The sequence below is a fragment of the Chanodichthys erythropterus genome, chromosome 13 (genome assembly GCF_024489055.1).
Source record: "Chanodichthys erythropterus isolate Z2021 chromosome 13, ASM2448905v1, whole genome shotgun sequence".
Classification (NCBI taxonomy): Eukaryota; Metazoa; Chordata; class Actinopteri; order Cypriniformes; family Xenocyprididae; genus Chanodichthys; species Chanodichthys erythropterus.
The window spans coordinates 49,109,683-49,253,861 of record NC_090233.1 but is presented as its reverse complement, the minus strand read 5'-3'; the positions used below and the strand labels follow the sequence as shown (position 1 = coordinate 49,253,861).

The 144,179-nt window shown below is 35.9% G+C and overlaps 3 protein-coding genes and 1 long non-coding RNA gene across 7 annotated transcripts; 3 read left to right on the top strand and 1 right to left on the bottom strand.

Moving 5' to 3' along the window:
• Window positions 1-22,391: 22,391 nt before the first annotated feature.
• Window positions 22,392-25,767, top strand: ajm1 (apical junction component 1 homolog). The gene has a single exon (XM_067407965.1). The coding sequence runs from the start codon at window positions 22,429-22,431 to the stop codon at window positions 25,708-25,710; it is 3,282 nt and encodes a 1,093-aa protein (XP_067264066.1). The 5' UTR covers window positions 22,392-22,428; the 3' UTR covers window positions 25,711-25,767.
• An 8,301-nt stretch (window positions 25,768-34,068) lies between these two features.
• On the top strand, window positions 34,069-36,338 carry LOC137034501 (uncharacterized). Its single transcript, XR_010896952.1, has 5 exons — window positions 34,069-34,510; window positions 35,188-35,243; window positions 35,489-35,576; window positions 36,095-36,159; window positions 36,277-36,338. It is a non-coding gene; the product is annotated as an uncharacterized lncRNA (long non-coding RNA).
• Window positions 36,339-40,102: 3,764 nt separating this feature from the next.
• Window positions 40,103-86,021, bottom strand: mapkap1 (MAPK associated protein 1). The gene is made up of 12 exons (XM_067407778.1): window positions 85,841-86,021; window positions 83,258-83,698; window positions 76,319-76,408; window positions 76,068-76,216; window positions 73,601-73,773; window positions 66,464-66,640; window positions 60,431-60,540; window positions 49,340-49,447; window positions 47,849-47,989; window positions 46,320-46,457; window positions 44,292-44,389; window positions 40,103-41,957 (listed from the first exon to the last, which is right to left on the bottom strand). The coding sequence occupies exons 2-12, from the start codon at window positions 83,529-83,531 to the stop codon at window positions 41,835-41,837; spliced, it is 1,581 nt and encodes a 526-aa protein (XP_067263879.1). The 5' UTR covers window positions 83,532-83,698; window positions 85,841-86,021; the 3' UTR covers window positions 40,103-41,834.
• A 3,212-nt stretch (window positions 86,022-89,233) lies between these two features.
• On the top strand, window positions 89,234-142,051 carry pbx3a (pre-B-cell leukemia homeobox 3a). Of its 4 annotated transcripts, XM_067406940.1 has the most exons (11): window positions 89,234-89,461; window positions 91,496-91,569; window positions 127,492-127,733; window positions 129,298-129,488; window positions 132,551-132,686; window positions 133,452-133,481; window positions 134,805-134,970; window positions 135,434-135,511; window positions 135,900-136,009; window positions 137,001-137,090; window positions 141,930-142,051. In XM_067406940.1, exons 1-11 carry the CDS (start codon window positions 89,286-89,288, stop codon window positions 142,020-142,022), a joined length of 1,386 nt encoding a protein of 461 aa, XP_067263041.1. In that variant the 5' UTR covers window positions 89,234-89,285; the 3' UTR covers window positions 142,023-142,051. The 4 variants fall into 4 exon arrangements, with proteins under 4 accessions (XP_067263041.1, XP_067263044.1, XP_067263043.1 ...); XM_067406943.1 differs by lacking the exons at window positions 133,452-133,481; window positions 135,434-135,511 and adding an exon at window positions 139,717-139,725 and having other exon boundaries at window positions 141,930-142,022; XM_067406942.1 differs by lacking the exons at window positions 133,452-133,481; window positions 135,434-135,511 and having other exon boundaries at window positions 135,900-135,985.
• The last annotated feature ends 2,128 nt before the right edge of the window (window positions 142,052-144,179 follow it).

Below are 144,179 nucleotides of genomic sequence, written 5' to 3'. Positions count from 1 at the left end.
AAGTTGAGAAGACAAAGCTAAAGTCGCTCAGAACATGTCAGTGTGAGTGTCTGATTGGTTTTTTCATTTGTGTGTTTGTGCTGACTTCATATGTAGAGGGATCAGGCTCTTATTGAAGCTCCTCTGTCAGTGTCCTGTGATAGGCCATGCTGTTCAGCACATTTTCCCCTCCTGGAGTCAAATCAATACGGAGAGCTGGAGCCTCCTGCAGCCCTGGAAATTCAGCACGCTCCAGCCCGCCCGGGAATTGAATATCCTTATGTGAGCTGTATGTTGTTAGAGGGGTCTTTAGCATCAAGGTCAAGGGTGTCATGACATGCAGCATTTTTTTTACAGGATCAAGTTTAGACTGTTCCAAAACACATAGGGCTGCACAATATCGTTTTAGCATTGATATCGTGATGTGCGCATCTGTGATAGTCACATTGCAGGATGTGCAATGTCAAGTGTAGGGATTGTTAATCTGTACGGACCAGGCACCACAGTTCAAAATGCACATGATTCTCGGATTAATTGCAAAGTTTAAAAATCATACAGTGAAAGTTTATCATTTGTACGTGTTTTAGTTTCTATCAGTTTTAACATTCAATCGATTTTACAACGTTCGAGCGCAAGATGGCGCAAAAGAGAACTCAATTTGCTAAATTGTGAGCACAATTTACTAATATGTCCCCTCGATTAGCTAAATTTAGAGCACGATTTACCATTTCGTTCCCTCGATTTGCTAAATTGTGAGCATGATTTACTATTTCGTTCCCTTGATTTGTCAAATTGTGAGCAAGATTTACTATTTCATTCCCTTGATTTGCAAAATTGTGAGCACGATTTACTATTTCGTTCCCTCGATTTGCTAAATTGTGAGCACAATTTACTAATATGTCCCCTCGATTAGCTAAATTTAGAGCACGATTTACCATTTCGTTCCCTCGATTTGCTAAATTGTGAGCATGATTTACTATTTCGTTCCCTTGATTTGTCAAATTGTGAGCAAGATTTACTATTTCATTCCCTTGATTTGCAAAATTGTGTGCACGATTTACTATTTCGTTCCCTCGATTTGCTAAATTGTGAGCACAATTTACTATTTCGTTCCCTCGATTTGCTAAATTGTGAGCACGATTTACAAATTTTTAGCCTAGATTTGCTAAATTGTGAGCATTATTTACTATTTTGTTCCCTCGATTTGCTAAATTGTGAGCACAATTTACTATTTCGTTCCCTCGATTTGCTAAATTGTGAGCACGATTTACTAATTTTTAGCCTAGATTTGCTAAATTGTGTGCACGATTTACTATTTCGTTCCCTCGATTTGCTAAATTGTGAGCACGATTTACTATTTTGTTCCCTCGATTTGCTAAATTGTGAGCACAATTTACTATTTCGTTCCCTCGATTTGCTAAATTGTGAGCACGATTTACAAATTTTTAGCCTAGATTTGCTAAATTGTGAGCACGATTTACTATTTAGTTCCCTCGATTTGCTAAATTGTGAGCACGATTTACTAATTCATTGCCTCGATTAGCTAAATTGTGAGCACAATTTACTAATATGTTCCCTCAATTTGCTAAATTGTGAGCACAATTTACTATTTTGTTCCCTCGATTTGCTAAATTGTGAGCACGATTTACTATTTCGTTCCATCGATTTGTTAAATTGTGAGCACGATTTACACATTTTTAGCCTAGATTTGCTAAATTGTGAGCATTATTTACTATTTTGTTCCCTCGATTTGCTAAATTGTGAGCACAATTTACTAATTAATTCCCTCAATTTGCTAAATTGCGAGCACGATTTACTATTTCGTTTCCTCAATTTGCTAAATTGTGAGCACGATTTACTAATTCGTTGCCTTGGTTTGCTAAATTGTGAGCATGATTTACTAATTCGTTGCCTCAGTTTGCTAAATTGTGAGCATGATTTACCATTTCATTTCCTTGATTTTCTAAATTGTGAGTACGATTTACTATTTCGTTCCCTCGATTTGCTAAATTGCGTGCACGATTTACCATTTCATTCCCTTGATTTTCTAAATTGTGAGCACGATTTACTAATTTTTAGCCTAGATTTGCTAAATTGTGAGCACGATTTACTATTTCATTCCCTCGATTTGCTAAATTGCGTGCACGATTTACTATTTCATTCCCTCAATTTGTTAAATTGTGAGCATGATTTACTAATTCGTTGCCTCGGTTTTCTAAATTGTGAGCATGATTTACTTATTTCATTCCCTTGATTTTCTAAATTGTGAGCACGATTTACTAATTTTTAGCCTAGATTTGCTAAATTATGAGCACGATTTACTATTTTGTTCCCTCAATTTGCTAAATTATGAGCACGATTTACTAATTCGTTGCCTTGGTTTGCTAAATTGTGAGCACGATTTACTAATTCGTTGCCTCGGTTTGCTAAATTGTGAGCATGATTTACTTATTTCGTTTCCTCGATTTGCTAAATTGTGAGCACAATTTACTAATTTTTAGCCTAGATTTGCTAAATTGTGAGCACGATTTACTTATTTCATTCCCTTGATTTGCTAAATTGTGAGCATGATTTACTAATTCGTTGCCTCGGTTTGCTAAATTGTGAGCACGATTTACTTATTTCATTCCTTTGATTTGCTAAATTGTGAGCACAATTTACTATTTCGTTCCCTCGATTTGCTAAATTGCTAGCACGATTTACTATTTCGTTCCCTCGATTTGCTAAATTGCGAGCACGATTGACTATTTTGTTCCCTTGATTTGCTAAATTGTGAGCACGATTTACTATTTTTCATTCCCTCGATCTGTCAAATTGTGAGCACGATTTACTTATTTCATTCCCTTGATTTGCTAAATTGCGAACACGATTTACTATTTCGTTCCCTCGATTTGCTAAATTGCGAGCATGATTTACTATTTTGTTCCCTCGATTTGCTAAATTGTGAGCACGATTTACTAATTCGTTGCCTTGGTTTGCTAAATTGTGAGCACAATTTACTATTTCGTTTCCTCAATTTGCTAAATTGTGAGCACGATTTACTAATTCGTTGCCTTGGTTTGCTAAATTGTGAGCATGATTTACTAATTCGTTGCCTCAGTTTGCTAAATTGTGAGCACGATTTACCATTTCATTTCCTTGATTTTCTAAATTGTGAGTACGATTTACTATTTCGTTCCCTCGATTTGCTAAATTGCGTGCACGATTTACCATTTCATTCCCTTGATTTTCTAAATTGTGAGCACGATTTACTAATTTTTAGCCAGATTTGCTAAATTGTGAGCACGATTTACTATTTCATTCCCTCGATTTGCTAAATTGCGTGCACGATTTACTATTTCATTCCCTCAATTTGTTAAATTGTGAGCATGATTTACTAATTCGTTGCCTCGGTTTTCTAAATTGTGAGCATGATTTACTTATTTCATTCCCTTGATTTTCTAAATTGTGAGCACGATTTACTAATTTTTAGCCTAGATTTGCTAAATTATGAGCACGATTTACTATTTTGTTCCCTCAATTTGCTAAATTATGAGCACGATTTACTAATTCGTTGCCTTGGTTTGCTAAATTGTGAGCACGATTTACTAATTCGTTGCCTCGGTTTGCTAAATTGTGAGCATGATTTACTTATTTCGTTTCCTCGATTTGCTAAATTGTGAGCACGATTTACTAATTTTTAGCCTAGATTTGCTAAATTGTGAGCACGATTTACTTATTTCATTCCCTTGATTTGCTAAATTGTGAGCATGATTTACTAATTCGTTGCCTCGGTTTGCTAAATTGTGAGCACGATTTACTTATTTCATTCCTTTGATTTGCTAAATTGTGAGCACAATTTACTGTTTTGTTCCCTCGATTTGCTAAATTGCTAGCACGATTTACTATTTCGTTCCCTCGATTTGCTAAATTGCGAGCACGATTGACTATTTTGTTCCCTTGATTTGCTAAATTGTGAGCACGATTTACTATTTTTCATTCCCTCGATCTGTCAAATTGTGAGCACGATTTACTTATTTCATTCCCTTGATTTGCTAAATTGCGAACACGATTTACTATTTCGTTCCCTCGATTTGCTAAATTGCGAGCATGATTTACTATTTTGTTCCCTCGATTTGCTAAATTGTGAGCACAATTTACTATTTTGTTCCCTCGATTTGCTAAATTGCTAGCACGATTTACTATTTCGTTCCCTCGATTTGCTAAATTAAGAGCACGATTTACTATTTTGTTCCCTTGATTTGCTAAATTGTGAGCACGATTTACTATTTTTCATTCCCTCGATTTGTCAAATTGTGAGCACGATTTACTAATTCTTTCCCTCGATTTATAAATCGTGCACATGATTTATAAATTGATGGAACGATTTAGTAAATTGTGTGCACGATTTAGCCTACTATTTTTTTTTTCCTCCATGTCAAGTGCGAGGCATTTGTATCTTCTTTGTTTTATTATATTTATCTGTGCTTGTAATTTTTTTCAATATTTTCTGTGCATATACACTCACCTACAAAATTACCCCAATAATTCTGGAATGATTAATTCTTTCCAAATAGAGCTATTCAAGTCATATGGAGATTTTTTTTTTTTTTTTCATAGTGCAATATATATTGCAGAAAAACAAAATATCGCAATGTCAGTTTTTCCAATATCCTGCAACCCTAATAGGCAGCATTTTAAGACGGCACAATTTTTATGTCAGTGTACTGTTGCAAATTATGAAAGTGAAAAAAATTGGTGTAGGATTTACTTTAAAAACATTTTCACACAGGAACTGCTAGTAAATTTCACAAAGAATTACAAAGAAACAGCAAGTAACACGTTAAATTAAACACAAACTGCTGAAGGAGAAACCTGAAATAGTATTTTCTTGTAAAGCATTCTTCAATAATTTTTGTGTTATTTACAACTTCGAAGTGCAGCAAGGCAGCTCACTGGGTTTTTGGAAACAAGCCATAATGAGGATTTACAATGAATAAAATGAGTCTTGAAGCCATCAGTCATGGAGGCCTGAATGAATACATCATAATTACAGCGATTCCTCTAATGCATGCGAGTTGTTGTGTTTTTAATCGCTTTTTACGGCAGGCGGCGTGTTATCAGCACATAATGCTGGCTCATTTGCATTCTTGTTCTCTTCACAACAGTTTAAGGTCGCTTGTTCTGAAATAACAAGCTGTCCTGAATAATTACTGTAGGACAAGGAGGATAGCATGTTTAAAAGCTTGTTTCACAGCTGTGTTTTTAATTACATGTGTTCTTCAGGTGCTTTATTAATCTTATTAACCCACATTGGTCAGCGTTCAACAGAGTGATTGTCCCCATGGAGGTCCTTTAAAAGAATTTGAGTATCGATCTGCTCCCCATCAAGCAGCTGGGATGAAGCTCAAATCCCTGTAATTGGATGCAGTATTCAAAGCAAACATTCTGAATAACAATAATAGATGACACAATGCATTTGTGAAGCAGAATGAGTAATTTAACTGTTAAAAAAATCAGGTAACAACACTAAAAGCACCATTTTCAATATTCATTCAAACATTGTTATTACATAAATATTCCAATAGTGTATAGTGTGGAGTACATGTTTTTGCATGTTTCAAACATTTGAAATTTTGCTGTCTTTATTAATTGTTGTGTTTCATAATTGTGTATGCTTAAATTTGGCTGGAAACCCTTTAATAAGCGGTTGCAATGGCAATTTATGATTACAATAAGGTTTAATTTGTTAACATTAACTAGTTAACATGCACTTCTACAGCATTTATTATTAATCTTAATGTTAAAGTCAACATTTACTAATACATTATTAAAAACAGTTGTATTTTTATTAACTAATATTAACAAAGATGAATAAATACTGTAACAAATGTATTGCGTTTAATAATGCATTAAATAATGCTAACAAATGAGACCTTAATGTAAAGTGTTACCTATGTAGATGATGCTCCAAAGTATTTCAAAGAATAGAACAGCTTATTATTGTAGTATCAATCTATAAAATCATGGTAACACCGTAGTATTGCCATTTGATATCATCGCTATACCATGACACTCCCACAGTACTGTTTTGTAAGGGCAGACATGGAATATATCGAGTTTCAGAGGTTTAACACTACATTCGTTATACATTATAGCCAATGCGTCGCCCCGCCCATTTAAACGCGTACTAGCCGCGTCCGCCCCGCCCCTTTTGAACGCATATTAGACGCCGGTGCTGAGGAGACGCGCGCGGATAGTAACGCCACAGAAGCGCTCAGCTGAGGCGTGGGAACGACACGATTCACCGATACTACAGCCGCTTTCACGCTAAAATGCGACTCTCAGCACATTATAAAGCATAAGCGCTTTATATGATGGATATTTATGCTATCGGCGGATGGATTAAGACGGTAAGAGCATCGCGTGATCTCTGTGTGCAGTGCGCGTGACAGATGAGCGCAGCTTTTCTGACATTGACATTGAAGACACGCGCATCGATATTTGACAGATGACTTTATCGAACTGCGTACGATCGGTGCGGATGTATGAAACGATCTGTTGGTGTGGAGATGGTGTGATGTTGTAGTAGGGACCAGAGTTGCGCATGATGCTGTAGGTAATGAATGCATTGCTCGTATACGTGAGGAATAACCTGAAACCTCCAGCTTTATGCGTTGCATTCGAATGATTATTTAGTGATGGTCTGCAATTTGAGTTCAAACAGCCGCTTATTCACATTGATTGATCTTGTGCATGAAACTTATTTATTGTATGCAACAGACATTTCCCAGTATTGTTCATTTGCCATATATGCAATGATGATGATGTCATTATTATTAATAATTTTATTATTATTAACGTTATGTAATGCAGTCGTGGATTTTTCGACGTCAGGAGAGGCATGGCCAGGGCTGGGGATTCTACTAGTGAAAGTGAACTAACCTCTAATGATGCCTGATGAAATGGTCTACTTGTGTCACGTGATGTGGGATGCTCTGGGGCTATACGTCATCGTGCGATGGTGCCTAGAGACTCTAATGTGCATGCTGGAGCTGCAGTGTGCATGAGAGCAGGTTTGCATGACAGAAACCCTTTTTAAATACATATTTGAAGGAATAATTTGGCAAACTGTCCATTCTGTCATGATTTACTCGGCCTCGTCTCACTCCAAACTTGTATGATGATATCTTTTTTTAGTGGAAAAGCAAAAAGAAGAATTTTTAAGAACCTTCAAACACCTCTTTTCCATACAAGGACAGTTCATATAGTGACCATGGCTGTTGAGGTGCTTTATCTTTATTTATCCTGCCCTTGTGGAAAAGTGCACTATAGCGTCATTTTAAAAAAAAAAGAATATTATGGGTATAATAAAACTTAATTGCATGTTTGGAATTTAATGAAAACGTGTTATAAAAAATTATATATAAAATGCAGTTAGTCAAATTTCATAATGTACTGCTGAAAGTGTTGACAAGCATGAAAACTAAACTAAAATATTCTTAAAAAGCCATTTTACTGAAACTTGTATGACATGGTTTTAAACATATTTGTAATTTCATATTTTATAATGAGGATGTTGAAATTTAGTACACTTTAGTTTAGGGTCCATTTCTCACTATTAAGGTGGTTGCTTATTAGCATGCATATTACTAGCATATTGGCTGTTTATTAGTACTTATAAAGCACATATGAATGCCTTATTCTGCATGACCATATTCTACATCCCTAAATCCTAAACTTAATTAAGAGTTTATTGAGGCAAAGGTTAATAGTGAGTACGTGTTCCCCATACTAAAGTGTGACCTATATTAACTTTAAATGTATCACCAAATAACACACTACAGTTAAAATGACACTCAAGTACTTTACATGTGCTTTAGCATGTCAGTCATCTCATCAATATAAGTGTACTTCTTTTAAGCACAACAAATGAATATTAAAACATGATTTACAATGTACTTTAAAGTAAAACATTTAATGTGACATTATTATTATAAGTGAACTTAAGTGCTTTAAGAAACAGTCTTGAAAGTGTGCTCTCTTTAAGTACACTTAAGTGGCCTTTATTTCATTAATATTATTTCATCCACAAGTAGAGTTTTTAAAATACACTTATAAAATATGAAGACCACTGCAAGTGCACATTCAATACAATTAAGCTCACTTCTTTTTCACAAGGGTCTGCCCTAAAATATGTTTTGTTCATCTTTCTAATTTTATTTCTTTTGGTAAATCTAATGGTCTAAAAAGATTTTAATCAAACTAAACTGTGTCTGTAAAAACTTTGTATTTGCTGCATCTTCTATCCAGGGTCAAATCATTCTATAGATCATATTTATCTATAATATAATTGGCCTGTAATTCTGTCAAGTGTTATACGACAGCTTTGTGTGGGAACAGACAACAGATGGAACAGACGGAAAAATAAAAAAAGTTTAATTTGATAATCCAAAGAAATTTCATTCATAGTCACATTCATATTCAAATCAAAATGTCATTGTCAGTGATACCAAACAGCATTGTTTCTCTGATACATGCTAACAAAAGTGCAAGATTGAGATTTGAGAGCTGCAGTTTAGGAGAAGATTTTTAGATTTTTAGTGAATAATGACTAAAATGTTATTTTGTTTCTCACACAAATCTCTCATAGAAGACTTAGAATATAGTGCATAACTCATATGAACTATATGAGTTTGCTTTGTGTTTTGACAGACATGATCACTATAAATTGAAAAAAAAAAATACAGCACACAGAATTAAATAGATTTTTCATCTGGTGAAAAAAATACTAAAATGTATTTGAAATACATTTATTTTGTGCTGTGCAAATACATTTACATATTTATGTGCTAAATAAAAAATACCTTGCACTTGTACCTTTGGTATATTAAACTGTTAAAATCTGCTAAATTGGAACAACTAATTTTGTACTTAATGCACTTTAATTGTGCAAAAGTAATGCTGAGGTCCAACTAAACATATACTGAAGTATATTTGATTGTGCGGTAACACTTTAGTATAGGGAACACGTATAAACTATTAACTATGAATTGTCCCTGAATAAACTCCTATTTTACTGCTTATTAATAGTTAGGAAGGATAGTGGTTAAGTTTAGGTATTGGGTAGGATTAATTGTGTAGAATATGGTCATGCAGAATAAGCTATTAATATGTGCTTAATAAGCACTAATAAATAGCCAGTATTCTAGAAATAAGCATGCTAATAAGCAACAAGTTAAAAGACCTTAAAATTAAGTGTTAATGATTGTGCTAAAGTGTAACCATTGCAAGTGTACTCCAGGTACACTTGAAATATCTTGCATTTAAAGACTGATATTATTCAAAGATCATACAATCCTTATAGTGATATTGAAACACTTTTAGCTATAATATTAAGAAATGTGCATTGTGCAATAAAGAAATACTCCAAATAAAGTTGAATTATTAATAATTTTACATCAATAAGTCTTAAGTGATATGTCAATAAATATGTTATTGGATTCTAAGTATACTTAGTATGAAATAAGTGTATTTTATATAGATTTTGGTATAGTTTTTTTTTTTTTTTTTAGGGCAGTCCTGTGGCATTTTACAGTATTGCGTTGATAACTGTCCACAGGAAATGCTGTTGCGTTCAATCTCACTGGAACCTCATTAAGCTCAGTCAAAATTGCATTACATACAGTTTTATCTCTCACTCATGTGTGTTGCACGGGCCGTCTCTTATACATTACATACACGCTCAACTGACTCATATGTTTCTATTTTTACTCCATATCCAAAAGCATCCGCTGGATTATTTGTGCAGCCTGTAAGAAAACAGAGAAAGGACAGTGTTTCAAGAGGTCACATCATCAGAAGTCACAAAGAAGAGTTCAATTTAAGAAAACCTACTGTAACTTTCAGAAATCAAAATATTCGCACAGCCTCAGAAGATAATATTGACGAAGTAGAACAGATACTATTATTGCTATGTTTCAGTGATGTTTTATTATTGTAGTATTCATTAATATTTTGAATTAGCTTTTATTTTTATTTTTTCCATTTCATATATATATATATATATTTATATATATATATATATATATATATATATATATATATATATATATATATATATATATATATATATATTAGGGATGCACCAATATGAAAATTTTGGTCATTACCGATAATTCTTTATATTTGATAGCCGATAATTTATATAATATTTGAGAGCCTGATTGCAAAAACAAGTCTCACCAAAAGTCTCACATTCTCATTATAATATTATGTAGCCTATATGACAGACTTTTGCTGTACGTTGCACTTAACTGTATTTTCCTTTTTAAAGTGATTTCAATCATATTTCAAGCAATTCTAAACCATAATGGCGGAAAGTGCGCATCTGAAGTGTCTCAGCTGAAGGAAATAATACATTATTTATTGACTTTAATTTATTGGCCCTGTTTTCTTATCAGGCCAATAATGATAACATTAAAAATTAACATATATCGGTCGATGCCGATATATCGTGCATCCCTAATATATATTGTTTTTGTGCCGGATAAATGATGCTCTTTCTGTAGGATTACAGTTGAAATACTTTAAATTATAATTTTCTTGTAGCTTGGCAGGTAAAATATTACTGTTTTTGATGTAACTATATAAGTGGACCTCAGTGGGAAAAAAATAAAGTGATTAAAAACTGTATGATGCGACCCTTTAATTAGTGCATGAGCTCAAAGTGTTCAGGTCACATGAAGGTCCCTGGTTTTCTCTTGTACAGAAGTCCTGATGTTTTGTTATTTTTAGCTTGTTTTGTACATGTCCTCGCATCCTCACATGTGAAAAGCTTTGCTATCTCCGCTCTGGCTATTGCATCTTTCTGTTCGCTCATATGGGTCAAGGAGCTTCAACAAAGCATGATTCACTCAAAAGCCTTTCATTGAAGGGTCTTTCCCACACACCAGGAACACAGTGGCTGTTTTCTGCTAACAGCCCTGTGGTCATTATGAGCGGTTTGTGGTTAGATGTTAGATGATGCCTATAAACTTTGCATTTCCTGCTTTTAGTGTATATAATGATTTTGCTTCCACATATCATCGCTGTCAGGCGGAAACCTTGTACCTCCATATTTCTTCATTCTTATTTGTTTGATAACTCACTACTATTGGTCACCCTTTACGTCTGTCTCTGGGTTTTGCAAACTATTTAACCAATGAAAAGCATTAAAAAGAGCTTTGACTAAACTTCCTAACTCCATTGGCTCCTCAATCTGTCAGTCAAACCCCCCTCTATTGTGAATGAAGTGCCGCAAGCAGTTTGGACGTCTCTGCTTGTTTACAGTGCACGGGTTATGTATGGTACTGTTTTTAACCTATATGTTAATGAAACTTAATGCGATGCATTTACTACCTCAGATGCGGCCATTCTAATGACTGATAAAACACATATGTCCAGAATTCTCTGAAATTCGGTGGTCAGCAACCTAATTACTCCATTTGAGTTCGATTTTGGTCAAATGCTAATAATATAATGACAAGCAATTGTCTGACCATATATAAAGCCACAATAACAAGTTTGACTATGCTGTGTTTAATTATTTAAAATATACAGTGTTTTTTTTCCATTATCTGAAAAGTAGCATTTTCCAACCGACAACGATGATATTTTTATATACAGTGCCCTCCACAAATATTGGCACCCTTAGTAAATATGAGCAAAGGCGGCTGTGAAAATAAATCTGCATTGTTTATCCTTTTGATCTTTCATTAAAAAATGCACAAAATTCTATAATTTCATGGAAGTAAAACAATTGAAAGTGGGGAATCTCACATTATGAAATAACTGTTTTTCTCCAATACATGTTGGCCACAATTATTGGCACCCCTAGAAATTCTTATGAGTAAAATATCTCTGAAGTATATTCCCATTCATATTTACATTTTTTTTAGCACACCAGGGTGACTAGGAGCATGAAATTGTCCAGCCATGACTTCCTGTTCCACAGGAGTATAAACATGAGGAAACAAAAAAGGCCAAATTCCCTTAATCATTCACCACAATGAGTAAAACCAAAGAATAAAGTTCTGATGTGCAGCAAAAGATTGTTGAGCTTCACAATATAGAAAATAGCTATAAGAAAAAGCTAAAGCATTGAAAATCCCCATTTTCACCATCAGGGAGTCAATCGTCCTAATGTGAAGTGAGGAGGAAAGTTTGAGTGGCCAAAGGCTCTCCAAAGAACCTCAGTTGGATAATTGCAGAGATTAGTTGAGTCTTGAATCTCAGAAAGCCTAAAGAAATGATCAAACAGCAGAAGTTTTTTGGGAGGTTTTCAAGAAAAATCCTCCTCCAGCATATTCAGTTGTCAGACACAACTGGAACTTCAGATGGGACGAGCTTCTATGGTCAGATGAAACTAAAAAAAGAGCTTTTTGGCAGCAAACCCACCAGATGGGTTTGGTGCACACATGGATAAAAAGCACCCCATGCCCACGGTTAAATATACTGCTGGATCTTTAATGTTGTGGGAATATTTTTCTGCTGGAAGTCCTGGACATCTTGTTCAGATACATGGTATCATGGATTCTATCAAATACCAACAGATAAAAAATCAAAACCTGACCGCTTCTGCTAGAAATCCAATAATGGGTCGTAATTGGATCTTCCATCAGGACAATGATCCAAAACAAACATCAAATCCAACACAAAAATGTGTCAATGAGCACAAAATGAAGCTTCTGCCATGGTCGTCCCAGTTCCCAGTACCCTAAAGAAAATGAGTGGAGTGAACTGAAGAGAAGCAGCACCAGCATGGAGCTGGGAATCTGAAGAGATTCTGCATGAAGGAATGATCTCTGATCTCTTGTCAGGTGTTCTCCAAACTCATCAGGCATTATAGAAGAAGACTCAGAGCTTAGAGTTATTTAGGGAAAGGGAGTTTGCAATAATTGGGTGCCAATAATTGTGGCCAACGTGAAGTAGAGAAAAACATTTATTTCATAATGTGAGATTCCCCCCCATTTTCAATTGTTTTACTTAAATGAAAAGTTAGAATTTTGTGAATTTTTTGAATGAAAGATCAAAAGGATAAACAATGCAGATTTATTTTCACAGCCACCCTTGCTCATATTTACTAAGGGTGTCAATATTTGTGGAGGGCACTGTATTGTCCTACAGAAAGATAACTTTGTCTTGCGGTTCGAGTTTGGGTGAATCAAATGAAGAGTGTCTGGGTCATATTTCACCCCAGAAAGTTAATTTAAATCCATTATCATGACAATTTTTATTTTTTTATTTTGATTTTGGGGTGAAATATGCCATTTTATGAGATGCACAAAATTACATTTGAAAGCAGAATGTTTTGCAAACTCAGTATTTTCACATGGGGTTTTGTGTTGCAACACAATAAAAACAACAAAGGTGCATTTTAAAACCATTATCATGAGATTTTCATGTTTTTTTTATTTTGTTTTAGGCAGGCAAATATATCATTTTTAGTGAGATGCACAGGACTACATTTGAAATCCAACCTATTGTGGATCAGAAATCAGGTTCAGACATTTTCACATTAATTATTCTGTGGAATAATTTTTGGGCCGTGTTACATTAGGGCGCTTCGACCCCGCAGCCTGTCCTCAGGGCATTTTGTGGCCTGTGTTTGACTTGGCCTGATTCCGATTTTATGAGACAAACTCCTATCCTGTTCACAAGTGAAAGTGGATTACAGAGATTAGAGATTGACTGACAGCACAGACGCTACACAAAGACAAGGTCATAAACTGGGAAGCTCGTTGGCTGGGAATATGATGGAATTGTCGGGAACGGCCGGGAGGAACCATCCAGTGTGGTCTCCTAATGTCAGTGTCTTTCTGAATATCACTTTTTCATGAATGTTAAAAGACCAGATAGTGAATAGTATAAGAATACACAGTATTATACTATAATCACCCAAAAATTTATCATTTATATACCGTGAATTGTGTTAGAGATTTACAGATGTATCCACATATTCACATTAAAAGAATAAAATTATAAATCTGTAAGTTATGATTGATCATAAACTTAAATAAATACCAAGTTCTGTCATAAAACTGTAAATGGCGCAGGGTGATGTTTCCTTAACACAATTACAACGTTAACTGCACGGCACAAGCTGATTGGTTCCTGTTGCCTCCGCAGCCAATGAGCTTGATGCTCAACATTTAACATTGCTGTAGCAGATTGCAGCGCCCTCCACCTTCCCCAGCTCCACCTGAATAGATCTGCAAAGGGTCATTTTTATATATGGAATTTGTGCAGCAGCAGCATGTCATGTATGTATTGGCAGCAGCAATAATCAACAGCAGAATCAGCGTAGCAGATCTGTTCCACCAAGACCAAATACATTAACAGTGTCATATCCAATACCTGCTAAACTCTTACGGGAGTTGTCATGATATAACTGTAATTATCTATGTCAGTCCCATTCTGTAAATTATTCAATAATTAGCCAGAATTTTCCCCTTTTTCCCATTCAGAGGTTTGGGGTCAGTAGTTTTTTAACACTACTGTAAAGACTACGTAAAGACTTTTACGGTATTGATTTGACAGTAATGCAACAACATCTAAGTAACTGTTTGTACTGTTAGTTAAGATGAAAGCATTTGTTAGTGTGCAGAAATTGAGTTGCAATGACAAGATCACTGCTTTCATGAGCTCAACAACATGTCTGTGATCGGCTACAATGTTCATCACTGCAACCTTTCATGCCACGATCTACATATAATGCCATAGATTTAAATCTATGCTATAATCAACACTTTTCATGATTTTTTTATGACACTTTAGTAAACCTTGAGAGCTGTAATAGTAAAAACATGCTAAAAGTTTTGAGGGGGTAATACTTAGCTATTTCATATGCAAAGATGTCAGCCAATCACAGCAGTGGGCGTTTACTCAAAGCAGAAATAAGTAACTTTTTTACCTTCATAAATAGTTTTCTAAGTCCTTACGATGGTTAATTGACTTGTAGTGGTGTTTGAGGCGTGCACTAACCTCCTCTGGCACGTCTACGTCAGAAAACGGCACTTGCAAGTTGAGTTTCGCCGACCCGACAGAATCTCTCCTCAAGTTCACATTCACGCGAGAGCGACAAAATGCTTTACGGTAATTCAAAAACAATGTATATATTATGACTTTATAAGACAATTTCGAAAATAACCCACCTCTATCGAGATTTCTTGTACTGTATTTGCAAAACTACTGTGCTGGTGAGCGTTGTAGTCGTTGTAGTCCAGAGCTGCACTTGGAGTATTTACGACAGTTTGATTCACTGAAGGAACCTGTAGGGGGAGCTTCGCAAATCTTACTGAATTCCGCTTTAAAACAGAGCGTTCAGATCCGAGGGCTAAAATCAGGGTAGGAAAAATGTCTTTTATTTCTAAATTATCACAATTGTTGATGTAAAAATCATACTAACATTATAAGTGCACCACAGGAAACATTATAAAACAATGCAGTTCATGACCTCTTTAAGGTGCTGTAGTTACATTGTAATTACTCATAAGTAGTGAGTACTGTGAACTACATGTACTTATTATAGAGTTAAGGTTAGGGTTTGGTTTAGGGTTAGTTACCCTAATTTAATTTATGCATAATTTACAGTTATTACTATAGTAAATACATGTAGTAATTACATCACCTTAAAATATAGTGTTACCCTTTGTTAAGAAATTAATACTTTTATTCAGCATGGACACATTAAATGGATCAAAGTGACAGAAAATAGATTTATAAAGTTACAAAAGATTTTAAATAAATACTGTTCTTTTTGAACTTTCCTATTCGTCAAAGAATCATGAAAATGTATCACGTTTTCTACAAACATATGAAGCAGCACAACTGTTTTCAACATTAATAATTAATAAGAGACTTCTTTCAAAAACCAAAAAAAATCTTACCGACCCCAAACTTTTGACTGAATAAATCTATTCAATATTCTATTCAATACTATTCTATTCAAATCTATTCAATACTGCTTATATTGCAGGGGAAGCTCTGGTATGTTAATGAAAGTACCACTTTTGCCCCAATGTCCATTTATCTGTGTAGAGATGTCGGTCTTACCGAAATTTAGATTAGAATAACATCAGTTCATCAGGTCGAGACATTGGGTGTTTCCAGATCAGCCTGAACAGATGGTCATTCGTGAGGCCTCACAGGAGGGAGACGTTTGTTCTGATGGTGTCTGACATCAATGATTTTTCAGATTGTGACTCAGATCACCCCATTTGTTACAGTACGTCCCATAATCACTTTATTTTCCCACACCGGCAGTGATGGTTTTCTGTTGTCCTCGTGTCAACTGTTTTTTGTACATATTCTGTTTCTGCGGTGGTCGTTTAGCAGCTTGGGCTGCTGGATTGGGAGTTTTTTGTTTCAAAGCCTTTCACAAGACTCCCATTGTCCCCCGTATCAAATGGGCTCATTATGCAAAATTAGCGCTGAGCCTTCGGTGTGGAATGGGCCGCATTGGCATGGAAAGGTTCTATTCAAGACTGCATTGCATTATGAGACCAGACTGCTATTGATAAGTCTGAAGGGGTCTGATAAGAAGGTCTGATGAATTCACATCAAGAAATAATCACTCAGTGTGTTAAAAAGCTTGAAAAGTCTGAGCACGACTTTCATTTGTGGCCTTACATTTTAGAAAGAGTATGTGCACATGAAATATTGTTTCTCATTAAATCAATTTCTTGTTTTTAATTAATTGTCATTTTGAATAACCGATATCAATTCTTAAATCCCCAGAATCAATCTTTGTCTATGCTGTTTTCAGTTGATGAATGAATCCAATAAATCACAATAAGCTTTGTGCTTTGTTTTTTCTGATATGAAACAGTCTCAGCTTTCAAATGTTAATTTTATTACGAAATTTAAACAAAGACAGGCACAACTGATTGCATATGAACTGGTGATCTTACTAGTTACGTCACAAAATAAACATGAATGAACATCAGAAGGTATATTGAAAGATACAGTACAACTTACCGAAGTCCGTATCATGTCACATGTAATTTCTTAAAGCACAGGTGTTAAACCGTATGTCTGAGGGCCGTATATGGGCCACAAAGGTGTCCAATCTGGGTTTTTCAAGCCTTCTTTGGTATTTTCATGATAATAAAGTATATTTTTACTTCAGTGCTGCTAATCGACATAGCCTTTATCACTGTATAGAATACTATGAAATAATATGTTGTGTGACTTATTCTGTGTAAGAAGCCACATTATCTCACAGAATGATGTTTTGAAACACTTGACTGATGTTATGAAGTGAATTTAGAGAAAACAGTGTCTAGAGTGTCTTTTGTTGGACAAGAGGTTCATAAATGCTTATCGTGTTTGGAAAGATATTTGACACGTGTTGCTTTTTCAAATGCACCTTATAAGCAACTCAAACAGCATTTACTACTGATCACAGAGCCGTGCTTCACTGACAAGCTGTGCACAAAAAAATAATTGCAACCTTTGCGATTTCATAATCGCACGACTAAGCCAAATAAAGCCAAAATTTATCATGCAGCTCTAACCGAAATCGAATCGAATTGTGAAATTTGTGTCAATACCCAGTTTTAATGTCTACAAGTGTTATTTTAGTATTATATTTATTATGGTTTTGTTTATATTTTGAATTTTATATTTTCAGTTTTCTTTTAATTGTACTTAATTATTTTTGTAATTTTGTGATTTTTTTAGCATTAGCATTAGCACATTAGCTTAAACTTTTTCTTTTTTTTCCCCCACGGTTTGATTCCCCCTCACCTCAACCACTCATTGATTGACCATTGGGCTAGTTTTGTTGCGCAGACCTGGCTGTTGTTGTGTATGCGAGTGCACTACATACAGAATGTTTCATATACGAAGTTGTCTTTAGTCATGGAAATTAACATTTTAGTTTGCGGGAGCGACGTTTGCTGTCAGAATATATGTTCTGGTTGTCACACTGTTTTTAAGCTGGAATTCCATGCATTTCATGGATGTTTCATGGATAGATCTATCTAATGTTGTGCATTGTGGATACAGTTAAGAGAAAAGCACCAATAGAGGAAACATGTGGTAAAGAGGCTCATATGTTCAATAATTCACATCCATCTGTAGCTCTGCGCTGGGTTAAAAGGGTCAGCAGTAGTAGTGAGATGAGAGGGGAGATATCACAGTACAGGCACGTTCACACTTTACAGATGACAAGGTCAAAGGTCACGGATAAGCGCTACGAAATCTTGTCTCCTTTGAGTAGCCTCTTTACAATTTTCACTCAACAAGTCACCCTGTTAACCTTTATAGCAAAACTACAATGGAAAAAAATGGTGAAGGGTTTACTTTGAAATCTCATCAATTGAAATTTGAATTTACTTTATTATTACAAAGAATTGGCAAGTAACACATTGAATTAAACATAATAGTTTATTGTAAAATATACTCCAATAATCTTTATTTACAACTTCTAAAAGTTTTTTTTTTTTTTTTACAGTATTTACAAAAATCAAGATGCATTATGCATTACTCAAAGTTATGTTAAACAGTCAACAAGATGCTTGAGCTAACTTTAAACTTTTTACCAAGACTCTACAGCAAGATTGCATTTCTTGGTTTGTGAAGTTGATTTTGTTTCATCATCTCAGATATCCATCTGAGATGGATTTTTTAGACTGATTTCAAGTACAAATGTGTGTGTGTTATGTATATATTTTATTAACTGATGCATTTCAAAATCAGTCATTTTACAAGGACAAGATATTATATTGCATGCAAACAACTTTGGTGAATAGTTTTCTAGGGGGATGTTAGAGACACAGTTTGCACACCAATGTTCGCCAAGCTTTCATTTCATTATGGATGGTATCTAAATAAATAAATGATAGATAGATAGATAGATAGATAGATAGATAGATAGATAGATAGATAGATAGATAGATAGATAGATAGATAGATAGATAGATAGATAGATAGATAGATAGATAGATAGATAGATAGATAGATAGATAGATAGATATCTAGCTAGCTATGGAAAAAATTAAGACACCACTCCAAGTTCAGAAATCAATGTTAAGTGGTCTCTTATTTTTTTCCATAGATGTGTGTATATATATATATATATATGTAAATTAATAAATAAGAGTCAAATCATGGAAACTGCGAAGACTGCCCATTTTTTATGCCAGGTATTTAGATTTCTCTAAAGTTTACTTAAATAGGGTTTTTATAATAAATTGATATCAAAAATGATATCAAATAATATATTAAAAGACATATACGTCATACATTATGCACACAAGCACACCAAATATCCTTCTGTAATGGCCACATCTAGAAAACACACTCCCACCTCTGTAATAAACACAGAGATGTTAGTACATGAAATCACACTCAAGTGATAAGAATTGTAACTCAAATGTCATTTAGAAAACTAGTCCCGTCCAAATAGGGCTTATTCTTATGTTGGTAGACAGCGGGTGTTCCAAACACATGCAGTTACTCGATTGTGTGAGACAACGTGAAGAGCTGCCAGACAAACACTCTGTGAGTAAACAGCGTCTGGGGATAGTAATGTTTGTAGAGGTGTCAGTTCCTTCTTTACATAATGTCTGTCGTAGAAACACGATGTGATTAGCTGAATCTGATCAACTTAGCAGTAGGGTGTGTGTAGGAGGTGTTGAATGCCATTTAATCTCCCTTTTGCAAAAAAATAGACATATTATAATGTGGAACTAAATGTGAATTGAAGTGTTTGTGTAACAGAAAATAATTAACGGAGGAACGACACAGATGCAGTGCTTCCTCAGTGGTGGTTTACCTTGGATAAAGCACATCTCTTGGACATTTTCTCTATTAGTGTGCGTGATGACACAGGCTGCGTAGACATGACTAGTCACACATGCATAACAGGTAATTATTATTTAGAACAGACACAAATTGATTATTAATAACTTTTTTTTTTTGCATTAATTATGGGCAAACTTTTGATTATGAAACTCTTTGCTTGTCAGTTAAACAACTTTTCTTTTATAAACAAATAACAAGAACCACATTCCATTTGCACATTTTCCCACTGCACCACATTTGTATAAATTTATGATGTGATCTCTGACCTTGATTGCATCTTTAATGACTACACTCATCTTTTAATTTGTGTCCGCTACAAAACTGCAGGAACTTTGTACAATACTGTTCTTCATGACAAATGATTGCACCTGTTTAGACAAGTTGTCTAAAAGCCTTCAAAGAGCCTAATTTAGACTCAAGACACTATTTCTGTCCTGCCTTTAACCAGCAAATTTGAATTGATGAAAGCTGAATTTGAAACCAAGCATAAAAGATAAAAAGGATTAGATTTGCATAAGTGTTCTTCAGTGATTTACAACTCCAAGACATTTCAAAGGTGAAAAGAAGGGTTTTTGTATTAGGGATTCAGTGCAATTCTGTTGAGCCCTCACACTGTATGTACTATGATGGTTATGAGATGATGTTGTTGACAGGGGAAACATCATCCTCTGGCAACCACCACCAATTTACTCGCATACATCCTGCCAACTTATTTTGCTGAACAACGCAATGCAGTTGAAGCCATTCAGAATCTGAAATGAGTTTATTTTTCACATACATCTGCACTGAATCTTTGCTTGATGAGTTACTCCCCAAGGTTACCTATGCGATACTAATTAGAGGTTGCACCAACTAATTGACTAGTCGACTTTAAGACAATCGACTGACGCTTTAAGCTTGGCATCGACTAGTCGCTGATCATGGCCTATAGAGGGCAAAACAGAATAAGAAATATTTGAAGTTCACATTCACGCTCCGTATCCAACAGAAAATGACAAATAAATGCATACTCAGAGAGCGCTCCACAAGATTAGTTTGATTATACCATCTGGATTGCTCAATATTGATTGGGTCAATGTACATTTTAAACAGCTTATTGTATGCATAAATGATTCCATTCTAAACTAATGTGTGCTGCTGCATTGTAACGACAGTAGCGTGCACATCGCGTACACAGAAACATTCAGGGCCCTATTTTAACGATCTGAAACGCAAGTGTCAAAGCGCAAAGCGCAAGTAACTTTGTGGGCGGGTCTCGGCGCTGTTGCTATTTTCCCGGCGGGATAAATTGCTCTTGCGCCCGGCGCAAATCTAAAAAGGGTTGGTCTGAAGTAGCTTCATTATTCATAGGTGTGGTTTGGGCGTAACGTGAAATAAACCAATCAGAGCGTCATCCAACATTCCCTTTAAAAGCAGGTGCGCAAGTTCCATTATGGATTGCTATTATTATGGCGTATTTACCAGGCGCACGCCAGGAGCGGTTCACAGCCGAGGAGACTGATGTTCTTGTAAGAGCAGTGAAAGACAGAGAAGTTGTGTTGTATGGGGATGGGAGAAACCCACCCAAAATAGCGTCGGTTAAACAGGTTTTTTCACATCTTCGTGGCACACCACAATGATTTCCGTCATCTCATGTGTTAATATTTTTTTAGTGTAACATATGATTTGCAAAAATAACTGTTGCATCTGTGTAGATTACATGAGCAAAGTGTATGCGCGTTGTGCACGCTATACATTATGTTCAAGCATGCGCCCATAAAATAGCATAATGAACAACGCGCAACGCGCCACTGACTTTAGACTAGGTTTTTTCTGGTCAGTGGCGCAAGTGTTTAATGGAACAGCAAAATAGCACCAGGGATTGTTTGCGCCGGAACACGCCTCCTTTTTTGCGCTGAACCGCCCAGGGAGCGCAAGTTCATTCACTAGTTTAGCGACGTGCTTCTGTGGAGGGAAAAGCGCACTTTGCGCGGCTGCAAAATAGGAATGACACATGCGTCGGTGTACAAAGTCAATTGCGCTGGGTGCAAGATAGGGCCCTCAGTAGTGCAGAAATGTATTGTTAACACTGTTCTGTGATTTATCAATAAAATAGCTTAGAAACTGAAAAGTTCCAGCATATATTTCTTAGTAACTAAAACCCACAGCTTCACTATTATTAGAGAGACGCTGCCAAGTAGAATTCACATGCAATCGCTCTCTCACTAATGCATTCATATAAAGATTCAGGCTTATTTGTTCATTAATGATGTCATCAGTGACTAGTCGACATCGACTCAACGTTCGTCACATGAAATGTCGACTTTAAAAAATCGGAAGTCGTTTAACCCCTACTAATCAAACAAAAAATAACAGTGTGGGGCTATAGAATACTGAATATTGAACATTGTGCAGTTATTGTTGACAATATTAAATTTTAGGCTATTTAAAATAAGTATTGTGTTTTTGTGGTTATCATCTTGTTCCTAAAACCACTCTTTGCATTCATGCTTAGTATTACAGAGTGTAATTCAACAGTTTTGAGTGCAACTAATTGTTTTGTTTTCTCCCTCTTTTGCAGGGAACCTTAACCTAAACCTAAACAAATTTAATGGGGAAAATTAGAAGAGTCTCATTAAGATGACACGCACAGATCCACCTGACATATTAGTATCAACTGTGTATCAAGATGTCAAAGTGAATTCCCTCTCAACCCACTCCAAAGCCTGTCATCCCTCAAAACAATGTGATTCCCCATCCATCAGCAAACTGGAGAACACTCGAAAAAGCAAAAAGAGGCACTGCCGTAGCTTTGACACTGAGTCTATGGACAAACTCCGATATCATACAATAGCAATGGAGTACCCATACCGAAGGGCTGAAAGGTATGCGGCCAATCCAGAGGTTACCTGGAATGCCTTAGGTCGCCAACAAGGGCATGGACTCCATCGGTTTTCTTCCCCAGACATATTTAGCTACCGTCTCAACTCCCAGCCAATGACTGCTGAGATGCCTGGTGAAATTGCTGTGACAGAACAAAAGAGGAGGACTAGATCTAGAAGTGCCTCACGGGTCCAGACCAGCCTAACTCCTGTATCATTTGATGCTTCCCCTCCAGTGGCAAGGAGGGGCCGGGAAGCTCAAAGGGCACATAAAAACACTCAGCCAAGGCCAGAAGTTTCCCCAAGAAGAGAGTCTTCCTATGCTGCCACCCGGGCACATGTGAACGAAGTACACCCCATCAAACTGCAGCCGCAGAGGAGTGATACAAGCAGGTATTCCCCTGTTTATGTGTCTGAAGGCATTGAAGAAGGAAGGCCAGAGAAACCTGCTACTAGTCCTCACGTTCGGTGCCGAGTGGATATCAAACCCGATGAGTCGGCCATGCATCAAAGTGGCCGAAAGGCAGCTACACCCCATATGGACATACCTTGGCAAAAGTATCCTAGCAGTGGCAGTCGGAGTCTGACAGTGCCTCGCCATTTCTCCGCTTCGAGAACACCAACTCCCACTGAATCCTTCACGGGAGAGTACAGACAGGCGTACCAGTATTCACAAAGTATGCCAAACAGCTACATGCAGCCTATGGAGATCCCTTTACAAAAGGTGGTCTCACCACGGGAACCAAGGGAACACTATGGACGGGAAAGAAGGGCTCATTCAAGCCCCAGCGTGCCAACTAAATTCTTCTATGCAGAGGATTTGGGGAAGTATGGATCTTCAGCTCCATCAAGGGCTTATTATCAAGATGACAGATACAGCATTCCAAGCCAACCTTACTCACCTAAAGTACAATATGTACAAGATCCAAGGACTCACATGGTTCATACTGTACCTGCACGGACATATTTCTCAGAAATCGACCACTACCATTACCCTGGACAGCCTGCGTACCCTAAAGCCTATGCTGCAAGTGAGCCAGGGGCGTATATAATACAGACACCTCCAGCAAGGACTTTCTATGGTGATGACCCAAGGACATATCAAATTCAAACAGCCCCTCCTCGGATCTTCTACATGGCTGACCCTTACACGCCACCAATGGAGCATCATATTCCTGCAAGGGCATATTACACAGAGGGAAGACGACATGCCCGTGTGGTGCAGCCGCAATCAGAGGAGTGGTATGGTTCAGAGGCATCTGGCTACTCTAGCCATTACCCTTCCTCATATGTCTCACAGGTTACTCCCACAAAAGTTAGACAAGAGCCAAAGCTCACAACTTGGTATGCCAACCCATGCATGGAGCCAGTAAGAACCGTAACAGACCCAAGACCATACTCTAGATCTTGGGATAACATCCTCGATACGCACGTAGAGCGGGAACAGCCCGTACCTCGAGGGAAAAGTGATGAGAATCTTCTTTGTCAGGGGATACAAACTTCAAGTGAAAGACCAAAACCTGTGGTTGTCAACCTTTCCAGCTCACCAAGGCGTTATGCTGCACTGTCCTTATCTGAAAACTCTTTGATTGACAAAAGTCCAACTGAGGCCAGGAGCTCTTCAAGTAAGCTGTGGTTTGTCACACCTGAAATAACCATCACAGACAATGATATCAGACCAAGCAATCTTAGTAAATCAGAACCACGCTCTGCAAGTTGGGATGTGCTGGATTCAAAAAGTGTCCCAAATCAAGAAGCCCCTCAACGTGAAGCAAAATCCAGAGAATCTACCAAAGAGAAAGCACACGGCAGCACATCCCTACAGCAAAGTTTAGAGCAGCTTGATGAGCTTCTAGCTGACCTTGTCGTCGATTACAAGCCTCCAACCAGGACCAGTGAGGACCTGCTTGATCAACTGAAAAAGCTCATTGATGAAGAAGAAGCAGTATCTTCAGCAAGAAAAGATTCAACGGCAGGATCTGAAAGTGGCATGCCCCTTGACAAACAACCCACTTCGATAAAAATAGATCCTGACACACTAAGAGACACTGATGGGAGTTGTGATGGGCTGAGAAGTGCAGAAGAGTGCTCCCCTGACCAGAGTCCAGATGAGGACGACACGATGATGTGTTCAAACAATAAATGCCGTCGGACTGAGACCTTGTTTAATGCCTGCCTCTACTTTAAATCCTGCCACAGCTGCTATACTTACTACTGCTCTCGCAACTGTCGCCGCGAAGACTGGGATGTCCACAAGGAGAGCTGCCTCTATGGGAGAATCGGTAGTGTGTGTCGCCACGTTATTAAGCACTGTCGAGAAACCGCAGAGGTCCACAAAGCTTTCTCCCGTATAGCCAAAGTGGGATACCTGTCTCGGGGCAGGGGTGTCCTGTTTTTGGGATTTCCAAATCCAGCTTCATCCACAAATTTCCTTCAGTTTGGACTAGAGAGTCTGCTCATGTCACCAACATACTTATCTCTCCGTGAGCTGGAGAGCTTCAAAGATAACCTTGGGGAATATAGCAAGGAGCTCCAAGAGGCGGGAAAGGAATATGACCCTAATGAATGTTTCCTTTTGAATGTATCCATCGCTGTTGGTGATCAAGTGCCTGACGGACCATCGCCAAGGGTCCAAGCCCCAACCGTCAGGAAATTTGCCAAGATTGCTCTTGCCTCCTACAGCCCAGAAAAGAAGGTCCATCGGAAGGAAAGTGACATGGAGACGTTGATCCTGACCCCACCACCAGGTATGGCTGACATTGATAAGGAAGGTGAGGAGGGAAGGAAAGCCAGGGAGATCTGCTTCATCAACATTCAGCGAGAGTTGAGGATACGTGGGGTATTTCTTCGCCATGAGTATCCCAATGTCTACCAAAAACTCTGTGAGTTTGTTGAGAGCAACAGGAGGTTCACACCCACTACTATTTACCCTATTGATAAAAGGACCGGCAAGCAGTTTATGTGCATGATAATGGCAGCCTCTGAGCCACGAACTTTGGACTGGGTAGCCAACCCACATCTCCTAGATGACATTATTTAAAACAAGTGCACCTTTTATATATTAAAGCATAGATCTCACTATAGTATATATCTAAATATATCAAGCTTATTTGTTATACATGTTTGTAGATATGTATTTTGTTAATTGAAAAAAAATGTATTCATGTCTGCAAGGTCAGTATTATTCAATGTTGGAATATTGCCCATCAGATGTTGAATATGAGTAATTCACATTGTTTTTTTTCATTGACTTGGTATCTAGTCCCAGGTTTTGTTCATTTATGCTTCACTGGCAATTATTGCCCTCCTGTTTATTTGTAGCAATTCTCTTTTGATATTCTTTTATTGTTCATGAAAAGAGAGAGAGAAAAAAAAACAATCTTCTATTTATTTTAGCAAACTACAGAATTATGTACTTATTTACTTCAGAGCTGAATATTTTTTCCTATGCAAAAAATGCCAACATTGTCCCGCAAAAATGTTGAAAATGTTTTGGCTAAAGAAATATGGTACTATATTTCTTTTTATCTCAAAAAAAAAAATTAAAATAATAATAATAATAATGTGTATTTTTATTGATACGTTTAATACAGGCATATATTATATTATATTATATTATATTATATTATATTATATTATATTATATTATATTATTAACATACTGTTAGTGATTTTGTGATTCACAAACTTAAAGAGGAACTTAATAATGCAGAGTAGAATCACAGTACACACGAAGGGCTGTGGATTATCCATGGTCTACTAAATGTACTTTGAGGAACGGCTTTAATTAAACAGAGAGCTGCTTAGAATTAAGCAACACCTAGAATTTTGTGCTCCAACCTGGTAAACTCATTTTGGTAAATGGTTTGTTATTTAGCTTTCAATTTAATGAAGTAATTGGTGCTTTTTATGTATGGTTAGTAGAATTACTTGAGCAATAATGAACTTGAAGACAAAACCTGGAAAATATTGGTATCAGTGATGTGCTGCACATTAGGTGTTAGCCGGTACTGTTCCATCAGAAACACTGTGAATTGAGTTATCTCTTGTATGCGTGTCCCTGATAGAGTTTCCTTGTGATCACCTATTAGACTTGGAAATATTTTAGTAGTTGTTAAGATTGAGAGATCTGAAGAGATGCAACTGTAGGTTCGTCTCTAGAAAAATGAAATCAGAGTTGCTGTATGGTATATTGGTTTTTAAGCTTGGAAAAATATATATATATTTTTTTTTTTGTGGTTTTGTTTTCACTTTACTGGTTTTGCATTTAGATTTTACATTAAACAATGCAAATGCAACATGTTGTAGCAAAACACCACTGATTCTTGAGCTACTGCACAAAATGGCCCATATTTTTTATTTGCCATTAGTTTATTTTTACGTAGGCTTGTTAATAGCTAGCAACACCAGAAAAACATTTAATAGGTACATGCAAAAACAAAAACAACACTCGGATGTCATGCATTTCTGTCAACAGATGGAACAAACCATCCTGTATTATCAATTAATTTTTTACAGTGTAATGCTAGATTTGTCATATAAAAAGTATTTGACCTAACAGTACACATTTTAACCTGTCGGTGTTGACATAAGAAAAAACACATTTTGAGCAGCAGATCATAAAGGAATACCTCTGAAAATAATCAAATCCAAAGTAATTATTTTTTTGTTTCAGTTGTGTGTAGCCTGTTTTGTCCCAGTACTCAAGAATTAGTGAGCTGATAGCTGTAAAATTTTGTCATGTACTTGCAGTTTGCTCCTATTTCACCACTAAGTCAGAAGCGGGTTTTTCCTCCTTGAATTTCCTAGTTATAATTTGCTCAACAAATCTGTTCACTGCTTTACTTGATGAATTCATAGCACAACCCTGTCTGAACTCATATAGCACATGTTCCAGGTGATTTTGCCCAGCAGAGTGTAAATATACAGTGGTAAACAGAAAGAAAGGATTGCATGTGATTCTATTTTTTCAATCTCATTACATTAATATAGCCTAATTAACCTGCCTGAATATTTGATATTTGAAAATATGCTGTATATGAGGGATAAAGTATATAGTAAAATATATAAATATATATAGTAGGAGTGATATTTTTCAAGATCAATGTGTCAATCATTGCTGTTATGCTGAAAACAGACAAAGACACGGTCTCACAGAAAACAAAAAAACTCAAGCTTGAATAAAAGAAAAGATGTGTCTTTGAAAAATCGTTTCTGTTGTCCTATAATTACTGCCATTGTCATGGCGCCACCATGTGGTGTGTTAGAGGATTTGTACCTTTCCTGATCTTTTCGACCTTATCACACTACCATCCGTTTCATTTTACAGAGCTTTCATCTGTTTTTTTTTTGTTTGTTTATTTGTTTGTTTATATATATATATATATTATATATATATATATATATATGTAATATTTTTTTTACATTGGACCAATTTTTTACATTTTGCAACAATTCCTTTTGACTTCACTCATGTCTCAATGTTTAACCTCCAGAGGGCAGCAAGGCGCAAGATAAAATTTTTGGTTGTTTGCGGAAACATTTAAGGGTTGCATAGATACTTAATTATAAGGGCTATGTGCGGAATACGAATACGATACTAATTGAACTAGTGCTGCAGAAAGTATGAAATTTATGTATGCATAGAATACCCAGATGACAGCTACATTTGTCAAAAAAAATGTGCAATACACAACAGAGCATGCGTGGAATACTGTATCTCAGTGCAATGCGCCTCGACTTGTGCTTGCTTTTCTTGAAACCATAATGGTGTATGGCAAGCCGTTTTAACATTTAATCCTTAAAATGTACTTTTTTTTTTTTTTTTTTTTTTTTTTTAGATATTCATTAGTTACTAGTACTATTTTTTAGATATTCATTAGCTACTAGTGCTATTTTTTAGATATTCGTTAGCTACTAGTAGGGCTGGACGATTAATCAAAAAGTAATCGAAACCGAAATTCTGAACCTCTGACCAACGTAATTTTCCCATGTCGGTTATTTCGTATTTTTAATCCTGTTAATACTTCCCACTTAAAAACATACTACTGCATGTGTAGTCACGTGACTCCGCCCCATCCAGTCAACAACACAGGTGAACGCAGAGTCAACACCGAGACGTCACATGAGCGGTGAGCTTTGCGTCTTCACTCAACTGTGTCAGTTGTAACGTTATGTGTTTTAAGGTTTGCCAGTTTGGACATTCAAGCGATTTAGACGATCGGATGTGTATTATTACGTCGAGCTACCATGCTCACGCAACTGCATTGTGGCACGAACACGCATACAAATAGTACAAAACGCGAAATTCACTTGGAGCAGAAGCTAAAGTTAGTTGTCAGCGCTGCCCTGTGATTTATCACTAAAGTAGCTTAGAAACTCAAAAGTTATTAGAGCATATATTTTTTCTGTTTTTAACTATTTACAACCCACAGCTTCACAATTAAAGGTGCTCTAAGTAATCCTGGGTGGAATAACTTCCTGTTGACGTTCGAAGTGTTGTCAAACTAAACAGAGGCTAGCTAGACCCTCCCTCCTCCTCCTCCTCCCCCTCCCCTCCGTGCTTCCTGAAATAGTCATGAACGTGCATTTAAAATCATTCTTGTCGGTTATTGGCTGGAGCATATTTATTATGATTCATGGTCCAGGCTACACCAGTTTTTTTTTTTTTTTTTATTGCCGTTTTCGGAGCTTGTGGCGACTACAGAGACTGCGTTTTTTTACAGTGTGTTCAGGGGAAAGGCAGCTAGCGGATAGTGAGGAGATGTTTGCTGTATGTGACAAAAAAGTTTTTGGCCTAAAAATGCGTGAAATTACTTTGAGCACCTTTTAATAGAGACGGTATGACTAATTCACACACGCAATCGCTCTGTACTGATACTGTTCTAATTTATTTTTCTGTTTTACAACGAGCAGAAATCTGTAAAAAAAAAAAATTACGAACCAGATAGATAAAATGTTACAAAATGTTACGTACCAGTTAGATAAAATAACTGCTGAAAGTGAACTGTTATGTTCAATAGGAAAAAATATCCCACCTTTAACAGTCAATCACATTTACAGTACAAACCTTGTCAGTGAACTATGAGGGCAAAAAAATAAAAAAATAAAATAATCGTTCATTAATCGTAATCGAGGTCAAATGTTCAATTAATCGAGTTTTGATTTCAGGCCATAATCGTCCAGTTCTAGCTACTAGTGCTTTATTCTTTAGATAAGTACTAGCGTTCAAGTCATGTAGGAAAGATCGTATTTTCGAGTCGAATGCCACCACAATGTCGTTATTACGAGTAGGATTTTCTTTAAACCCCTATGTTTAGAGTTGGGGGCGTAGCAGTGACATTGTCAGGGTTTCTGTTTACAACGAGGCTAGCTAACTACCTGCACCAAATATGATAGCATTGTAGGCCTAATACAACAATATAATATGTAACGATAGTTACAGTTGAAAGTGGCTTCATAAATTAATTAAAAACATTTTTTTTAAAAAGCAAAACACACCTGATAAACATTCGTTTTTCTTCATTTTCTGAAGTAACTAAACCTTAGCGTAAATAATTAAGAGAAGTATATGTCGCCATCTTACTCTGAAGCGTGACTTGAACTCACCTGACGTCGCAGACTTCCCACCTCGGAAATACGAACTTCTCATGTAGGAAGACTTGTGCTGCCTTCACGTGCTCTCGGAATTATCGTAAAACGTTTCCTATAGGCAAAAATTGCACATGAAAGCCCTCCGATTTCGAATGTGATGAGCTTGTAATCACGACTTCAGAAGTGGGAATTATCAAATTTCCGATAGCACGTGAAGGCAGCATAAATCAGCGATTTGAGACCAAAATACTGTTGAACAAGAGAGATTATCCAATGTGTTTTAAGATATTATCATGCACAGTTTTAGATTTACATATGTAGTATTTTTCCAGATGCAAATTTTATCATGCTGGATTTCAGCACGCAAACACGATTAAATTAAGTGCATAATGAATAACACCAAAGATTAATCTGGTCAGTGCATTCAGAAGCGTGTGTGAGAAATGCTGTCTGCAGAACTAAAAATATATATTATGTTATAAAACTTGCGCAGTTTGCATCTATTACCTCTAGAGGGCAGTCAGCTTCCGTCTGAAGAGCTGCTGCTGGAAAACATCCAAAACGGAGGATATTAATGAAGAAGAAGAAAAAAATGATACATGAAAAATGCATTTTACTGCTCCAGGCTGCCTGATATAAATCAAACAAACATGTGGCGTAATGAATGTGGCTCTCTGTCTATACTGCTTCATGTTTTGCTGAGCGGCCCTATGCTGTATTACTGCAGAAACTATTAAAATATTAGGCTAATGTAGTTAACTAATGAACCTTATTGTAAAGTGTTACCTTAAAAACATTATAGCCTACATGTATAGGCCTACAATGGAGATATTCCATAGACATGATTTTTATATTGTTCAAACTGTATATTCTATTCTTTAACAGTCAAAGACATTTTTTTAGATTTGACAAAAAACATCACTTAGTATGATTTATAAGATGTTCTCCTCATGGGCACCAAAAAATGATTTAGGATATTGCCATCTTTGTGGGGACATTTTATCCCCATAACATAGGGTTTAACTGAACCACACACAGACACACATTTTGTTTTTAAAATTTGAAATCTCTGTGGAAAAAGCGGTAAAATGTTCTGTAACTGAGGCCGAAAAAGAAATGTGAAAACACTCAAAATAAAATGACATTTCATCCTTAAAAGGCTCTGAAAACAATGATACTAACAATGAGTGCATTTACATTCAAACCAAGTGGTTTGAAAATCAGACTACCATCAAAACAATTGCACTCGGCGGACACACAATGTACCGTGTGTGAAAGCCAAGCTGACACCGTCTGGAAAGACTCCAGTGAGGATGCAGAGAGTCACTGCAGTGCTGCAGAGCCAAAAAAACCGTCGTGACAGAGCCGAAGAGATGTTCACAGCACTGAGACGCCGGAGAAAGACAAAACAAGCCTCTTTCTCCTGCAACAAGAGCTGAGAAAATCCATCTCCGGCTCCATGACTGTCACTCTGAATTAAGTTTATTGTCTTGGTTGTGGCGAAGTCTCAGGATATTTTTAACCAGTGTCTATCTCCGTTTCTCATGGAGGGCAGAAAAAGATCTCTCAGGGGCCACAGCTGCAGAAGAACCCCAAGACAGAGGCGTCTGTAAGGATGTGTCCTCTGCCAGCTGCTGTCTGATTCCACACAACGAGGATTCAGTTTAACCCCAAAGGCGAGACGTTACCTGTTGTTGAAGTGCTGCTGCTTGCTTTCATTTTAAATGAAAAAACAATTGGCTAGTTGTTCTTTTTCATTAAACTGCAAAGTGAAATGCAATCGGTGGTTTCTGAAACTGCATTCATGCGTCTGATCTTGGGGCAAAAACTCCTCACATTCTGATATAAAGTTAATGAGGGAAAGACAAACCTGACTGCAATTCATCTATTGTTTGACAAGAGATAGAGACCATTGCCAGTCAGTCCAAGAAACAGGTTGTCTATTGAATGAGCTGAAATAAAGAAAATGCTGAATGTATTGCAGCACGCATATCAAACTCAAGCATTTTGAATGTCTGCACAAACGGAAGTGCCACATCAATAATAAAGAAGCTAACATTTTACATTGTTATATTTATAAAATAAACATATTTGACTTAAATGTATTGAAATGTAATACAAAAGCAATCATCCCTTCACATCTGCATTTCATATATACAGAGAACAGACTGGTTCAGTTGATAGAAAGACAACAGTAACTCCAATAAACACTCGTTACAACGGAGATCTGCAGAAGAGCATCTCTGAACACAAAACTTGTCCAACCTTGAAGCAGATGATCTACAGCAGCAGAAGACACACCAGCTGAGAATAGGAAACGGAGGCTAAAATTCACATGGGCTCAGCAAAACTGCACAATAGTAAAATCGGAAAAATGCTACCTGGTCTGATGAGTCTCAATTTCTGCTGCGACATTCAGATGTTAGGGTCAGAATTTGGTGTAAACAACATGAAAGCATGGATCCATTCTGCCTTGTATCAGCAGTTCAGGCTGCTGGTGGTGTAATGGTGTGAAGGAGATTTTCATGCCACATTCTTAGTACCAACTGAGCATCATTTAAACACAACAGTCTACCTGAGTATTATTGCTGACCATGTCCATCGCTTTATGACCACAATGAACCATCTTCTGATGGATACTTCCAGCAGGATAACGCACCGTCACAAAGCTCAAATCATCTTTATTGAACATGACAGTGAGTTCACTAGACTCAAATGAATACCAGATCTCAATCCAATAGAGCAGCTTTGGGATGTGGAGGAACAGGAGATTCAAATCTGACAAATCTGCAGTAACTGTGTGACGCTGTCATGACAATATGGACCAAAATCTCTGAGGAATGTTTCCAGCACCTTGTTGAATCTATAACACGAACACATGCCCACTACTTAAATGTCATTCACCTGCATAGTTCTGTTTGGATAACAAAAACACACTACATCCAGACCACAATTGCAGATCAAGACTACAACAATACAAATATGAGATAAATGAGTGCGTGTTGGATGACTCCACGTTCAGTTCCACGTCTAGCTCTCTTGTGGCCTGTAGGGTTGGTCAAGCAAAGCAAACAAAATGTGACAGAAGAGAGACCCTGCACTAGCCTGAGGCTAACAAATGTTCTTAGCTTGGTATTAATGCTGGAACAAAGACATTTCTCTACATTATAGAGACCAGTAAATCAGTGATTGTAAACAAAACTTCACTTTTACTTTTAGTAGTTTCAGACACTAACCTAGCTGTGATAAAAACATAAGCGCTCTACGTAACACCACTCACATGGCGTTCCTCAAGCAAATCACATGAGAAAATCAACTGATTCCAATATATTTTTTTGCTGTTTGCATGCTGCAAAGCAAACACCACAATACTCTAAAACGAATAAAAAACACAAATACTGGATAGATGATTCTAAATTTAACTGCAATTTACATTTACTGAATTAAATAACTGATTATGCATTTTTTTAACTGATTATATTTATTCTCAGCATCAGTGCTCACTGTTTCTGAACTCCCTGAAACAGCAGGATTGTAGTCTTGAATTTTCTTCTAGGAACGCATTATTCCTCATGAATGGGAGAAAATGTTTACATAGGTTAGCTTGCTCTAGCATTGTGCATACTTGTATTGCAGACTGTACTATCAACACTCTAAAAAAAAATGGTTCTTCAGCGGTTCTTCAGCGGTTCTTTGGGGTGGTTAAGGTGCTATATAGCACCGCTACCTTATAAAGAACCAGTAAAGCACCTGTATGGTTCTTCAGCGGTTCTTCAGTGGTTCTTCAGAGGTTCCTTGCTGTGGTTAAGGTGCTATATAGCACCACTGCCATACAAAGAACCTGTTAAGCCTCTGTATAGTTCTTTAAAGGTTCTCTAACTCTCTTATTCTCTTAGTTTAGTTGGGGAAAGGATTAAAAACAACATTAAATTACAGTGTATTTTCTAAACATAACCTGGTTCTCAACCTTTTTGTCCCCAAGCCCCTCTACACTGTTAGTGAATATGGGTGTAAATTGGATTGCTATAACTATTTGAGTCTGATTACTTCGTCTTTCTGCGAATTGCTCTCAATATTATAGTAGGCTACACTCAACTGCTCAAATATCTCACTTTCAGCCAAAGGATAATTTCTCTTTAAGGACCCCGTGACAGACGGTTTTTTTTTCTGACGTCATGACTCACGAGACTTTCTGGAGTTTTCTGCTCGGCCGCCATTTTCTTTCCCCTGGACTCGGATGAAATAAGGTAGGTTGGAAATGTTTTAATTAATATACGTTACTCGAAAATGCAAAGGTTGAACATGTGTTTTAGCGGTTTAGAGTTAATTAGCGTTGTTTGTGAACATGAATACTAACGAAATCGTAACTAACCGAATTTTTGAATTTTCGCGGCCTGCAGTAACGTTATAAAGGTTAGCGCTAATTGAATATTTCTATTCTATACAAGATGTTGCATTACTTGTTTTATTCTATAGAAATGTATTGTTGTAGTGTTTGGACCATGTAAATATGTCTCTAAATAATTTTTAAAAGAAACGTCTCCTTTACCGTGTAAGCAGCGCGTGCTATTTGAAATGATGCGGGCAGGAAGTGCGTGGGGAGCGGGAGAGACGCTCGAGTCGAGGCTGAGGGGATCCTCGCATTACAATTATTGAGTTTAGGTTTTTAAAGTAATGTTTGTCAGTTCTTTTAGTTGTCTTTTTTTCACGTTAGCTCTGATTTGTTCGACCAAAATGACGAATAAAGTGTGTGAGTAAAGACATATTTAAGGCTTAACGTTACTTCATTTGACTAGCGCGAGGTGTTTTTTTTTTTTAGTAGAATGAAATGGCTGAGTATTTACACTACTAATTAATTACTTGTACTGCAGCAAACAAGTTTTTTTTTTCCATTTATAAACACTGATTCCCCTCTCCCTTTTAGGATCTAAAGCTCCTCAATGTTTGACGACTAAGGACACTTTGCAATAACTTTACATGGTAAGTAATTTCTATAAAAACGGCTATAATTGTTAATAGATAATATGAATTACCAATGTTTGACATGTTTGAATAAAATCCATCTAATGTGGTCTATTGACTTGAATGTCATCCTCATTAACAAACTTTAGACTAAGAATTATCCATTCCAAAACATTCATCAACTCCCTCTTATGCCATCTCAAATGCATGCGACTTTTTTTCTTGTTGTTTTGTATTAATTTTTTTTTTTTTTTTTTTGACAGTAGCCATTGACATTAAATTAATCACAGTTCCAGCTAAAAATCTTTACTGTTCTACTGAAGAAAAAAAGTCAACTTGGTTGGCCTGATGGTAAGTAAATTAACAGCTAGCTTTCATTTTTCGTGAAATATCCCTTTAATCAAGAATGATTAAATATATTAGGGTGTAAAGCTAATTTATTAATTGATGCATGTCTTATTTTCAGACTTATAATTATATATTATAAATTCATAATTTTAAATGAAACCAATGACTGATTCAGATGCATTTCTTAATTGCAAATCTGTAGTATTTTAGCACTGACGAAGGCCTGTGTGCTGAAACGCATTGGAAAAATAAAGAATTGATTTTTTTTTTTAGCTCCTTTGTATTTATTTATTTATTTATTTATTTATTTATTTATTTATTTGTTTGATCCCTCAACGCCACAAGTGTTGCTGGTATTGTCCATAAATATATTAATTGCAAATTTGGCCAGTCATTAATATGAATTATTTTCTTTTTCTTGTCCTTTGCTATTGCATATCTGCAAAAATTTGATTTCCTATTACAGATTATTGTGCTTTTTTTTTTAATTAAGAAAATTAATCACAATTGCTTTATCACAGGCTGAAAACATTCACCTGAGAGAAAGTCCTGAAGACCTCATCAAGGAGTACTTTCTGAGTTGAACGTAAGAATATTCTATTTTGGTTTATTTTCAGAAAAATAAGTCTAAATTTGTGTATTTTGTAGTTATGCTAGCAAAAGGTGACCGAATTTGTTTTTTTTTTTTATGTTTACTATTTAGGATAACCAGACAGATGATTGAGGAGCAGCTCACCATGGCGATGTTCATTATTTGGAAGGAGGAGAACTTCATGAACCATCTGCTGACATTGAGGGAGTTAAAGTTTTGAATCAACTTACTTCAGTTACATCAGCTTGTGCCCTGCTTCTAGGTATGACATACATCATCAACCTGGCTTGTCCGAAACCCCTTTGATTTACTTTGTATGTATATGTTAGAGCTGCACAATTTATCGTAGAAAGGTCGCAATCTCGATTCAAACACCCACGCGATCCTACTTTATTAATGACAATGATTCGCCTGCGTCTGTTAAACCTTTGACAAAAATCCTACCGGAACATTCGGTGTTCATGCTGCCACTGATCCAGAAACAGCAGTTTTGAACCACACTGTAGTTATTCAAGGATTTGGTTATTTGATTTCTTTCACAAATATTAAAATTATCACATAAGTAATAAGACAAAAGTTTACAGTTAGGATATAAACACTGGACATCAGATAGTGATCAAAATAGAGAAAATCGAAACTAACATGGTGCTTCAAATAACTGTTGTATATAAATTACCTTGTTAAGCCACTAGGTGGCAACCAGTGACATTGTCATTGAATCATTCATTCAATAGATTGGATAAGGTTAAACCCTGATTCATCCAGTAGTGAAACAAGTATTTATTAATGAGCCATTAATATATTCAAAACCATTTTTAAAAATAATTCATTCAAATTAAACATTTTCCGGCAATTAGAGTCCAGCTATTAATATTTTGCTAGAACTAGTAAAATAAATGTTATTTTTAGTTGTCTATTTAGAATCGTGGGAGAATTGCGATCTCTATTTGAAACCAAAATATCATGATTCTCATTTCATCCAGAATCCTGCAGCTCTAGTGTGTGTCTCGTACAAATGTGAAGTTGTATGAATATCCAGTTGTGTTGTTTGAGAATTGCTTTGATTTGTGCAAGGGTAATCACCTTTAAAGGATTAGTTTACCCAAAAATGAAAATTCTGTCATTAATTACTCACCCTCATCATTGGAGGAACAGAAACCTCTCAGACTTCATCAAAAAGATCTTAATTTGTTTTGAGTTCAGAAAAAGCATACGCATAAAATACGAAGTATACTTTGGGCTTTACACACAGTAATGAATGTTTAAAAAGCAAAACAAAAAAGTATTGGGTAAAAGCATCCCCCGTGTTATGTTAACCTAATGATGTTATTTTGTTGAAAGGCCTACAGTTGGAAGCAGCTGTTCTCCTCTTGCCTGCACTGTTCAAGGTGGACCTGGGGTTGCTGTTTGACATTGAGGTGAGCCATGAACAGGTGACTACAGTGTGTGAAGCACAATCTAATCAAAGCACGAAGTACTTATTGCACATTTTGTTATAATTTAGCTTATAAGGTTTGCCTTTCAAATAAATATGTGAAGATGGTTAATGCTATTATCCCCTCTTCTCCAGGGCCATGCTCAGACCAGCCCTCCTGTCGTCCCAACACCTAAGATAGTGCCTAAAGCCTGCAGGAGGATCATCTCATGCAGTATGACCACATTTTGTTCACGTTGGATGGCCAGTTAATCACAGAGTAGAGTGAGGACGTCTTGATGGCACTGGGCCTCCTCCTGTGTGTATATTTTGCGTTTGGAATCGAATCCAATCCAGTGCCCTAAAGGACTGAAAAAGACACTGACCTTTTTGAAGTATGTTGTTTTGAAATTGAAGGATGCAGTCGGACTTCCTGTCACTGTAAAATGAGTGTACAACTCAATCTGTGAGTAGACTTTTGGAGTCAATACTCTCTCTTGCTCCCTTTCTTATGGTTTAAGTTCCAGTTTCTATATTTTTTTTGAAATCCCGAAGGACAAAAAAGAAACTGCAGGACTTCAGAGCATAACTCAGTATGTAAAAACAGGACTATTGTCTTCAAAAATGTACATATTTCAAGCTTGTTGCATTATTTTGTATAAAAGGGGAGTATAATGTGAGTTTATTTGCTGCTGAAAGAAATAAATTAAAAGGTTTTGAAAGTGTAATGTATTTTGTTTTTCAGTAAGCATTTAGTACATGATTTTGAATCTTTGAAGTCATGATTTGGTAAGAAATTATTAATTATCGTTCATAAAAGTGTAATTTAGAAGCATATTGACTCATCTACAGTAGTACCTGGCATGATAACGGGCCCTGCTAGCTCAAAAAACAATATATGGCACCTCTAATTTGACAAATGTGCTAGAAAACTATAAGAATAGGTGCTATATAGCACCAGAAAAGGTTCCCCTATCATAACGAGCCAAAGAACCACTGCTGGTGCTATATGGCACCTCTTATGGTTCTATATAGCACCATACGACAAGGTGCCATATAGCACCTTTAAAGATAGGTGCTATATAGCACCAAAAAAGGTTCCGCTATGATTACGAGCCAAAGAACCATTTTTGGTGCTATATAGCACCATTTTTCTTTAGAGTGAAGCTTATACTGAATGTACATATAGACTCTAAAAATTCTGGGTAAAATATGGACAAACCCAGCAGGTTGGGTTAAAGGGCACCTATTATGCCCTCTTTCACAAGATGTATTATAAGTCTCTGGTCTGGTCAAGTTTCAGCTTAAAATACCCCACAAATTTGCCCCTATTTGGGGGTGAGCAAAAACATGCCTTTTACTGTATTACTATATTGCTGGCTAAAAATAAATCCAAAATTGGTTGAAAAAAATGGCTGGGTGAAAACAAACCAATCCCTGGTTTTATCCATATTTAACCCAGCATTTTTTAGAGTGTAAAAGTAAGAATGAAATGGTCTCTTCTTCACTCAAATTGTAGCGTTTTCTGTCAGCATTTTACATTTTTCCTCTCAAACACTGAATTTACTGTTTTTATATATGCGCAGCGCGCATATGTTTCTGTGATTATCCAAAGCAAGCAAATATGAGCATTGGTTGTCTGTTGCTAAGTGTCTTCCTGTAACTTTCTAACACTGCACTGATTAAAAGCGGTGTTTAGAACGATGATAACCCGGGGTTAAGTACAGTGTGAAAAGTCCTAAACACACTCAAAGCGCTTGACCAATCACAACACACTGGTCCAGCCGACCAATCAGAGCACACTCTGCTTTTCAGAAGGAGGGGCTTCATAGAGACAAGGGGCCTCATTTATAAAGCGTGCATACGCTACGCCAATGCTCATATTTCTAAAAACGGTCTTTGACGTGGAAAAGAGCTTAGAGCCATGTCAGGGTCTGAGCAGACATACTCACTTTTCATTGTCAGATTACTGCAGATTTTTGGAAATCTACGCTATTCTTGCAGCTCACTAAGGATTTGGACGATGACTGTTGATCTTTTACGCTATATGTGTAACCCCTCCACCCAGGTCCTACTTGCCCCGCTCTGCGCAGGCCTTGAAACTGATTCTCCGGTGTTGGAGTTGGACGCTCTAACAAGGAAGCTTAAGTCTGCAACCTCTAGCGTCAGCTGTTAGAGCATCTCTTGAGATCAGGGTAGTGCGGTTTACTTGCACAGCAACTACTAGCTGGCCTCCGTTACACTCACCCTTCTAAACCTCACTCCTACCTGGGTCACGGCACCAATGTAACCCCTCTACACAGGCCCTACTCGCCCCGCTCTATGCGGGCCTCGAACCTGGGTCTCCAGCATGGGAGTTGGACGCTCTAACAAGGAGGCTAAAGGCTGCAACCTCTAACATCAGTTGCTAGAGCATCTTGCACAGCAACTACTGGCTGGCCTCTGTTACATATGTAAATGACATTAATTAGGTCAAGATTGCGATTTATAGATTTCACATCTGAAAGAGAGGCATACGCTCATTTTCTGTGTACACAGCCATTCTATGAATCACACGTACGCACATCTGAGAAATGATTGTAAGATCAAATTTAACACTGTTTCTGCGCAACATTTTATAAATGAGGCCCAGGAACTAAACAGAGTGTTACTGACAGACTGGGAAGAGAGGAGCTGCAACTATGTCAAAAATAGGAAAATAATGTGTGTACATGAAAACAAGCATGAAAACCAATTCTAGTAGAGCACAAAACCAAAATCAAGACTTTGAAAAGGGCATAATAGATCCCCTAAAAATAACGAAAAAACAATAAAACAACACAGAGACATGTTGTAGTTCAGTCTTTAATTAGAAAATCTACTTATATACAGTATACATGTACTGTAGCAAATCTTGTTGATTCCATAGGCCGCATGATAACCCCCTAGGTCATCGTAATATTATAAATAAAGTTTTATTTGAAATGTCTATTCAGCTGTAATCCCCATCACGGGAACACATGCTCTCTTTGTCCATCCGTCAGCACTGAATTGAGTATCAGTCATCGCTCTCTGGCTTTGACAGACATAAAAAAACTAAACGAAACAAGATCAGTCAAGACAACATGGCAGTCGGAAACCTGAGTCAGAACGTTTTGGATAGAACATACACCCTGAATCCAGTTTAACAACAGCAGCGATTGAAGTGGAGTTATAGGTAGAGAGAGATCCCTCTCATTTGTAGAAAGAAACAAGTTGAAACGGCAGGTTTGGTGCGGAGAACACACACAGATAAAATTAACCTAGTATAATAATGTTATCTTAAACATTTATAATGAAATGTGGCAAATACATACATTCCCATTGCAGCCCAAGAGGACAGTCGGAATAAACCAAAACATCCTTCTAAAAGAGGTAGAAGGCGACTGGTTCGTTATAATATATGCAATCAAAAGATACAATGCAGAGGGGAAAAACACATCACAGTAAAAAGAAGTTATTATTTCATATTTGATCATTAAAAATCTGTCATTCCTTAACCTACCAGCCTCCTCTGTTGGTAGAAAGAGTTGAGGCTTTTCCCGATGGTTAAAATCTTGTCATATTGATCTGTAGCAGGCACTAAAGTACTATGGCCAAAGAGGGTTTGTCATCAGACCCTGAATGTGGTTGCTATTTACATTTTCGTAAAAAAAAAAAAAAAAGATCACGATCCCTTTACCTGTCAGAGTCTGGTGTGGTTAAAGTTATAATATCTTTGATACACATGGGAATAGATAATACGGTTCACTTGCTCTTTCTGGCTTTTAAGGTTCCAACTGCGTTTGTTTTGGTGTGCGTTTATGTACAGTTCGTTTGCAGGCAGTGGAAGTAAGTCTTTGAAACTGACGCAGAAACAGCAGCAAGTTCTCGGTCCTTGGCATCCAGAGTCCAGCTGATGGTTTTGTCTGTTCTCGGCGATGGCTGTGGCTTCAAACGTTAATATAATTGTTCAATTAGATTGTTGGTTGGTTTTGCTAGTACATTCGAGTGACAGCAGAGAGCATTAGTGCTCTGATATGATTAAGGACCGTCAGTCCAGGAAAGGCCGACCTTAAGAGGCTGATTTCTCCATCCAGATGAGACAAGGATGCATGTCTCATATATATCCCATATTCTCTCTATCTTTTCTTTTTCTAAGCTTCTTGGAATCCTTCTATTCTTTATATTTTCCCATCTATCTCTTTGCCTCTGTTCACATAGGCCCGTTCAGTTCTGATCGGTTTGGCCGCCAGCCCTACTGGCCCGACTTTTTGTCCTTCTGGAAACTGAAACTCGTGCGACGGTTCAGTTTGCGTTGTTTCTGGGCGAAGTAATCCGCCCTCGACGTGCTGGCACGAGACTCCAGGATGTAGTTCACCTGGAAGAGGAAGAGGAAACAACTCTTGCTGTGAAAGGGATCATATTTATACAAATACACAGACTGTAAAAAAAGATGGACGACGCGACGGCGCTTCCTTCCATTGTACTGAACTGAAGCCAAAACGGACGCCGACGGGCTCTGACACGTTACGCAAAAACATCAAAAAAAAAAGAAAAAAGTTTGGAGCCTGGGCATGCACAGAAAGAATCGCCAGTGGAGCCCGGAGGCGGAGTCGCGGTATCAAACTTCCGCCCAGACTACTACGTCATCATTGATGTATTTTAAATAGGCTATATAAATTATACACAATTTAAAATTCTACCTATAAAATAATAGGCTATTCTGTTTCTAGAGTAATAATATTTTTGAAACAGCAAATTCAGTAGATAAACTCAATATGCCACTAGAAAACAACTCTAAAATGTCAGAAACGGTCCTGCCATTTTAAATAAAAGGTTTAAACTAACGTTACAGGAGATCGATTGCTGTAGACAGTGATCTATAATTAATTAGAGTAAGCTATCATTAGTTTTATCCTGCTAATTATTATTTTATACCCATAGAAATAATTAGTAACTGCCAGATAACGATCACCTGCTTTTTTCCGTCATGGCTAACATTAGGCATGCTATCTTAACTAATAACGTTTATTAATTAGCTTATAAAGCCCACATTTAAAGTTACAGAGAAAAGCTCAGATATCCGTCAGATCCTGTAGGTCAGTTAGTACAGTTTACTACTGAACGGCTCATTTTGTCGATGTGAAATAACACAGAAATTGAAAATTAATATTTATTTATCTTCAATCTCCCCTCGAAGCTCCGACAGTCCTCAGAGAAGCCGTCAATAAACTACGAATCACGACGACACGCCCCGTTTCTATAGCACCAAATTGCTAGCTAAAATCAAACTTACCACAAAAACGAACAATTGAATATAAATCAGCGTGATAACAACTACCTTAAATGACCAGAACAGTCTTTTGGAAAATTTTATTTGAAGCATAATTTATTTTTATGTTTTAACTTAAAGGGATACTCCACCATTTTTTCATATTAAACTATGTTATTCCCTTTACTAAGACGAGTTGATACATACCTCTCTCGTCTCAGTGCGTGCACTAAATCGCAAAAGTGAAAAGTCCTCTCACCGGCCCCCGCTCCCTCTCATCCTCCCTCTCATTTCCATCAATAGAACGAACGTGACTTTTACAGGAGAGGACTTTTCACGAGTGAAGATATTACTGCGCCAAGTCAAAGTGCTCCAGAGCACTTGCTATGGTATTCCGCCATACAATATAGTTATCCATTTTACACGCTTAGAAATGCGCAACGTTTTGTTTTGTGTCACCATCCTAGGTCGATTTACACTACTCGAGTAACTGTATTTAAATGGGGAAAACGTGGAGGTGTTTGGTAGCTTCTCTGCTTGGCCCCTATTGAATGAACTGGGCTGAGCTAAGTGCTAACAAAGTTTCGCCGCAAGACAGAGGGATTTAGTGCACGCACTGAGACGAGAGAGGTATGTATCAACTCGTCTTAGTAAAGGGAATAACATAGTTTAATATGAAAAAACGGTGGAGTATCCCTTTAAGTCTCATTCGTCTGCATTGAGAGGGCGGGGTTTATGACCTGTACTGCATCCAACCAACCTCCAGGGGGCGATCAAAGAGCCCGCAGCTTCACTTTTCAGGACGTATGAGGCATACCCGTACAAATACACAAAAAGTGCCCCTATGTATGCTATTTTAAAGGCTCCTAATTTTATTTTGGAGTCTCCTATATTAGGTTTACAGACATTCAAGGTCAAAAAACACTTTCATTTTCTCATAATATACAATGAAGCATCACCTTTTTCTCAGTGTCCGAAACGGTTCACTAAAGGATTCATTTAAGCCAAGAGCCTACTCTGCTCTGATTGGTCAGATGGTTCATTGTGTTGTGATTGGTCTAATGCTTATAGCACATGTTGGAAATCAAACGCCTATTTCCATTTCTGAATTTCAGCTCCGGATCTTCACAAACCAAACCAACACAAACCAAACTGCTGCAGCTACAACTACAGTGTTTGAGGGCAGAGCAAAGTAGACGTCAATCAAGCACTCTAAAAGATAAAGACATTTATCAGACACTTAGGCTCTGTTGTGCAACAAATCCTCCGCCATGGTCTTGACAGTCATCTCACCTTACTCTCGTCACATGATCAGTGAACAGTGATTCCTGCTGCACTACGTAAGACTCTGCAGCTCGTGCTATTATTTGTAATATTTGAAAAAGCATAATGGGGGCACTTTAAAACATACAAAAATATAAAGTCTCAGTTGAACCCTACCTTGAGGACAATCTCATTGACAGTAGCAGCATCACACTCGAAGTACAGAGCTTTGTAGTCGTGGTTGCTTAGATATGTGAGCTTAAATATTGCATGACCTACAAAGAAAGCATAAAGATCTCCTTACACTCAGGAAAGAAGCAGACACACGTGACATGATTTGGGATGCAACTTCTAAATGACCACCATGGTTCAACATACAGAGAGCATTTTGAGCTTACTGCCAGGCGATGGGAGTACATTTTTGGGAAATCCATGTTTTTTATGTATAAATAAAAATCCTTATGCTGCCATTGCAATATTTTTTTTCATTAATCTTAGCTTTTGACAAATTATTTTGGAAATTTTGTAATTTTTTTTAGTTATTATAGCCCAACAAAAATAAGTCTAATCAAAAGCTTCATGCAAATTTACATTAAATTAATTAGAATGTTTTAATGCATTATTAAATCTGGTAAATCTATATATACATACATTTATTATATATAATGTTGCAAAGCTTGGGGTTGGTAAGATTTTTTGCAAGAAAAGGATGCATTTATTTGATCAACCATAAAACCATATTATTGTGAACAGTTATTAAAATTTAAAATAGCTGTTGTCTATTAGAATATATTTAAAAATGTAATTTATTCCTGTGATCAAAGGTGAATTTTCAGCATCATTACTCCAGTCTTTTTTGCAGCTCAAGAAACATTTCTGATTATTATCAATGCTGAAAACAGTTGTGATGCTTCATATTCGGAAACATTGTATAACTATTTTGTGGGGTTTTTGTTAAAAAGAAACTTTGAAAAACAGAATTGTGAAATAGCATGTCTTTACCGTCACTTTTGATCTATTTAATGCGTCCTTGCTGAACAAACTATTTAGTGATAAACAAGAGCCTAACCGAAGGTATTGTTGGGTGCACAACAAACTGAATAAAATATGACTGTGTTAAACACAATTAATTAATCTCATAAATTAAGATGTTAACTTTGGCATCTTTGAATATGAACACAGGACACATAATAAAATAAATGGCCCTGCTCCAAAAAACAAACGCTCAGTTCCGATTGTGAGACTGGAGCATTTCCAGGCGTAGTCGGAGCATCCGTGTGCGGCACAGCGCCTGTGAGCAGACTTCAGCAATCTGTCTGCACTTCATCAATCACCGTTAGCAGCACGCGTCTGGAGAGCTGCGCTCGTGTCCCTGTCATATCCGCTAAGAAGAGATGTCTGCATCACTTACCAATGCAAACCTTACAGAAAGGCTGCGTAAATAGATTTTGTTTTCTGTAACGGAGTTCCCTGTAAGTGTAATGCAATATAAATCCCTTGGTGAGTTTGCAGTGCCACAACTATATCTGTCAGTCGGCAGTGATGTGGGGACATCAAAAGAGTTTATACATAAACCAGAAGCGTCTTCTCTGAGGTGGCAAGAACGGCAGTGACTATATTTTTGGTAACACTTTACAATAAGGTCTCATTTGTTGACATTAGTAAATGCAATAACTCACAATGAGCAACATATTTTTACAGCATTTATACAACTTTTGATCTTCAAAATGCATTAGTAAATATTAAGATTAACATTAGCTAAGATTAATAAATGCTGTAGAAGTATTGTTAAACATTGATAATAATCAGAAAATGTTTCTTGAGCAGCGAATCAGCAAATTAGAATGATTTCTGAAGGATCATGTGACACTTAAGGCTGGAGTAATGATGCTTAAAATTCAGCTTTGATCACAGGAATAAATTATGTTTTACAATATATTCAAATTATTACCAGTTATTTTAAATTATAATAAATTTTCATAATATTACTGATATTACTGTATTTTTTTTAATCAAATAAATGCAGTGTTGGTAAGCAGGAGAGACTTCTTTCAAAAACATAAAAAAAAGTCCCAAAATCTTTGCATGGTGATATTATATATATATATATATATATATATATATATATATATATATATATATATATATATATATATATATATATATATAGATATAAAACTTTACTAAAGTATGAGCAGAACTGACTTGGACTCTTCTCCTCCACCAGGTCGCAGGCACACAGCAGATCCGAGTCTATGGAGATCGGCTTCTGTCGGATCCAGAACTTCGTGCTTGTCTTCTGATTGGTGACAGGGTCGATCTCTACCTTTTCACCAGAAATTCCTGGAAAAGTGGAAAGGTTTTATCATAAAAATCACAAATCACCTGGGGAAACTATAGATTTTGACTCATTTTTTATCTAAAGGGTTTACAAAAGAATGGCATCCAGGTTTTAAAGATTAACAGATGTGTGAATTTATTTTCCCTGTTATTTAAATACGAATGGAGACTGAAACGGATTCTGTGGGAAACGGAGTGAGAGAGAGAGAGGGGTCTGGAATATTATTACAAGTCTATCTCACAAGCACACACAAAGTCCATCCATAATGGATGTGACAGCTGTCCATCATTCACATGACATAAAAAAATAGCATGCAAACATCAGTGTGTCAGAAAAAAAAAATCCAGCCTGTCAATCAGAGTGAAATTCCAAAGGAGATTCCACAGCTTCCTGCACACACAGGCTTCCTGCGCCTGGAGCGCTGCTGTAATTGGGATGGAGCTGTGACTGTAGCAACTGTCAAGTGTGCTAGAATATTTTTTTTGTGTTTTCACAAAACAGTACTGTGTTTGATCTGGAGACCCTCAGCCAAACTTTTGTTCATGTGTGGAGAAACTGAGAAGTCAGGAGAAGCCAGGGAGAATTGGAGAGACTTTTGTTACACAAATTTTTTTAGCGTTAGCATTTTGTGCCATACTAAATTAAATCTCATAATATAATAACTTACTACTGTAATACTATAATAATATTTTTTTTTTTTTTAGTTTTCACAAAAAAATATATATATTATATAAGTAAATATAAATAAAACGTTTGATATAAAAGTTATTATTTATATAACTATGGTAACACTTTACAATAAGGTTCATTAGTTAAACATTAGTTAATGTATTAACTAACATGAACTAACCATGAGCAATACATATGTTACTGTATTTACTAATTTTCGCTAACGTTAATGAAAATACGGTTGTTCATTGTTTGTTCATGTTGGTTTACAGTGCATTAACTAATGTTAACAAGATTTTAATAATGTATTAGTAAATGTTGAAATTAAAATTAACAAAGATTAATAAATGCTTTAGAAGTGCAGTTCATTATTAGTTCATGTTAACTAAAGTAGTTAAATAATGTTAACTAATGAACCTTATTGTAAAGTGTTACCATAACAATTATATGTTTACACACACACACACACACACACACACACACACACACACATATACATATACATATATATATATATATATATACACACACTTTTAGAACAACAACAATATAATACATACTATTATAATATGATTCTACGCTATATTATACCATTCCATACTATATTACAGTACAGTACTCTTTTTTTTGTCCCACTGATTCTGAAGAGAAAACTCTCAGAATGTTGGTCTGTGTATCGGCAGAAGTAGAGTCTAGTGTAAAACACAGGGATTTGTAATCTTACCTAGCTGTACATCTGTGGTAAAGCGGAGCTTGTGGATCATGCTGATCTTGAAGGACTTGTAGTGGTGACTGCTCAACATGTCCTGTACCGTAGTGATGTCTATAGGCGGGTCTTCCTCAGAGCTCTCCTCGCCTCGAGAACCTACAGAAGAAGAAAGAGATGTTTGTGCACTGTATATTTAACATTGCTGTTGTTTTGCAACAATGAATGTGATCAATAAAGTGCATCTATTCATCTAAATGAAGGAAAAACTCTCTCTGAAATGTTTCTAAAGGGGTCCCATTATGCTTTTTTCACATTTTTTACTTTCTTTAGTGTGTAATCTTGCTGTTTAAGCATGAAAAAGGTCTGCAAAGTTATAAAGCAACAGAATTCGCTGTTTAAGGACTACAACACATGGCTGGTAGGGACTACAATGAGCTTCTGGGGAGTGACATCACTAACCCTAAAATTTACATAAACTCCACCCCTGAGAACACACAACAAAGGGGGTGAGGCCATGTTGGGCTGCTTTAGAGAAGAGGAACAGTTGCTGTAGTAGAGTGTTGTTGCCATGCCATCATTTTACACCGGACTGCTTCACAAACGAGGATCAATTCAACGCTGGATTTGCACAAAAGATTAACATGACGGCACATGCTAGTGGATGAGTTGAATCAACTCCACAGCAACTACATACATTTATCCACTAACCATTCAGAAACGTCCAGTTTCATTCTAAAAGTTGTAACTTCTTCCTGAGTCTCTCCATCAGTGTCGACTCCGGTTTGAACAATGTAAGGCTGAACACCGTTACTGACAATCCTCATTTTGGCTGCGTGAGATTCTCCAGCTTTGTTGTTGTTGAGCTGTTAAAGCTCCGCCCTCTTCTGGAAAAGGGGCTGGGAGTAGCAGCTCATTTGCATTTAAAGGGACACACACAAAAACTGTGTGTTTTTGCTCACACCCAAATAGGGGCAAATTTGACAAGCCATAATAAATGATCTGTGGGGTATTTTGAGCTGAAACTTCATAGAAGCATCCTGGGGACACCGGAGACTTACAAAAAAAAAATCTTGTAAAAGGGGCATAATAGGTCCCCTTTAAATAATTCCCACCCAAAATAAAGGGAAGGGGCCTGGTTGAGTGAGTTAGTAGTGTGTTGAAACTTGCGGTTATGGTTAAGGGGTGGGACATTTTCCAAACATGCTTGAAGCAGTTGACCAATCACACCACAATGGTCCAGCCGACCGATCAGAGCACTTTGTGCTTTTCCCGAAGGAGGGGTTTCATAGAGAGAGGAACTAAACAGAGCGTTACTGACAGACTGGGAAGAGAGGAGCTGCAACAATATCAAATGTGTTTTTAGGACATTCAAGCATGAAAACCTGTTCTAGTAGAGTTCAAAATCAAGACTTCGAAAAAGGGCATAATAGGTCCCCTTTAAAATTGCTTCATGAGTGTGCAATGTTCAAAGATGGAAGCAGCATCAGTAATGTCAACAAAACTCACTGTTTTCTCGGACCAAGCAGAACTCCAGCGTTCCCTGGCTCTCCAGCGTACTGTCCAAATCCACTGCCACATTCGGTTCTGTTTGCTTCTCTAGTCGATACATGGGACCTGAAACAAGTCCAACATTAGCATTTGATTTGAGCTGTTAAGAGTTCAGTTTAGTTGAACGTGGTTGCACTTGGATCATGTGTACTGGTTGAGCTGAAAGATCATTACATGCAATATAATATTCAAAGATCATGTGTTTATGCCATTAAGCCATACTCTTGTTGCAGCAGAGTCATACCATATAAATTTGTTTGTTTGTTTGTTTTATTGGATTTATTTTCCTTAAAGGGTTAGTTCACCCAAAAATTTAAATAATGTCATTAACTACTCACCCTCATGTCATTCCACAACCGTAAGATCTTCATTCATCTTCAGAACACAAATTAGGATAATTTTGTGAACGCACATTGGAGACTGACATGGAAGAGAGGACATTTCTGAATAAAGTCGTTATTTCGTTTTTTTGACGCACAAAAAATATTCTCGTCGCTTCATAACATTAGGGTTGGACCACTGTAGTCACATGAACAGTTGTAAATATGTCTTTAAGTACCTTTCTGGGGATTGAAAGTGTAAAATAACTTGCTGTCAATGGAGGCCTCACTGAGCCATCGAATTTTATCAAAAATATCTTAATTTGTGTTCCGAAGATGAACGAAGGTCTTACGGGTGTGGAATGACATAAGGGAGAGTAATTAATGACAGAATTTTCATTTTTGGGTGAATTAACCCTTTAAATATATTATAATCAAAGATTCCGATAGAAAACAACTGCAAGTAGCATAATCAATTGAATTAAAGACAACAAAAAAATGAGCCCATGCCTAATTGTAACAAGCTATGAATTGTACGGCAGCACAAGTTAGAGATAAAAAAAAAAGGAGATAAAAAGACAAAAAAATATATATATATATATTCTATTTGCATTGTTCTTGATGCAACCGATCTAGTCTGATGCACCAACAAATAACGTATGAACCAGTTCTTTTGATGAGTCAATCAAACAGATTCACAGTTATCTGCCTGAATCAGAATTACTTTTTGAATCAGGTACTGAATCAACAGCTGAATGGATGTTTACAATTTAAACAATCATTTTTAAACATGTACATTACTGTTCAAAGGCTTAGGATCAGTACGATTGTGTTTTTTTAAAAGAAATTAATGCATTTTTCAACAATAGTGTATTCTCACAATCATGAAGACACGCGATGAATCATGTAGCTTGGTTTATCTCCAAGTACACTGTAGTTTCTTCTTTTTCATTACATTAATACTTTGAACCTTTGAATAGTTTAATACAATCACAGAGAGCCCTTGAGAGAGGATAGCCATCATAAATGACTTCAGGGTGACCAGAGCAATTCAAAAACTCTCTTAGAGATGGTGTGATGGGATACAGAGCTATTGGTTTCTCTCTTCATAATGTCACTTGATTAATATTGCTCAGTGCAAACAATCTAATTTGACTTTTCTTTGCCCAATCAGACGGTATCAACCCATCTAAGACCTAATGACTGATTAACTTTGACTGATCATCACAAACCTTTCTCTCTCAGGTTTGAGAAGATAAGTCAATAACTACTGCCTTGCAGGAGCAATTGATGGCTATATAACCAAAAAATGGCTTTATTGGATCCTGTTTATTTCTTGTCAGAGGCAGGAAAAAAGGCCCAGAGGTAGGATCAAGTCTTTCCCCTCGTTTTATGCCAGAAAAGGAGGAAAAAACAATACACAGAAGCTGCCAATCTAAATAGGGCAAACACTCAAGGCGATATTTACCCTTTTGCAAATACCATGGTTTTCCAAAATGTCACCAGAGCCTCCGAAAGCTTATGACCTCTACGGAGAAAGAAATATGTTCACGACACCCTCGAGCACAATGTGAGATATATCAGAACACAAACAAAGTCAACGAGTGAATCAATTCTATACAACACTCCAGTTCTGGACTTGACGTGCAAGAATCGGACTACTTGAGAGTATATGGAAGAAGCGGAGAGAGAGTGTCGCTCTGAATCCCTGTAACTGCTGTGACACTGAAGAGCAAGAGACTGTGACTAATTCAGAAACACACAATCTGACCTTTTGCAACCTTTCCTGCGACCCTGCACAGATCTCAATGAGCTGAGAGATTGAAAACTGTAAGTCTGACCGCTTAGTAAAGTAACAGCATACAACAAATATTTTGAAACAAGGCAATACAGTTCATTAGCCAGTACATAACCGTACGCTGATTGAATCTAGATATTATATAATTACACTACAATTAAAAGTTTTGGGGGTCAGTACATGTTTCTGAATGTCTCTTCTGCTCATCAAGACTTCATTTATTTGATTAAAAAAATGCAGTAAAAACAGTAAAATTATGAAATATTATATCAATTTACAATAACTGTTTTCTATTGTAATATATTAATAAATCTAATTTATTACTGTGATGCAACAGCATCATTACTCCAGTCTTCAGTCACATGATCTTTCAGAAAACATTCTAAAATGCTGATTTGCTGCTCAAGAAACATTTCTTATTAATTTCAATGTTGAAAACTATTTTGCTTCATATTTTTGTGGAAACTATGATAATTTTTTTTCAGAATTCTTTGATGTTTAGAAAGTTCAGAAGAGCAGCATTTAATTAAAAATAGAAATATTTTGTAATATATATCTTTATTGCCACTTTCTGAATAAAAGCACTAATTTTGTAAAAAAAAAAAAATTTCATTTAACGGTATTGTACAGTGCCCTCCACAATTATTGGCACCCTTAGTAATTATGAGCAAAGGCGGCAGTGAAAATAAATCTGCATTGTTTATCCTTTTGATCTTTCATTAAAAAAATTCACAAAATTATAACCTTTCATTTTAAGGAAAAGAATTGAAAGTTGGGGGAAAATTACATTATGAAATAAATGTTTTTCTCCAAAACTCGTTGGCCACAATTAGACACCCTTTTATTCAAAACTTTTTGCAACCTCCTTTTGCCAAGAGAACAGCTCTGAGTCGTCTTCTATAATGCCTGATGAGTTTGGAGAACACCTGACAAGAGATCAGAGACCATTCCTTCATACAGACTCTCTCCAGATCCTTCAGATTCCAGTTCCATGCTGGTGCTTCTTCTCTTCAGTTCACTCCACTCATTTTCTTCATGGTTCAGGTCAGGGGACTGGGATGGTCATGGCAGAAGCTTCATTTTGTGTTCAGTGACAGATTTTTTTGTTGGTTTTGATGTTTGTTTTGGATCATTGTCCTGATGGAAGATCCAATTACGACCCATTATTGGATTTCTAGCAAAAGCGGTCAGTTTTTGATTTATCATCTGTTGGTATTTGATAGAATCCATGATACCATGTATCTGAACAAGATGTCCAGGACCTCCAGCAGAAAAAAAGGCCCACAACATTAAAGATCCAGCAGTATATTTAACCGTGGGCATGGAGTGCTTTTTATCCATGTGTGCACCAAACCCATCTGGTGGGTTTGCTGCCAAAAAGCTCTTTTTTTAGTTTCATCTGACCATAGAAGCCGGTCCCATTTGAAGTTCCAGTCTTGTCTGACAACTGAATATGCTGGAGTTTGTTTTTGGATGAGAGCAGAGGATTTTTCTTGAAACCCTCCCAATCAACTTAAGGGGATGTAGGTGCTGTTTGATTTTTTTTTTAGGCTGTCTGAGACTCAAGACTCAACTAATCTCTGCAATTCTCCAGCTGTGATCCTTGGAGAATCTTTGGCTACTTAAACTTTCCTCCTCACCACACATTAGGACGATTTAGACACACGTCCACACAGGCAGATTTGTAACATCTTTAGTTGATTGGAACTTCTTAATTATTGCCCTGATAGTGGAAATGGGGATTTTCAATGCTTTAGCTATCTTCTTACAGCCACTTTCTATTTTGTGAAGCTCAATGATCTTTTGCTGCACATCAGAACTATATTCTTTGGTTTTATTCATTGTGATGAATAATTACAGGAATTTGGCCTGTGTTTCCTCATGTTTATAACTAGCCCTAAAACTTGTATAGTTCATCCAGCCCTAAAACTTGTATAGTTTTTGTCAGTTTATTTAAAAACACCCAATTATTGAGAATATAAGATGGTAAATATGTAATTGATGAGTTGTCAATACAATACAGAGGGTATGATTTTACCCCCAAATCCAACATTTTGACACAAAATGATAACTGCAAACTGCAAATGAAAACTACCACGTTTCTCTGACTGAAGAGCAGTTGTTTCTGTGAATTGGAGCGATAAATAAATAAAATAAAGACGTACTTCAGTGTTCCTCCTCAGCTAAATTCAATTCGACCATCAGTTTTCATACTTTTGTGTGAAAAAAAAGTGCTGCACTGACTGACAGCTTCTGTGATTATAAAGGAAGAGCGCGGTGCTCGCTTTATGTGTAATTCATTCACTAGAAAAGTTATTGTTTTTCATGAGATTGAGTACTTCATACTTCGGCTTGACAAAATGTATTTTTGAACCTAGTGATTTTATAATGTTTAATATTTAATCAAAAGCGAAACTGAGTGAAAAACTATTACAGGAAATGGCTGATATATATGCAAATAAATGCTCCTCTGCCGCCATCTACTGGTTATAGTGGCAATTAATGTCTTTTTATTTTTAAATAAGTGTTTTCTATCAAATGTTGGATTATCTACATCTTGAAACAGTCGGTTTTACAAATGGGGACAATCTCAGAAGGAAGAACAAATAATGTTTGTGGTCATTTGAAAAATGCTGCGTGTGCATGTCTAATTAAAGACAGTGTTTCTTACTCAAATATTCCCATTCGCTTCGTCTTTATTGCAATGCAATTTTTTTTTTTGGCAAATTAGGTAAATGTGATAACTGCATTAAAATATAAATACAACATTAAAAAGTCAACCACTGATGGTTTTGTGTCAATGTACAGAGAGTACCGAATGACAGCTAACAGGTTCACCGTAAATGCCCAAACATGGCTTATCGAAAAGCAGGAAGTAACCATGCATATTGTCAATTCAACTGAAGTGCGTTCACAGGTCTTGATATAACAAAAGTTCCAACAATCAGACTTCAGAGCTGTATTATAAGGACTCTTTAATAATTGGAAACCAGACGCACTGTGTGAAGCTACAAATCGAATCATTTTTGTGGATGTGTCATTAAAATATCAAGCCAAGTACTAAATAAAACAGCTGATGTAAAATAATCACAAATCCACATAAATTCAGCATCTGCTGAAAATGTTCAGCTTTGTATTATGTCTCAATTCATTCCCCCTAAGCACATAAAGCATAACAGTCACGGTCTTTCTCTTTCGTCTGAGCTCATCTGTAGTTCACACACAGGCACACCGACCCCAAACCGCAGCCGTCGCCGCCTCCCAAATGTCACCAACATTTACCCTGATAAGGCTCATAGGAGGCATTCAATTGCGCTTATCTCCCCCAACAGAACCACCGAGCTTTACAAACCCTGAGCCGCTCATAAAACTAGTCATATTTTACAGTGCACACCCTTACTAGTGTCCACATGGCTACCATTATACATTCACTCAGTTTAACTACAAAACGAGGCAATACCAATGTTAAATTATTGAATACATTATATACTTATTTTTTAGTATTATTATAACATTTATTACAAAATGTTTAGAACTAATAAACATAATGTATGTATGAAGAAAATATGTGTATGTAAGATAAGAATGTATGTGTGTGAGAGAGAGAGTATAGCGGATTTGGAAGGAGCATAATGGAAACGGAAGGCAGGTCGGGCGCGATCATCACGTAACGTTCAGTTTCTCAGTGCCGCACCGGCGACGATGCATTTTGTCTATGAAATACAGGTTAGTGTAGGTTTTATTTCATCTATAAAATCGTTGCGTTGCTTTAAATCATTTTATTTAATGCAAAGCAAACTACAGGGATGCGATGTCAGTAAACGAGTGTCACATCCGTATTTCGGATGAAGGAAACAATTGATGCCTTGCATAAAACTAACAATTTATTCCTAAAGATACTGAATATAAATACTTTGGATATTGAAATATGTTCTCAGAACTCTGCACTGATTGTTTATGGGCAGGTTATAAATAGATAGAACGATAGATAGAAAGATAGGACAATAGACAGAACAATAGAACGACAGAAAGACGGTCAGAAGGTCAGATAAAGCGATAGAACGATATAGATAGAATGACAGAACGAGAGAATGATAGATAGAAAGACAGAACGTCAAATAAAGCAATAGAGCGATAGATAGAACTATAGATAGAACTATAGATGGAGAGATAGATAAACAGTGAATGGTGGGTGCAGAAGAGAAGGCAATAGTGGACAGAAGACTGGATAGGTCTCTTGTCTCCAGCAGGTAAATAAACAATCAATACTCATCTAAATGCAGATGAGAGCACAGTCCATGCTGTCTAACGTTTCTCTTCTGGACCAACTACCCCATCACATCCACTCAAGATGTCTTCTGAGACACCATCTCGGACTAAAAGAGAAACAATCACCTGCAAGATGGGATACTGGGCCGGGACGGGGCAATGGCTCGCTGCCCACAGGGCAATTCTGTAGGTTTATTTCCAATTAAATTCCCTCCGAGGACTCTCTTGGGCTGCTGTCAAATCAATCCGTCTCTGATGAGGCTGTACATCAAACACAAGTACTCTCAAACCACTGAAACTAAATATGCTGTTATATAACTGAGTGTGGCCATACTTTTAAAAGCAATGAGATTTTCTCTCTTTTTTTAAGCTGAGGCATGTCTAAGATGTCACAAATCCAAAAAGAAAAACACTGGGTTTGTTTTTATGCCCCAGAGACCGAACCGCCCAAGAAGATTGAGTTGGCTGATACCTTTAAAAAGACAAAGAAACACGGATCTCACTAAGTCGGAGCATTTATTTTTCTCTTATTCTCATAGTCTTTGTTGTTTCTATCAAATACTTGGTTTGACAGAAAGAAATGCCAACAGATTGAGTTTCCAACCCAAAATAGCATCCGAAACATTCTCACATTAGACTATTTGTGAATTTCAAAGGACTAAATGGTTTGAAGTGAAAGGCAATTGTCATTGTGATAGATTATGTTTAAAATTACTACAGACAGTTTAGTTGTTCTAAAATAGCATTTGTTTTTGTTGTATTTGAGGAAAGTAATTGAAATAATGTGACTTAAAAAAAAAAAAAAAAAAAAAAAAAAAGCATGTTTAGGAGTCTGTAAAATAACATCTACGAATCAAACCAAAGAACTTCGTAACATGGCTTAAAGGTGCCCTAGAATCAAAAATTGAATCTATCTTGGCATAGTTGAATAACAAGAGTTCAGCACATGGAAATGACATACAGTGAGTCTCAAACTCCATTGTTTCCTCCTTCTTACATAAATCTCATTTGTTTAAAAGACCTCAGAAGAACAGGCGAATCTCAACATAACACCGACTGTTATGTAACAGTCGGGATCATTAATATGTACGCCCCCAATATTTGCATATGCCAGCCCATGTTCAAGGCATTACACAAGGGCAGCCAGTATTAACGTCTGGATCTGGGCACAGCTGAATCAACAGACAAGGTAAGCAAGCAAGAACAACAGTGAAAAATGGCAGATGGAGCAATAATAACTGACATGATCCATGATATCATGATATTTTTTGTGATATTTGTAAATTGTCTTTCTAAATGTTTCGTTAGCATGTTGCTAATGTACTGTTAAATGTGGTTAAAGTTACCAGCGTTTCTTACTGTATTCACGGAAGCAAGAGCCGTCGCTATTTTCATTTTTAAACACTTGCAGTCTGTATAATTCATAAACACAACTTCATTCTTTATAAATCTCTCCAACAGTGTAGCATTAGCCGTTAGCCACGGATCACAGCCTCAAACTCATTCAGAATCAAATGTAAACATCCAAATAAACACTATACTCACATGATCCGACGCATACATGCAGTATGCATGACGAACATCTTATAAAAATCCATTTGAGGGTTATATTAGCTGTGTGAACTTTGTAAATGCACTAGAGCTGACCGATATATCGCATGCGACTGTCACGCGCATTTCGTCAGTAAAGCCAGTTCCCTGATTACCGCTAAATCGCCATCACCTGCTTTCAAATGGAGCGGCAATTAATAGACAGAGCCGTAGATTCATTATCGAAGGCGATTCATCTGTGATATGAACGCGATATTGCGTGGCTTGTCAGTGATCTATGGCTCTGTCTATTAAATGCCGCTCGGTCAGCCCTAAAATGCACTGTATTATAGTCGAGAGCTCGGGGGGCAGGGAGCGCGTGATTTAAAGAGGTCGCAGCCTGAATCGGTGCATAGTTAATGATGCCCCAAAATAGGCAGTTAAAAAAATTAATAAAAAAAAATCTATGGGGTATTTTGAGCTGAAACTTCACAGACACATTCGGGGGACACCTTAGACTTATATTACATCTTGTAAAAACTGGTTCTAGGTCACCTTTAAAAATATTAAAATTATTTAAAATTATGCCAAAACAATGACAAAAAAAAGTACTGGATATATGAGAGGATTTTAAAAGTGTGATTTCTAGACCTGGAAAATTCATGGAAAATCTTTAAATGAGTATACATTTATCTAGTTATGTCAAGCTTATCCGGTAGAAATTGACTTTAGAGATTATGGAAATTATTTATCAATATTTTATTAAATTATTTAAAAATAATAATTATATTATATTATATTATATTATATTATATTATATTATATTATATTATATTATATTATATTATATTATATTATATTATATTATATTATATTATATTATATTATATTACATTATATTACATTACATTATATTATATTATATTATATTATATTATATTTTTTAAATACAATTAAATTAAATTATAATTAGTTGTTCCAATTTAGCAGACTTTAAGTATACCAGTTTAGTATACCAAAAGTACAATTGTAGGGTATTTGTACATATGTAAATGTATTTTTAGTATACTTGGCACAAAATTTATTTTTATTTATTTTTTTCACTAGGGAGTAAATAAATAATACTAAAATAACATTGCAGGCTGACCAAAATATATAATCCAAAAATAATATAATATAATATAATATAATATAATATAATATAATATAATATAATATAATATAATATAATATAATATAATATAATATAATATAATATAATATAATATAATATAATATAATATAATATAATATAAAAAAAATACTGTCTTGAAAAATGGGGGTCTTGGTTTCACAAAGGATGAGAACCACTGCTATAAACTAGTCAATTTGGTGACGAAGGCGTATATGAGCCATACTGATGAGGCTATGTGGAGACACGAGACAAAAGCGAAGACTAGCCCCTTTAAACTGACAGCACTAGCCTCTAGCACCTTTACTGAAGCTAACTTCTCTTGCTGCAGGCTTTGACCTCAAGTGTGTGGTAAATCCAAGAGAGATGAGGCTCCAGTGGCTCTCCACGCACCATCATTTTCTCTGCGTTTCATCCATTTTCTCTCTAATATACTTTCGTTCCCGCACCATTGCTTTCCATTCTTTATGTGCACTTCTCCGTCTCAGAGTCAGTCTGTGGCTCAATCTCTTCTCCTCACCCCTCTTATCTCACCGCTGCCCCGGCTCATCACGGCCATCAAAGGGGCGATCCGTTACCTGTGACTTTTTGTATTAAAGTCTCTGGCCTTATCAGATTCCGCCCCATTCGGCGATGACAAATTAGGACGGCACATTGCCACGGTTATCGGGCCAAATCACAGCAGACGGCTTCACTTACTTTCTAAGATGAAAACTGCACACACACAAAGTACAATTCGACTGACAATTCAAAGGCACCATTTGCTACACTTCTTGCAGCATTTATTTTTAATAAATAACATTTTTTTGTCAAGGTTTCTCGCACCAAAATGATCCAGATGTAATTTTCCATCTGGATATGTAGGTAAAAGCATTAGTGTTGAGTTGAATTGTTTTTGCTAACTAAAATAAAGCTGAAATAAAATATAAATATTAGATGAAAAACTTTAAACTTAAATGAAAATTAGAAATGTCACATTGGCAACTAACTAAAAGAACCAAAATTACTAAAACTGGAAATAAAATAAAATAAAGCTAAATATAAATAAAAACTAAAAAAATATATATGAAAAACAAAGTTAATAATTAAAAATTAACTATTAAAATAAAAAGCTAATTCTAATAATAATAATAATAATAAATTCTAATAATAGCAAATAAATAGTACTAAAATAACATTGCAGGCTGACCAAAATAGATAATCCAACATTGAGCACACTTACATGCACACCAGTAAGCTGATAACTAACAAATATCAGCTTATTGAAATAACCAGTTCTCCCTATTTACATGCAAACCAGTAAACTGACAGTGCAAGTAAACCACGTTTACATGACTTTATTAATAAATCAGGTCATTTCCCTGTAGTGATGTCAAAAATAATCATTTGCATATCTGACTCAGAGTATTCCATATGTTATGTCAGTTGTGATGTTAAAAAAAGCTTGAAACATGTCAGTGAGAAACTTACGGCTCATATATTATTCTCTCATACAGTTGCAGATCAAGTGTTTTGACTGAACCACTTCTACTTCTGCTGCACAAGAGATGAGAACACATTTTTCCAATTTGAAAGAGTCTGCGTTTGCGATATTTCCTTCTTCCTTTCCTGCAAAAAGCTCGCTCTGTCAGGATGCGTTTAAATCTGCACTAAGGATGCGTTTCTGCCACGTATCACACATGCGCACTTCAATAAGGCAACAGAAAGCAGGTTAATGCGTTTACATGCCGAGCGAAATCGGTGTAAGAGCCAAAAAACTACCTGTTCTGACCAGTTTATGCTTAAGCCTTTTATGACCTTACTCCAATAAAAGAAAACGAGTTACCGTGTTTACACTACCACATTCGTTGTCGGCTTATTAAGCATAATCGGCTTAAGAACATGCATGTAAACACACTCATTATATATAGGATCATAAGAATATAAGGTTGAGTATAAAACATATCTTTCAGATGTCTCACCTGATCCTTTCTGGGAGCCCTTCCTCTTTTTGAGGGCCTTCTGCAGAATATCCTTCATGGTTACTTTCAGGCTGTCCACTGGGATCAGGGAGAAACCATGAGCAGCGTTTCTGTGGGTGAGGAAGGCAAAACATCAGTCATATTGAATAAATCTTTACTGTTTGAGCTAGATGCGAACTTCCTGTCCATCAGAGCATCAACACTGAGATCATGCCCTCAGATTCTCAGGATTGAGCTTTGAGTCTCAACCACAACCAGAGCGAGTCATATTCAAAAAAATTGGTTTTAAAGGGGTCATATCTTGAAAATCTGACTTTTCCCATGTTTAAGTGCTATAATCAGGTCTCATCTACCAGCACAGAAAATGTGAAAATGGACAACCCAGTAACTTTGTTTTGGTAATCCTTTTATCTACAACCATGTGAAAAATGTAGCTGTTCTGATTTCGCTCCCCTTGTGACATAGGAATGGGATCTTATTACAATATTACCGCACCCTGAATCTGTATGTTTCCCGCGGCGCCACCATAGTTTTCGCAAGCGACGAGTAAAACCGGTCCAGCAGCTGTTCCGCAGTTTAGTTACAGCCCTGATCAAACACACTTGAATGTCTTCAGGATTACTAAAGCTACATGAAGGAAGGTGAGTTGTGTCGGAGCAAAACTATGCAGGACAGCAGCACTCAAGAATGACTGTCCATGAGCTTGTGATATGTCTCAGCTATGTAAACATTATCACTGATCTGTTAACAGCTATAATATCAAACATACGCATCTCCATAAACTCCTGCCATCTGAGCCACTAAGGATGCAGTAGTTCAATTTTATTTATGAAGGGAATGTTGCTAGATAAATTCATACAGCAGTATGTGTAAGTCATTAGCACTAGAATGCTTCACATAGGATTTGCACAGAAATTGATTCTCAAAAATGGATCGATACCAACTGATCCAATTTCATATGTATTTATTTTGTGATGTTTGCAAATTGTCTTACTGAATGTGTTTAGTTAGCACGTTGCTAATGTACTATTAAATGTGGCTATAGTTACCATTGTTTCTTACTGTATTCACGGAGACCAGTAGCCTGGTAATACCAGACTCTGCTACTTCACTTTGCTTCGTAGACAGAGTCTGGAATGGCATAATAGAGAAGTGTTTTCTCTCTCGCTAGGGGGCGCTTGTCTGAAGTTTAAAATCATTGGTTCCCGGTAAGCCAATCAGATACGTTTAGTTATGATGTATGTTATGCGCCTGTACAGCCGCATCGAAGCACAGACATCATGCATCAAACTCAAATCTATGATTGAACTTCCACTGTAAAACTGTTGTAAACACATGATAAAACAAATGTTTATCAAACACTCTTCTTGTTCTGGCTTCAGTTTGGAAAAGAGTTGAATGTTCTCCATAACAGAGCGAATTGCATCCCGTGTCTCGTTTCCCATTTCCGCGGTCGTTTCAGTTTTCGATTTCTCTAACCTACAATGTAAAACTCGGCGCTTAGCATCTACGTCACGGCTCTCAGCCCGCCCTCTGTTCGTTGATTGGCCCGGCTGTTTCCAGACCGGTGGCAAACAGAAAGCTCTGACGCTGTATCAGACTGAGTACAGGAGCGAAATTAAATTGAGCGGAAGTAGGAAGTCTGACGTAGTCAGGCTAGGAGACCAGAGCCATTTCGTTATTTTCATTTTTAACACAAAAACGCATGTAGTCTGTATAATTCATAAACGCATCTCTATTCTTACTCCAACAGTGTGTAGCTTAAAGGTGCCATAGAACGTTTTTTAAAAGATGTGATATAAGTCTAAGGTGTCCCCTGAATGTGTCTGTGAAGTTTCAGCTCAAAATACCCCATAGATTTTTTTTTATTAATTTTTTTAACTGCCTATTTTGGGGCATCATTAACTATGCACCGATTCAGGCTGCAGCCCCTTTAAATTGCGCACTTCCTGCCTCCCTGAGCTCTCGACTATAATACAATGCATTTACAAAGTTAACACAGCTAATATAACCCTCAAATGGATCTTTACAAGATGTTCGTCATGCATACTGCATGCATGCGTCGGATCATGTGAGTATGTGAGACACCAGAGAATTATATTACGTCTTGTCAAAAGGGGCATAATAGGTCACCTTTAAGATTAGTTTGACATTATTTTTTTTTTTTTCTGAGGAATCTAGAGAAAACTACTGTTTTAGAACTATGCTTATGGCCACAAAATAATCAAAAACATTATCAAGTGATATTGTGATCATAACATTATTGTTTTAATATAGCATTGTACTTTGAAATCATTGCGTCAAACGGCCAACTCTTATGTAATGGCATAAACGAAAAAAGATATTTTCTACTACACAGAATTATGGATAACATACTAAAAATACTAAAATAACTCGGCTGCTATTAGTCTTGTTTCATTAAGTCTTGATTTGAATTATTGCATATTATCATAATAAATGACAGTGATCACTTAAAATTAAAATGTGTGAGCCAGTGATTTCTACAGGATTTTGAACAGAAATACTCTAATTTAATTAGCCAAGTTTCATTAAGCTTTCAAATGTTTAATATTTCGTTAAAGAATAACAGTAATGAGATAACCTGTGAGTGAGTCATCTAAGCTGATTCAGACCAACGACTCTTGCAATCAATCAGACTGATTCAACTGATTCAGTTTGAGATTCAAGAGAATCACTCTTGAATGACAGTATTGTGGTACTGGAGTGAGCGGTTAGTGTAAGAAGAAAAGCTTGCACACAGAAAGATTGTATTGTACTCTTAAGTAGCCGCCTTGCTTTATCAGAGCACATCCTCAACACAACAGGGCCGAAGGGCCATCCACAAGTCAATCTTTGAGCACATGGACGCATCACTGCGATAGACTACATCAACAGAACAACAACCCGAGGCCAGAAACCGGAGAGCGCACACTTTCTGGACAGAGGACTCGCTTGTCCACTTCCATTTAGCAGTCCTGACCCATCAGCCTCGGGCCAGGGCTTCTGACAGGCTTCACGTCAGGCAGGGGATCCGGCAGAAGAGGTCGCCGGCCCCGATGGCCCACTGAGGGCCAAGCACTGGCTCAGTTCTCGCCCAGGGTCCTGCAGTGCCACATCAGTGGTCCTCTCATGAAGGGAGCATGCAGCTGACCCAGAGAGCTCTGAATACCAGCCGACGGCTGAGAGCTGATGAATAAAGAACAAATAAATACAGACAAAAGACAATGAAAAGTGCAAAGCAGCTGGGCCACAAATAAAACTTTTGTAAAAAAAAAAAAATAAAAAAATAAATAAATAAATAAATGAGTATATGCCACAGGCAAATGGCTACTTGTAACTTGAAGTTATACTGACATTCAAAAGTTTTTAATGTTTTTGAAAGAAGTCTTTTCTGCTCACCAAGGCTGCATTTTTTTAATTAAAAACATTACAATTACTTTTTTATTACAATTACTGTTTTCTATTATATATTGTAAACTGTAATGAATTCATGTGATCAAATCTGAATTTTCAGTCTTCAGTGTCATATGATCCTTCAGAAATCATTCCAATATGATGATTTCCTGCTCAAGAAACATTTCTTATAATTATCAATGCTGAAAACAGTTGTGCTGCTTTATATTTTTGTGGAAACCAAGATGATTTTTTTTCCAGGATTCTTTGATGAATAGAAAGTTCAAAAGAACAGAATTTATTTGAAATAGAAACCTTTGGAATATGCACGCATGTCAGACATTACTTTAATGCATCCTTGCTGAATTCAAGCATTCATTTCTTTAAAGGGGTCATGAACTATGTTGTTTTATTGTTTTATAATGTTTCCTGGGGTGCACTTATAATGTTAGTATGCTTTTTACATAAAAAATTGTCATCATTTAGAAATAAAAGGCATTTTTCCTACCCTGATTTTATCCCTCTAATGTGAACGCTCTGTTTTAAGGGGCGTGTCTGCAGTGAGACTTCAGTGTAAACGCCCACTGCTATGATTGGCTAACATCTTTGCATATGAAATGGCTAAGTATTACTCTCTCGAAAACTTATAGCATGTTTTTACTATTACAGTTCTTTACTAATCATGAAAAGTGTTGATTATAGCATTACATTTAGATCTATGGCATTATATTTAGATTGTGGCATGAAAGGTTGCAGTGATGAACATTGTAGCCGATCACAGACATGTTGTTGAGCTCATGCATGCAGTGATCTCTTCAATCCAACTCAATTTCTGCACACCAATGAATGCTTTCATCATAACTAACAGTACAAAGGCGATGTAATTCGAAATTCATTGACTAAAATGGGAGTTTTAGTGCGAGTCCAGAACTCAGTCACTGATAAACGTGCGCTGTCTGATTGACAGCTCCAGCAATTGTAAAGGGAGCATTCTTTGATCACTTTATATATATAATTTAATCACTGTTTAAAACGGAACTCTACAGCTCCCCCTACAGGTTCCTTCAGTGAATCAAACTGTCGTAAATACTCCAAGTGCAGCTCTGGACTACAACGACTACAACGCTCACCAGCACAGTAGTTTTGCAAATACAGTACAAGAAATCTCGATGGAGGTGGGTTATTTTCGAAACTGTCTTATAAAGTCATAATATATACATTGTTTTTGAATGACCGTAAAGCACTTTGTCACTCTCGTGTGAACGTGAACATGAGGCGAGATTGTGTCGGGTCGGCAAAGCTCAACTTGCAAGTGCTGTTTTCTGACGTAGACGTGCCAGAGGAGGTTAGTGCACGCCTCAAACACCACTACAAGTCAATTAACCATCGTAAGGACTTAGAAAACTATTTATGAAGTTACTTAATCCTGCTTTAAATAACAGATTGTTTTCATCCTATAGAAACAAAGTAAAGTTGACCATTTAGTCACTGGTTTGATTCACTGACACATAGACAAAGAACATCTGACTGTACATGAATCATTACATATCAGATCAGGCATTAGAATTAACACAGTTACTTACATGTTGTTGCATTACTGTTGAGTCCATATCGAAAAGTCTGTTTGCTGCGCCAAAATGCAATTGATTTACCAAAGAACCCACAGTGAAATGTACAGAATACAAATAAATAATGCTCAGCTGAAACATTCACAAAAACCAACCGCAAACCTTTGAACGGTAGCGTAACTTGTTGCTTTCCTCACTGGTGAAATGTTAAAGGAACATTTCACCCAACTGTGTAAACAAACAAACTCTCTCCAATCTACAAAACACCTCCTAATAAAACCTTCCATGATTATTTGTTAATCTGTGTAAATATCACCCAATTTTAGCAAGCGCAAGAAAACGCATAAAAAAATCTGACATATACACAAACAAGCAGAACCTTCACTGTACAACCCAAATTTAGTATTACAGCCCAAACCAAGATTCCCTATCAAAGGCAGGACATTCTGGCAGGGAGCTATTCAAATCCAATTAGCAACTTCAAATTAATAGGGGCCTCCTAATGCTTTGTCAGCCACATTAACCAAACAGCTGATTAGAGATATTCCCAAATGCACAGAAGAGCAACAATCTAATTGAGTGATCACAAAACAAGACGAGAGCTTCATGAAGAGGCACATGGGGAATAAAACTCCAACAAACTTAAAGGATTGAGTGTTTAAGACTTATGTGAATGGACAGGTATTTAAACCTCATTAGATTTTGAGGGCTAAACATTCAGATAGTTCTCATACGAACCGTATGAGAGGTTAAGCGCTTCAAGACAAACACGAATAAGTTGAACATTTGATGACAGTGATAGATTTATGGTTAGATATGGTTCATTTTAATCTTCAGAATTGTGTATAAATGCATATATATATATATATATATATATATATATATATATATATATATATATATATATATATATATATATATATATATATATTTCATGTATAATATAATATGTATTATGACCCTAAATCAGGTACATTTTTTTTTTATTTGTTGCCTTTAACTGTATTTATTCTTCACAGAGCCAGCAGTAGTAACTGGAGGTGATAAAGTCAGACTTAAGTGGCTTTCTTACATTCGAACAAAGAGTGACTGTTTGGGCCCCAGTCCAGGAGATGAATACTTCTCGACCAGAGCCAGCGTGCTGAAGCCAAACTTGTGGATGGGCTCGTTGGAGTCCAGCGGAGGGAAGTCTGTGTCCACCTCCCCATCATCCTCAGCGATGTGGAGACAGTAGGTGTTGACATTTTCACTGTGGAGGCAAGAAAGGAGAAAATAAGAGAGCAAACTCAAAGAGAGTGTTGTTGTCGATGTTAAGCATGTTTACTATTTCAAATAGGAAAAATACTTGTTCCCATTATAAGAATCAAAGGCATATATTGGTAACAAGTAACATAAGTAACACACATCATTTGTGTGAATTCATTGCAATTAATTTCATTCATTATACACTACCGGTCAGTTTTTTATGCTCACCAAGGCTGCATTTATTTGATCAAAAATACTGTAAAAACAAAGAAGAACTTTTCTATGTTTTATATATATATATATATATATTATATATTATATATTATATATATATTATATATTATATATATATATATATATATATATATATATATATATATATATATATATATATATTATATATTATATATATTATATATTATATATTATATATATTATATATTATATATATTATATATTATATATTATATATATTATATATTATATATATATATATATATATATATATATATATATATAAATTTTCTGACGCCATTACTTCAGTCACATGATCCTTCAATAATGGTTCTTGTTATTATCAACGATCAGAACAGTTTTTGCTACATAATATTTTTGTGGAAACTTTTGTGGATTCTTTGATGAACAAAAACTTCAAAAGAACAGCATTTAATTGAAATAGAAAACATTTTCAACATTATAAATGTAATTTACTTACATTTAAATTTTACTTACCCCAAATGTTTCAATGGTAGTGTTTCCACAAAGATAATAAGCAGCAAAATCAGTGGTTGTTAATGATAAGAAAAGTTTCAAATCATTATATTAGAATGATTTCTGAAGGATCACTTGACACTGAATACTGGAGTAATGATGATGAAAATTCAGCTTTGATCACAGGAATAAATTAGATTTTACAATATATTACAGTATAAAATAGTAACTGTAATAATATTTCACAATATTACTGTTTTACTGTATTTTTAATCAAATAAATGCCGCATGTGATTATAAGAGACTTCTTTCAAAAACATGAACAAAAATCTTAATTATTCCAAACTTTTGACCAGTTACTTCTTCTAAAATTACTTTTGATCCCTAAAAGGATAGTTCACCCAAAAAGGAAAATTCTCTCATTAATTACTCACCCTCACTTTTGTTCATCACAAATGAAGATCTTTTTAATGAAACCTGAGAGATTTCTGTGCCTCCGCTGACAGTCATCTCTGAACAAAAGTCTCACAGGTTTGGAACGACATGAGGGTGAGCAATTAGTTTTCATTTTTGGGTGAACTAACCCTTTAAATCAAATTTTAATTAAAAATAAGTTCACAAAACTGTCTCATATGTACAAAACCGATTCCAAACAAGTTGGGACACTGTACAAATTGTGAATAAAAACAAAGTACAATGATGTGGAAGTTTCAAATTTCAATATTTTATTCAGAATACAACATAGATGACATATCAATTGTTTAAACTGAGAAAAGTTGATTTTAAATTTAATGGCATCAACACATCTCAAAACAGTTGGGACAAGGCCATGTTTACCACTGTGTGGGCATCCCCTCTTCTTTTTATAAAAGTCTGCAAACGTCTGGGGACTGAGGAGACAAGTTGCTCAAGTTTAGGAATAGGAATGTTGTATACAGGCTTCTAGTTGCTCAACTGTCTTAGGTCTTCTTTGTCGCATCTTCCTCTTTATGATGCGCCAAATGTGTTCTATGGGTGAAAGATCTGGACTGCAGGCTGGCCATTTCAGTACCCGGATCCTTCTTCTACGCAGCCATGATGTTGTAATTGATGCAGTGTGTGGTCTAGCATTGTCATGTTGGAAAATGCAAGGTCTTCCCAGAAAGAGACGACGTCTGGATGGGAGCATATGTTGTTCTTGAACTTGAATATACCTTTCAGCATTGATGGTGCCTTTCCAGATGTGTAAGCTGCCCATGCCACACGCACTCATGCAACCCCATACCATCAGAGATGCAGGCTTCTGAACTGAGCGCTGATAGCAAGTTGCGTTGTCTTTGTCCTCTTTAGTCCGGATGACATGGCGTCCCAGTTTTCCAAAAAGAACTTCAAATTTTGATTTGTCTAACTACAGAACAGTTTTCCACTTTGCCACAGTCCATTTTAAATGAGCCTTGGCCCAGAGAAAACGCCTCACTTTTGGATCATGTTTAGATATGGCTTCTTTTTTGACCTATAGAGTTTTAGGCGGCAACAGTGAATGGCACGGTGGATTGTGTTCACCGACAATGTTTTCTGGAAGTATTCCTGAGCCCATGTTGTGATTTCTATTACAATAGCATTCCTGTATGTGATGCAGTGCCGTCTAAGGGCCCAAAGATAACAGCATCCAGTATGGTTTTCCGGCCTTGACCCTTACACACAGAGATTGTTCCAGATTCTCTGAATCTTTGGATGATATTATGCACTGTAGATGATGATAACTTCAAACTCTTTGCAATTTTTCCCTGAGAAACTGCTTTCTGATATTGCTCCACTATTTTTCACCGCAGCATTGGGGGAATTGGTGATCCTCTGCCCATCTTGACTTCTGAGAGACACTGCCACTCTGAGAGGCTCTTTTTACACCCAATCATGTTGCCAATTGACCTAATAAGTTGCAAATTGGTCCTCCAGCTGTTCCTTATATGTACATTTAACTTTTCCGCCCTCTTATTGCTACCTGTCCCAACTTTTTTGGAATGTGTAGCTCTCATGAAATCCAAAATGAGCCAATATTTGGCATGACATTTCAAAAGGTCTCACTTTCAACATTTGATATGTTATCTATATTCTATTGTGAATAAAATATTCAAAAGATTTGTAAATTATTGCATTCCTTTTTATTCACAATTTGTACAGTGTCCCAGCTTTTTTGGAATTGGGTTTGTAGTTAATAAGTTATGTCTGTGTAAAAGTGGTTCTGAAGGACTCTTTCTAAAAGCTCTGGTTTGCTGAAGAGGGGCAACATCGGTCTCTCTGACCCGTGATGAGAACAACAGAGACATCAAACAAAAGCAACCAAACACAATTTATGACTCAGGGCATGTAAATGCTGGCTATTCATTGAGGAGCAAAAACTTTAAGCACTTGTTGGGATGCAGCCTGGCACAGAATGAGGGTGAATCAAAGCAGAAGCACTGGGAAGAGTTAACTTTACTGGTTTCATGGTTAAACCTTTTGTTGTATCATTATATATAGTGTAGGCTGGCAGTATTCCAGATTACTTTTGCCCAGAGCTTTGTTTTATATCATAATGGATCGACTCCTTAAGGAAAACTGATCCATCAGAAATACAAAACTAACAGCAACCCATTCCACGTTTCATTCAGCGCAGACACATTAAGCTTTGTCTTTATGATATAGCTTTCATCCCTCGAGGGCAATGCCTGCGCTGGTGTTTGTGCTGGGACGATGGCGTTTTAATTTGCTCTGACACACTGTCGAAATCCAGGCCTGAGCTGTAAAGAATAACTGTCATAGTGTTAATCAGACCCATGATCCTGCTCAGGCAGCCTGAGGAGATAACAGCCGACTGAGAGAAGTCCTGGATCGGTGATGTTTGGGTTCCAATAACATGCACTTCTAACTTTCATCTCCAAATTCTGTGCCATCAAAGATGACTATGGCACTGTTTACACCTAGTATTAAGATGCAATTTGGTTGATTGGATCACAAGTGGACAACACTAAATACAGGTTTTGAGCTTGTCCACTTTTGACCATTTCCAGAGGTAGTCAAAAACACATTGGGCCCCATCATACACACCAGCACAATGTGACGCCAGGCTCGACGCAGTTATCAATGCACTTGCATCCATCTGTTCACCCATGGGCGTGCTGGTCTGAAAACGAGGTATGTTCAGGTGCATTGTTTGCGTGTTGCTATTTTGAGGCAACTGAAAATGACTGCACCATTGATCAACAAAAACCTGCTCTAAAGTCAATGGAGAAGTATTTTTTTTGTTATTTAAAGGGCATGTTAGTAATATGCGCCTATAGGCGGGTGCAAAACGCACATACACTCTGCTTGTTAAACACACAGCAGCACACAAACATTTTTAAATATTAAAAAGTAAAATGATTCCTCTCTGGAGAAGCGTTCAGTCTTTCCGCTTGCAAATTCCACCATGTAAACAGCGAATCAAGACCCAAGTTTGGTTTAATGATGAAAAACATACCAAGCATACTCAACAATCCTGATTTCTAACAACCACTCACAGGGTTTAGCATGGTCTTGCGTCTGTCAGAGCAGAAACAAAAGCTAATGCTTATTTCGTCCATTAGATTAAAAAAAGATCTGAAAAAACCCATACATTTACCCACCCATAGACCCTCCCCTCAAAGAAATCAGGACAGAAGTGGTCAAAAGTTGACAAAAGAGACGGATGAAAACACCAGGTGTAAACGGGAATGTCTCTCCCTCATCTTCTTGTGATCTTATCAAAAAAAAACAAAAAAAAACGCATCTTAATACCAGGTGTAAACAGGGCCTATGTTCTCCTGAAAAACTAAGATCCATGTCAATCTTAATGTCTCAAAAGACCTTCTGTCTGATTCTTAACCCTGACATAAGACACAAAAACATGTGTTTTTTTGTTGAGTACCATACCTGATAAATCAGCCTTTAAAAGGTACAATATGTAATAATTTTGGCCGCTAGAGGTCGCTAGAAGCCTATTCAAAACAAAGGTGTAGCTTGATGACGGCAAGTTTTAGAGCGGAATCTTGGGACATGTGGTCTCCACCTAAACGGATGGTGCAAAAGAATAGGGAACAAATCATGTTCATGGATGAGGTTATTTAGTATGAAGCAGAGCAGGACAGAGTGTTGTGGGAACTGAATGAGGCCGCTGGAACAATTGCACAACACACGCCTCACGAGCAGCAGAACTTTTATTATGACAGTCGCCGGCGCCGCTTCCGCTTTTCCGGTCATGAGTATGAGGTAACACAGCTCTGTTTATCATATTAGATACATTTGAGAGTGTTGAAAATGATGTTATAATGTTACTCTGTGCGTTCACTCTGCGGCTGCTGTGAGACACTGTTACACACTGCAGTAAGATTTTAGAATATCATATTAAATGCTGGATGACTTGTGTTGATAAATGGTATGCAATTAATATTAAAACATATTGTATGATGGAGAAAATGCTGTATTACTGTTACTAAAAATAAAGCTGCATCTGAGTATGCTATGTTAGCTACTTCACAAAATAGTGTTTTTCTCTGAGGCATGGTAAAGCATGGTACTCGCAAAAAATCAAGAAAATTAGATTTCAACAATAAGACTAAAACGTGTTGAGCTATACAACGATTAGTTTTCTATAAATATATCAAAATAGTTGTTCCCTTGTCTATTAAAACATGTAATATATTAAAAGCGTCTTTGGTGTTTCCATGGTTTCTACAAAATAAAAACGGAAAACGAGGGTGACGCGATTGACAGGCGACTCCTCACACGTCCCGGAGCCTTGGTTAAAATTGCAATTTTCTTACAATTTACAAATACTTGTAAACATTTGGGATATTGTAAGTACTCAAGTGAACAAAATATATAACACTGGCCTAGTGGTTTTTGGATATTTTACTGCAAAAATATTACATATTGCACCTTTAATCGCTCACATAGTATGATATAGTGAGAATAAGGTGCTCCTTTTCAAGAAAAAAAAAAACAGAATCTCATCACTCCTATCACTCTAAACATTCTTTGTAAAGAAAACCTGGGTTTGTCTAACATTATCCAACAATTCCCCATTTTAGAACACAAGGCTTATCATATTGTTTTTTTATTTATTTATTTAATGTTTAACTGATGAGCTGTTAATACAATATATAACCTAGGTCCTAGGGTATGATTTTACCCCAAAAATTCAACACATCTGCCACAAAATATTAACTGCAAATTGACGTTTTGCTGCCTGGAGTCAACTTGTTTCTGTGAACTGCTGACAGCGATCCGAATGTCCTGAAAGAATCCTCTTTGAATTCAAGAGGGCCATCTCTTTACCTTGATCCTCACTCAAAAGCAGCTTTCAGAAGGTCTCTAGTAATGGCCAAAGCCGTACGGAGGTAGTAGACTCATTGAAACCCCACACAAGTAGTGTATCTCTTCCTCTCTACAGCCTGACCCTCCTCCAGGGGGAAAAGGCTCATTGCTATGCCAATCAGGTCTCACATCAACCACCAAGACTGTCTGTGTGAGGCACCAAGCTGCCCAAGAGGGAATCTGCTTTTTTTTTTTTTTTACCCCTCGTCTCCTCTCCATTTTAATGGTTACCCTCTCCTCAATCTGACCGAAGTATAAATCTTCATATTGTACCATGTACCAGGGAGAAAATTCCTGCACTATTCGGTCAGCAAACCTCGGAGACGCACTGAATGAGGAGATGAGAAAGAAACCCAGGGGAATCCCTGCTTTCGCTGGGAAAGGTCAAGACTGGCATTAGCAGCAGAGGTAGATGGGAAAAGAATATAAATGCCTCTGGGAAGGATCACTAGTACATTTGTTGGAGAGTAGCACTTTCAAGCATGTTGACAACAAGAATATTTTATTTATGACACCCTAAACAAGTAACCATTAAAGTCCCTGACATACTCACAACAAAGTTGTTTCAAACTCCCGAGATTAACTCCAATCAACCTTAATTTTGGTCTGATTTTGTACTAAATAACATCACACCAGTCCATATTCAATTTCGCTTTAAGTATATTGACACCTTAAAGGGTTAGTTCACCCAAAAATTAAATTGTTGTTCAGAAACCTCTCGGATTTCATCAAAAATATCTTTATTTACGTTCTGAAGATGAGCGAAGGTCTTACGGTTTTGGAACGACATGAAGGTGAGTAATTAATGATAGAAATTTAATTTTTCGGTGAACCCTTTAAGGATAATGTTTACCAATAAAGCACCGGAATATGAAGAGATGATAAAGATTATTCTACTGACATGAGCTTGGGTTCACGTCCTTCGCAGGTGTACTGCCAGCAGATGAGCCCGATTAGATCGTGGACCCGAGCGTTAGCCATCGTGACCACCGTCATGGGGTGAATCTTTTCTTGGGTCGACTGCATTGAGAGGTAGACATCAATTTTTTTGGTTGCCGTTGTACCAACATGGCCCTGAAAAAGAAAGGTGAAGTAAGCATGACTGTAAGCAATCATGTGATTGAAAAGATTCTGCAAATGTTAATGCAAAAAGCAGGTGAATAGACAAAAATAAATATCAAATAATGGCTTTTTTTTTTTGAGCCTTGGTTCTCACTCAGTAGGCACAGGTTTGAATCTGGTTTGTCTCATGTCCTGATTTAATTAGTGCTTTCTATCCTCAAAATTATTTTTTTTCTTGTCAGTTTATTAGTACAAGTAGCAAATATGCCCAAAGATCAAATAAAATTCAATTATAATAAAAAAAATAATAATAATAATAATAATAAAATAATAAAAAGAATCAGAAATATTTACCATGAATTAATTAATTAATAAAGATATTGCTAATATCACTTACAACATTAAAATAAACTTACATTCATTTGTCTGGACTGTATTTAATATTTTACTGGAAGAGGGGAAGCCTTTTTTGTATTCCTGACAAATTCATAGTACAGAAAACAGAGTGTTTGTAAAAACATGAAATCTAAAGAGCCAAAGGGGAACAGGTGATAAAGACAGCTGTAAGTGATGCACAATGACAAACTACACCTAAAATCTCCAAGACTGTCAAAAAATTAAAACAGCAGTCTTTCTCTGTTCTGCGAAGGTGTTATAGCCTGGAGCTGATCCTAATGCAAGGAGACAGGAGAGAAACCTGCGTGACACCATGTGTTTCTGTTCTGTATTTCAGAAAGAGCATGCTTAGAGGGTGATGAAAAGACTCTTTAACCCATCCCAAAAAATTCTTTATTAAATTAACTCTGCTATTCACTTAAAGCCTCATTTCATATTTTTCAACGAGTGTTAATTGTGAGCTCTGAAATTTGAGAGTGGAAGTGGGAGTTAAGCATGTTCATTGTTTTTAATCATGCAAGAGAGGAAGGGTTCAGCCCTCCAACATTCATCAAGTGTTATTAATGATGAGGATTATTATAGTTAATAATAATAAGTCTGCGTGAACCGGAAACTGCGACCGACTTTACTTCAGTATTGTGATGTATTTTCTGAGTGAAACAGAATATTGAATGGGACCAATAGAGGGCGTGGCTTGTTTTTTTCTCTTGTGGGAATTGATTGGATCTAGAAAAGTGGGCGTTTCATTCAGAATTTTGTTTAACTTGATGTATTAAAATGACTAAAACTGAAATTAAAAAAAAAACTATTTTAAAAAAAATAACAAAAACACAACAAAATCAATAAAACATTAACCAAAATAAAAATAATAAAAATGAAATATTTTGTGTGTGTGTATATATAAATAAATTCAAAACATAAATACTATAATAGTATCTCAGTAACTCTGAAATGACACTAATAATGATGCATTATTCTGTCTAACTAACTATTAGTGCTGTCAATTATCAATCGCAAAAATTAATTAATCACACATTTTTCTGTAATTAATCACGATTAAATGTGATTAAAAATATTGGACTTTTTTTTATTGTTTTTTATATGTATATTATTATAAATGTTATATTTACCTGTCTAACAGGTAGGAAATATACAGAAATTGAATAAAGTTATCAAACACTTTACAGTCTTCACTGCATAAATTCTTATTAAATCCTTATTAAAGCTACAATTTTCTCTGTTACATTTGTTCTTTGATTAACATTAATCACAGCAACTGGTTAATTAGGCTGCTGTCACTTTAAAGTCCGGAACAAACCAAGTCGATGGTCGGACGTCGGGCAGTTTTTGTGCGTCGACTGACTAAGTTTTCTCAGTGTGTTCCGCACCAGCGGCTGAAGTTGGCTCGCTGGCTTTTTTCGGCCGATTCGACATGTTGAATCACCGTCAGAGAGAGAGAGAACTGTGATTGGCTGTTATGTCAAAGTTCTGAAAGCAAGCAAATAAGTCATGACGGCACAGACAGGAGGTTGTTCTAATTTTACGTCATTTTACCTGAGCACTCGAATGCATGAATATTTTCATAATAACATGAGCGGAGTGGAATAAAGAACATGATCAGCATGACTGATATTCAAAACGTTAAGCCAGCGCTGCTTTGTTTATGGTTTGTATACATGCAGGCTTAGTTTTGCTTTCCCTTTTTGAATGACAGATATATTTTAATAAATATTTAATATTATACACATGTGCAGAACGCGTTCAAGCACATATTTTTTCCCCGATGCAGTTGACATGAGGTGACAACACCGTCGGCTTTCATTGCCGCTAGTTTTTTGACGTCAGGTTGGTGTGGCCTTTAGACCTTTTAGAGCAAAAGTAGTACTTAGTCTAGACACAGAAGTGCTCACCTTGCCATCAAATTTGGAGTATTCGTTGAAGGGGTTGTTGAGCTGTTGGGGACACTGTTCTAGCCGCAGCGAGAGTGTGGATTTACTGCCTGTGCTCTGGGGCCTGTCCTTAAAGTCCTTCTTTTCAAAAAGTGAGCTCAAGTCGTCTGCTACAAAAATCAACAGAGGAAAAACCATTCAGAGGACAAGTAATGCAGAAGAGAAAACAAATGTGAATTTTGTTCATTTGAGTAAAGCTACCGCTACTGTACCTGATTGAGACGAGCTTCTCTCTTTCCACTGAATATTTTTGCACTTGATCTGGTTCTGTCGTTCTTTCCTCAGTCGCTCCAGTCTTTGAGCTTTAAATGAAAAGACTTTCATCTCATTAACAGTGTCAGCAGTGTGACCCCATTAGAGTTCAAAATGGTCAACTTCAGTTAAATGGAAAACAGACATGTATATTATAATTCTGTTACAACTGTGATTGACAAATTCAAGGGATGAATTCACCTGGAGAAAAAATACACAGCAGGTTATGACACCTTTCCAGCTATGATACATCTTTGATTAAAAATGTTGAAGATAGACAGGTTACTATAGACTGACTATTTAAATATTTAAGCACTGGTTATGTAACAAATCAATGTCTAACTTGACCCACTATTACACTAGTTTTTTTGCTTGTCAATAAAGAAATATGACCCGGACATCCGTTTGTGAGATTCAATTCAAAAGAAATAAAAATAATATACAGTATATTGGATGGTGACCAAGACAATTACAAAAAAACAAAAAACAAAAAAAAAACACATTAACATAGCTGCTAATTCTGTCTGGACATTGTTTTTTGTTTGTTTTTGTTTTTTTATTTATTACAGCAAATACTACCATGATGTATACTAAAACATTTGTACTTTACAAATCTAATTAAAATTATTATTTTTCTCATCACATTAAGTGACATCATGAAAATGTCACAAAGGGGATAAAAATGAATGGCCTTAAAATGCATAACACAGTTTACAAACCACTATTATTTAAAGTTCTATTGTGAAATTAAGCTGTGTTATTCAAAAATACCATCTGAAGCAAACTTGGAAAAACACATCATGACAATCATTGTTAGTCAGACAATCACCGTCTGAACAAACAGTCTTTCATTCATGTCATTAGATAATATTAGGACAAGAATATTCTGCATGTTTACAAAGAAATAAAAGACATTTTACATTTATTTCATGAGGTCTTCAGTCGATCTACATAATAATTTTTAATTTTACAAACATACAAATGCATGTTAAACAATATGCATATATAAGATCGTCTACAAGCTGCATATATGCATTTGTAACAGGTTATATTCAAAACAGTCCAATTTGTACACTTAAAACTAAAAGATTTGGTCAGAGAGCACTTGGCTGGTATTTTGAGAGCAAGTACAAATATGCAGCACTTGAACTTGAAGTATGTATTCAAATGTAATCCCCTTTAATTGCAGGGCAAAAGTTTCCCTTAAAGGGTTTTTGCTCTGTAACATCTCGTCAACAAAAAGTGTTTTGTTGATTCTGGAACTGCAACCTGAGTGGTCTGGGACACATGAAGGATTTTATACATATACATATATATATATATATACATACATACATACATACATACATATATATATATACATACATATATATATACATATATATATATATACATATATATATACATATATATATATACACATATATATACACATATATATATATATATACATATATATATATACATATATATATATATACATATATATATATACATATATAAATATATAAAGTGACCACAAACCATGAATTATAATCTCTTCCCAAAGATGTGAATGCAAACACTCAACTTTGTACATTGTTGCATTCTGAACTGTCATATTGCAAATTATAACGCAACATGAAAGAAAACTGGTGATCGTTGCTTCAACAATAATGCAAGAAGACACATTAAGTTGAATTGGCAAAGAGTGTTTAGTTTCACAAAAGTTTCACAAAGCTGACCATCGTTATAAGTTTCTAAGCAATGCAAAATTATTAGCTATTTGTATTAGCCTAAATTTCAGCTGAAAAGCTGTGGCAGATACACTGAGAAACATTTGCTGTAGAAATGTTTCAATCAGCAACAGCTAGCAAATTTCACAAACAGCATTTCTAGTATTTTCTTGTAAAACATGCTCCAATAATGTTTGCTTACAGCTTCAAAAAATGATTTTTTACAATGTAGTCTCATGGACTATTCAAAATCTCATGGGTCAGTATAGTAATTCTGAACCAAAAACCATAATGTCCACAGCTATCCAAAGAACTGAATCAAGTTGATTTGATCAGTGTTCATATAGAAAAGATTCCAACTATATTATATATATATATATATATATATAAGATCACTTGAAGGCATGAAATAATATGAAAAGGTCTTCTATCAAATTAAAGAATATTCTTTGAGATCACAAAATTAATTGCTGAAATTCAAACTGAAAATGATTCATAAATAAGATACATCAGATTCATATTGATATTTTCAGCACTGTTTCCTGTCCTGAACACTTGCTTACCAGCAGGCTCAGGTCTCACGAAACTGTCTTGTCGTCCTGGGGACAAGTTGTTCAGATGGTTGATAATAGAGGAATATTTCAAAGATTCCCTCTCCAACAAAAGCATTGCAAAACCAGAGCTAAGCCACATCCATTTCATCAAAACTAGTGATTATAAATCCGTACCCCAGGATTAATTCACATTTCAACATTTGCCATGACGAGAGGTACTGACTGAAACTGAATGACTCCAGGAACAATCCTCAACATTACCAGGTATCAGTATTTCAATCCTTTTTACAAAGACTGAAAGCTGTTTGTGTTCAAACAAGCATAACATAATTAGAGCCTTGCATAATTACTTATCTAAATCTGCAGTTATAACTGCTATATGGATGCACGATATATCGGCCACCATATCGGTATCGACCGATATATGTTCATTTATAATGTTATCATTATCAGCACAATAAGAAAATTTGGCTGATATGTTAAAGCGGATAAATAATGGATTGTTTCCTTCAGCCGAGAAACTTCAGATGCGCACTGTCCGCCATAATGGTTTTGAATTGCTTGAAATATGATTGAAATCACTTCAATAAAAGCAAAATACAGTTAATTGCAATGTACAGCGCAAGTCTATAATTGTGTGCTTGGGACACAGCTTTTAATGGTGAGACTTTTGTTTTTGTAATCAGGCTCTCAAAAATCGGTTATCGGCTTTCAAATATAAAGAATTATCAGTTATCCGTATCGGCCAAATCCCTAATTGTTTCGAAAGCAAAATATAATAGGCATAACTCACCTGTAATGTGAGAAAACAACCATTTTCTGTGTGAAAAGTTGTTTTTGTGGAATTACTCATTTAATATAATTAGAGAATCACTCAAAAAAACTTTTTAATATAAAACATTGTGTTTGCTGGTGTCTACTGAAAAACACAGATGAGACACACCAGAGATATTCTCTGTAATAGTCTAATATCAAAACACTAAAAATTGTGTTCATATTGATTATTTGTAATAAGATGAATACGGAAAAAAAAAAACCAAGAAAGACCAGACTTAATGCGTAATTTGTTATCAGATAAGCTTACTGATTCCAAAAGACAAAAGATCCAATTTCACCAGAAACAGGTTTGCAAAGGTAAGATCGTCTAAGAGTACAAATCAATTTCAGTCAGTTGCCATTCCCAGTAGGGCTGCACGATTAATCGCATGCTATTCTCACGCGCATTTCGTCAGTAAAGCCGGTTCCCTGATTACCGCTAAATCGCCATCACCTGCTTTCAAATGAAGCGGCATTTAATAGACAGAGCCGTAGATCACTGAAAAGCCACGCAATATCGCGTTCATATCGCAGATGAATCGCCTGCGATAATGAACGCGATATTGCGTGGCTTGTCTGTGAACTACGGCTCTGTCTATTAAAAGGCGCTCCGTTTAAAAGCAGGTGATGGCGATTTAACGGTAATCAGGGAACCGGCTTTACTGACGAAATGCGCGTGAGAATAGCATGCGATTAATCGTGCAGCCCTAATTCCCAGCCAACAAGCACAATCAGATTAACCCTTGATCACAGAAAAGGGAAACAAAATCAGATAATAAAATAAATTGCCCCAAACAAACAATTCATTAAATCGTACCTACTGAGATCAAAATGCTTTGTGAAATTTCCTTTTTATTTTTTATGTAAACATTTAGTGAGCCCCAGATTATTTTTCCAATATTCTCTGTGGATGGTACAGTAAAGCATTTAATGTGCTGCATTAACAGGAAAGCTTTAAGGGAAAGATGAAGCAGCAAAAGGCTATAGTGTTCAAGTCTAGCCTAATTCAAAACTTTCTGCTTTCTGCTTTGATTTGCTCCAAGGTTTCAGCCTATTGATAATCAGTAAGCAGTAGGGATGGGAATAGTAAGGAAACTAATGATTCTGGCTCCAATTCAGATTCCACTTTGCATTAACAATTCTTTCAGGTTTTTTGGAATGAACACCATTTAGAAAACATTAATTTGCAATCAATTGCATTTATGGCCTGATGTCTTAAGATTTCAGATATTCTACAAAAATAAAAATACACAGGACTTCCTTTGATGCCATATTTTGCTAAACGAATAAATGTTTTAGGTCAACGGTCACTTTCTGGAGGCATTGCCAGTTTTTGATTCCCAACCCTAATAAGCTGTGATTTCTGTCCATCTACAAGCCGTGGAGCAGTTTAGATGATGACCAGATAAATGCTTGATGTCTTGATGCAATGATAACACATCATACTTATTCAGCTTAACACATTTGTTGTTGTTGTTGTTTAACTTCTTTAACAGCAAGTTATGGCTGCATTTCCTGTTAGAGACCTAAATGGCTTCAAATGTTGCATTTATCAGCATCATCAGCCTGACTGCTTAAAGCAGAGCAATACAGACAGATTTCATTTTTCATACATTTTAGAGAGAAAGAGAAGTACTGAATCACAGGCCGACACCGCAGAGAAAACTGGAGCAGAAGCATGCAAGGTTTAGTTTAGGCCGTCATCCCATTAGCAGATTTTTTTATTGAGTTTGATATTATCGGTTAGCAAACTTTTGTGGCCTTGGTAGTGACCAATGAGCTTCAAGACAATGACAAGCCATTGTCATGCTCATATATGATCCCACTGCAAAATGCAAAGCCACATATTGAAAATACTGACAGAGCAAGTTAAGCATGAACGGACTTAAAGGTGGGGTAAGCAGATTTTCAAAAATGCTGTTGGATATTGTATTTGGATATTTGAAATCAACCCAAACAAACAGTCGGTCTCAAACCCCAGCCCGATCACTGCTGGCAGGCAAGGCGAGTGCACTACCAATGACGCTAAACTAGGGCTGGGCGATATGGCTAAAAACTGTATCACGATATCAGTGTTTCATATCGGTCGATATCGATAATTATTGATATTTTTTATGACCCATTTAAAATAAGGACCAGGAGAAAAATATATTACATTTAAACATTTTTATTTTAAAACTTAACCTTCCTCTGATCATAATCCCCTCAGTTATTAAGACAGAAATGTCAACAACCATGGAAAACTCAAATACTTAAAATGTAAACATAAGTCTAAAGTAGGGTGACCACCCGTCCCGCATTTCATTTATGTCTGTAATTTTTTTTTTCATCCCTGAAATTACAATACCACATTAAGAAATAATAAAAACTGTGAGCATTTAAAAATCTGTTTGTGCAGCCGTCATATTCAAGCTGTGAAAATAACCAACCAACGCAATCATAGAGAGAGGTTTTCCCGCTGATGACAACTGAGTGGACGGCGCAAAGAGCGGGCCTCATCAAAGTCAGTAAACTACACTAGCAAGGATTTCATCTTCCATACTGGATAAGAACCTCAAGAGCTGCTCAAAGCTGCCCAAATCAATGATTTAAAGCATGTGCATGCGCATATGCCAAGTTCGCCAACAAATGTAAATCAATATTTACATAGCGTAATAGTTGTAAATTTATCTATCTAGCGTGTCACTCCCTACGTTGCTAGGTTACCAGAGAGCGAGTGCCTTTGTTAATGCAACCAAACTTGCTACACAACCTCCGTTTTCCTCCGACGAAGAACAAAAAATATCAAACACATTTTTTATTGATATCGATCACGTGTCTATCGCGATACATATCGTTATTGTTTTATCGCCCAGCCTTACGCTAAACACCTCATTCTCTAGCAATCGTCATTGTGCAAGAGTTTACCTGCACAGCTCTCACTATCTGGCCTCTGTTACACACGCAATCCGAGAGTGGATGTCTGTTTATCACAGCTGAAACACAACAAAATGCTTCACGAAAAATAAAGCGCAGCTGATAAACGAATGACAAGGAAGCACAAAAAATAAAGCCCTTGCCCAGTCATAAACCATTCCAGTGATATTCTTTTCAGCTCTTTTGTATTGCGTCTCATCATCTCAGTTTTTTTTTCTTTCAAATCTCCCTCTTGCTCGTTCTGTCTCTTCGACCATCATACGCCCCGTAATGCTGATTGGTTACACGTTTGTTGTTGGTGTCGGCCCAACTAACTTCCAAACAGTGTTTTTCAAAATCTACTTACTCCACCTTTAAGCTGGTTTGAGCGATACTCCTTACCAAAATTGAGCGTGTGGAATTGCACTTTTAGTTGTACGTAGTGTTTGCTTTTAATTAGATTAATTAATCACCACATCATGTAATTTATTAGATTAAAAATTGCTTGACAGCCCTAATTAATACATTTATATTATTTCTAAGACAGAATATATTACTATTGTAATACAACTGGATTGTAAAATAAATTAATGTTTCATAATAAATTAAAATATTTTACTTGAGACTGTAAATGTCTTAATATCTTTACTTGAAAGAGGTAAAAGTTGAATTTTTATTTTGGAAAAAAACTGTAGGAAGCTTTTTAAGTTTCTGTGAGAACAGTTTTACAAACAGCTCTCATCACAAATCTAGTGAAACGCTGTAATTATCTGTCCACAAATGTCAGAAAAATTGTCACTTTTCTTAAAACCAGGCGTGAGAAGGTTTTGGGCGATACGTCTTTACCTGTACCAACCACATCAATAAGCTGGATTCAGGGCCCCAAAAGCAGAAAAGTCAGAGTCAGACAGCTACTTGCCTGTGTTGGAGCGCCGTCGGATGCCAAAATCCCAGCTGGAGGTGATGTCGACAGACTGAGAGAGATCACATGTCTGGCCGTCTCCTCCACCGCTGCCGTCGCCATACGAACCCCCGGACGAACCTCCGCCAACAGACACCACAGACGAATGGCACTTCTCCAGATCCACGTCGTGATCAATAAGGACCATCTCGCACATCCCGGTGTCATCGCTGGTCACGTGTGACTGCCGGATGTGGGCCAGGATGATGGCGGGGTTGTCGAGGAAAGCCATTCTGAGCACCAGCCCCTCTCGCCCCTCTGTCGCTCTCCGGGTCTCTGTCCGGATGTGCCGACCCTCAGTCGGAGTTAGAGGCTGAAGATTCCTCAGCGATGCAGCGTCTTCTTTTCCTTCTTTTTGGGGTTATTTTCTCCTCTCCATGGTGGGACATGGATGCCTGCCTGCAGGGTAACAAAGCCCAGATGTTTAAACATCAAGTCACAACACCTACACATATCATACAATCACTTAAGTAATATATTTAACCTATAAAGCATACTGTATCATAATGGTGATGATACATTTTATTTATACTGCGCTTTTCTCAAACCCAAAGTGCCAGAACATACTTTCTAACGATGCCACCAAGCGGCAACATATAGATGCAAACAAAATGGGTCTAAGTACTGAAACCTGTGGAACACCCTGCTAAACTAATGTTGCCTCAGATGTGTTTTTCCCCAAACATGCTAAAAATCAGTTACATAGGATTTAACCATTCAAACACAACACCAGAGATGCCTAACAAAACATGCAACCTATCAAGGAGGATGATATGACAGTGTCCAAAGCATCACTAATGTCTAGAAGAACTAAAATGCTGCAAGCACCATTCTCATCAAAAGCAAGAAGGTAATTTGTGACATGACTGGAACGGTTCCAATAAATTGTTTTTGGACAGATATTACTGTAGCTGGTCAACAACAACTACTTGAAGGACCTTAGCCAGAAAAGGCAGATTTGCAATAGGCCTATAGCTAGATAACTCTTCAGCATCACAATCAGATTTTTTAAGAACTGGTGTGTTAGTGGCCATCTTACGGGTCAGATGAACCTAGCCGGTGGCTAAGAAATTGTTAATAACTGAAGTAATGGATGAGCAAATGTGTGGTAAACCCTTTTTTAGGACCTAAGTAGGCAAATGGTCGAGAAAACACGTGGATGAACTCTTAGACATGGCCAATTTCAAAACAATGTCTACACTGACAGTAGCAAAGTTAGAAAAAGAAGTGGAAAGTGAGGTTTTAGGATGAGACTCAATAGAGAGACAGAAGCAATGGAGCTATAGATACTATGGACTTTCTCACTGAAGTATTTGTTAAAATTGTTACACATCTCATCAGTAGGACAGATACCTTTATTTTGAGGTTTAAGAAGAAATGCATGTATTAAATATGTATTTATATAAATATTTAATACATGCATTTCTAAGGCCTCTAAATAAGCAAAATGATCCTGAAATCCCTGGTGTACACAATCTACAGGCCTTCTGATGATAGTAAGAAATAAAAGGTCTTTAGTATAATTGCAAAAACCTCTCACATCAGCTGTGAAATCTTTACTGATTGTTATAAAGTAAATGTAAGAATAACTTTTGTTTTGTTAGTAATATTTAAAGATGAACACTTATGGACTGAAGCAACTTTTAGGTTTACTTGATTAACCATATATCATGTGCAAGCATCAAAATATGATACAACAGGCTTTCGGGGAACTTTTATTTGTTCATCTCTCAATCATCATTGTGTTGCATTACATTATATGTTTTGACCCCTACAATAAAACTACAGCTTGGGTCATTAAACTAAGCATTTAAATAGCATCTTACTACGATAATATATATAATTAAGAGATATAAAGTGAAAACTGATATTTATAAGCATTTTACATAAGTAGTCTGCTATAATAATATGGTTTACATTACAAGTTATCAGAACTTCATCCTACTTTTTGGCCATATAAATAACAACATCAGCACAAAATTGCATGTTAAATAAGATAAAAAAAAAAGTTCAATAAACTGTAAAATCCATTCAACTACTTCATATACACTGGTATAAACCAGTCTTCCAGGCTCTAGTCTTGTTCTCATTAGCATGTTTATGATATAAACACACAGTAAAGTAAATACATACAGTTGGTTAGTTACAAACTAGACACTAGCTGTCATGATCGCTCCTGTCACCAGAAACCCAAACAACAAACTTCTTAACTAGACTAAGACATGGGCAGGGACAACCGTACCAAATAATTACACTACATGTTAAGATGTTTTTAAAATTATAATAAGAAATTATGATGCTAAAATGCTAATTAGCCAGCAAGCTAGCAATTTCTTATTTTAAACCGCATTAATTGTGTTCGTTAAAAAGGGGAACTGATCACAATTGCACTCACGTTGCTGTCTGATAAGAATAACATTATATTTGAATAACACTGTTAATAAAACACCCGTAAGTAATAATCACTGAACGCGCTAGTCGGGCCCTGCTAACGCTCATGCTAATCTGCTCGATGAGCCTCAAACATCACTCCATCATTACCTTCATTCATGCCTGTAACAGCGGCTGAAAACACCACAGACGCGCCACACCGTCTGAGCGAGGGAGACACTGTACTGTCTCATTTCATACTTGTGGAGATATCGTCCCAAAAAACTGAATAAATGTGTCTGTTGTTTACTCTGTTGTTCCTGTGTTGGTGGTCCTGTAAGCTACTTCCTGCGGGTTTACCCCTCATACCGGAAGTACACCGCTCTGGAAAACACCCTCGAGAACCAAAGATGGACTAGGCAAGCGGCCAATCAAGGCTAAGAGAAAGTAGATAGACAGTTTATTTTGGTTTATTACATTTAGATAGATAGATAGATAGATAGATAGATAGATAGATAGATAGATAGATAGATAGATAGATAGATAGATAGATAGATAGATAGATAGATAGATAGATAGATAGATAGATAGATAGATAGATAGATAGATAGATAGATAGATAGATAGATAGATAGATAGATAGATAGATAGATAGATAGATAGATAGATAGATAGATAGAACAAACAGCATTATCAATTTACAGTAATTTCACAGAGATTGAGAAATATGTCATTTAAAAGACAACAACATTTAGGGTTGATTAAAGTAAAGAAAACAACAGACGATGAAAATGTTTTGCAAATCTAAATGTTGTGGTCCTTTACATATTTCTCAATCTCTGTGCATTTACCCTGAACTGATAATGCTGTTTGTTATGAAGTCTTCTGATGAAACAATATGACAAATTCTCAATATGCAAGATGTACAATAGACACTATATTCCTTGCAAAAACACATTGTACTGGTCTGCAGTGCACTTATGTAAATAATGAAAATATACAGACTAAAATACATCAGATCATAAAATAGTGAGTAAATATATATATATATATATATATATATATATATATATATATATATATATATTTATTTATTTATTTTGTTTGTTTGTTTTTGTTATAGTGAAAAAGAGAAAATATTTACTTAATTAAAGAATTCTCCCATCATTGCAGACACACAATTACCCATCATTTCTTCTTCTTTAGTAACTTTTTTCACAGTAAAAAGTGAAAATATGCCGTTTTAATGTAGGGAGCTATACCTGCTCAGATCATAAAAATGACTTGCTGCTGTTGTAATCAGCTTGATTCAGTCATATTAAATTATATTTTTGACTTAAAATCAGACCTCATTGTTATGAAGCATGCTTTTAAATTACATGCTTTTAACTTACATGATTTGCAATGCTTCACATTTTTATTTATTTTTATATTTATTTAGTATAGTATTTGTATTTGATCATTATACTAATTTATTTCAGAGTTTTTTATAACAGTATTGTGTTTTTTTACGATGATGATGAGGAGGAGGAGGAGTAAATCAATTTTTTTGCATCATGGACACACATATTGTTTATTAAAATTAAAATGTGCAGTAATTACTGATTACTGACCTATAAAAAGATATTAGTTTAACCTATAGTTAATTGATACAGTCATATTAATTAAAATAATTTATTGAAGCAAATTTTGAGGTTACTTGATTTTTTTTACAACTTTTAATAAATTTATCTGCTTTTTATCTTGTCTGTTTACAATGACATTGTGTAAATTTATATTACAACTGTATCATTTATTGGGGTAACATATATTATGTAAACACAAACTTTTATTTTGGAACGATTAATCATTTGACAGTATATATATATATATACATATTATATATATATTTTTTATTTTTATTTTTTATTTTATTTTACACAATATCATCATGAACAGCCAAGAAAAAAAAACAGATGAATTCATTTAAAATTAAAAATTTGTAATTATATATATAGCTTTCCATGACAGTATATATATATATATATATATATATATATATATATATATATATATATATATATATATATATATATATATATATATATACTGTCAAATGATACTGATTAATTGTACTGTCAAATGATTAATCGTATACTGTCAAATGATTAATATATATATATATATATATATATATATATATATATATATATATATATATATATATATATATATATATATATATATATATATATATATATATATATATATATATATATATATATAAAGTTTGTGTTTACATAATATATGTGACCCTGGACCACAAAACCAGTCATAATTGTATATTTGTAGCAATAGCCAACAATACATTGTATGGGTCAAAATTATACATTTTTCTTTTATGCCAAAAATCATTAGGATATTAAGTAAAGATAATGTTACATGAAGATATTGTAAATACCATAAATATATCAAAAATTTATTTTTGTGAGTGGATATGCATTGCTAAGGACATCATTTGGACAACTTTAAAGGCGATTTTCTCAATATTTAGATTTTTTGCAACCTCAGATTCCAGATTTTCGCATAGTTGTATCTCAGCCTAATATTGTCCTATCCTAACAAACCATGCATCCATGGAAAGCTTATTTATTCATCTTTCAGATGATGCATACATCTCAATTTAAAAAAAAAACCTGACCCTTATGACTGGTGGTTTTGTGGTCTAGAGTCACATATGTGTGTGTGTATGTTTATTATGTATATATTATGTATATAACAAATATTTACATTTATACATGTATATTTACAGATTTATATAATTCATATTATATATATATATATATAAATATTTCATATATAAATCTAATATATATTTTGTTAAATATGCATGTGTGTATACATATAATGTATAAATACAAACACATGCATATGTAACATCTTAAAATAAGCATATACTGTATAAATATAAGTTTTATATAAATAAATATGTTGCAGTTGTGAGCGCAGACCGCGGGTGGGCGGAGCCGACAGTCTGCACGCTGTTGTGCAACACTGGGTACATCATCAGTAGGAGCTGCTGTGCACGAGACACACACAGCGATCCACACGGATATTCTCACAAGCCATTACATCTGCTGTAGATCATCCAGAGGAGAATGTGCTTTTAACAACCTGTCTGTATCATTCAACAGCTCAACACAACAACAAGAAGAAAGAACACTGGAACGCCAAGGCTTTATTGCAACTTATATACATCACATTTTTATTTCTAATTTATTTTCTTTTGATGGACTCGAGGAAGAAAAAATCAAATTGAGGTGGATTTTCTGAAGTTTTGCAGAAGCTGCCACTGGACTGGATGGAATAATAGTGTGCAATAGTGTGAATAATAGTGTGCAACTGAAGAAACATTGCAACGGGGTAAATGATGAACACTCAAAGCATCAAAGTGCACTAGACTGTTTCTGACACTGGAAATCAGAGGATCATTTTATTAAAGCACTTCTTGTTTTCGCGAACTCGGGACTTTTACGCATCCATCATTTTTCATGTAGCTGATATATTCAGGACAACATCAAAATATCTGTCGTGTGGAATTAAAAAAAAAATATTTCAAAGTCATTTGAGCCGGAGGATGGAGGAGCAGAGTCATCTGATGCACACCCTGGGCGGCGTGACCCTCGCCGGACACCCGGTGGCTTTACCGGTGCCTCATGATGGAGCAGACGCGAGAAACAAGCAGGACATCGGAGACATTCTGCATCAGATCATGACCATCACCGACCAGAGCCTGGACGAGGCTCAGGCAAAGTTAGTTCCACAATGACACTTTACATTGCTGTCCATGTTATTACACTTTATTAATAACAACAATAACGTGTATTTGCACGCAGCAAATACACGCTCCGTGACAATACAAAAAAATGCACTTTTTATTCCAATGAACATTTATCAGCCTGGTTATAAATATATATATTTTAAAGTCAATTTCCACAGTCCTAATACAAAATGTATTGGGCACTAAAACGTTCACTGCTGTTGGCCAGGAAAAAAGATACAATTCATTTAACACGCCACACATCCTATAGCGGGGTATGTTGTCACTAAACAGCATATAAGAGGTTTCCAGCGACATGCTAATGTATATATATATATATATATATATATATATATATATATATATATATATATATATATATATATATATATATATATGTATATACACGTTTAATCGTGATTAATCGCATCAAAGTAAAAGTTTGTTATATATGTGTGCATACTGTGTATATTTATTAGGTATATATAAATACACACACATGCATATATAACAAAAATATATTTATATATAAAATATTTATATCTATATATAATATAAATTTCATATAAATAGCCTATAAATATCTAAAAATAAAATATAAATATATAATATACATGTATACATGTAAAGATTTCTTAAATAAATACGTGCGTGTGTGTATTTATGTAAACACAAACTTTTATTTTGGATGTGATGAATCATTTGACAGCGCTATATATATATATATATATATATATATATATATATATATATATATATATATATATTATGTAATATATATTATCTCTGTTTGTGTATATATATATATATATATATATATATATATGCACACACAACCAGACACACACACACAAACATACATACTCATATATATATATATATATATATATATATATATATATATATATATATATATATATATATATATATATATATATAAAAATGATTCTAGCTGCTTGTTCAGTTTATTTAAATAAAATAAGCTGAACCAACACAAATCTTTAGTTTTTTACTTAATTGGCATTTGCACTCAATTGTATTATGTTAAATGAAATTAAATGTGCAAAATGTTAGGTCAACCTAAACCATTTGTGATGGACTACATGAATCATTTATGTTGCATTGATTGAACCTGGGCAGTTGATTTCTAGTTCCCAGCATGCTTTGCGTAGGGAAAGATTGGAACAGTAAATGTTGAACTTAAGTGCTGTTTAATGTGTTTTTTAGTAAAGGGAAACACCTTTTAAAGTTTGATGTTCAGTTATATTTGACATTTAAAAGAGTTTGTTATGTCGATTTTTTTTTAGGTTACCATTATGCTGAAGTGTAGACCTTGTGGTTAGGCTCTAGGTGGCTACGTAAAATAAATTTATATTGTTCTCAACAAGCTTTAACTGTGCTCAAGCCAGTGATGAGAAGTTCTTTACCTGATCATCACTTGCATGCTATAAATGTTATGCATATGAAAAAGTGTTATTTTAGTTTTTATAGAAATATAAATAAATTAGTTTGAGGGCCAGCACAAAATTTACACAGTCTACATATGGTCATCAGCTTTTCCCCTCTCAATGGTCATGAAACATGTATGTCTGTGTACAACAGCTACTCAAAACCTAAGCACAAGCGCACATCTTCACCATGATGGTAAAAAAAAAAAAAAAAAAAAAGCACTGGTTGGATCAACAAGAATGAATTATGTTCAGGAAACATACACAGAATATGTCAAATGAAACTGGTGTGATCTCATTCAATTAGGATGAATTTCACTCATTAGTACAATTAACCTAGCTTTTATATAAACCTTTGCCCTTACAGACAATCAATTAAAAGTAGGCTCTCTACATGCCACATGAAACATAATATTTTATGTTGGTTTCCTAATGAGAAACATTGCTTGAACTTGCTGCAAGGTGCAATCAGAAAAATATATTTAGAAGCACAGTAGAGGAACTTTAATGCAAAATACTATTTTAACTGCATGTGTGAATGATATGATCTTCTAAATAACTTGTGTTTCTCTTCGAAAGAAAGCATGGGCTGAACTGTCACAGAATGAAACCGGCTCTATTCAGCGTGCTCTGTGAAATCAAAGAGAAAACAGGTAAGTGCTCCTTTATGCCTCACACAATACGGTCTCATAATACACCTGCACGGATGGTGCTCTTCAATACAGACCGCTGTTAAATTCACAATAGCCACCACCAGTGCTACAGAAGCTCACGTTTATTACCCACAATAGTGCTTTTTACACTGACAGATGCTTCCTTACCGAAGTGTAAATGAGCTGCGTATGCAATGTTTTCTGATGATGTATTTTGTAACGGTGTGGTTGATATCTTCAGTAGGCCTACTATTGAGAAAAAATACAGTTTGATTGTGTGTTAACAGAGCACTGTATACAATAAGAGGGCTGGAGACATGTTTAATGTTTTAGAGCTACTCATTGACGTAGACATTGCAGAAACACAGAAATTTAAAAAATGTGCATCTAGTAGATGCTTTGCTCTTCAGCTTTGAATGTGCAATGAAAATCCCCATTTTTAGGTCAACCTGTTACTTTGAGAGGTTCAGATTATGCTGAGATATATGTTGATATTTAAAGGTAGGGTAGGCAATGTTTTTCATAAACACCTTTTGTTATACTGGTTGAAACTCTCTTCAAATTCTGATAGCAATCATCTGATAGCAATTCAAATTCTGATAGAAGTGATCTAAATATTAAAACATGTACATATATTTTCTGTGGAAGTCTCAGGACCAAAAAATTTCCGCCCAATCAGTGCATTTGGTTTGATAGGATCCTGCCTGCCTGTCAATTTGCAAGAGATTGTGTATTGAATCATAATTCAACCAACTCGTTTAAAAACACTGATTCATTTGGGAACGAAACAAAGCTGAGTAATTTAATCATTCATTAAATCGATTTGTTTATTAATAATTCTTTCAAATTAATAAATATTTGTTGGCTGATGTAAAAACCTTACAATAAAATTTGTTTGTAAAATTCGTAAAAATGATGATGTTTAGTCATCACTTTACTGTTTGTTTGTTTTTTTTAGGTATGTCATACTACCTTTAAATGGTTTAAAATATTTTATGTAACCTTTTATGTATTTAAAATTTGATTTACATGTATTTCTATGTTTTGATTCACATGCTTCTTACTTTTTTATTGTTTTACTTTTTTAGGCTGAAGCAAAAAAAAAAGTCAGAACTAGGTTAAATGACATGTTCTTTTGTTTAGTAGCCTAATGTTCATGTTTGTAAGTCTGAAGTAACCATTTTTGCTAGGAATGCACGATATATCAGCATCCATATCGGTATCTGCCGATATGTTTGTTTGTTTTTTTTTGTTAAGAAAATTGGGCCAATATATTGAAGCTGATAAATAATGGATTATTTCTTCCAGCTGAAACACTTCAGATGCACACTGGTCGCCGTTATGGTTTTGAATTGTTTGAAATATGATTGATTGAAATCACTTCAATAAGGGAAAAAAGTTAAGTACAATATACAGTGCAAGTCTGTCATATAGACTACATAATATTATAATGATAACATTATAATTGTGTGCTTGGGACATGACTCTTAATGGTGATACTTTTGTTTTTGTAATCAGGCTCTCAAAAATTATATAAAAACTTTGACTTAGATTTATCAGCCAACATATCGGTTATCAGCTTTCAAATCGGTTATTGTTATTGGCTAAAATTTTCATATCGGTAAATCTTACGCAGTATCATGCCTCTCTAGTTCCCAGGGTCAGGACAAACCTGGATGTATCAGAGAATATCAGACCTGGAAAAGTCATGGAAATAAGTAAAATATATATATAAAATATATATTTAGCTATAGTGATTTTTTTTCTAGGTATGCTTAGCTTTATATATATATATATATATATATATATATATATATATATATATATATATATATATATATATATATATATATATATATATATATATATATATATATATATATATAAAGCTGAGCATAAATAATGGATTTTATATATATATATATATATATATATATAGTGTAATATATATTTAGTGTGTTTTATATATATTTAGTGTAATCTATAAAATAATAAAAAATCCTTATGCCATAATCACAAATGCCTTGGAAAGCCATAGAAATTCATTGGTGAACTCTGTGGGGCAACTGGTTGTGTAGAAATAGCACAAAACATTCCTTAGTCATGACAGCGGGCTTCAGTGCCAGCGCAGTAAACATTCTGACATTGCCATGGTAGTGAGCAACTCCCCTGTCAACACTGAATATTTTCACAAACACATTTTTTGCAGTGCATGCATATTTGTAAATATGCATCTCTCATTCTGCAAAATCAATTGTCAGCTTTAAGTAAAGCAAAGCAATTGCATTTGATTCATTAGGTTGATTTACAGACGTGTTTTATATTAAGTAAGCACTTCTGAAGTCTACTGGGGGCATTTTAGTATTGACGCAATCTGACAGAGCTAATGAGTGAAATAAATCAGGATGAATATTATATGCCTATTTGGGCAATAAAACTGAATTAGAAGAAACTATAAAATATAACAAAATTTAAATAAATATCTACATAAACAATGATGCTGGCTGTTGTGTTAGCAATAGAGATAATATTCATGCAGAAAGTGGTTTGTTAGAGGTTTATGAACGGTAAAGCAGTAGCTGCAACAAGATTTTGGCATTTTCTTAAGAACATGCACATGAGCTTTCCAAGTTGATGCTATATGATATGATAAGGTTGTAAGTGCATTGCTATGAGGTTGCAAGGTGTTCTAGATGGTTGCTTGCCTGATATCTATGATATTCTGGTTCTAGATGTGGATCGGCTCCCTCATTCAGTTAAAATGGTCATTTTTTAAGGGGATCATATGATGCTTTTCAATGGTTTCCTTTTCTTTACTGTGTAATGTGTCTGTTTGTGCATGTATACAATCTACAAAGCTGCCTAAAATGCCTTGAACGAAGTCCTGATATTACTCCTCAAACATCCATGTCACAATGTGAAATATTAGCATAATGCCCACCCAAAGGCATACGCAAAGAAAGAAGGTGAGGAATTGAAGTGCTCTTGTCATGTTGTCTGTTTGGATGCGAAAGCAAAACCACTTTTACTTTTAGAGGTTAAGCAGAGATTAAGATTCATTTATAAAGCTGAGCAGTACAACCCAAAAGTTTGCTTGTGTACAGCAAACCTGGGAGAACGCCTCTTTCACGCTGTGAAATGTTCTGCTCAAGTGATGCTTGCAAAGTTGGTTCTGATCCATCGGCTTGATTATCAGCATTTTAAGAATCTGCATCAGCCTCAGATAGACTGGGAATAGAGGAGCTGCAATAATGCACAGCATGTTAAGCTATTCAATTACACCCAGTAATCAAAATAATGAACTTTTAAAATAGCATCATACACACAGGGAAAAAAAAGGGTTTAAAACTGTACCTTTAGGGGTACAACAGCTTGTCGCTGGGGCAGTACCCTTAAAAGGACATTTTTTTGCCCCAGCAACAAGCTGTTGTACCCCTAAATGACCCCTTTAAAAATGTTAGACACACATCCGAAAAACTTTCCATTAACGATGTATATAAAAAAGAATTGTGCTAACTTTTGAGAACATCATTATAGATCAGATAATGTTGAACGAATGTTCTGTTAACGTTACTGGAAAAACGTTTGTTCATAAATTTGAGAAAAAGTTTCCTTTTGGGGAAGCTCTCTTTAGTAAGACACTAAGGACCAGATTTACTAACCGTGTTAAAAACTACTGTCAGGATTTACTAAAATTAGATAAAAATTTAGCGCTGAAAATGCGTGGACAAGGTTATTTTTGCGGCTGACCTTGTAGGAGTTGCCCTTTCAGATGCAAAATTTATGGGAGAAGAGTATTTAAAAGAATCATGCAAGGTGATTTACTAAGGTTTGTGCTAAACCAGAAGCTAATTTGCGCTGCTCTTTGGTAGATTGCGTTGATTATTATGGAAATTATCCAACTGCGTCTGTGTTTTTTAATTTGTATGTCGTCATTAGATCACACGCACAACTTTCCACTTTCATCTGTCCTTTTTTGGAAATGTTTTCTCACGTTAATTTCTCCCATTTAGTAAATCAGGCCCTTAAATTGAGGTATTATGCAGCACCACTATATGCAATAATCACCATTTCAATATTTCTAATATGTAATAATAGTGCACTGTCATAATAAAGTATTAGAAAACCATGAACATAATTAAAAAATGACCTAAATACGATTATGAATATGTGCATCTGAGCCTGTCAATCATAGTGTTTATGCACACATATTCCCTGTGCATTCGCTGCTGTTCCTCTTCTCCTTCACTATCGCAGCGAGTTGTGCAATTAACTGGGCTGCACAGTGGTTAAGATGTGCTTGACTGTGGTGGGTGGATCATTACACTCTCTCAGCCCAGGCAGGTTGTGTTCAGCTTGCTTACCCTGTAGTCTGTGGAGGACTGTCAGAGACGGGCGGCATGGATCAGTGGCCTGGAAAATGGACACGAGAATGGAGCATAATTGATTTAAATCCCCGGCGTTCCTTCCCTGCTTATGTACTTTCTATGTCAGTGTAGAACTAAAAGCACAGTGTACATTTCTTGAGCTAATGTGCTCGGTTCAGCTAATGTCAATGCATTTTGAGTAAGTACATGTTAGTGCATTGTCTTTTATGAAGAAAAATAACAGATCTTTTAAAAGCAAAAAATTGTTAGTTTTGAAGATAGTAGTAAAAGAAACGAAGAGAAGAAGAGAAAAGAACTTAGCAAACTGGCAGCTCCAGTAGTAATGAAAAGATTTATCTTGAGCTCTGTCATGGAAACTATGTATAGTAAAGTAATAATCATTTAAAAAGGAATTTATACCTGTATGATATTACGCTGAACCCACATTGGACCAGCGGTTGGAAAATGGATGGATTAATTTTTCAGTTGCAGGCACCATCTTCTGGTCAGACACTGGAATTCATTTGGCGTGACCGTCACAGTGCATTATGGGTATTCTTTAGCCGTTGGGTGTACATCGATTGTACAATTGTTATTGTGGTGCATTGTGGGATTGAAAAAATATCTGCCAGTGGGGTCAGAAAAAAAAATCTTGTTTTCCCTTTAAATTAAGTCCATTGGCAGATATATTTTCTTGTTTTAAGCATGGACTCACTTCATTTGAATACATTTTTCAGAAAACAACACTCTAAAAAATGCTGGGTTAAAAACAACCCAAGTTGTGTTGAAAATGGACAAACCCAGCGATTGGGTTGTTTTAACCCAGCCGTTGGGTTAAATGTTTGCACAATCTGCTGGGTAGTTTTATTTTAACCCAACTATTGATTAAAAATGACTGTATGGCTGGCTTAAAATGAACACAAAATAGGTTGGAAATGAAAAATCAGACACACAATTACTAGAGGCAACAATAATAATCAAAAGGTGAACATTTATTAATAAGCAATTTAATAATTGTTTATTGTTTAATTATTATTCATTCAACATATTAATAAATGTTCATTTCCAGCATACTTTGGGCTCATTTTAAGCAAGCAATACAGTAATTTTTAAACAATATTTGAGTTAAATAAAACTATCCAGCAGGTTGGGCAACCATTTAACCCAACCACTGGCTTAAAACAACCCAATTGACTGGTTTGCACATTTTCAACCCAACTTGGGTTAATTTAACCCAGTGTTTTTTAAAGGAAAGACTTTAAAGATCTTAGGTAATTTTGATTCTTGAGTAAATGTATCTTGATTTAAGAATGTTTAGGTATTTGAACTTGAAACAAGAGAAAAATACTGAGGAAGAAAAAATCACCTACAGTAAAAATCACCTAAACACCATGATTAAAAGACATTAAGCAAAAATTATGAAGAAATAGTAAATGTTTGCCAGTCTGTTGTCAAGACCACCTGACAGATGTGACACTGATTTTGGTCCGTCAGCACAAACTTGCACTCTCGACAGGTTAACTAAACTGATCTAAAGTATCGCTGCATTAATTTTTCATTTCCCTAAAGTAAATGCCCCCCTCCCCCCAACACACTTCGTTTATTTTAATATTTTACATTTCCCCTGTGACATGCATGCGATATGAGTGCCATTTGTGATCTGCAGTCGTCCATAATTTTTCCACATGGGATAAAAGCCTGAGAGGGAAGGGTTGTATATTTTATATAGAGAAAATATAACACGAGTCGGGTTGCTCAAGCCATCATGTCTGTGACTTTCACACAAGGCCGTTTCCTCTTTTTGTCATATGCATCAGGAAGTTGTGTGTGTGCATTTTTCATTCATGGCACTGCAGGTGTATTCTGCATTTTATTCCAGGTGCATGATAGAAATAATATTCAAACGTTAAAGAAATTCCTTCATTTTGCTTGAGTTAAATCTTTATGGGTCATTCTTTATGATTTAAAACTGGAACTTATTGTAAGTGCTATTAAGTTTGGCAACTCTGCCATTCTCTAAGAAAATGTTAATATTTAATATAATATAAAGTTTGATATTGGTGATCCTTAAATTAGGGCCTTTTGACAGTTTGAAATCTTGCAAAATTAAGCTTTTATCTCAATCCATGAATAAGTGGCCTTGATCACATGTATATTAGTTATAAAGTGACAATGTGGATTTTTGATATGTGTAACTTTTCTTACTTTTTCACTTTTTTGAAGAAAACCATATAAGCCTTTGACTTTCTAACAGTAAATTAGCTAGTATTCACTTTATTTTATAAAAATAGTTCTGAATTGTACTGGACGTTTTCTGTTTCTGAATTTAAAATAATGTTTACCATTATGTTATTTATGCAAAAATGCAATTGGTCTCCAAAATGCTTGTTATATATATATATATATATATATATGCAGTTTCCGCTCTGATACACATGACCCTCATCCAGTGTTCATAAGATATTTCACAGCAGAAAGTGTGGTGCAAAAAGACTGCAGTGAAATGAAAATTTAATCAGCATTTTCTCTGCCTTAACAAGGCAAGTAACCCTCATTTGCTGCTGAGGAGAAGAAACTGATATTTTATTCATAACCATTTTGGAAGTTGGTATACTTCATTTTTCAGAGGTGAGACAATTAGACAACAAATTGAAGCTTAAAAATTGCCACAAAGCCAAACGGCCCAAAACTTCCTATATTCTGCAATGCATGTGTTTGTTCATGTAATCTCATTAGGAGGTATTCATATTCATTCTAGCACACATACATTTTCATACTTTTGGATAGACACAACTTCATTCAATGTCAACAAATTTACAGCATCTATAATGTAAACCCTAAAGACATACAAATGCTTACAAATCCTTTGTGGTTTACACTCAATTTAAAGGCTGATTTTATTGAATCTATAATAAATTAGATGAATAAATATATTTAGCTTCAGCATATAACACAGTTAATGCATTCACCATATTTTGACTTTATATCATTCTGTTCTGCGTGATTTTTGAAGACGGATCGAATCCCTTGTGACACACAAACATATGCAATTCAAGTTCAGACCATGGATTTGAAACATTTTTAGACCTTTAAAGCTGTACATGCATAAAAGTCTTTTATAGTATACATGCTGTCAGTATGTGGATATGGTTGAGATTATGGTTTGTTAAAAGAAAGACTTCATCAATTCTTTGCACTGGACTCGATTTTCCCACAGTGCACTTCTCTTTTCCCTTGTCTTTTATCATCTCTTTTATATCTTTGTTTAGCAGGTTTGGTTTATGACTGTCTGTCAGTCGTGTCAATAGAGCCTCCTGGGAATCTCACGGTGGACGTGATCAAATACAGTAGCTGAATGTTCTTTACTTTACTTTATCACTTTACTTTATTTGCACTTGAACAAATTCATCAAAAAATAATACAACTTTCAAAATAATTACATACATTAAACTCAGGATTAAGATGAAGAACACATTTTTATTTAACCTACCCCCTGTTTGATCATACACACCATGCGATTGTCACTCACGTGAACAAGCATCTATTTGCCTCCGAATTCAGGCATTTGTCGGCAATTTCTACAAAACTGTCACCGAGTGAGAATCAGGGCTAAAATCGTGCAGTGTGTACCCGGCATAATTCTTATTTTGATAATTAATCAGATGATTATTAGACTATGCAGGCATTTTTCTTTTCTTTTCTTTTTGCAATGATTATTCATTAGCTCTTAATCTCATAATTGTGACATTATAACTCGCTATGCTGACTTCATTTCTTGCAATTGTGAGTTTATATTTTGCATTGTGACATTATAATTCGTAATTCTTTATATTTATTTCTCCCAAGTGTGTTTATATCTCGCAATTCTGACATCATAACTCGCAATTCTGACATCATAACTCGCAATTCTGACTTTAATTTATTTCTCACAACTGTGAGTTCATATCTCGCAATTGTGACATTATAACTCGCGATTCTGACTTTATTTCTCACAAGTGTGTCTATATCTCGCAATTCTGACTTTAATTTATTTCTCGCAATTGTGATATTAAAACTCACAATTCTGACTTTATTTCTCACAAGTGTGTTTATATCTCGCAATTCTGACATCATGACTCGCAATTCTGACATCATTACTCGCAATTCTGACATCATAACTCACAATTCTGGCTTTAATTTATTTCTCGCAATTGTGAGTTCATATCTCGCAATTGTGACATCATAACTCGCAATTCTGACATCATAACTCGCAATTCTGACATCATAACTCGCAATTCTGACATCATAACTCGCGATTCTGACTTTATTTCTCACAAGTGTGTCTATATCTCGCAATTCTGACTTTAATTTATTTCTCGCAATTGTGATATTAAAACTCACAATTCTGACTTTATTTCTCACAAGTGTGTTTATATCTCGCAATTCTGACATTATAACTCGCAATTCTGACTTTAATTTATTTCTCGCAACTGTGAGTTCATATCTCGCAACTGTGACATTATAACTCGCGATTCTGACTTTATTTCTCACAAGTGTGTTTATATCTCGCAATTCTGACATCATAACTCGCAATTCTGACATCATAACTCGCAATTCTGACATCATAACTCACAATTCTGGCTTTAATTTATTTCTCGCAATTGTGAGTTCATATCTCGCAATTGTGACATTATAACTCGAGATTCTGACTTTATTTCTCACAAGTGTGTCTTTATCTCGCAATTCTGACATCATAACTCGCAATTCTGACATCATAACTCGCAATTCTGACATCATAACTCACAATTCTGGCTTTAATTTATTTCTCGCAATTGTGAGTTCATATCTCGCAATTGTGACATTATAACTCGAGATTCTGACTTTATTTCTCACAAGTGTGTTTATATCTCGCAATTCTGACATCATAACTCGCAATTCTGACATCATAACTCGCAATTCTGACATCATAACTCACAATTCTGGCTTTAATTTATTTCTCGCAATTGTGAGTTCATATCTCGCAATTGTGACATTATAACTCGAGATTCTGACTTTATTTCTCACAAGTGTGTTTATATCTCGCAATTCTGACATCATAACTCGCAATTCTGACATCATAACTCGCAATTCTGACATCATAACTCGCAATTCTGACTTTAATTTATTTCTCGCAATTGTGATATTAAAACTCACAATTCTGACTTTATTTCTCACAAGTGTGTTTATATCTCGCAATTCTGACGTTATAACTCGCGATTCTGACTTTATTTCTCACAAGTGTGTTTATATCTCGCAATTCTGACATCATGACTCGCAATTCTGACATCATAACTCGCAATTCGGACATCATAACTCGCAATTCTGACTTTTATTTATTTCTCGCAATTGTGATATTAAAACTCACAATTCTGACTTTATTTCTCACAAGTGTGTTTATATTTCGCAATTCTGACGTTATAACTCACAATTCTGACTTTATTTCTCACAAGTGTGTTTATATCTCGCAATTCTGACATCATAACTCGCAATTCTGACTTTATTTCTCACAAGTGTGTTTATATCTCGCAATTCTGACATCATAACTCGCGATTCTGACTTTATTTCTCACAAGTGTGTCTATATCTCGCAATTCTGACATCATAACTCGCAATTCTGACATCATAACTCGCAATTCTGACATCATAACTCGCTATTCTGGCTTTAATTTATTTCTCGCAATTGTGAGTTCATATCTCGCAATTGTGACATTATAACTCGAGATTCTGACTTTATTTCTCACAAGTGTGTCTTTATCTCGCAATTCTGACATCATAACTCGCAATTCTGACATCATAACTCGCAATTCTGACTTTAATTTATTTCTCGCAATTTTGATATTAAAACTCACAATTCTGACTTTATTTCTCACAAGTGTGTTTATATCTCGCAATTCTGACATCATAACTCGCGATTCTGACTTTATTTCTCACAAGTGTGTCTATATCTCGCAATTCTGACATCATAACTCGCAATTCTGACATCATAACTCGCAATTCTGACATCATAACTCGCTATTCTGGCTTTAATTTATTTCTCGCAATTGTGAGTTCATATCTCGCAATTGTGACATTATAACTCGAGATTCTGACTTTATTTCTCACAAGTGTGTCTTTATCTCGCAATTCTGACATCATAACTCGCAATTCTGACATCATAACTCGCAATTCTGACTTTAATTTATTTCTCGCAATTTTGATATTAAAACTCACAATTCTGACTTTATTTCTCACAAGTGTGTTTATATCTCGCAATTCTGACGTTATAACTCACAATTCTGACTTTATTTCTCACAAGTGTGTTTATATCTCACAATTCTGACATCATAACTCGCGATTCTGACTTTATTTCTCACAAGTGTGTTTATATTTTGCAATTGTGACATTAAAACTCGCAATTCGGACTTTATTTCTCACAACTGTGAGTTTATATCGCAATTCTGACATTATAACTCGCAATTCTAACTTTAACTTATTTCTCTCAATTGTGAGTTCATATCTCGCAATTGTGTGTTTATATCTCGCAATTCTGACATTATAACATTATGACTTTTCTCAGAATTGCGAGATATAAACTCACAATTGCTAGAAAAAAAATCAGAAAAGTCAGAATTGTGAGATTAAAAAAAATCACAATTACCTGTTTTATTTTTTATTTAGTGGTGGAATCAAGCTTCCAGACTTAACTGACTATTCTAACACATGTTTTTGAAATGACCATTTGCAAGTTTTCCCAATTTTTATGTTAAAATATGCAAATAATGCATTATCTAATTAAATATGCCTCATATTTCCAAAATAGAATTCTGAACATTGGAAAAAGTCAGTTTAAAAATTCTTGTTTCATTTTGTTTCAAGGTTTTTACAGAGGTGATTTGGGATATTTTTTTGGTCACTCCATAAATCTTAAAATGCTGTCAACAGCCAGAAAAAAAAAACATGTTTTTAGGAATAAAATATTAAATACATATCAAGTCAATGATATATTAACAAACCCCAATGAAAATAACCTTCTTAATATAAATAGGTAGATTCTGGCATACGTAAAGCTGCTGAAGTGGAGATTTCTGACTATGCATTGTAATTGAAAGTCTGTAGATTATAAAATTGTAATCTACAGACTCAAATGCATAAAGTGTAATAAAATAAACACTTAAAGGTGTGTTCTTTGCACTAATTTAAAAAGAACACATGTTATGGAAGCAAAATAGCCTATAATCTCAAAACTGACCAATGCCTTAATGGTTTTCCTGTAGTGTCTTGCCTTTACACATTAATTTAACATCTTTTCTTTTCTCCCCCAAACACATAATTGCAACAAGTGCGACTTAAAAACAACACAAGGACACCGGACAGCATGTTATTACACGTCTGCGGTGTCATCAAAGCAGCTTGTGAAGGAGTCTCGCACTCTCCTGTCACAGGAAAAAAAAAAATCAATAGTGCAATCCTCCCCGTTCCCGTCCTCGCTGGCGGTAATTGAAATAGAAAATCAAATGAGCGGCGAGCAGATAATTGTTTTATCAATATCCTCCTGCCCGCCCTCCACGGGTCAGTGGCGCATGATCACCGAGCTCTGGATATGACGAGGACGAAATGTGAAATTGAACAGCTCGGCTCTCGTTTATCAGACCTGACAACTCGGAGTGACCGACTCGCAGTACGACCGGACGCCGCAGCTGCTCCCACAGAAACCTCCCGTCTGCTCAGACTCCCGCTTAAACATCTTAACATGATAAAGTGTGTGCTGTCGCCAACGCTGTCATCGGACCAACAAGATTTGAATGTATTCTTGCTCTAATATGTCCTTTAGTTGTACTGTAATGTGATAGATTACAGTAATCAATGCACATTCACTCACGGCCTCCTGTTCAAAGGGCGATTGTATTGTACTGCACACTAAATATTGTAAAATATGATTGGAGGACATTTGGATCACACAACAATGTAAAGGGCAAACATTTGTGCATTGGTTTCTCATTTTTGTTGTTTAAAAGCACAACTGTCTCAGGTGAAATTATGATGATGCAATAAGTTAATAATACTAAAACCTAGCCACAACTCCTGAGCATTGTAGTTTTGCAGACAAACTTCACATTTTCATTTAAATATGAACATTTAGTAAATTTACTGTTGCAACTTTTTACTTTGTATTTTTAGTTCAAAGGCTATTATCATTTGAATGTCATTATTCAGGTGTAAATTAACTGTCCAGCCTGCAAGTACAGTAGGAGGTGATGTCATGTGGTACTTGTTATTTTACTCAACATAGGTCAGGATGGACCAATCACAGGCGTTTGTGATGACTAGCCTCTTAAAGGGATAGTTCACCCAAAAATTAAAATTTGATATTTATCTGCTTACCCCCAGGGCATCCAAGATGTAGGTGACTTTGCTTCTTCAGTAGAACACGAATGATGATTTTTAGCTCCAGCCGTTGCGGTCTGTCAGTCATATAATGCATGTCAATGGGAACTCCATCTATAGGAGTCAAAAAACATGAATTTTTGCATATTTGAACCCTTTCCAGCAGTGACTGTGGGGTTTTGAGGTCTGTGTTTTCATACTGAGGACAATTGAGGGACTCAAACTAAACTATTAAAAAAGGTTCAAACATTCACTGAGGCTCCAGAAGGAAACACGATGCTTTAAGAACCGGGGGTTGAAAACTTTTGAACAGGATGAAGATGTCACAATTTTCCTTATTTTGTTTAAATATCGTCGTTTTTCATTTAATACTGCCCTTCGGAAGCAACAGAAGATATTTGTGTGTTTCCAGGCAGAAAAATCAAGTACAATTTACCTTGATATTTGAATTCAAAAGTTTTCATCCCCCGGCTCTTAAAGCATCGTGTTTTCTTCTGGAGCATCAGTGAATGTTTGAACCTTTTTAAATAGTTGAGTTTGAGTCCCTCAGTTGTTCTCAGTATGAAAACACAGATCTCAGAAACACTCAGTCACTGCTGGAAAGGGTTCAAATATGCAAAAATGCTTGAAAACTGAAGAATCTGCAGGAGCTGGAGGATTTTTCTGAAGAACAGAGCTCAGTTTAACTGCTCAGAACAAACAAGAGACTCATGAACAACCATCACAAAACATAAAAACAGTCGTAGATCATCAGGTAACCACACACAGTATTGAGAATCAATGGTTCACATACTTATGAATGGGGCCATTTTAATAAATTCAGCAATTGTTTTGTCTTGTGAACTAAATGCAAACATCTTTTATGTAAAATATCTTACTCAGGACAGTACTAAACAAAAAATATCATGCATTTTGCATGATCTCTCTTATTGTATTAAAATTATTCACATTTTCACAGATTCTGCAAGTGGTTCACATACTTTTTCTTGCCACTGTAGATAGATAAAATGTTGAGACTTCCTATGATGTTCATGAGAATATATATAAGGGTTGTTCCCATGCTCATGAAAGAGTCACATGCATGACTTAAAACAGTCCGTTTCCATTTTGATTTGGGCAATGAAGGGTAGCAGTAAATCTTTGGTTCATGTAGTGTTTGTTTTAAGATGCTGATGTCTGCTCGACTGGTTTAATTGCTCTCCTGTACTCTTGAGTGGCTGCTATATATCACACACAGTCATAATGAATTAGTCCACTTCACACACAGCATATTTCTGTATGATAGATAACACTCTGGAGAAATTACCTGTCTTAATTTATGATATCTCACGGAGAGGAAGTGAGAAAAACTGGACGAGTATGTATGCAGGGAAACTAAATGTTAACCTAAAGTCAGATTGAAACATTGTTTTAGGCTACTGCTGTAATGCAACTTTTGAAAAACCTTCTCTGTTAGTTTCAACTGTAAATGCTGGCTAAAGAACCTGTGAACACACAGTCTCTACTAATGCGCCAAGTTGCTCATTTGGCAATTGTAAACAAGAGACTTTCATCAGGCACTTGAAGGCTTCTTGCTTTATTAAAGGCGACCTATAATGCCCCTTTCACAAGATGTAATATTAGTCTCTGGTGTCCCCAGAATGTGTCTGTGAAGTTTCAGAATACCAAACAGAATACCCCCTATTTGGGTGTGAGCAAAAACGCGTCCTTTTGTGTGTGTCTCTTTAAATGCAAATGAGATGCTGCTCCCGGCCCCCTTTCCAGAAGAGGGCGGAGCTTTAACAGCTCAACAACAACAAAGCTGGAGAATCTCACGCAGCCAAAATGAGGATTGTCAGTAACGGTGTTCAGCCTTACATTGTTCAAACCGGAGTCGACACTGATGGAGAGACTCAGGAAGAAGTTACAACTTTTAGAATGAAACTGGACGTTTCTGAATAGTTAGTGGATAAATTGATGTAGTTGCTGTGGAGTTGATTCAACTCATCCACTAGCATGTGCCGTCATGTTAATCTTTTGTGCAAATCCAGTGTTGAATTGATCCTCGTTTGTGAAGCAGTCCGGTGTAAAATGACGGCATGTTAACAACAGATGTTGCTGCAGATGTTGTTTATTCTCAAACAGCAACATTACACACTAAAGTTAAAAAATTGAAATCATAATCAAGGACCCTTTAAAATTAATGGAATATTACATCAACATTGTAGGCATATGAAGAAACTTATATCCCTGATAAAAGCCTTTCTATAAAACTGGTACTGGATTCATACTGTATGTGTCATGAACTGCTCAGAGATGTGAAGTTTGAGAGTCCAAATGCAATAGTTTATTAAATTTATTAGCTTTAATATATTATGTATTTTATTAGACAGGTGAGCAACATTTTGAAGATTCAGTGTCTCTAAACCCCTCCCTTCCTTGAGCCTACTCTGCTCTGATTGGTCAGACAGAGCAGTCTGTTGTGATTGATTTACCATTTAAACTAAAAGCCCATTATCATATCTGAATTTCAGCTGCTCCGGATCTTCCTCAGAACTTTATACAGAGTGACACAAACAGTTACGATGGTGTTGGTTTTTCCGTATCAATTCCAGTGCGAGTCCTCATTTTCTTTAAAGTGTGTTTTGGGCGTAACGTGCAATAAACCAATCAGAGTGTCATCTCCATTTGCCTTTAAAAGCCAGTTGCGCTCGCACCATGGCGGATTCGCTATTTAGATGGCGGAATTTGCAAGCGGAAAAACTGAACGCTTCTCTAGCGAGGAAACGGATCTGGTCGTGCGTGAGGTTAAAGCATGCGAGCAGACCATCTACGGGACAAGCCGGATTCCACCAAAGCATTTTTATCTTTATGCACGCAATAATAATCTTTTACATTGTCTTTTTAAATCAGCAGGTTGTAAAAAATAAATAATGAGACTTTTTAATGTCTTGTAAGCAACAATATAAATGCTTTAGTTCATCTTTTGTCGGCAACATTCAGCAGCAAAAACTCTCTCTGCATTCCACTTCCGCAGCAAACACAAATACAAACACCTTCGTCCCTGAAGCGAAAAGTCTTGGTTTCTCTTAGGTTGTTGTCTCACCTGTATGGTAGCTGTCAGGGATTGATTCTTTCATCTAGAACAAGGGAACAAAGACTGCTTTTAGGTGATGCCAAGAAAAGCACCAGAGCCAAGGTGAAGTATTGCGTGCCTTGTCTCCAGTGGAGCGTACGGCTTTGATCAGACGTACACTACGCTTTTGGCACACAAGAGCTTGAAAAGCCCAAACACACCATATAATGGGTACGTGTGCGCTTGAACCACACCTGACTCCTCTGCCCTCATCTGAAATGTATGAACTGTTTGAGTTTGACAGACTGAATAACAATGTGCTCTTAAAATGTCCTCATGGAAATACTGAATGTTGCATTTGCACCCGAGACAGAAAACTGGGTGCATGACTAGAACTTCCCATTGAGTGGAAGTGTTTGGAGTGTTTAATACACTAATATCTTGTCTTTTCTGTTATTAAAGGGATAGTTTAACCAAAATCAAAATTCATCAAACATGCCGTTTTTGCATTTTATAACAAAACGTGACATGCCAAGTTTGAATAATGCACAAGAATTTCCTGCATCTCGATTTGGCTGATTAACCCTTTCCATTCTAGGAACAAAATATTTACATCACCATCTGGATGTTTCATTTAATACACAATATGTTGCTTTTTAGTGCTTCACTTTGATGTATTAACTGATTATTAAAATTTTCTATTTTATCATTACCTCCGTTTTGTCTGAATTTTGGTCATTGATGATGAAAAAGGTTTTTAAAAATGTAAAAAAAAAAAAAAAAACATAATGGAGATATAATTAATTTTGAAGTTTTATTAAGTGTTAAAAAATTTTTTTTTATAATCAATTAACACTACTTTTGTCATTTTTTACAAGATGGACAAAATTTGTCACCAAAAAAGTCATTCGGTTTGACCAGAATTTCGGTTTTACCGAACAACACTATATTCTATACACTTTATAACTTAATTATACCGAATGAATATATTTTCAAACAATGCTAATATCTAGCTAGCTTGCTAGGAATAGGACAATCAAACATTTTATATTTAGTACAAGTTTTTAAAATATTAAACATTAATTTTTCAAATAGTTAAAAGAAAGTTAGTTACTTTGCTTCACAACCATGTGGTTCAGGTGTCTGAATGATGTCACATCCTGTCATATAATATTTACCACATGACTTGATCCAAAATGGTCCCTTGGTTACCCCAAATGACATCAACATTCTTTCTCATAACAAAGCAACGACTTCTACACATAATTTTAACCCTTTAATGCATGACTGTTGAGCCAATTATTCTTACATATTCGGGTCTTTATCTAACACGGAAGGATCTCTACCTGTCGCGATAGTATAAAACTCCTCTGATATTAGAGTAACAATTACAGAAGAATAAAATAAATTGTATTTTGTTACCTTTTGGAGCTTGAAAGGGCTCAATTTGAGCAGATGTTTTATGCCATCACCACTGTCCTCGTCAGAGCTCATTTCCCAGTAAATTCAGCAAATAATGGGCTAGTTTTATGTTTGAGGTCACGAATATGAGCCCATTCGCGATCTCAAACGTATTCTCAAAACTATATAATTTTCAGCATCTTCAAAATCAATAGGCCCTATTTCGATCGCTAACAGCTTCACCAGATTCATCCTGTAACAGTTACAGTCATATTTGATTGCGTTCAGTACTTTCTCTGCAGTAAATCGCTCATCCATTTCACGTTTTTCTTATTATTTCATTTTCTGTCTAAATGAGTCGTCACTTCAGCATTGTGTATCAAACATTGCCACCTTGTGGAATAAAGGTGAATTGCACTTATTCCGTCATCTAAGATTCAATTATTGTTGTGCAGAAAAAATATACGTACACTCATACACACATCGGGTCGTTTGCGACCCTATACAATTTTTACAAAAAATTAATACAAAAATAGGCATTCTTTTATAATTTTATGATTTTTTTCTTGTTATACTCTTTATAATGAATTGGTTGAGGAATATCAGGATGGTTGATGTCTAACTTTAAAAAATGAACGAGGAGGAGGCTAGTGAATGACGTCCCGGGTCACTAAAGACCAGAGGTATGCATTTAAGGGTTAATACCATTTTGCACAATGTTGATAATCATCATAGTCATATAGACTAATGTTTTGGATTTTTTTGTGTTTGTTCGCTCCTGGTAACTACATGCTTTCATTGTATGGAAAGAGCAGCTCAGAGATTTCTTTATATTACATGAAAAAAAAAAGTCATACAGTCTTGGAATGACATGAGGGTGAATATTTGACCTTCTGGTAAGAATCTCTAGCAACAGACAGTGTTAAGCTAACATTTTCTCAGTGTAAAGATATAGAAGCTCAGTAAACTGTTGATTCAGAGGGTCCTTGAGAGAACATTGAAAAAAAAAAAAAACACAGTTAGTCCTCCTCCTACACCCGACTGGAGTCTTGGGAAATCATATCGATCGATAGTTCCTGTTCGAGAAAGATTGCTGTGCACACTAAAGGGCGATGGATGTTCTCAGTGGCCTTCATTTACAGTTTCCATCAATAAATCTACATGACTAAGCATGAGCGTCAGAGGTAAATTACAGTTCACATTGGCTTCCACAAAGATTCAATGGAGTATCATCATGGCTTGGCCTTTTCCTCAGGAATGACCACTCTAAATTTTCTTGAGTTAATCAGGTTAGGATTGAGGAAATTTAAAATGTGACGCAAACCCTTATAAAAATGCTACCTTCAAAAATGGACCAGATGATTGGCATTTTAGCAGACAAGATGTTACATAAACATTGGATTCAGACATATCTTGCCAGTTTACATCTGCCTGTTTATCTATCTTTAGTTGGACCTCAGTACTACTTCTGCACAATTAAAGTGCATTAAGTACAAAATTAGTTGTTCCAAGACTTTCAGTATTCCAGTTTAGTATACCAATAACAGGGTATTTTTATTTAGCACATAAATGTATTTGTAGTATACTTAGCACAAATTAAATGTATTTCAAATACATTTTAGTATATGTCTTTTTCACTAGGGAAACTTTGCTTTTCTAGCTAAAAATTGCAATTTTTTAAAAGGTGCACTGTGGAACTTTAATCTCTGCATCTGTTACATTTTCCTTTTATTTAGCTTTTTTTTAAAAGCAATTATGTGTCGTGTATGAATGCCTCCCCACACTGAACGGACACATCGCTATGAGCACCTCCTCATTAGCCTGACATTGGAGACTGTGTTTCTCGGATTTATGCTTCCTAAACAGGACATTAACACAATAGTCTGAGCAGCGGTCTCCTGATTAGCATAATTAACGTGCATTCCAGTCAGAGTCTGCCATCGTTAACGAGGTATGGCTGGGTACTGAGGCCAAGTGAGCTTGTATTAGGGATCTGATTGGCTGGTGCGTGTGCACAGGTTAGTCCTACTTCATGCACTGTATGAATGCCCCAAATTTGGAGGCTTCTTTATTTTTCCCACTCATTTTAATGTTAACACAATTCAGGCTACGTCTACACTAATCCGGGTATATTTGAAAATGCATCTTTTTCGCTATGTTTTGGACTTCCATCAACACTGTGAAAACTGAGCTTTTTGAAGACGCTTTCCCAAATGGGTACATTTGAAAACACATTGTAATGTGAAAAGTGAGGTATTCGAAAACAATGATGCACGTTTAGTCATGTGACGCATATTATTCCGATAGATATCTTTGTTTAAACTGGTGTGCCTGCTGTGTTATTTACTGTTTGCTTGTTACTTTGTGCAACCTTTACATTACATTCCTGCAAAAATGACAGAAAATTTACTCGCAATTGGTGTCCTCTCGGTATCATCTGAGTGATGTTTTATGCATGTGCGTGTGTAAGATGATTTAAAGGGATAGTTCACCCAAAAATAAACATTATCCCATGATTTACTCACACTTAAGCCATCCTAGGTGTATATGACTATCTTCTTTCAGACAAACAGAATCAGAGATATATTAAAAAATATCCTGGCTCTTCCAAGCTTTATAATGGGACCCAAAATTTTGAAACCCAAAAAAGTGCATCCATCCATCATAAAAATAATCCACACGGCTCCAAGGGGTTAATAAAGACCTTCTGAAGTGAAGCGATGGGTTTTTGTAAGAAAAATGTACATATTTAGAACTTTGTGAACTATAATTAAGAACAATAATAAGAACTTTATGAACTTACGCTACACCGACGTCCTACATCATCCCCCGGAACACCACTCTCTCTCGAAAACATGTGTACATCTATTACCGGATGTCAGTTATTATAGTTCATAAAGTTCTAAATATGTTAATTAAAAAAAAAAGAAAAAAAAAAAAAGAACATTGCTTCACTTCAAAAGGCCTTTATTCACCCCCTGCACTCTAAAAAATAAAACATTGGTTCAACAACAAAAAAATATGTTAATGTTTTCCACTAGAATTTTTAACTTAAGCCAATTGGGAGAATTACATTAATTCAAAGCAATATTTTGAGTTGATCCAACATAATGTTTTAAGTAAGGTGAAGACGTTTTTTTGCCACAATAAAACGCATTTCTAAGTAACATGAACTTAATAATTGTCAACATGAATGCAACTATTTAAGTTGATCCAATATAATGTTTTAAGTAAGGTGAAGACGCTTTTTGGACACAATAAAACGCATTTCTAAGTAAGATGAACTTACCAAGCACCGCTTATCACCATGATGGTAAATCTCCAAAAACCCACATTAACAGAAACTCTTCTAAATTAGCATATCAAAATCCTAATTACTGCTAAATACCCTTTACCATTAATCTTGTGCAAAAAAACATTATATAACACTTAATTTTAGCATTTACTTTCCCTTTCAAGTGCCATGGGCAAAGCATGATGGGAAATATAAATCCCAGCCCAGTTTCACTTAACTTAAGTTCGTCTAAATTAAAAGAAGTGTTCATACAACTCAAAACAATGAAACACGTTTACACGTCATCAGATTGCATTTTACATTAACAGAACTTAAAATTAAATACATTTTTGATTAACTGAAAATGTTAAACTATGACAAGTCATGATAGTATATTGAATCAATAGGCATCCAAGCTCAATAAAATAACAATTACAAGTAAAAAGTCTAACAGCATTTCAGAACTTGATTTTTTATTTCACGACAATATATATATTTAAGTAATGACTAAATGTCCCCTGAATTAGTTTTTAGGAGCCCTGGATTACTTTTATGATGGATGGATGCACTTTTTTGGGCTTCAAAATATTGGGTCCTATTCACTACCATTATAAAGCTTGGAAGAGCCAGAATATTTTTTAATATACCTCCGATTGTGTTCGTATGAAAAGAAGATAGTCATGTACACCTAGGATGGCTTGTGGGTGAGTAAATCATGGGATGATTTTCATTTTTGGGTGAACTAACCCAATAAAAGTCATTATTGCACACAATATGATTTGTGATCTCAAATTGCGTCTGGTATCAGTGTTTGGATTGTCGTGTTCCAGTGAAGCGTGCATTTTGTTACACGAAATCGTTGCAATGCTAAACCTGCTGCTTTTCTCATCAGGTTGTGTTTTGACAATGTATAATATCTCTGCAAACCCCTTTTGGAAAGATTTCTGTCGGTTGTTTGCCTGCAGTGGTAACAAGCGGTCACACTGTTTAGCCATGAAATGACTCCTCAAAGACAAAATGATTTTCGAGGCGAAAATGACTTTCGAATTGATCTGTCGCTATCGACAACATGCCCCGCCGCCACTGAGCCGGTCATTATTCATGTTGTTTCACACAGCAGGGTCCAAATGTCTGAGACGCCATTGAGAAGCTGGGATTAACTCATTTAAAACCTGGAAAGAAATAAATAGATTTAGGATTTTAAAACATAAAAAACGAATTAAACTTATGCAAAACAAAATTTAACATTCAGTTTTATTAAATCTTTCCAATTATAATTGACACTGAAGAGAAGCCTGTTTGAGAAATAAGTATTAAATGGTAATTATTAAAATAATGTCCTCTATCCAAGCTTAACATACAGAGACAACAATTAAGTACAATTTGTAGGTCAAATCCGAAAATTGTAAACACTGTGTGGCACCTTATCCTGTGTGTATCCAATCTTTCATTACGAATATGAACCACCAACCCTGCTGTTAAAAATATGTGTCTCTTCCCATGATGCTGTTATTGTAAACAGTTTCAGCATCCCAGACCTGCCCGGTAATCAGCCGTGTCACGCTGACTGCTCTACAGTCTCTCCATGCACTCCAATTAACACACATAAGCCATAATTACCCCTATTATCAGGACTGAAAGTGTCCAAGTGTGTGTGTGAAGAAATGTGTGTGTGTGTGTGTGTGTGTGTGTGTGGCACTGCTGCTGCACTGAATTTGATGTAGAGTTTGGCTGTCGTGTGAGGCTGACAGTGCAAGGTTGAGGTGAGCAAACAGTATTTTCTATGTTGTTTCTAGGGGTGTTGCTTTGTGGTTTATAGGGTATTTAATAGTTGTTGTGGTATTCTGGCTGAGCTGTTTCTAGGGTGTTGTTATGTGGTTGCTATGGTGTTCTGGGTTGTTTCTGCTGTTTTGGTATGTGTTTTCTAGGGTTTTCTGGGTATCTAATATAGTTATGGTGTTCTGGCTGGGTTGTTTCTAGGGTGTTGCTATGGGATTTCTAGGTTGTTCTGGTTTGTTTTTAGGGTGTTGGTATGTGTTTTCTAGGGTTTTCTGGTTATTTAATATAGTTGCTATGGTGTTCTGGCTGGGTTGTTTCTAGGGCTGTTGTTATGTAGTTGCTATGGTGATCTGGGTTGTTTCTATGGTGCTGCAATTTGGTTTCTAAGGTGTTCTGAGTCGTTTCTCATATGTTTGGGGTGTTCTGAGTTGTTTCTAGGATGTTACTATGTGATTTTTAGGGTGTTCTGGGTTGTTTCTAGGGTGTTGCTAAGTGGTTTCTAGGATGTTCTGAGTTGTTATAGGGTGTTGCTTTGTGATTTCTAGGGTTTTCTGGGCTGTTTCTAGGGTATTTAATATAGTTGTTATGGTGTTCTGGCTGGGTTGTTTCTAGGGAGTTGCTATGTGATTTCTAGGGCGTTCTGGGGTTTTTTTTTTCCTAGGATGTTGGTATTTGTTTTCTAGGGTTTTCTGGTTATTTAATATAGTTGTTATGGTGTTCTGGCTGGGTTGTTTCTAGGGTTGTTGTTATGTAGTTGCTATGGTGTTCTGGGTTGTTTCTGTGGTGCTGCTATTTGGTTTCTAAGGTGTTCTGAGTCGTTTCTTATATGTTTGGGGTGTTCTGAGTTGTTTCTAGGGTGTTACAATGTGATTTTTAGGGTGTTCTGGGTTGTTTCTAGGTTGTTGCTAAGTGGTTTCTAGGATGTTCTGAGTTGTTATAGGGTGTTACAATGTGATTTCTAGGGTTTTCTGGGCTGTTTCTATGGTATTTAAAATAGTTTTTATGGTGTTCTGGCTGGGTTATTTCTAGGGTGTTGTTATGTTGCTTCTAGGCTGTTGCTTTGTGATTTTTAGGGTGTTCTGGGTGTTTTTTAGGGTGTTGGTATGTGGTTGCTGTGGTGTTCTGGGTTGATTCTAAGGTGTTGCTAAGTGGTTTCTAGGGGTGTTTGGAGTTATTTCTAGGGTGTTGCTATGTGATTTTAAGGGTGTTCTGGGTTGTTTTTTTGGGTGTTGGTATGTGATTTCTAGGGTTTTCTGGGCTGTTTCTACGGTATTTAATATAGTTGTTATGGTGTTTTGCCTGCCTTGTTTTGGGTGTTGTTATGTGGTTGCTATGGTGTTCTGGGTTGTTTTTAGGGTGTTGCTAAGTGGTATCTTGGGTGTTCTGAGGTGTTTCTCATGTATTGCTTGAAAAGAATCCTGCACCCTCAAATCTTCTGGTCCATATGACTCGGGTCTGTCCTTCCATGTGCGCCTGTGGGATTTTTTTTTAGCATACCACATCTCAACAAGTTGCATGATTCATTCATGTTTATGGCACATTTAAGTCCAATACTTAGTGATACTGATTTGAACAAACTTCAAAGTGTGAGCAATAATATCACTGATGTTTAACTTTGAATTAGACTTAGACATTTTATTCCAAAATTCTAAAGCATAAACAAACTATTGCAAATTACTGCACACAAAATAAATTCACAGAAACGATTGATATGTGCAGCTCAAATTTCACTCACCAATATAAGCTGAATATATAACAGTAGCACACTTGCATTTGATTGACAGATGCTTTACACTTCAGTAGAAGAAGACATTCATTGTGATGTAAATTCACACGCTTCGAAGAGTCTCTGAGAGCTTAACCACGGTGTGTCACGCGTGGAAGCCAGCAGCAGCCATTTTCCCGTTGATTTGTGATGAGCTTATGTGAGAATAATTAATGCCAATTATCTCTTAATTACAGTGATTAGAGCTGCAGCTGTAGGATCCTCATCCTGTAGTGAAGAAAGAAACTGATGCGTTTTAAACAGTTAAAGTCACATACAGTTTGTGTGAGAGCAAACTGACCGATAAATGTGGAAAATACCACTGGAATGAGGAATACAGATTATTAAATCACATGAACATCATTCACTTTGAGAAAGATCCAGCCTTGTAAGTTATGACGTTTGTTAAACTGTTTGTTTCATTTAATTTAATTTACATTAAAGATCAAGCGTTACATTTCAGCAATCTTAGTGGCACCAAAGTGGAATTGTAAAAAAATAATTAATAAACAAAGAAATAAATGATAATATATATATTTCTAAGTGGTTTCGGGGTGTTCTGAGTTGTTACAATGTGATTTTTAGGGTGTTCTGGGTTGTTTCTAGTGTGTTGCTAAGTGGTTTCTAGGATGTTCTGAGTTGTTTTAGGGTGTTTCTTTGTGATTTCTAGGGTTTTCTGGGCTGTTTCTAGGGTATTTAATATAGTTGTTATGGTGTTCTGGTTGGGTTATTTCTAGGGTGTTGTTATGTGGTTTCTGGGGTTTTCTGAGTTGTTTCTAGGGTGTTGCTTTGTGATTTTTAGGGTGTTCTCGGTGTTTATTTAGGGTGTTGGTATGTGGTTGCTATGGTGTTCTGGGTTGTTTCTAAGGTATTGCTAAGTGGTTTTAATATATATCCTTAAAACATCCAAAGCAAGCTTTTATGAAAGATATTGACTTGTTATTATATATTAACATTATTTTTCTTATCCCTTTGGGTAAAAGGTATCAATCAATCAATCAATCAATCAACCAATCTTAGCCTGGGTGAAAAAAAATAAAAAGTACAGTTATAGTATATTTAGATTTCCTTTTGCTTAGTTCCTCAAATACTGATATAAAATTACATTTAAACTTTATTTGGAGTACTTTTTTATTGCACAATGCACATGTCTTAATATTATGCCTAAAAAGTGTTTTAATATCACTATTAATAAGGATTTTATGATCTTTATCAGTCTTTAAATGCAAGATATTTAAAGTGTACCTAAAGTATACGTGCAATGGTTACACTTTAACACAATCAAATATTCTTCAGTATATATTTAGTTAGACCTCAACACTTCCAGATAACTAAAGTGTAAAGTAAAGACTTTAAGTATATAAATATGTAAATGTATTCGTAGTATACTTATTCGTAGTATTTCAAATACATTTTATTATATTTTTTTTTTTTTCACTAGGGTTGAATCCACCAGCTTGTCAAACGTTCAGTGACTAGTTTTCTTAGAAGAGCTCCTAGTATCAACTTTGTAAACACACATGTGTTTTCTGGCACAGCCTGAGAGTTTGTCAACTTCTTGCACTCAGTGTGCCACAGGATTTGTTAATATAGTTGGTGTTTGGCAGCAGCAATTAAAGGTTTAAACTGAGTGTATTTTAGAGCTATATTCATCCAAATTAACCAGACTGAAAGACTAATTAAAATACAAATTCTAATGAGCAAATTATGAAGCTTAAACCCACACAAATATGTTTTAGTAACAAAGTGTGAATAAATTAAGACAAGGCATCCATAATGCTTTCTAGAAAACCGCATTAAACGCCTGAAACTACCCAGCGGGCATCTATTTTCTGACATAAGAGGGTTAAACATGAAAAAAAAAAAAAAATCTAATTTTATTTCTGTAGCTGTTGGTATAAGCCAACTTATTTTCGATCCCAGTGCTAATTAAGAGCAGGCTGTGGCTTTGAGAAGATCTTCTGAGCACGAACCAGGGCGTCGTGGGAGAGAGAATGCCGTCTATTAGTCTTTATATATCAAATATGCATTTCAGCAATTGCTTTTGCTCTGTGAAGAAATCCAAAACCACCCACAGCTCCTTCCAGCTGTACAGTAACTTGGGTTTTAAAACTCTTATTTAAAACTGTCATTGCTCAGCGATGAAACCGGCTTTGAGCGTTTCGCTGAGCAGATTAAATTAGACTTGTAAATGTGGGGTTGTGAAGATTTGAGAGCTCTGGATTATATTTATTTTAGAGCAAGACCTCGCTCGTGACGGCTAATACTAGAAGACAGGAGTTAGTTCTCCTTTGATTTATTTCGAAGGTCTGTTAAAGGAATAGTTCACTTGAAAATGAAAAGTCGTTTACTCGCCCTCATGTTGTACCAAACCTGATGACTTTCTTTCTTCTGTAGAACACAAAAGGAGATGTTTAGAAGGATTTCGCTCAAAGTTCAATGAAAAGGACTACAACAAACGGCTGGTAGGGACTACAACGAGCTTCTTCCTGGTTTGGTGACATCACTAACCCTAAGATTTACATAAACCCCGCCCCCGAGAACACGCAACAAAGGGGGAGAGGCCATTTTGGGCTGCTTTAGAGAAGAGGAACAGTTGTTGTAGTAGAGTGTTGTTGTCATGCCGTCATTTTACGCCGGACTGCTTCATAAACGAGGATCAATTCAACACTGGATTTGAACAAAAGATGAACATGACGGCACATGCTAGTGGATGAGTTGAATCAACTCCACAGCAACTACATAAATTTATCCACTAACCATTCAGAAACATCCAGTTTCATTCTAAAAGTTGTAACTTCTTCCTGAGTCTCTCCATCAGTGTCGACTCCGGTTTGAACAATGTAAGGCTGAACACCGTTACTGACAATCCTCATTTTGGCTGCGTGAGATTCTCCAGCTTTGTTGTTGTTGAGCTGTTAAAGCTCCAACCTCTTCTGGAAAGGGGGCTGGGAGCAGCAGCTCATTTGCATTTAAAGGGACACACACAAAAACGGTGTGTTTTTGCTGTCACCCAAATAGAGGCAAATTTGACAAGCTACAATAAATGATCTGTGGGGGATTTTGAGCTGAAACTTCACAGACACATTCTGAGGACACCAGAGACTGATATTACATCTTGTGATTATAGGTCCCCTTTAAGTAGAAACATTGTAATAGTATTTTCTTGTAAAAACGTTGAAACAGTGCATAGCAGTAGTCCGTGTGACTCATGCACCATATTCCAAGCCTTCTGAAGTCATACTTTGTATGGAGAAATTTTGAATAAATTAGCTGAAAATCTGAAAAGTCATATTTGAACTGAATGAAATTTGAAAGACAAAGCCGAAAGGAAGTTTTTAGATGACTTAAAGTGCCCTTAATATGTTATTTTAAAGCTTCGTAATTTTGCTTTGGAGTCTCCTACATTAGGTTTACATGGATCCAAGGTCAAAAAACACTTTAATTTTCTCATAATATACAATGTAGCATCAGCTCCTTTCTCCCAGTGTCTGAAACGGTTTGTTTGAAGATTCGGTCTCTCTAAACCCCTCCTTTCCGACAACCTACTCTGCTCTGATTGGTCAGATGGCCCAGTCTGTTGTGATTGGTCAGAAATCAAATGCCCATTATCATATTTGAATTCCACTTGAAACACAGTGATCCGAACAGTAACGATTGTGTCATTGTTCACAGGTAGCCAATACTAGGCATTATGCAAATTAGTTACAAACACTGCTTAGGTTCATGCAGGAAGTAACATTGGAATTACTGACGACTCGTTTCAGGCAGTTCAGAATCGGGTCTTTCTTTTGGGACTCCATTTATCTGCACTTTGATCTTTGAAATGTTGCAGACCTTTTACATTCACAAACAGCTAACAAAGGTAATATGCAAAAAGCATAATAGTGGCACTTTAAATTGGTTCTGTTCCTCGCACAAACCAATAACTTCAGAAGATGTTATATATAGCTCACATGTCATAAGGACTTCTTTTATGTAGTCAGTTTTGGAGCTCACCTCAGTGGAATAATAATATGGGCTTGGAGAGAAATGGATGACAATTTTCATTTTATGGGTGAACTACACCTTTAACATCATCAAATTTGCTGTCTTATAATTGAGCAAAATCTTTAAAATGAGACAAAACCACAAAAAGTACGATCTGAAGAACAGTTTTGTTACGGTTAACTGAAAATGCAAAAAAAAAAAAATTGAAGTTGTAAGATTATTTTGTTTTACAAGAAAATGCTATTTCAGTCCTTCAACTTCAAAATTTCACGTTTAATTGTGTTACTTGTCACTTTTAGTACATCCTGCTTTTTTTTTGTGTGTAAAACTTTAAAAAATTGTTTTTGGTAATTAAAATACTGCTGAAATAAAATGAAATGTTAGATGAACAATTTAAATTATACTAAACTTAAACATAAAAATATAAATGTTGCCTTGGCAATGAACTGAAGTGAGTTTAAAATGAAATTTAAAATGAACCTGAGAATTTAAATGTTAAAGTTAATTAATATTTTAATAAGTGATATAACAATAAATAAATATTGATAAAATAATATTCAAAACTCTCTAAAATTGAGCTGATTGAATAGTAGTTTAGAGAAATACCTTGTATCCCCTCATGCACCACAACATCAAATCCCAGACCCTGATGTATTCCTAACATGCCCAGGCAACTTCCACAAGTGATTAAAGATGATTATCGGAAGTCTTTGTTTGACTAATCCGGATTAATGGCATTGAAGGATTAATGCACTTGTGCTTGAACTCATGTGACCTGCCGGTGCTTCCAGCAGTCAGTGGGATCCTGCAAAAGGACATAAACATTACAAAGGTAGAGTGAGGTAATGGAGGTCATGGATTTCTGGGATTTATTCTGTAAGATCTCTCCCAGGGTAGCTGAGGGTTTAACCAGACCCTCCTAATCTACAGCAATTCTCTGATGAAAACCACGCAGGCCCAAAACCTGCCATTCATCTTCTCATTTACTGTAAAACATTTTTTACAGTCCTGCTATGGCGTTCTTATTGATAGGCAGTCCATGTCAACATTCAGTCCAATTGCTATGATATTTTGGTCCCTGGCCTTCAGAGATACTACATTTTATGTAAGGGATAATCTATAGTCAACCAGTAATTTTTACAAAAAGCAACTAACTGGTTGATGTGAACCTGACACTTATTAAAATGCTTTGTGAAATACTCTTAGAGCATAAATTTAAGAGTCCTAAATTTAGGACTGATACACCCATTATTTTGAAGAGTTTCTCCTAAATCAGCAGGTTAGGAGCTACTTTTAGCGTTAAGAGTTTTTGTGAATACGGCCCCTGAACAGTTTATCCTGTAGGATCATATTTGATTTTGTTTAGACAGTTATTAGTTGAATCTTTTAAAGGTGCCATCAAATTAAAAATTGAATTTACCTCGGCATAGTTAAATAACAAGAGTTCAGTACATGGAAATGACATACAGTGAGTCTCAAACTCCATTGTTTCCTCCTACTTATATAAATCTCATTTGTTTAAACTGTTTAAATTGTTGACTGTTACATAACAGTCGGGATCATTAATATGTACGCCTCCAATATTTGCATATGCCAGCCCATGAACAAGGCATTAGACAAGGGCAGCCAGTATTAACGTCTGGATCTGTGCACAGCTGAATCAACAGACTAGGTAAGCAAGCAAGAACAATAGTGAAAAATGGCAGATGGAGCAATAATAACTGACATGATCCATGATAACATGATTTATTATTGATTAAATGAAACAATTTTTAGTGATATTTGTAAATTGTCTTTCTAAAGGTTTCGTTAGCATGTTGCTAATGTACTGTTTAATGTGGTTAAAGTTACCATCGTTTCTTACTGTATTCACGGAGACAAGAGCCGTCGCTATTTTCATTATTAAGCACTTGCAGTCTGTATAATTCATAAACACAACTTCATTCTTTATAAATCTCTCCAACAGTGTATAATGTTAGCTTTAGCCATGGAGCACTATCAAACTCATTCAGAATCAAATGTAAACATCCAAATAAATACTGTACTTACGTGATTATACATGCTGCATGACAAACACTTTGAAAAGATCCATTTTGAGGGTTATATTAGCTGTGGGAACTTTGTTTATGCAATGATAGAGTCGAGAGCTCGGGAGGGGGCGGAGATCGCGAGCATTTAAAGGGGCCGCAGCCTGAATCGGCGCATTTCTAATTATGCCTCAATGTTCAATTTGTTCAATTTATTTATATAGCACATTTAAAAACAATCGTAATTGACCAAAGTGCTTCACAAGATCCAACAGAAAAAAAAAAAGAAAAAAACCCTGATTATTATACAGACAATAATTTTACACAAAGTGCAAACAAAATAACCAACAGGTCAAGATATCAAAGCTCAACTAGAATTGAAAGCCAAAGCATAGTAATGCGTCTTAAGCAAGGACTTGAAAGTTTCAATAGTCTGAGCTTTTCTTACATAAATTGGTAGACTATTCCATATATTAGGAGCAGCCACTGCAAATGCTCTGTCACCTTTGTTTTTTAGCCTAGATCTTGGCACATCGAGGAGCATCTGGTCAGAAGACCTCAGTACCTTGGCAGGTGTGTGGACATGTAGAAGCTCCGTCAAATATGGAGGCGACAACCCACTCATACTTTTAAAAACAATTAATGCAATTTTAAATTTAATTCTAAAACAAACAGGAAGCCAGTGAAGTGAAGCCAATACCGGTGTAATATGTTCACGTTTTTTGGTCCCGGTTAGAAGTCGAGCTGCTGCGTTCTGTACTAACTGTAGCCGTCGGAGTGATGACTGATCCAAAATAGGCAGTTAAAAAAATTAATTAAAAAAAGTCTTTGGGGTATTTTGAGCTGAAACTTCACAGACACATTCAGGGGACACCTTAGACTTATATTATATCTTGTAAAAAAATGTTCAATGGCACCTTTAAAATTGGTCCCAAATTATAATAATATAATGACATGGTTTCAGATTTGACTATCAAGTAAAATTACCCTAAATAAAGATGCTAGAATAAAGATACATGTGCAAGGTACATGTCTCACAGTAAATGCACAAAAAAGTTTTATCCCAAACAAATAGACAATATCAGCCAGAGATGTTTCAGTATTTGTCTGTGGAGAGCTTCATGTGAGGTGTCAGGTGGAGAAGTTAAATTGCCGTTACCCCTGAGAGCAGACGCTTCAGCACACAGCTGTTTCTGCCTGTTTACTCACCAACAGCACTCACCATCAGGCCTCAGTCTGTCATCAGCATCTCGTTTCTCTGGCAAACAGAAGATGAGGACGGTACGCTGTATTTAAAGCAGGGTTGCGCCTTTAAAATTGAACTAAGAATGCCTTTTAATTTCCATTTTTTCCCTCTGAATATAAATCAAATTTGACATGATGTGGAATTGTAATTGAATTCAATTTTTAAGACATAAAATTGAAATTAATTAAAATCTAAAAATAAATGTTAATGCAATTATATACACTGATCAGGCATAGCATTATGAGCACTGACAGGTGAAGTGAATAACACTGATCGTCTCTTCATCACGGCAGCTGTTAGTGGGTAGATATATTAGGCAGCAAGTGATCATTTTGTCCTCAAAGTTGATGTTAGAAGCAGGAAAAATGGGCAAGCGTAAGGATTTGAGCGAGTTTGACAAGAGCCAAATTGTGATGGCTAGACGACTGGATCAGAGCATCTCCAAAACTGCAGCTCTTGTGGGGTGTTCCCAGTCTGCAGTGGTCAGTATCTATCAAAAGTGCTCCAAGGAAGGAACAGTGGTGAACAGGAGACAGGGGCGGCCAAGGCTCATTGATGCACGTGGGGAGCGAAGGTGTGGTCTGATCCAACAGATGAGCTACTGTAGCTCAAACTGCTCAAGAAGTTAACGCTGGTTCTGTTGCATATGGGGCTTCATAACCGCAGACCAGTCGGGGTGACCTCTGTCCACCGCCGAAAACACCAACAGTGGGCACGTGAGCATCAGAACTGGACCGCAAAAGGAGAACCAACACAATATTAGGAAGGTGGTCATAATGTTATGCCTGATCGGTGTGATTGAATCAAATAATGATGATGGGTCTGGATTTTTTGCCCTTTTTATCATTGACCACGTGAAAAAGTGAGAGCATTCTCCTCATCTGACACCATTACTGCCACAGTAATTTGTTATGAATACATTTGTCTATGTACATATGCACCTCTGTTGATCCTGTTTCTGTTCAGTCACCGTTAACTAATTCGACGTCTGCTTAAACTGAGAGCCGCTGCCTGAGAGATGCATTTCATGTGATGTGCTCTGTGCTGAATTAGCAATTCTTTGCCTGAGGTCTGAATAGGGAATGTGGCTACCTTTACCATTTTGTTGGCATTAAAAATGAAAACAACACCAAAGAAAAGGAAAGAGATGAAATTGAAATGAGATTAAGAGCAGAGCAAATGTTCACATGCTGTGGAGGAAACATGCAGTCCTGCAGGATGCTTTTGATTCATGCTTTCTCTCATATTCAGTCCTTCCATCTCGTGTTTGTTTGCCTTTGTCTGCTGTGCTTTAAATGTCATCTTGCATTGACCTCATGAATACTGTGTGTGTGTGTGTATCTGGAGGGCACTGTGTGTGTGTGTGTGGATGCTGTATCTTATTCTAGTCACTCTGAGCAGCTGTGGCGTGTTTACAATCTTGTCCTCAGGTTTTTTGAAAGAGCATCTTCAAAATCACCTAAAACTACAGAACAATGGCATTGCACTGAATGTTTCTCAGAAGAGAGATTAAAGGATTAGTTCACTTTCAAATAAAATTTTCCTGATAATTTACTCACCCCCATGTCATCCAAGATGTCCATGTCCCTATTCCTTCGGTCGAAAAGTAATTTAAAGGGTGCATTAGTAATATGCACCTATATGCAGGTGCACAATGAACATACACTCTGCTTATTACACACACAGGCACAGCAGCACACAAATATGCCAAATATTACAAATAAAAGGATTACAATGTAAAAGATTATTATTGTGTGTATAAAGATAAAAATCCCTACATGTCATAATGGATAGTCATTGCATGTATCAGAATGACCTATTTGCAGTAATGATGAATGAAACTGGCTAATTATTGACCAATTGTAGCAATACACACATGTATTTAAAGGTGCCCTAGATGAAATATAATTCTAAAAAGATATATCTTAAAAGATAGATTTTAAAAGATGTAATATAAGTCTAAGGTGTCCCCTGAATGTGTCTGTGAAGTTTCTGCTCAAAATACCCCATAGATTTTTTTTAATTCATTTTTTTAACTGCCTATTTTGGGGCATCATTAACTATGCACTGATATATAGGTTGCGGCCCCTTTAATTCTCGTGCTCCCCGGAGTTCGCGCTTGCCTTGAAAAGCATAAACACAGTTCACACAGCTAATATAACCCTCAAAATGGATCTTTACAAAGTGTTCATCATGCAGCATGTCTAATCGCGTAAGTATTGTATTTATTTGGATGTTTACATTTGATTCTGAATGAGTTTGATAGTGCTCCGTGGCTAAAGCTAACATTACACACTGTTGGAGAGATTTATAAAGAATGAAGTTGTGTTTATGAATTATACAGACTGCAAGTGTTTAATAATGAAAATAACGATGGCTAGTAATACAGTAAGAAACGATGGTAACTTTAACCACATTTAACAGTACATTAGCAACATGCTAACGAAACATTTAGAAAGACAATTTACAAATATCACTAAAAATATCATGTTATCATGATATCATGTCAGTTATTATTGCTCCATCTGCCATTTTTCGCTGTTGTTCTTGCTTGCTTACCTAGTCTGATGATTCAGCTGTGCACAGATCCAGACGTTAATACTGGCTGCCCTTGTGTAATGCCTTGAACATGGGCTGGCATATGCAAATATTGGGGGCGTACATATTAATGATCCCGACAGTTAAGTAACAGTCGGTGTTATGTTGAGATTCGCCTGTTCTTCGGAGGTCTTTTAAACAAATGAGATTTATATAAGGAGGAGGAAACAATGGAGTTTGAGACTCACTGTATGTCATTTCCATGTACTGAACTCTTGTTATTCAACTATGCCGAGGTTAAATCTATTTTTAATTCTAGGGCACCTGACTTTTCAGGTTGAGAGTGTCTATAATCCGCCATGTAAATAGCATTCCGCCATGGTACATGCGCAGCTGGCTTTTAAAGGCAATGGGAGATGACACTCTGATTGGTTTATCGCACATTACGCCCAAAACAATCCCATTTCTCATTAAGAGACTAGGTACAACCCTTTTGGACCATACGCCTGGTGTGCCGACCATTTTTTCCGTGGTTTAAACTAGCAAAAGTGGATTCAGACACGCACCTAAGTGCACCTGTGCCGTGCGCTTAGATCATTAAAATAGGTCTCTGTGTGTTGTTGAGGAGAGGAGTGCTGTTACTTTACTAAGTGATCAGATGCACTATTTCACCTGCTGGACTATAAAACACTTGAAAAGTTAGAAAGTGGAATAACAAAAATATAAAAATAAATGCTATATTTCAGCAGAGATTTTTTTTTTTGTCCCACGCTCACGTGAGCATCCACTCCACTGCCTGCAAACTCCAAATCAAACGTGAAGTGCCAAAAAAGTCTTTGGTGTGGAATTAAAGGAGGCCACGTTGGACTTGATCGCTGCCGGTGGCCGCTGGAGCACATCTTAACGGCTCACAGCGCTTTTATTCCACCCACCTCAGTGAAGAGACCTGCCACTGTCAATCATTCTCTTGTAGTCGGCGCTGGCACAAACACACCTCGCTCGCTGACGTGACCTCTGATAAACAGCGTGTCATAGCAGACTAATCCTGCGCCGTGCATTAATGGCTGAGGACGTGAGGGGGGTGCAGTTCTGCGGTGGTCCTGTCGAGTCGGTTATTCATTGTGGAGTGATAAGAGGAAATAACTGGCTATCTGAAACCTTCTTTGGGTGGTCCAGGTGTGAAAGAAATTGTCTTTGCATGTCTGAATGTTTTTTTCTTACGGTTAAGGTTACATTGCTCATCTCATCTCTGTATTTTTATGTGGTTAAACTGAATCATTTTTCCTGTAAAAATAAGATTTCATCATCATTTACTCACCCTCATGTTGTTTCTAACTAGTATGCTTACACACACACACACACACACACACACACACACACATTTACACTCTAAAAAATGCTGGGTTAAAAACAACCCAAGTTGGGTTGAAAATGGACAAACCCAGCAATTGGGTTGTTTTAACCCAGCGGTAGGGTTAAATGTTTGCCCAACCTGCTGGGTAGTTTTATTTAACTCAACTATTGTTTAAAAATTACTGTATTGCTTAATTAAAATTAACCCAAAGTATGTTGGAAATGAACATTTATTAATGTTCAATGAATAATTATTAAACAATAAACATTTATTAAATTGCTTATTAATAAATTTATATTAATAAACTGTTAAACTATTAAATTTATATTAATAAAACATTAAAGCTTATTAATAAACATTCACCTTTTGTCAATTATTGTTTTGTCAATTATTGTTTAATTTCCCAACTATTTTGGGTTCATTTTAAGCTAGCCATATAGCAATTTTGAAATAATAGTTGGTTTAAATAAAACTACCCAGCAGGTTGAGCAAACATTTAACCCAACCGCTGGGTTAAAACAACCCAGTCGGTGGGTTTGTCCATTTTCAACCCAACTTGGGTTGTTTTTAACCCAGCATTTTTCAGAGTGTATATATATATATATATATATGGTTCTAGATATCAAGAACCTGAACCTTTTATGAACCTTTATTTTTAGGAGGGAAGATGCATATGAAAAATAAGATCTGCTTCTTGCTTATTAATTTTTAAATAGCATATTTTTCCCACCGTGTTTTGGGACAGGTCTCAGTATCCGTGGGAGTCAGGATGAAGACCCTCCTGACCCTCAGCTCATGCGTCTGGATAACATGCTGCTGGCAGAGGGCGTGTCTGGACCAGAGAAAGGGGGCGGGGCAGCAGCGGTTGCTGCGGCAACAGCAGCAGTGGGAGTCGGAGCTGACAACTCCATCGAGCACTCGGACTACAGAGCAAAACTCACCCAGATTAGACAGATCTACCACACCGAGCTGGAGAAATACGAGCAGGTCTGCAACATCATGCCAGAATGCAACCTGTACACAGTAAATTAATCAGGAATATACAGCTGCATCAGAAAAATGAGTGGCTCTGTTTGTTGGAAAAGTAGCTTGTTACTGGAAAAATTACACTACACAGATAAACTACTATCATTCTAGGGAAAAACGTTGTAAGTTACTGATCTCATGCCATGAAAACATTCACATAATTAGCAGTGTTATTTTATATGCTATTATTGTTTTTATTCATATTTTTTATTAGCTTTTTTTCAGTTTTCATTTAATTTTAGTTCAATTTATAGTCATTTTTTAAATTTATTTATAAATCAATTTTATTTTTATGTTAGTTTTTGATGTATTTTTATTTATTTATATTTTTATATTTATTATATTTTATTTTATATTTATTATATAATATTTTTTTCAAATATTTATTAAATATATTTATTTATTTTTAATTGTTTTTATTTAATTTATATCATTTATTTGTAATTTCTTTCATTTTTAATTTTTTTTATTTCAAGATACTAATTTTAGTGCATCAAAGTTAGTTGCCAATGTGTCATTTCAACATTTTTCATCTCATATATACAATTTATTTTATGTCAGCTTTATTTCAATAAAAAACAAAGATTTTTTTTAATATATGTATATATATATATATAGTGTTAGTTAAAGGGTTAGTTCACCCAAAAACGAAAATTATGTCATTTATTACTCACCCTCATGTTGTTCCACACTCGTAAGACCTTCGTTCATCGTCGGAACACAAATTAAGATATTTTTGATAAAATCCGAAGGCTCAGTGATGCCTCCATTGACAGCAAGAAACTTCACACTTTCAGATGTCCAGAAAGCTACTAAAGATGTATTTAAAACAGTTCATGTGACTACAGTGGTTCAACCTTAATAATATAAAGCGACGGAAATACTTTTTGTGCGCCAAAAATAACAAAATAGTGACTTTATTCAACAACATCTAGTGATGAGCGATTTCAAAACACTGCTTCATGAAGCTTCGGAGCTTCTTTTGTTTCGAATCAGTGGTTCAGAGCGTGTATCAAACTCCCAGAGTCACATGAACTATTGAAATTCCTAAACACTTAGGACGTAACGAAGCCATGTTTACTGAAATCACGTGACTTTGGCGCTCCGAACCACTGATTCAAAACAAAAGATTCGTAAAGCTCCAAAGCAGTGTTTTGAAATCGCCCATCACTAGATATTGTTGAAAAGTCTTCTTTTTTTTTTTGGCACACAAAAAGTATTCTGTTTGCTTCATAACATTAAGGTTGAACCACTGTAGTCACATGAACTCTTTTAAATATGTCTTTAGTAGCTTTCTGAAAGTGTTAATTTTCTTGCTGTCAATGGAGGCCTCACTGAGCCATCGAATTTTTTCAAAAATATGTGTTCGGATGATGAACGAAGGTCTTACGGGTGTGGAACGACATGAGGTTGAGTAATTAATGACAGAATTTTCATTTTTGTGCGAACTAACCCTTTAACCACAATAACCCTGAGAATGAATTTGAATTCATAATCAGTTATGAGTAATTTGATTGGTTCACAGGCGTGCAACGAGTTCACGACCCATGTGATGAACCTTTTGAGGGAGCAGTCTCGCACACGGCCCATCTCGCCCAAAGAGATCGAGCGCATGGTGAACATCATCCACCGCAAGTTCAGCTCCATCCAGATGCAGCTCAAGCAGAGCACCTGTGAGGCCGTCATGATCCTCAGGTCCCGCTTCCTCGACGCCAGGTCAGAAACTGTGTTCAGCTCATGACTTATGCACATTTACATTCATGCAATTGGCAGATGCTTTTATCCAACTTGCAAAACATTTAATGTATGCAATTTTACAGCATACTGTGTGTTTGCTTATCTGAATAAGGTGCAATCTATAATATGCTTCATTTACATAGAAAAGGTAGTGTAGGGTGGATTAGGGTAATCATGTTCACTTTAATGTTGTAAAATAATAGATAAATGCACAGGAGCTTAGGTGTCCCACATTAGTCAGTGTCCCACATTACACTAATCCACCATACACAGGGATGTGCCTGAAGCCTAATTCCGAATTCGGAAAGGCATGGAAATTAATAACACATTCTATGGAGCACTTAAAGGGACTTGTTGCGGTGGTTACATTACAGTAAATGAATGTAAATGGCGAGATGACTGACAAGACCATGGCGGAGTATTCGATTCGCAACAGAGCCTAAGCGTCTGATAAATGTCTCGTTTTGTAGAATGTGCGCTCAGCACCGACGCTTCCTACACAAAGTATGTGCAATTGCAAATTCGAAATCAAAAGTAAAACGCGAGCTCCCTGATATGTGCAAATTAGACTACATACAATATCTTGTCTCCCAATATTAAACCTATCTTAGGCTGGGGTGTGTAGTTAAATTTTTAAATTTAAAAATGTACATATGTGGTTTCAACAACCAACTGCATTTTGTCCAGTTTCATCTGGAATGCGAAAAAATGAACGGAGTTGCCACATGCATCACAGTCATTTTTATGTGTGTGGAATGTTTAATAGGACTCAATATACAGTGGGTACGGAAAGTATTCAGACCCCCTTAAATTGTTCACTCTTTGTTATATTGCAGCCATTTGCAAAAATCATTTTAGCGTTTTAGCATTTATAGCATTTATTTTTATGTTTTTGTTATTCCGTTTTCTAACTTTTCAAGTGTTTAAGTTAATGTTTTTTCCTCATTAATGTACACACAGCACCCCATATTGACAGAAAAACACAGAATTGTTGACATTTTTGCAGATTAATTAAAAAAGAAAAACTGAAATATCACATGGTCCTAAGTATTCAGACCCTTTGCTCAGTATTTAGCAGAAGCACCCTTTTGATCTAATACAGCCATGAGTCTTTTTGGGAAAGATGCAACAAGTTTTTCACACCTGGATTTGGGGATCCTCTGCCATTCCTCCTTGCAGATCCTCTCCAGTTCTGTCAGGTTGGATGGTGGACAGACATTTTTAGGTCTCTCCAGAGATGCTCAATTGGGTTTAAGTCAGGGCTCTGGCTGGGCCATTCAAGAACAGTCACAGAGTTGTTGTGAAGCCACTCCTTCGTTATTTTAGCTGTGTGCTTAGGATCATTGTCTTGTTGGAAGGTAAACCTTCGGCCCAGTCTGAGGTCCTGAGAAGGTTTTCGTCCAGGATATCCCTGTACTTGGCCGCATTCATCTTTCCCTCGATTGCAACCAGTCGTCCTGTCCCTGCAGCTGAAAAACACCCCCACAGCATGATGCTGCCACCACCATGCTTCACTGTTGGGACTGTATTGGACAGGTGATGAGCAGTGCCTGGTTTTCTCCACACATACCACTTAAGGTGCTCTTAGGAACCTTAAGTGCAGCAGAAATTTTTTGTAACCTTGGCCAGATCTGTGCCTTGCCACAATTCTGTCTCTGAGCTCTTCAGGCAGTTCCTTTGACCTCATGATTCTCATTTGCTCTGACATGCACTGTGAGCTGTAAGGTCTTATATAGACAAGTGTGTGGCTTTCCTAATCAAGTCCGAATCAGTATAATCAAACACAGCTTGACTCAAATGAAGGTGTAGAACCATCTCAAGGATGATCAGAAGAAATGGACAGCACCTGAGTTAAATATATGAGTGTCACAGCAAAGGGTCTGAATACTTAGGACCATGTGATATTTCAGTTTTTTAATAAATCTGCAAAAATGTCAACAACTATGTGTTTTTCTGTCAATATAAGGGTGCTATGTGTACATTAATGAGGAAAAAAATGAACTTAAATGATGGCTGCAATATAACAAAGAGTGAAAAATTTAAGGGGGTCTGAATACTTTCCGTACCCACTGTACTTGGTTTAATATCTCAGAAATGTATAGCATTAACTATGTTCAGCAGGTGGTTAGTGCATAAGCCCCAGGTTTTTGCTTTAAAATACAAAGCACAAAACTGGTTAGTAAATTCAAACATCATTTTGCCCCAGAGAGACTGTCCTACTAATAATGCTCTGTAACTTACTTTGGATAATAAAGCATTTGCTTGCACCTCATTTTATAAAGAAAAATGATTATTGGTCGTGTGTCTGTTTTTTTTTTTTTTTTTACACACATGTAGGTGTTTTTGCTAGTGTGGGTTTGTTTCTCATTGTATTCGATGTGCTGAAAGCGCTGCATGTGTGAACAAGTGGGTGATGTGGTAATATTTTAAGGTCTTGTGAATCCTCTGGAGTATTTTGCTTAAACTGGCAGAAGGATAAGTTGGGTGGGCACAGAAAATTTGCCAGTTAGTGCCGCTTGGCTTGCAAGGGCACGAGTTACTTAAAGCCAAGAGTAAATTATGCATAAATCTGCTCATCAGAGAACTATTCAAATGATTCATTCGAATTATTCGAATGACTGCAAATGAAGCAAACGGCGATTGGTGGGCTCGGTGATGACATCGTAAGAGAGAGAGAGTGAGAAAGTGGCTGCTCAGGTCATATTTTAAAGGAAAATTACCCCAAGATTTATACACCCTCAAGCCATCAGGTGTATATGACTTTCTTCTTTCTGATGAACACAATCAGAGGTATATTAATAAATATTCTGACGATTTAACCCATTCTCTGGGTTAAAACAACCCAATCACTGGGTTTGTCCATTTTCAACCCAGCATTTTTTAGTGTACTTTAAGCATTGTGGTGTAGTTACAGCATCTTCCAGCAGGGGGTCATTAGACCATGCTAACCCTTTGAAAACAATGATTATTTATGCAATTCTGTGGTGCTGCAATTGAAACAATACCAGTGATTTCTTTTTTCCCGTTTTATACTTCTCCAGGAGGAAAAGGCGCAACTTCAGCAAGCAGGCGACAGAGATTTTGAATGAGTATTTCTACTCTCACCTCAGTAACCCGTATCCCAGCGAGGAGGCCAAAGAGGAGCTAGCGAAGAAGTGCGCCATCACAGTGTCACAGGTGAGTCTGTTTTTCTGTTGAAGTCACCAGTAGTCCAGTTCTCAGACGATACTGTACACACGAGCCTTCAGCTGTGAAACAAGGACGTTTTATTCACAATCTGAGCAAAATGGCTAACAAATTTGTTAGAGGTGGTCTGTGACACTGTGAAGGTGCAGAGAATTTGGCTCAAAATACAAGTGAAGAAAAACAGCAGAGCTGTCTAGTAACATCTCGAGATAAGCGTGAAATGATTTAGAATGCAACAGTGAGCGGCCAGTTTTCAGCAGCATGGATCCTGGAAGTATTTTTCCCATTACTTTTCTTTATAAAAACTTAAGAAAATTTCTAAATAAAGTTTACATGGAGTTTAGTAGAATTTTAAGAGAGAGACAAAGGTCTGTTTTTGCAAATGTACTGTTGTGAGCTATACGAAAACCATAATGATTTGGTCTCAGATATATATATATATATATATATATATATATATATATATATATATATATGAAAATAGTTTAGAAGTAAATCCTACACCAAATTTCTCAGTGTAGACTAATATAACATCTTCAGTTTATACATTATCACTAAAAATCACTCTGAATGGCATCTTTCTTCCAGAGGCCGACTGTTGCGCTCAAATAAACTAGTAGGCACACATAATGATGAACGTCTATCCTTTATTCAGCCTGTTTTATGGGAGCGGGTGTTGTTTGTGTAACGGATGGGTGTGTGGGGTGTACAGGAAGTCGTTAATGTAAAAAAAGCCCCTTCTTTTTGTGCCCTTAGGGGAAGGGAAGCACCATCACTGTGTCACAGGTATGTCACTAAAACATTGTCCGTCCGCTGTGTTGTCTGTCGATGTTGGTTGCAGTGGCAGCCGTGTCTCTGTGTGCTGAACAACAAACGATGCATCATATAGTCCTTCATCCAGTGCAGTCGTGCTGGAACTGCTAGTGTTTGTGCGGCCAATAAGACAAAAGACACACTCACTCAGCCAATGCATACATTCACTCACCACTGGGGACAGTTACATGCCTTCTTGCACTTGGATCATGTCTTCTGGCTGTCTTTTATCGGGTCCCGAGATTATGACATCAGCGAGGCGTATTTATAGCGCCTCTTCAACTATTCCGCCTCCCATTGGCAGTTTAAAGCCTGTTTGGAGATATTTTATGAAGGAGCTATTGCTCGGGGTGGATGTGATTTTAATATGTCTGGGTTTGTAGCAACGTTAATGTTCTTTTGCAAAAGGTTGGTCCATTTACAACCGTATGAGAATAACAGTCGCTGTAAAACACATATAAACACGTTTCTAGAAGAACCTGTGAATGTTTTGTTTGCAGCATGTTTTTCATTGGATGCAATGAAAAACATGTTTTTATGAATTCTATAAATGCGACATAGGTAAATGTCATGAAAACTCTTTCGTTATGGGTGAAAAATGCAATTAATTTTAATTTTAATTATGTCACAATACAAAAATTTGAATGGTCCTTGAAGAGGCTTCATTCTCTTTATGCAAAAGACAATACTGGTCAAAAGTTTAGAATAATTAAAACATAAAAATAATTGGTTCTTAAAATGTAAAATAACTGTTTTCTATTTGAATATGTTTAAAAATGTAAAATATAGCACTTGTTTAATAGCTATTATTAATGAGCACCAATAATAATCAGCATATTAGAATGATTTCTGAAGGATCATGTGACACTGAAGACTGGCGTAATGATGCTGAAAGTTCAGCTTTGCATCACAGAAACAAATTACATTTTAAATTATATTCAAATATTCAAACAGTTGGTATTACTGATTTTACTGTATTTTTGATCATATAAATGCAGGCTCGGTGAGCAGAAGAGACTATTTTTTAAACCAAAAAATATCATACCCCACAATTTTGAATGGTAGCGTATAATTTAAACTTTTTTTTTCTTTTGATTTTGGGGTAAAAAATAAAATAAATAAAAAATACAATATATATATATATATATATATATATATATATATATATATATATATATATATATATATATATTTATTTATATATATATATATATATATATATAATATTTAATGTATAATAGAGCATTTCCTCATGAGATTCATCCACATTTGCCTCTCTCTTTCTCTCTATCTCAGGTGTCTAACTGGTTTGGTAATAAACGTATTCGCTATAAGAAAAACATTGGTAAATTCCAGGAAGAGGCGAATCTGTACGCAGCGAAGACAGCTGTGACGGCGGCTCAGGCTGTGGCGGCCGCTGTACAGAACAGCCAGACCAACTCGCCCGCAACGCCCAGCTCTGGTACACATAATCACTAATGTCACTAATGTTATATCTCAGTGAATTTAAGGTTTTGAGTCCATTTGCACAAATACTTGTTTTCTCTAGTAGTAGTTTGGCATGTTGCTTTCAAATATAAACATTTGTTGCCCAAAACTGTGGTATCCTTAAATGAATTGCCAACTATCAACAGGTAAATGACCTAAATAGCCCACTGTGACAGCATGCCCTGCTATAAGGGTCAACAAGTGTTAAATGAACTGTATCTCTTTTCCTAGGCAATAACAGTGGAAATATGTGACAGCTTTTTTGTAGCCTGGACTTGTGAATAAATAAACCTGTGAAACATTCAATTGAGTAAAAATGTGACCACTTGCCCTGCTCTCCCCTATATTCCAGATACAGCAGATCTAGTCTAATTATTTGGTCTTGAACATGCATTTTTGAAGTAATTTAAGTTTAAATGGGTTCTGTTCTGTTTCAGGTTTTCAGATGAAAGATGAAGACTTTCAGTTGGATGCAGCAGAAGATAAAAACAATCTGTTAAACAACATGTTCACTGGTACAGTGACATCACTTCCTGTGATGATTTGTTATAATTACAGTGACTGTCCTCTGTCTGTGTGTTTATTTGTATATGTGTATAATTTGTATATTTGTATAATTATTTTAACCCTATAAAGCCTGATAAGCTTAATGGAACACTTTATTGAACCTTTAGACAAGACAAAAAACAAAAACAAAAAAAAAACATTTTTTTGTTGAGTATCATATTTGATACATCATGCTTTTATGGCTCATATAATATAATATAGAGAGAATATGGAACTTATACTTATTTACATACTTATAAATATCAGCATCTGAACCAAATTGCATATTTATATGGTCAAAAAGCCCTCAGCATGTTCACAGACTCACTGTTCCTCCTCCTCTCTGTCTCTCTGCAGGGTCTTCGGGTTCGTATAGTTTGCCAGGTTCAGGAGATATGTTCATGAACATGTCCACCCTGAATGGTTCATACCAGCCGGCCCAGGTCCCCGGCCCAGGACAGACACAGGTATCACACACACACCTATACAAACACTGCAGCTGAAAGCATATATTAGTGAGGGACTAGAGCAGATGTGCAAGAGCACAATATATCAAAAAATAGACAACATAATATAACTTCAGTGTCTCTTCTGCTGGACAAGGCTGCATTTATTTGATAAAAAAATACAGTAATACTGTAAAATATTGTTACAATTTAAAATAACTGTGAATATATTGTAAAATGTAATTTATTCCTGTGATCAAAGCTGAATTTTCAGCATCATTACTCCAGTCTTCAGTGTCACATGATCCTTCAGAAATCATTCTAATATTATTTATTTGAAATCTAATCTTTTGTAACATTATAAATGTACTGTAACCTGGGAACAATTTAATGCATCCTTGCTGAATTAAAGTATTCACTTCTTTAATTTCTTTCAAAAACAATATTTACTGAAATGGTAGTGTATAATGTTATAAAAGCTTTCTATTTCAGATAAATGCTGTTCTTTTGAACTTTCTATTCATCAAGGAATCCTGAAAAAAAATTACTCAAATGTTTTCAACATTAATAAATGTTTCTTGAGCAGCAAATCATCATATTAGAATGATTTCTGAAGGATCATGTGACACTGAAGACTGGATGCTGAAGATGCTGAAAATTCAGCTTTGATCACAATTAATAAATTACATTTTAATATATATTTACATAGAAAACTGTTATTTTAAATAGTAATAATAATTAACAATATTTTTCTTATTTTCTGTTTTTCTTGTATTTTTAATAAAACAAATGCAGCCTTGGTGAGCAGAAGAGACTTGGAGAAAAAATGGTTCCAAACCCAAACTTTTCAACAGCAGTGTATATATATATATATATATATATATGAAATATGTTTCTAGAATACCAATAATATCACAGCCAATCAAATCTCGTCCTTCATCATTTCTCATCTAATATTGAGTTTCACTCTGAAACAGTAGTTTATCTCCTGTCCTGTCTTCTCTCTCCGCAGGGAGACTCCATACGTCACGCCATCGGTCAGTCTCTGGGTTACAGTGATGGTCTGCGGGGAAACCCACTTTACAGTCCTCATGGCTTGAACGTAAGTGTGTTATTTGAAAGTAAAACATTTAAGCCAGAAACATTTTCTGTGCAAGTATGCAAACACAGATGAAAATGCTTGGACAGTTTCAACTAAACAAACCAAAGTCAAACAGACTTAAATCCACACACCAAAAGCTCTAGTGTGAAAGTGCTTTAGGGTCTGAATATCACTGACACACACACACACACACACACACACACAAGCCGTCTCATGTGGTGGGGAAGGAATAATCTCTTCACAGCAGGTCTCCTGGAGTCATTCAGAAAGACGTTGTATGATCAAACCGTCGCTCCATGAGCTGACAAAGACGACAGCCGAGATTAAGACTGGGAGAGGTGATGCTGCTTCTGTGAAAAGGCAAAGATAAACATATGGATTCATATTAATATCCACACATACACACAGGGCTGTTTTGCTGGGATAGAAAGCAAATGCGTTCCATTTCCATTTCCCAAAATGCATCTAATAACACAATGACATGCACGGCTCTTGGCAGTATATATCAGCCTTCTTATTGAACCACACGCACTCTCTCTCTCTCTCTCTCTCTCGGAGCGAATTTGCAGTCCATTTCCTTATCACTATAATAAAATATGAAACTGGAATTGCCTGCAGCTTTGTACAGATGTGAATAGCATCTTCCCAGATGAGGTTTGATAAGACACGCTTTATAATGGAGTCGATGTGGAGTCACGGCATTAAAGGTTCATTTATCTATTGAGGCAGCCACGTCGAGGAAAAAACTACTACTAATGCGAGAGGAAAATAATCATCCATAGCCATATCACAAAGAGAAGTTAAGGGCAGTACGAATAGCTTCAGATGTCATGGACACTTACTAATATTTGTTCTTAACATTTACACAACCTTCACATTACAAAAACAATGATTTCCAAATGTTTTTTAATTAGTCTTGTTGTAAATGATCTAAAAATCCTTGAAATTAGAGAGATTTACATAGTACTGCATAGGATATTAAGACTTGTTTTTTGAATTGTTAATACAAAGCTAATACCAGTGTATTTTCCCTGACAGATCTGGCAGATTTTTTAGTATAAACAAGTAAAAATATGGGAAAAATCTGCCAGTGTAAATAATAATACAAATAACAACAACAATATTTTAAAGCCTGACCAAAAAATATTACCCCAAAAAAAACAAGAATAGGACTTTTGCAATGTAGAAATGTAGCTAGTGTTGTAGTTGACTCTTTCGAGCCTAGATAATTATGACAAATGTTGAGTTAGCTTGATTAAAGATAACAAAAAATGAATGTTTATACTTAAGTAACCTTAAGAATTAAAGGGGTCATGAGTCAACTTTTTCTTGAGCTTTTGATATATAAGAGCTCATTGTACTATATGAATATCCTGTAAGTTTCAGAACTGAAAACTTCCTTGTTAGTCCAATAAAAGCTTATATTAACACCAGGCTCAACGAACGACTCATCCCGGAATATAGGTGAAACTCAGAAGAAATCAACACCTCATTGCAATGTTAGCTCCACCCACTGGCGTGTTAGTGAGATGACAAGGAGAGTATGCAATACAGGATTAAAAGGATCCTAATGCTAGGAATATGGTTATTTATTTTCAACAATGTGAATGTCTCAGTTGAGCTTTATTTATTTGTATTCGGTACATTTCACTGTGGATTCTTTGGTCTTTTACGATATGGACTCGACAGTAATGCAACAACATGTAAGTAATTGTGTTAATTCTAATGATCTGATCTGATATTAATGATTCATGTACAGTCAGATGTTCAGTAAATCAAACCAGTGACTAAACGGTCAACTTCACTTTGTTTCTCTTAGTAGGATGAAAATAATAATCTGATAATAATCTAATCTGTGAATAAAATATATATAGAAAGCGATCAAAGAACGCTCCCTCTACAATAAGGGATGTCCCGATCACGTTTTTTTGCCCTCGAGTCCGAGTCCGAGTCATTTGATTTTGAGTATCTACCGATACCGAGTCCCGATCCGATACTTCTATAATACATGAAAAAGAATAAAGAAGAGCGAAAAAACAGATCCAGGAACAGTGCTTTTCATGTTTTTCAGGTATCTAACAGTCGTTTTCACAAACAGAAAATGGATAAAGTAGGCCTAATCATATATAAAATATCACTTCATATTATCTTTACTGTATAAAATAAATAAAGATTAATCATTATTGAAGTTACAAAAACTATTCAGTCGAGAGCAGTGAGTGATTTCTTTGTTATTTGTTGTTTTATTTAACATTAAAAACAGGCAGCAGGAATAGTTTTTTCCCTTTAAGGCATGCACAATCCAGTACATATACTGTTCCACATGCGCTGTCTTTCTCGACTAATATACGTTCACTTAAGACATAACCGACTATGTTTGCTAGGATACTCGCTAGGACGGGCATTTTTAAATAATTTTTGTATGAATTTGTCCGCTGAAGCGCAAGACGTGAAAGAGAACTCAGTATTTGCGCGCTGACTGGAATAAGCGTGTGCGCGCTTCGGATGAGCGCACACAAATCTTCTCACAGCGCGTGCGAGTTCTCTTTCGCGTCTTGTTCTTGAAGGTTTAAATCAGCAAGGCTTAAATGAGTTTAGTTTAAACACAGATACGTGTGCTGTTCAGGTCTCACCTGTATCAACACCCGGGTGATGACGGCGTAAATGACTGGACATGAGAACAGACGGCACTCGCAGCAGTTAACAGTTTACAAAGAGTGACTGTTTTGTCCACGCTTTTTGATTATCGTTGTTGTAACGTTTTGCGCATCCATCGACTGCAACGTACATTATTTGAACTCTGTCCGTTTTCCACGTTGCTATTTTAAACACCATACGGTATGATTCGATTTTTTTTACCGAGAACACCCCTAATATACATATCCGAGTCCTGATCGGGAGGTAACGTCCGATTCCGATCGAGTCTGAAACCACTTGATCGGGCCGATTTCCGATCACATGATCGGATCTGGACATCCCTCTTTACAATCACTGGAGCTGTCAATCAAACAGCGCGAGTTTATCAGTGACTGAGTTCTGGACTCGCACCAAAACTCCCATTTAATTCAGTGAATCTCTTAGTTACATCGCATTTGCACTGTTAGTTATGATAAAAGCATTCGTTAGTGTGCAGAAATTGAGTTGGATTGACGAGATCACTGCGTTCATGCGCTCAACAACATGTCTGTGATCGGCTACAATGTTCATCACTGCAACCTTTCATGCCATGATCTAAATATAATGCCATAGATCTAAATGTAATGCTATAATCAACACCTTTCACGATTAGTTACTTATCCTTGAGAGCTGTAATAGTAAAAAACTTGCTAAGAGTTTTCGAGAGAGTAATACTTAGCTATTTCATATGCAAAGATGTCAGCCAATCACAGCAGTGGGCATTTACACTGAAGTCTGACTGCAGACACGCCCCTTAAAACAGAGCATTTAAATCAGAGGGGTAGGAAAAATGCCTTTTATTTCTAAATTATGACAATTTTTGATGAAAAAAGCAACATACTAAGTGCACCACAGGAAACATTATACAACAATAAAACAACGCAGTTCATGACCCCTTTAAATTAAATCATTCAATTAATTAAATTAATCAATATTTATCTTATTTATTTCCACAAGTCTAGAAGTCTTTTCACCCTGTAACAACAAACAAAAACAGCTTAATCCAGCACATGATGATTTGCTGGTCTCACCTAAGCAGTGTTGGAGAAGGTTACTTTTAAAAGTAATGTGTTACAATATTGCATTACTCCCTAAAAAGTAACTAATTGCATTACTTAGTTACTTTTAATGGAAAGTAATGTTACATTATTTTTACGTTACTTTTTTTCATCTGGGCGGGCCTTGCTTGTTTGTTTTTTAACAACAAAAACAACAAAGGACTTTCAGAACAAATACATTTAATTTCTGCATGTTTGTGTAATATTCTGAGTTTGCATTTCACTGTTTTATTCATTTTGAGGAATACTGAATCTGTGCAACAAGTAAATGTTCATATTCTGTACTACAATAACCATCATGTTTACACACGCACACAACGCTTCTGCACTCACGATTTCTCTCAACAAGGGGACAGGAGAGCTGTCAGTCATTAAATGGGAAAATAAAGTAACTTGCCATGCTTATTTGAAAAAGTAACTAAGATATTTTGTTGAAATTTTTAAAGTAATATGTTACTTTACTAGTTACTTGAAATAAGTAATCTGATTACGTAACTCAAGTTACTTGTAATGCATTACCTGTTCCTAAGCAGTGTTGGGGAAAGTTACTTTTAAAAGTAATGCATTACAATATTGCATTATTCCATAAAAAAGTAACTAATTGTGTTAGTTACTTTTTATGGAAAGTACTGTGTTACATTACTTTTGTGTTACTTTTTCTCATCTGGGCTAGACTTTTTGTTTGTTTGTTTGTTTGTTTTACAAGGAGAAAATGAGAAGAATGTTCAACACTCCTACTTTAGCAATAAAAAAGTGTAAATAAATGGTAAATAAATGTTTAAAAATGTTTAAAAGTAATGTGTCACTTTACTAGTTACTTACTTAAAAGTAATCTGATTACGTAACTCGCATTACCTGTAATGCGTTACCCCCAACATTGTTCCAAGTGTCCAAAAAGCTTCTAAAACAAGATGTATAGACCAGCCTGGATATGGTTAGGCTGGTTTAAGCTGGATTTTGTTTCAGCATGGCAAACAACAGTTTAGAAAATATGGTTACAAACAGTGTTTTATCTGATCTTACTCTCAAAAATCAATACCAGCTAATGTTTCCATTCTGGCTTTACTTACACCTCTCAAATGGCCTTTTCTGTGTCTCTTTCTAGGGTAACGGTGGCTGGCATGATGCTGTCACTCCATCTTCTGTGACATCTCCAATAGAGGGAGCAAACAGCGTTCACTCGGATACCTCTAACTGACCAGTCTCTGAGGTCCCTTAACTAACCCGCAGGACAACCTACAACAAAATCTCCAGTGAGACTCAGAGAAATTAAACACAGACACAAAACCGCTCTTCAGTACCTTACTTTGACCAAAAGAGCACCACGTTGCAAAAATTAACTAATAGGATTGATGGTACCAGCTTTCTTTCCAAAACTGGTGATGCCTCAGTAAACATGGCCAACATGTGTGATTGTGGAAACAAGGGATTCTTTTGTCATAATCTCTATGAACATCTTTGAAAAGGTTTAAAAAATAGATCATGATTTAAACTGACTTGTATCACTGTCTTCTTGCACAGTAAAGTATGTTCGTTCTTAAGTGTGATTTTTCTCTTACAGATCACCAACACGGAGAAACTGATTTTTTTTTTTAAACTGTATTTTTTAACATCATTCGGATTTAACTTGAGCATTAATTTTATTCATCATAAAGGTCAATGACATCTTGGTTTTACCAAGATTTTAACAAATTAGGACATAATAATTGTCTATGTCCTATGGAAAATGTACTTCTGAAAATGTACTTCTGAAATCTAGCTCTCTTATCAGTAACAGTGACAAATATTTGCATTTCTCAAATTATCCTCTAACATCTTACACTCCTAAAAATAAAGCTTCCAAAAAGGGTTTTTGCAGCGATGCCATAGAAGAACAAGTTTTGGTTCTACAAAGAACCTTTCAGTCAACAGTTCTTAAATGATCCTTTTGTCTTAGTGTGAAGAACATTTTAAAATTCTAAAGAACATTTTTTCCAGTATAAATAACCTTTTGTGAAATAAAAAGATTCCATAGATTCCAAGGTTCTTCATGGAACCATCAATGCCAATAAAGAACCTTTATTTTTAAGAGTGTAGCACTGCTGTTGACAGAGAGAAAATGCAAACCAGATTTGTATTTGATAATGCCATTTAAGTGACAAGACATAATCAACTGATCAGCACACATACTGTATCTACATAAAAAAAGCATTTTTGAATGTTATTCTTTTCTTGGTCCATGCACTCGTGCTCTGTATGACAGAATATACAGATTCTTTTTAAGTTTGCTTTACTTTTTTTCAGCAATTCATTGGGGTACTTTATAATTCGCAATGCCGCTTAAAGAGGTTGTAATATTTAAAACAAAATGTTCTAATGTATTAACAGAATTTACACTGAGCAACTCTCTATGAAGAATAATTCATGTAATATTATTAGTTTTTGATAAAAGGAATACTTGTATTTCTGGCCAAAAAGGTGTTTCAATAAACATTTTGAATTGAGATTCTTACCCTGATATTAAGCACAACAACTAACTGGATGCCCATTTTTATTGTTTACTAGTGTCCAAATCTAATTTTTCTGCTGTAAAAAAAAAAAAAAAAAAATCCAACTTGCAAATTGTTCTTGTAACAAATGTAAAAAAGTAGCTTGAACAAAGATTATTTAGTAGGATGAGTGAGTTTATTACCTCAAGTGAACTAAACATGTTGCTAACAAAGGTTGTTTTGTTGACCTTACTTAGATTCTCAAGTATTTGTCAGAAACTGTTGCTCAAACTTTCCAAATCGAGTTATCTGAACAAACAATTTCCATTGAACAATATTGTGCCAGATCCCAGCATGCATTGCAGCTTAAAAGAATTATGTGGTAAAACATTTTTTTTTAAAAAACTTGCATTTACTGGCTTAATTTATGCTGCTGTTGCTGCTGCTGCTTTCGCTGTCACTGTTATTTATGGTTCAGAGCTCATATTTTACTGAATTAGCATTTGTTGATCACCATATTTGAGATTTGTCTGTAGAGGTATATGTGCATCTCATTGCAACTTTTGTATACAATATATTTGCCTATCAGGATACATGGAAATTTAAGAACAAGGATTGTATTGCAAAATGCTAAACAATCTTTAGTTGCCTTGACAAGAAGTTTTAAGTCAAAAGACTACCTGTTACTCATTAGATGAAAAGTATTTAAGTGGAGCAAACAAGTTGAATGTTTTCCTTATTTTTTCAAGCTAGGACAACTTTTTTTATTTTATTTATTTATTTTTTTACAGAGTATCTGATTGGAATCCGATCATATTTAGCAAGTGTGAACAGCAAAAAAAAAAAAAAACACTACATTTTCACAAATCCGTTTCAAGCTTCATACA

Excerpts from the sequence above, each read along its gene's own strand:
- ajm1 (XM_067407965.1), top strand. The coding sequence starts at position 22,429 with ATGACACGCACAGATCCACCTGACATATTAGTATCAACTGTGTATCAA.
- pbx3a (XM_067406940.1), top strand. The coding sequence starts at position 89,286 with ATGGAGGAGCAGAGTCATCTGATGCACACCCTGGGCGGCGTGACCCTC. Across the intron at positions 91,570-127,491 it reads TGAAATCAAAGAGAAAACAG|GTCTCAGTATCCGTGGGAGT; the intron begins GTAAGTGCTCCT and ends GTTTTGGGACAG. Across the intron at positions 134,971-135,433 it reads GCCCGCAACGCCCAGCTCTG|GTTTTCAGATGAAAGATGAA; the intron begins GTACACATAATC and ends GTTCTGTTTCAG.
- mapkap1 (XM_067407778.1), bottom strand. The coding sequence starts at position 83,531 with ATGGCTTTCCTCGACAACCCCGCCATCATCCTGGCCCACATCCGGCAG. Across the intron at positions 76,217-76,318 it reads GAGAAGCTCGTCTCAATCAG|CAGACGACTTGAGCTCACTT; the intron begins GTACAGTAGCGG and ends TGATTTTTGTAG. Across the intron at positions 49,448-60,430 it reads GGGCTCCCAGAAAGGATCAG|GTCCCATGTATCGACTAGAG; the intron begins GTGAGACATCTG and ends GACTTGTTTCAG.